Here is a 144,179-nt window from a genome sequence, read left to right as displayed (position 1 = left end):
CCCTACCACCTTCCTCCCACGTTTCCCCAGCATTTACCCCCTGGAGAAGTGGGAGATGGGGGACTGGTGGAGGTTTGTGTGTGTGGCGCACTCTCTTCAGCTCAGTGCAAGGGTATTAGGCACCCTAGGCAAACCTTACAACCTTGCACCCCCCTCCTTCCCAGCCCTCCCCACGCAATAGAAAACTGTGCATTTATAATAACAGATTTTACCCGGAAAAGGACAGTCATAGTCTTCTGAGGTACAAATATCACAACAACTTGCATATTGTGTTAAATGCACTGCTGTGGCGCCAAACAGAGAGCCCTGGGAAAAAAGATACTTGGAACTCATTTGGTGTTAGGTATATTGTAAAATGCATTTGATGTGGCCCTCACATGAGTACAGTGAATTGCAATTATAATATAGTAAACCTCCCATACCAAAACAGCACTAACTGCCAGCACTCAAACAGTAACAACCCTACCTATGAAAAGGCAACACTGCAAATATGACACCAGGTTTTAAAACACCAATCCACCTCCTATTAGGAAAACTGAACAAGCCAGGTTGTTATAGATCCCTACACAGAAAATACATGCTAGCCTCAATACCTCACCTCTATCATACATGCAGAACACAGACGAACCTTTGTCAAATACAAAATTAAAGACACCATAAAGTATTAAATAGAAATGTGTAGACAAAAACTGAACTGTAAACTGCAAGACATAGCAATGGAAAACCAAAAACACCATCATTCCTCATAAAACAATAATAAAAACTATAACATATCAATCACAGTAAGCTATCCTAATAGGATAAGTATTTCAAAACTGCTGAATGTAATCCACTTTGAAGCACTGAAAAAAAGTGGAATATAAATCTAAATAATTAAATTAAATTAAACACGAACATTTTTAAAAGTTATCTAAAACCAATAAAATGTTTCAAAACAATAGACACATCAAATAGCACCCAACAATTAAAGCTAATAAGAATAAAAAACAAATCCCCATTCTCCAGACCTGGGATCTTTTGACTTCCATTTACCCTGAGATTGTCCTGGATTGGAGGAGGGGGCCACACAAACTTTATCCTCTCTCTCTCTCACACACACACACACACTCCCTCTCTTATACACACACCTATCCTTTTACTCATACTCTCTCTCTCACACATACAGATGCTCTCTGGTCCTCCCTCCCACACACACACACACCCTCTCTCTTTCTCACACATACACACGTGCACACCCTATTTCTCACACATACCCACCACACAAACACATTTGTCAGAGTCTGCATGCATGGATACACAGCCTCTCACACACACCCTCTCTCTCTCTCTCTCTCTCTCTCTCTCTCTCACACACACATTCACATATGCACACAGGCTCTCTCTCATACACACATGCATACAGACTCTCACAAATGCTTGCAGGCACTAACACCCTTTCTCTCTCTCTTTCTCATATACACACACAAACATGCACACAGGTTATCTCACACACACACACACACACACACACACCATGCATAAAGGCACTCACTCACACTCTCTCTCTCTTTCACATACATACAAACATAGAAACATGACAGCAGAAAAAGACCATATGGCCCATCTATGGGAATAATTTAGCTTATTAATTCCCATCACTTCCTTAGAGATCCTCTGTGTTTATGCCATGCTTTTTTTAATTCAGATACTGATTTTATCTCCAGCACCTTCACTGTGAGTCTGTTCCACGCACCCACCACCTTCTCTGTAAAGAAATATTTCCTAAGATTACTCCTAAGTCTCCCCTCCTTTCACCCTCATCTCATGACCCCCTTGTTTTAGAGCCCCCTCTCTGTTGAAAGAGGCTCACCTCCTGTGAATGGAAACCTTTTCAGCTATTTAAGAGACCGATATTCAAAACGGCACTTAACCAGTTAAAAGCCATTTAGCCGGCTTAGTGGCCCAGCTAAATATCCGGCCACAGTCAATGGGCACCACTTACCCACCTACGTGTCTTAGCCAAACAAGTCAGGGGGCGTGGACAGGGCGGATCAGGGAGGAGCTGGGTTGATTAGATAAATTAACCAGCTAACCCGATATTTAAAGTTAGTCAGCTGATTTATGCCGGCAACTCTGGTCAGGCCAAAGGGTTACATATAACTGGCTAACTTTTAAATATTCCGTGGCAAGGCTGCGCTGCTGATTACACAGTGCTAGTTATTAGCTGGTTATGTATGATTGGCAAACTAGCAATGCCGCGCAACCGCTGAACATGGAGCTCTAAATGTCTCTATCATATTTCCCCCATCTCGCCTTCCCTCCAGGGGGTACATGATTAGATCTTTAAGTCTGACCCCATAAGCTTTAGAATGAAGACCACTGCCCATTTTAGTAGCCCCCTCTGGAGCGACTCCATCCTGTTTATATCCTCTGGAAGGTGGGGTCTCCAGAACTGTACTCAGTATTCCCTGTGAGGTCTCACCAGGGACCTATACAGGGGCAGTGTCACCTCCCTTTTTCTGCTGACCCTTCCTCTCCCTGTGCAGCCAAGCAGCTTTCTGGCTTTTATCATCACTTTATCCACCTGTTTAACCACTTTAAGATCATCAGCTACAATCACCCCGGGATCCCGCTCTTCCTCTGTGCTTGGAAGAATTGCACCTCCAATACTGTACCTTTTTTTCTTTTAGCACTAAATCTTAGTTGCCAGAGCCTACACCATTCCTCAGGCTTGGCTAGATCCCATCTCATGTTTTCCAGACTTTCCTGGCTGTCTACCCTGTAAAAGATTTTGATATCATCAGCGAAAAGACAAACATTTCCTGACAATCTTTCTGCTATGTCACTCACAAAAATGTTGAAAAAAATCGGTCCAAGGACCGAGTCCTGATGCAGACCACTAGTAACGACCCCCTCTTCAGAGAAAACTCAATTTACCACTACCCTTTGTCTCCTCTCACCCAGCCAGTTTCTAGCCCCATACCAAGGGCGTTCAATTTGTTTATGTCTCCTCTGCCTTACTGAAATCCAAGCACTGGCAAAGCCATGGGTGGGCCTGGGAGGGCCATGGCCCACCTACTCTGAGCTCAGGCCCAGCCACTTAGTGTTGCCCGGTGGCCCGAGAGGAGAGGCCCTGTCACAGGGCCCCCGTGAACAGGCCCAGCGCTGCCAGACATGCACAGCCAGCGGGGCAGCCGCCGAAGAGGGGAGGCGGCCCACGAGGCTACAGGTGGCTTCCACGCTACAGGCTTCCAGGATGAAAAAAAAAGCCCGAGAAAGGCGCCGATGGATCCCATCCCACCAGCAGCCAAGAAGAGAATTCGCCAGGAGAGAGCCCATTCGCCTACTCCACCACGTGTGCCGGCCCTACTGAATTCAAAATTCTTGCGACTAGCACGTGCTCTATGGTGATCTCACGATGCACGAGATCTGTATAGAGGAAGTACTACTCGCAAGAGTTTTGTATAGCACAGAGGCCGGCACACAAGGAGGAGCAGCAGAATGGGCTTCCCCTTCTGCTCCCAATGGGAAGACTGCCTGGGTATGTGTTTGTGTGAATGGAAACCTGCCGGGGGGGTGTGTGTGTGTGTGCGTGTGTGTGTGTGTGTGTGTGTGTGTGTGAATAGGAGCCTGGCTTTGGGGGAGGGATGCTGGGCACTGTGGACAGGGGGCAAAGGGAGGAAGATGCAGGAATTGGCAGAGGGAGAGTGGTGGATGTTGAGTGGGGTGAGAGAGAGAGCGGGAAGCTGTGCCAGAGTTGCCACTGATGCAAGACTGAGGGTTCAATGTGGGGTGCCCAGTGCCCTGGCCCCGGCCTTGCTCCTTACCAATCGCAGTGTTCACCTCATCGGACTGTAGCATCTACGCCCACGGCTTTGATGTTTAATATCACAGCAGATGCTCTGGTGCCTCTTTTGGTAGTTGGTTTGCTGCAGACAGAAACTGCTGTTGTGGTGAAGTTCTCCTTTCCTGCTGGCGTTGCTGCAGAAACCTGCAACGTGTTTTCTAGCAGGCAAGGCCTGGGAGCCATCTGCAAGTGTGACCCGGGGGCTGCAAAGCATCAGCTGAGCCCGCCACTTCCAGGCTGCAGGGCTCCTCCGCCATCGCATCTGGCAGCAGTAAGGCAGCGGCTCCCCGGCGAGACCCTTCAGACAGGTCTGCTTCTCCGGGTATCCGCCATAAATATATCCAGGAGGTCTTTAGCCAGAGAGCCTGGGGTAATTAGCCAGAAAACCAGACCCACCTCAGGATACCAAACGCAGGAAGGGGAAGGTAATTGTCATTTCTTTTGTTTTTTATAAGAGCGACATCTAGAGGTTTAGCTGATGTGAGCACAGCAAGGTGCTCCCAGTTTCTCATCAGAGGGGGTCTCGGCACCTGTGCTCCACTCGGAGAGAAATTCTGGGGTCCATATTCCAAAGCTCGGAGGTTACCCAGCGAAATGACGATTTGGGCCCCTGTCCAGCTGAATTCCAGCTGGCTAATAAGGTAGCTGTCTAGAACTGAGCCGGCGAAGGTCGCGCCGCCAACCTCCCGGTCTCGCCCCCGACTCCTACCTTGCTCTCCATCGCGCCCGCCGAGGGTGTGGCTTTCTGGGCTGCTCGCGGCCCGCCGGATCTTGACTCCTCTTTGCCGCCGCTCCCGGCCCCACATGGCTCACGCCCCCCCCCCCCCCCCCCCCCCGATGGTCGGCACCCCAGGCCCAGGGCCTAGTTCGCCTCGTGCTTCCGCCAGCCCTGGTTCTGGGGTTGTAACTGGGAGGAGAAGTTATCCTGCCTGCTCCGATATTCAGAGTTAGCCGGATAACTTACGCCGGCTAAGTCTGTTCGGGCCAAAAAGCTGTCCTAACGTTAGCCAGCTATAATTAAATATTCAATAGTGCGGTTGCACTGAATATTCCCCCAAAGTTAGCCGGGTAAGGTTACCCGGACAGTGACCTCAGCCTGTTTCCAGGCAGCGCTTCGGCACAAGGCTCCCAGAAGCACCCTGGGTAGGGTTTTGTGGTGATGGCCTGGGTATTTTAAGATTATGTTACATTTTTATTTCTTGTTTTTTTATATATGTTCTAATGTTTGCTTACGATTATATTTTTCACATAGTTGCACACCGCTGTAGGCAGAGTCTCGTATGAAGGCAGTCGATACGCATCTTAAAAAAAAAAAAAAAAGGTCAGGCTTAATAAAGGTGGATATTCCAAAGGCTTCGTCCCGCCCCTCTCGACCAGGTAAACGCCGGCTGGATAAAAGCGAGGGGTGTTCTGGGGACATCGTTAAAAATGTGTCCGGCTGGTGGGGGAAAAACTCCAGATGGCTTTCTCCGGGCAGACTTCCCCAGCCGCTGAATATCTGGGTGAAGCTGCCCGGGTAACTTGCCCACTCATCGGCCCCCTGAATATTGATCTCCGTGTGATAATGAGAGCAATATCATTTATTGCATATGTAAGTTTAGGTTCATTTTTCTTTATCATGTATTTGAAGTATATATTTTTTTCAACACAGAAAAATGATGGCAGAAGAAGAGCACATGGCCCGTCTACTCTGCCCATGCACACCCACTGTTCAGCTTTGCATTCACACGGAAACATTTTAGTACCAAGAAAAGACTGTTCTCTACAGAAATCATAGCAGCTTTCAGTTCTGTAAGTGAAAAGCATATCAGGAAGAATTTCTTCACGGAGAGAGTGGTGGATGCCTGGAATGCCCTTCCGGAGGAAGTGGTGAAGTCCAAAACTGTGAAGCACTTCAAAGGGGCATGGGATAAACATTGTGGATCCATCAGGTCCAGAGGACGCATATAAAGAGCAGGTAGTAAAATACTGCACGGAGCGGCAGTAGCCACAGAGGCATTCACGGAGCGGGATGCCAGTGGCCAGTGGTAGGTGTCCACCTTCATGGAGCGGAAGGATGAAGGGCTGTCATCTCCCAATTAAATAAAAAAAAAAAAACAAAACAGGGATGGGATCCATCAGGTCTAGAGGACACATATAAAGAGCAGGTAGTAAAATACTGCACGGAGCGGCAGTAGCCACAGAGGCATTCACGGAGCGGGATGCCAGTGGCCAGTGGTAGGTGTCCATATAAAGAGCAGGTAGTAAAATACTGCACAGAGCAGCAGTAGCCACAGAGGCATTCACGGAGCGGGATGCCAGTGGCCAGTGGTAGGTGTCCACCTTCACGGAGCGGAAGGATGGAGGGCTGTCATCTCCCAATTAAATAAATAATAAAAAAACCCAGGGATGGGATCCATCAGTTCTAGAGGACGCATATAAAGAGCAGGTAGTAAAACACTGCATGGAGCGGCAGTAGCCACAGAGGCATTAACGGAGCGGGATGCCAGTGGCCGGTGGTAGGTGTCCACCTTCACAGAGTAGAAGGATGAAGGGCATCCATCTCCCAATTAAAAAAAGAAAAGAAAAAAAAGAAAAAAAACAGGGATGGGTTCATGGGCTATAGGTATTACCAATTATTAGGCTTTTCGATATTTGATGATAGTTAATGTGACTTTCAAGGCATGCTTCACTTTCGGTGCATGTCCGGCATGACTCCCTGCTTCAATGACAGGGGAAAAGAAAAACTGATACTTCACACATTTCCAGCATTGCCCTCTGCTTCATGGCAGAGAGCTATGCTGCCGCTTACCCAACTAATCAAACTTAATATTTCACTTGGAAGCAGCTCCAGCACTGCTCTCTACATTAATGGTGGGGGTGAAAAGGGAATTAGAACATAAGGTTACTAAGAGCCAAGAGAAACAGTTAAGTATGAGAACAAATGTGTGAAGCTTGCTGGGCAGACTGGATGGACCGGTTGGTCTTCTTCTGCCGTCATTTCTATGTTTCTATGTTTCTATATCTTTTATTTGGAGCAGGATTGTAACTGGCACACGTGGCAGCAGAGGCACATGTGAAGCGTCCCAGCACACGGTCCCTCTCCGTAGGCCATTGTGCTTTCCAGATGTGAGTAGGGGTCAGCGGGAAAGGTCAGCTTGTCACGTCACAAAAGAAACGTGGAAGTCACCGCACCAGCTGTGGGTTTATGAAGACAGAATGAAAGGGCTTCTTTCTGCCAGCTGAAGCCTTACCTTTACCCTGCACAATCATTCAACTTCTCACTGTCTCACGTCTTTCTTTCCTTTGTTATACATTTTTTTTACTTTCATAAGTTCATCTTCAAGATCTTGGAGATCTTTTAGATTGTAGGTGTTCTTGAAGGTCATCGGGTCACTTGTCCTATGAAGCAGCCACAACTTGGTGACAAAACTAGGCAACCTCCTTGAAGAAGTAAGCCCTATGGGGATAGAGAAATACCTACAGTACCTGAATGTAAACCGGTGTGATATCTCAATTGAGATCGGAAGTCGGTATATAAAAATAAATAAATAAATGGCGCTCCTCAGTATGGAGGTCCCCAAACAAAGGGCCTGATTTATCAAGAGTTTTCTTGCCTTCCATCTTGATAAAGCAACCTCCCCCTCCCCCCCAACCACAAAAAGCATATACTGTATAACCCACTGACATAAGGACAGTCCTTTGGCCTGACCGGAGGTGACCAGATAAATCAGCCAGCTAACTCTGAATATCAAGCTAGCCAGTGACTTTATCTGGGCAACTTGACTCCTCCCTGATCCGCTCAGTTCCCGCCCCGTCTTAGCCGACTAACAGCCCAATACTGTAAAACCGCGGGAGAGCGGACGAACGCCCGCTCTCCCGGCGCACGCACCGGCCCTTGGCCGGTGCGAGCGATCCAGTATGCAAATTAGGCAACGCAGTGCAAACGAGGAAAAGGAGGCGCTAGGGACACTAGTGCGTCCCTAGCGCCTTCTTTTGGCCTGGAGCGGCGGCTGTCAGCGGGTAGCCGACGCTCAATTTTGCCGGCGTCCGGTTTCCGAGCCCGTGGCTGTCAGCGGGTTTGACAGCCGACGCTCAATTTTGCCGGCGTCGGTTCTCGAGCCCGCTGACAGCCACGGGCTCGGAAACCGGACGCCGGCAAAATTGAGCGTCCGGTTTTCGGCCCGACAGCCGCGGGCCGAATTCAAATTTTTATTTTTATTTTTTTTACTTTTTTTTACTTTTGGGGACCTCCGACTTAATATCGCCATGATATTAAGTCGGAGGGTGCACAGAAAAGCAGTTTTTACTGCTTTTCTGTGCACTTTCCTGGCGCCGGAAGAAATTAGCGCCGACCTTTGGGTCGGCGCTAATTTCTGAAAGTAAAATGTGCGGCTTGGCTGCACATTTTACTTACTGTATCCCGCGCGCATACCTAATAGGGCCATCAACATGCATTTGCATGTTGAGGGCGCTATTAGGTGCCGCGGGTGGGCCGCGTGTTTTCCTCCCCTTACTGAATAAGGGGTAAGGGAAAACACGCGTCCAGAGCTAGCTAACAGTGCGCTTCGACGGAGCACACTTTACTGTATCGACCTGTAAGTGAGGCCCGCTGACCTCAGCAGGATATTCAGCTCTGCCACTTATCCGGATAAGTGAGGCCGTCGACCTCAGCAGGATATTCAGCTCTGCCACTTATCCGGCTGAGTGAGGCTGCTGACCTCAGCTGGATATTCAGCTCTGCCACTTATCCGGATAAGTGAGGCCGTCGACCTCAGCAGGATATTCAGCTCTGCCACTTATCCGGATAAGTGAGGCCCGCTGACCGCAGACGGATATTCAGCTCTACCACTATCCGGATAAGTGAGGCTGCCGAGGACCAAGAGAGGGGGGAAAAACAGGAAGGATTAGAGGGGGGATAATTGCCCTGCTGAAAGCATTAATAATAATAAAGGAAATGACAGCAGATAGACACCAAACTGGTCCGTCCAGTCTCCCCAGCAAGGTTCTCCTGCCGCTCTGTGCAGGTTATCCCCTCGCCAGGCGGAAGGGTGCCCGGGCTGAGCTCGGTAAGCGAGTGGGGAGCCTTTTGCCTTTCTCTGAGCCCTAACGCCAGCCCGCGTGCAACAGAGAGTTAAGAGTAAGTCTCATGAAATAAAACGAGCATCGGAGTGAACACACAGCTAAAGGTTTATGGTTTTGATTATTCTCGGGTTGTAGGATTACCATTTCCAAACTATCCACACTTGGGTATCGCTAGTAAAATAAAAGGCGAATTTTAAAAGCCCCGCGGGCGCCAAAAACCGGGAGATACACGCACAAGTGGGGCCGATGCGCGCCAAGCGGATTTTAAAAGACGCGCGTGTAGGCGCTTGCTTGTCGCTGCGTGCAGAAATGAAAAGGGGCGGGGCGTGGTCCCAGCGTTCACCTTGAAATTTGTGCGTAAATACTTAACGTGCGCAGGCGCGTGCCGAGGTCCCCTGCCGCGTAACTTCTACTTCCTCTATGGATGGCGTGTAAGTCGTAAAACAAAAAACACTAAACACATCAGCGGGGTTTTAAGGTTCGGGGAGAACAGGGGAGAAGGGCGACTATTAAACTAGGAGGGTTTGGAAGTCCCATTCCTTACCTGGGCGAACTGGTAAAACTGACAGTGGCGTTGGCGCACGTGTCTTTAAAAATCCCTCCCTTCCGTGGTAGAAGCGGCATTTGCGTGTACAGGCGCGCGTCCACTTAAAATTGCACGCACGTGTGCGCACGGTCAGGCTATTTTATACCATGCGCGTGTATACAAGTGTATGTTATAAAATGGCCGCATCCCTGGGTGCGGGCCGATGAACACGTGCGCCCGTGCGCCTCTTTAAAAATGACCGTCTCTATGAATATCTTTAATTTTCCTGCTGCCTTTTTCCCCTTCCGGTGAATAAACAGCCTGTGCAAACAGAAGTAGAGACTGCTGCCCTCTAGTGGACTGGCACATTCACACATTCATACACCAAAATAAAAACACCAAATGTTGTTTGAGATGTTAAATTGACATATCTTCTTTTTGTAATAGATACACTTATTAACCTGATTATTTAACAATACAGAGTGTAAACCTTATAAATTATCACATACACAATTGTCAATACATGTCATTTCCCTCAATTACATGTGTCATAATAATAAATAATCACACTGTCTATAATGTATCCACATTCATTTAATCAAGATCATATGTTCACTGGGTCCGACAAAAGATATCTTCGTTTCGCCCCTATTATGAGGGGCTTCCTCAGGGACTTATGTTTGCAAATTTTTGATTGTATTCATACACTACAAAAAAACAACTCGTATGATCTGCACCATTCCATTTTCTTCTAGATCCACCCAAATTAAAGAAGTTATCCGTAACCATTGGCATGTGTTATCATCTATACCGTGTTTCACAGAGAATCCTATTTTTGCTATTAAAAAGCGCCACTCTTTATATGATAAATTGAAAGTCCGCAAGGAACTTGGGGATTTAAATCTTCCCCATGGACAAACCCCATGTGGGTCTTGTTCTGGGTGTCCTCTTACACTTCAATGTCAGTTTTTTCATCATCCACATTTAAAATATCCGTACTGTATTCCTAAGGTATTTGATTGCAACACCAGCGGTGTTGTTTACGCCATTGTTTGCCCATGCAATTTAATTTATGTGGGTCAGACAGTGCGCCCTATTCGTTTTCGTATTATTGAACACCAAAGCCGCATCAAATCGTTACGTGAACACGCCCCCTTGGTGAACCATTGGGTTGAAAAAAATCATGTTGTGGATGACATTCGATTTTTTGTTATTAAACAGGTCACTCTCAAACATGGAGGGGACCTGTCATCACTTTTAAGGAGAATAGAACAGCGATTTATTTTTAGTTGGCATACAATGGCTCCAGCTGGGCTTAATGGACCTATAGAGTGGAGCGCTTTTTTCTGATTGCGTTAAAAATATGGGTATTCTATTGTGATTGAATGATAAGCTTGTTCTGATTTATTAAATGCTTTGCGCTTAAGTTGAGATTGAGTGCCATTGTTGAGAGGGTAAATTTGTGAAGAGGAAGTTGTCTCCTCTATATAAAGTAGTTGTGATTCCCTTGAAGTTCATACCTTTGCGGGTGACGGCGAGTGACGTCACTTCTGATGAGACGTGAGTACGGAAAAGCGTCGATGGGGTATCTCCAAGTAAGTGTTATGGTAAAAAGTCGGTTTAGCTGTGTTTCTAATGATTGTTTTTTACGCTTATATTGTTACAGAATCATGTTAGTTTGAGCATGCAGGTTGGCGGTTTCGTTTAAAAGCATGGTGATTTGAAAGTGAAGCGTACAATAATCTTTAAGGCGAATGCCGTATAATATGGATTCCGGATCGCGAGCACAGTGAGCAATAAGCTTTAAGGAAATGCCGTACAACATGGACTCTGGACTGTGAGCTCAGTAAGTTCAATAGCAAGTCTATCTGTTAGTTTCTTTTTGGTTTTTTTCGGGTTTTGTATTAGTAGGTCTGAATTGCGAGTTTATTGTGATTTGGGTAGTAGTCGAGCTAGTTCCAGTGGTAGTTCAGTGGAAAGGTTGTTTTATAAATCTTATTCATAATAATCTTTTCATTATAGATTTTGATAAAACAATGGTGTTGAAATCATATTATTATTAATTATGTATGTATGATCTGATCTAGCTCATTGATCAAATTCAGGTTTAATTTTTGGATGGGTGATACTTGGTCTTTTCAGTGTAACATTCAAGGTACAAGTTGATAGTAATTAGTTATTTAGTTTATATCATGGTAAACATTCATAATGGTTCACTTGTTTTTTTGTAGTGTATGAATACAATCAAAAATTTGCAAACATAAGTCCCTGAGGAAGCCCCTCATAATAGGGGCGAAACGAAGATATCGTTTGTCGGACCCAGTGAACATATGATCTTGATTAAATGAATGTGGATACATTATAGACAGCGTGATGATTTATTATTATGACACATGTAATTGAGGGAAATGACATGTATTGACAATTGTGTATGTGATAATTTATAAGGTTTACACTCTGTATTGTTAAATAATCAGGTTAATAAGTGTATCTATTACAAAAAGAAGATATGTCAATTTAACATCTCAAACAACATTTGGTGTTTTTATTTTGGTGTATGAATGTGTGAATGTGCTAGCTTAGTTTTAAATGTCTATGTAGGAATATATGCGGGTATTTCTAATAAATAAAATATTGGTTAAAATTGGTGTCTCTCTAAAATTTGTGGTTGTGTTTATGACAGTGAGATAGGGAGTGGTATCCTAAAGATTACCCTTTGTGTTGTAATGCCCTCTAGTGGACTGGCAGGGTATATTAGTCAAATGTGAGTTTTGTGTTTTTAGCACATATAGGGGAAATGTGATTACTTTGTAATACAAAATATAATATGTTTGCTTGTCAGCTAAGCTCATAAATGAATGCTGAAGAGAATCTCTGCCAGCTAGCTAGGAGAGATTTTTAGGAATATTACTGGGTTGTGCAAGAGTCTAACTAACAGAAATATACATACAGTACATATAATATTCAGAGCGGGGGGGGGGGGGGGGGAGGTGTGTGACTGAAATGCATTTGGTAGTAAATCCCAATTTCTGAGCTCCAGGAAACTTGAGGTCATCCCTGGGAAGCTGATCAGCAACTGCTCCCTCCTGTACTGACCAACCAGCCGTGAGAGGAGGTCAAACCCAAGAGGCCTCTGTATGGAACCAGGGCCTGGAGCAGAGAGAACAGGAGAGCAGAGCTGTGAGACCAGGACCTGGAAAGGGAGCCTGCATGCAGACTGAGAAGCCAGGGTGAGCCTGAAAGGGGAGGGAGGGAGGTTACACTGGAGGAGATAGCCTGGAAGAAGATGATAAGGGGGGGGGGGGGGGGGGGGGGGAAAGGTGACTTTCTTGCCTAAGTGGGAGAAAATTAGATTCAAATGTCAGTGAATGCATATACTCTAAGGTGAGATCTTTTTAGTGGACTAACTTAATGCATTTCTCTTGACGAGGTTTCTGGAGCTAGCACTCCCTTCTTGGTCTGAAAAATGGCATGAGCCAAAGCAGACACTGCAAGAAAATACAAGCGAATCATAAAATGAAGGCCAGGAGACATGGGAGGGGGTGGCTGATGTGTTACAGTGCTCAGAATCCAGAGTCTAGTGAGAAGTGATTGGTGGAGACCAGAAGTCTGACCTTTGGGGAGCAGAGAGGAGCAGAACATTTTGTACCCCAAGAAGGAGCAAGATCTGGGAGTGAATGACCTCCATGCTTCAAGCAGACCAACTCACCCCCAAGGTACATCTCCCAGTCACTGCTCAATAGGCACATAAGACTAGGACTCTGACCTCAGGAGATAGACCTTTGTTGGAGTTAAAGTTCTCTGCTAAAGTTTACCTCCTAAAACAGACAGGGAAGTTATTGCATACTTTTCATTTTTATATGCAAAAAAAGTTTTAAAGAGTCCACGATAAATTGTATGTTTAATTGGAATCGGACCAATGATTAAAATGGCCCCTAGTGCGCTCTAAAGGTGAACAGATATTAAGTAACCTTTGCATGGGGTTATGATGGTTCTCTTATAACACAAATTTTCACAGCGTGAGATCTATAATAATAGAATTACATCAATTGCTTATTTTGATGGTGTGTATCACTCAACATTTCATAGGAAGTCACCCAATCTGCAGGTCGCGAGACCCTTGTTGAACTAATTATTCAAAGATGATAATTCACATGAGTTGTTGAGACCACGTGTGGCCTCTTCATCCCTGTCAAGTTGATCTTCTTGGGGGCGGAAAGAACTCAGCCGAAGAAAGGGTGATTGTGGTTGGAAGAGCTCAGGGACACGTTCTTCAGATAATGGTTTTGTTGATCCATTGCAAGTCATCACACATTGAAGGAATCCCTTCATTCATTCCCCCCCGAGTCTGCTCCTCCATTCCTCCAACCTACTCATAACTGTTGTAGCACTTCAGCTTTTTTCTTTCTGCATCATTTTTTATAAAACAATCTTCCCAAAGAAGAAAGGTTAACATTTCTTTACTCATTTGCTTAAGATGGAATTTTATTATAACGTTTAGTGCCGAGTCTCTTTTTGTTTTTTAACAATAATAGAAATATTTTAACAATAAAGATAAATATTAAGTATATATCTATATAAAAATACTCGCAGACCAAAACATGTGATAAGGGAGATTCCTATGCGCGGTCTTGAAGAAGTAATGCATTCAAAATATTGATGCTTGATTATTCCATGTCCATACCATACCCGCTATGTAAGGCGTTGCTGTTTATTTGCCGTACTTTTGTAACTGTACAAGTGGACACAAAAAGCATTTTGTTGATCCGATGCCAAGTGCAGCATGAGCCTGGGAGATGTTTCCTGGCACTGTTCAGTGCATTCTAGATTTCAGAGAAAGTAAAAACGCTGTCCTTTTCCTGTAGTGCCCTGCACCCGCATACTGCCTGCTACTACCTTCTTTTATTTGAGCGTGTTCACAAAGGCTTCGATCCAGAGGACAAGGGTGTCGAGTTCACTGATGGCTTTGTTCACTCCCTTTTCTCTCAGCTGCAAAATAAAAAAGCACAGAGTAAGAGCACACGTGGTACATGGGAACAGTGATAGAGTGTTTCTAAAAACCTGGGCATCACATCAGGAATTGCACTGAAGTCCGGCAGGGGGATGACATGGAAGGGCCACCAGGAGGGTTGGCATCATAAGAAAGGCAAAATGTCGAGCAGACAATGAATGGCGCTGTAATGTTATTTTACAGCATTCCAGTGATGCTGCGTTGGGGGGGTCTGTAAGCTTTTTTCCAAATTGTTTATGGAATAACATTGGTGGAGACAGAGTCTTTGTATGCCACGCTGTAGTGATTGAAATTTCTTTATAATTTTAGTGGAAATTAAATTAGTAGGATTGGTCAAGCTTTTACATATTTGTTAGTTTGCTTTAAGTTTCTTCTACCCACTAATTAAAAAATGTTGTCCCAAGTGAAGTTCAAGTAAGCAACAAACAATCCATTAGACAAACACAGATAAAATACAGATAAAACATAAACAGTACAATTCTGGTCACTTCATCTCAAGAAAGATATAGTTGCGATGGAGAAGGTACAGAGAAAGATGACCAAAATGATAAAGGGGATGGAACAGCCCCCCTATGAGGAAAGACTAAAGAGGTTAGGGCTGTTCAGCTTGGAGAAGAGAGGGCTGAGGGGGGATATGATAGAGGTCTTTAAAATCATGAGAGGTTTAGAAAGGGTAAATGTGAATTGGTTATTTACTATTTTGGATAATAGAAGGACTAGGGAGCATTCCATGAAGTTAGCATGTAGCACATTTAAAACTAATCAGAGAAAATTATTTTTCACTCAACGCACAATTAAACTCTGGAATTTGTTGCCAGGGGATGTGGTTAGTGCAGTTAGTGTAGCTGGGTTTAAAAAAGGTTTGGATAAGTTCTTGAAGGAGAAGTCCATTACTTGCTATTAATCAAGTTGATTTTGAAAATAGCCACAGCTATTACTAGCATTTGTAGCGTGAGATATACTTAGTTTTTGGGTACTTGCCTGGTACTTGTAGCCTGGATTGGCCACTGTTGGAAACAGGATGCTAGGCTTGATGGACCCTTGGTCTGACCCAATATGCAGTTTATGTTCTTACTGTTTGTAACTTGCAGTGAAATATCACTTTAAATCAAAGGATAACAAAATCCTAAATTACAGAACTATGATTGGAAAAGTCCTACATTGGAGAATTCTGAATGAGAGAGGGATTTGAGAGAAAATTAACTGAAAAACAGTCCTAGGAAGCAAACAGATTCTTACCCTGACTAACAAGGTGAGTCAGATCCTTGGTTACCCAGTTCTCAGACAGAGAAAAAAAAGTCAGGCAGGATGGCAGGGTGTACATGTATTCTCTTTCCATGGTCCTGCCTGGGTCTTGACCTTGTGGCGGAGAGAAGGTGATCCCTCCAGGCTGTGTAGTAGTGAATGTCTTGCCATGAGCTTAGCAGCGCTAAAATCACTGAAAGTTGAGACTGCGGAAGGCTTGAATCAGTGAACGCTAACCAAGCCATGTGCCCACAAGAGCTGTAAATTCAAACCAGGAAAAACTGTCCTACCAAGAGAGAGGAAGCAAAAGACAGTAGCAGATCCTGAGGTGCAGGAGCAAGGGAACACCAATGGCAGATTGAGCGGTCGCCCAAGAGGAACAGGACAACAGCAGCAGATCTGGAAGTGATCCTGGGTCTCCCTTGAGCAAAGGGGACCCTAGCAGCAAATCAAGTGGTCCCCCAGGAGGGTGTGGACCCCAGCGGCAGATCAAGAATGTGAGGACCGACGGAGTCTGCCCTAGGGGGGCTCCCACCAGGTTGGTCCAGGACCCAGGAACGCCCCCTGATGTAAGCGGTCAAGGGGATGTTACACTGCTATTTGCATACCTTTGCTGTTGTAAAAAACAAAAGTTTGCAAAAGCTTTGAATTGGAAATTAAATTGAAGATTTATGCAAATTAAACTGTAACCCTCTGCATGTTTGGATATTTTTGGTTTATGCCGCTGCTTGAATCTCCTGATAAAAGCTTTTGTTTTTCTCTATAATGAAGCAATAACATTATGCAAACTGAAGGAATGGGATTGGTCGATCCTGCTGGGCCAGATCCTGGTGAGGTGGTAGTGTCAGAAGGTCACGGTTAGGATATTTTAAGAAACTATTAACAGATCTTACCTTGTGAAATGTCCTCTTCATTTTTTTAATAAGATTGACTTCCTTTGACAGAGATGCACACAGACACTAAAAAGGATACAAGAAATGTTTTTGTTTTTATAAACCTTTAGAATAAAGGTTTGGTTAAGATGCAGTAGATATTTATATCAAAGACTCATCAGTAGAAAAATAAAAAGATGTCATTAAGGTCTGTAAGATATCATATTCTCCAAGACTACAGCTTATTTGTTTATATAATAGCAATATTCACAAACACACATTGTAAACACCAGGGTCACATTCATTAACAATTTGTCATCTGAAAAGATTATGAGTTCTAGTAAACCTGCAAAAAACAGGAATCTAAGTACCACCCTAGAGCTCTGCTCATATGAGAAAATTATACATCTGACTGACAGACAATCTGTTTGCACCTCCTTGTGGTACAGTTTTAAAAAGCCTAGCAAAAATGTTTCTTTGCAATGACCTGAATCAACAGCAATGTTTGTATGTTGGAAACCTGTTAAACCTTGGAGAGAGTGAGCCCTGGCAGGTGCATCTGCTCCTCCCCACATCCACCCACTGCCCTGATGAGCACATTTCAGTACTTGTGACTTGGCCATGACATAGGCACGCAGGGAACCCTGGTCTCTCCCTCCGACTTCAAAACACCCAAAATGTATGTTTCTGAGGTTCTGTTATTCACTTCTTGTAACCTCAGGCAGATTATTGGTACTCGGCAGAGATCTTCCATCAGGACTGGCGTGCTATGTAGGCTACAGCCCTCCTATGTAATAAGTGACTTTACATAGTAGAATAGTAGACAGCAGATAAAGACCAAATAGTCCATCCAGTCTGCCTAACAATTTGCTTATCGCAGTAACTGCCGCTCCATTCAGGTTACCCCCATGCATTCGTTAAAGGTAGTAACTGCCATTCTGTGCAGGTTACCCTCATGCTTTCTGTTAAGGGTAGTAACTGCCGCTCCATTCAGATTACCGCCATGCATTTTGTTCAGGGTAGTAACTGCCGCTCTGTGCAGGTTGCCCTCATGTTATCTGTTAAGGGTAATAACTGCACTCCATACAGGTTACCCCCATGCGTTCTGTTAAGGGTAGTAACTACTACTCCATGCAGGTTACCTCCAATCTTACTGTTAAGGGTAGTAACTGCCGCTCCATGCAGGTTACCCCCATGCGTTCTGTTAAGGGTAGTAACTGTTGCTCCTTTTGGTTACCCCCTTGCGTTCTGATAAGGGTAGTAACTGCCGTTCCATGCAGGTTACCCCCATGCGTTCTGTTAAGGGCAGTAACTGTTGCTCCTTTTGGTTACCCCCTTGCGTTCTGTTAAGGGTAGTAACTGCCGTTCCATGCAGGTTACCCCCATGTGTTCTGTTAAGGGTAGTAACTACTACTCCGTGCAGGTTATCCCCAATGTTACTGTTAAGGGTAGTAACTGCCGCTCCATTTATTTATTTATTTTTAGATTTTTATATACCGGTGTTCCTATATGAAATAAAGATAACATCGGTTTACATTGAAACAGAACATGAAAATTGCCAAAAGGCATTACATAGAACAAGGTTATGAAATTTAGAACAGGGTATATTAGTTCAAAATTAACAATAAAGTTGTAACATTGATGACCAAAAGATAAAGGAAAGAAAAGAAAAAGACTTAAACAATTAAGTTGACAGGTCTTATTGAGCATAAAAAATTGTAACGTATAAGTGAGAAAGTCTCAAGTGTCCTGCAGCAAGAGGTTAGATACCGAAGCAGGTAGTGGTATGGAAAATGGGGGTTAGTGAAGAAGATATGCTCTTGCTGGTTGGAGGGGAAAAAATGATCATGGTCCTGGAAAAGCTTGGCTAAAGAGCCAAGTTTTAAGTTTTTTTTTGAATGAAGAGTGGCAGAGCTCAAGCCGAATGTCTGGTGGGAGCGCATTCCATTGAATGGGGCCTGCTGTAGATATGGCACGTTTATGATGCGAGGATTTTGTTGAGGGTACATAGAGTGTGCCTTTATATGCTCCTCTGATGGGTCTAGAGGAAGAGTGAGGGTGTAGTTGGTTACTTAATTGAAGAGGAGAGATATTGTGAATGGATTTATGAATTACGGTGAGTACTTTATATAGGATCCTTTGCTTTATAGGCAGCCAGTGGAGGAGCTTGAGAATGGGGGTGATGTGATCTCTTTTATTCGTATTGGTGAGGATTCTGGCTGCAGAGTTCTGTAGCATTTGGAGAGGTTTGATGGATGAATATGGAAGGCCAAAGAGAAGCGAATTGCAATAGTCGATTTTTGATAGAATAATGGCTTGTAGGACCATCCGAAAATCGTTGAAATAAAGAAGAGGCTTCAATTTTTTTAAGACTTGTAACTTATAAAAACAGTCTTTGGTGGTGGTGCTTATGAATTTTTTAAAATTGAGCTGATTGTCTAGCATGATACCTAGATCTCGGACATGTGGTGAGTGATTTAATATGGGAGTGGATGAGCTGAGTAGGTCAGCTGGGTTTAGAAGTTTGATGTTGATGTCTTGATTGATGATTAGGATCTCAGTTTTGTTGTTGTTAAGAATGAGGCAAAGGCTGGAGAGAAGATGATTGATCCATGCAGGCTACCCCCATGTGTTCTGTTAAGGGAGGTAACTGCCACTCCATGCAGGTTACCCCCATGTGTTCTGTTAAGGGAAGTAACTACTACTCCATGCAGGTTACCCCCAATGTTACTGATAAGGATAGTAACTGCCGCTCCATGCAGGTTACCCCCATGTGATCTGTTAAGGGTAGTAATTGCCGCTCCGTGCAGGTTACCCATATGTTTCTGTTAAGGGAGGTAACTGCCACTCCATGCAGGTTACCCCATGTGTTCTGTTAAGGATAGTAAGTGCCGCTCCGTGCAGGTTACCCCCATGCCTTCAGTTAAGGGTAGTAACTGCCACTCCATGCAGGTTACCCCCATGTGTTCTGTTAAGGGTAGTAATTGCCGCTCCGTGCAGGTTACCCATATGTTTCTGTTAAGGGAGGTAACTGCCACTCCGTGCAGGTTACCCCCATGTTTCTTTTAAGGGTAGTAATTGCCGCTTCGTGCAGGTTACCCCCATGCCTTCAGTTAAGGGTAGTAACTGCCACTCCATGCAGGTTATCCCCATGCCTTCTGTTAAGAGTAGTAACTGCCGCTCTGTGCAGGCTACCCCATGTTTCTTTTATTTATTTATATTTTATTTAATTTTAAACAATTATTACAGGAAATCAAATTACAATATGTGTACTCCAAATCAAAACAAGATATAATACCACTCAAAATATACAAAAGAAAATTGTCCTGTTTTGGTCTATGCTCATATTGAATAAATCTTAGGAAATCTGAAGGAGACCAATAGAAAAAAGGAGCAATACTTCCAGGAAATATAATAAAAAAATTACACCGTGCTGTGAGTTACGCCTGACATTTTCTATATCCAACTACTATACGGAGTTTCCTAGAATTGACCAAGTTGACCGCCGAGCTGTGAGGACACGAAAGCAGCAGCTCCCGGATTGCCGATAACTCTGGCTTTTCTTAAAAGAAAGAATTTCTTTTTTCTATTTCCTGACTGGATTATAATAATGCCACATGCTACCCCATGTTTCTGTTAAGGGTAGTAACTGCCGCATCGTGCAGGTTACCCCCATGTTTCTGTTAAGGGCAGTAACTGCCGCTCTGTGCAGGTTACCCCCATGTTTCTGTTAAGGGAAGTAACTGTCATTCCGTGCAGGTTACCCCCATGTTTCTGTTAAGGGTAGTAACTGCCACTCCAAGCAGGTTACCCCCATGTTTCTGTTAAGGGTAGTAACTGCCGCTCCGTGCAGGTTCCCTCCATGTTTCTGTTAAGGGTAGTAACTGCCACTCCATGCAGGCCACCCTCAAGCTTTCTGTTAAGTGAGGTAACTCCATGCAGGCCACCCTCAAGCTTTCTGTTAAGGGTAGAAACTACTACTCCATGCAGGTTACCTCCAATGTTAGTGTTAAGGGTAGTACCTGCCACTCCATACAGGTTACTCCCATGCGTTCTGTTAAGGGTAGTAACTGCTGCTCCATGCAGGTTACCCCCATGTGTTCTGTTAAGGGTAGTAACTACTACCCCATGAAGGTTACCCCCATGTTTCTGTTAAGGGTAGTAACTGCCACTCCATGCAGGCCACCTCCAATCTTTCTATTAAGGGTAGAACCTGCCGCTTCGTGCAGGTTACCCCCATGTTTCTGTTAAGGGTAGTAACTGCCACTCCGTGCAGGCCACCTCAAAGCTTTCTGTTAAGGGTAGTAACTGCCACTCCATGCAGGTTACCCCCATGTTTCTGTTAAGGGTAGTAACTGCCACTCCATGCAGGCCACCTCCAAGCTTTCTGTTAAGGGTAGTAACTGCTGCTCTGTGCAGGTTACCCCAATTTCTGTTAAGGGTAGTAACTGCCACTCCCTGCAGGTTCCCCCCATGTCTTCTGTTAAGGGCAGTAACTGCCGCTCCCTGCAGGTTACCCCATGTTTCTGTTAAGGGTAGTAACTGCCGCTCCCTGCAGGTTACCCCATGTTTCTGTTAAGGGCAGTAACTGTCGCTCTGTGCAGGTTACCCCCATGTTTCTGTTAAGAGCAGTAACTGCCGCTCCCCGCAGGTTACCCCATGTTTCTGTTAAGGGCAGTAACTGCCGCTCCGTGCAGGTTACCCCCATGTTTCTGTTAAGGGCAGTAACTGCCACTCCGTGCAGGTTCCCCGTTTCTGTTAAGGGTAGTAACTGCTGTTCCGTGCAGGTTACCCCCATGTTTCTGTTAAGGGTAGTAACTGCCGCTCCGTGCAGGTTACCCCCATGTTTCTGTTAAGAGTACTAACTGCCGCTCCGTGCAGGTTACCCCCATGTTTCTGTTAAGAGTAGTAACTGCCGCTCCATGCAGGTTACCCCCATGTTTCTGTTAAGAGTAGTAACTGCCGCTCTATGCAGGTTACCCCCATATTTCTGTTAAGGGTGGTAATTGCCGCTCCATGCAGGTTACCCCCATGTTTCTGTTAAGGGTAGTAACTGAAATTCCGTGCAGGTTATCGCCATGTTTCTGTTAAGGGTAGTAACTGAAATTCCGTGCAGGTTACCCCCATGTTTCTGTTAAGGGTAGTAACTGAAATTCCGTGCAGGTTATCGCCATGTTTCTGTTAAGGGTAGTAACCTCCGCTCCATGCAGGCTACCTCCAAGCTTTCTGTTAAGGGTATTAACTGCTGCTCCATGCTGGCTACCCCCATGCAAAAATGTTACACCATCTCTTTCTTCAAGACTTTATATTATAAGAATCTCCTTTCCATATACGGAAAAGATTCTCCTTCCTAGATCTTCTGTTCCTGAAAACAACAGCAAGTTCAAATATAGGGTAGGGTGTTTTTGTTAGGAAATGGTAATATTGCAGAGGCGTAGGTGTCCATCATGATGCTTCAAGGGAACACGCTGGAGGCGTAGGTGTCCATAATGGCACTTCTAAGGGAACACACTGGAGGCGTAGGCTTCCAGAATGGCACTTCTCAGGGAACATGCTGGAGGTATAGGCTTCCAGCATGGCACTTCTAAGGGAACACGCTGAAGGCGTAAGTGTCAAGTATGATGCTTCTAAGAGAACACGCTGGAAGCATATGTGCTTAGTGATGCCAGAAACGCTGCGTCCGGGTTGCAGTAGGCCACTATTGCAATTGGGGTGAAGAATAAAGGTGATTCAGGTACCAGGAGAGTGGGAGGTTAATGGTTAGTTTGGAGAGGAGGGAAGTTGGGAGAGCCTGGAGCTTATAATTCTTTTGAAATTTCAATGGGACTCAGGAGTGAGGGAGGGGAGGAGAGGGCAAGACCTGGACCAGAGGAGTAGTAGTTTAGTGGTTACAGCAGCAAGCTGTGAACTAGGGAAGCCAGCATTCAAATCCCACTGCTGCTCCTTGTGACCTTGGTTAGGTCATTTTACCCTCCATTGTCTCAGGTACAAACTTAGATTATAAACCCTCTGGGGATAGACAAATACCTACACTACCTGAATGTAATCCAATTCCAAAAGTGGAATATAAATACAATAAGCCTTTTGGGGGGTAATCAATTGGATTTAACATCAAGAGCCTTACATAAAAACAATCACTGCATTTTACAAGTTAACAGTAAAATTAGGTTGGAACCACCCACTTTCCAGTGTAATTCTTGCTGCTATAGCCTCTTGGATTTATTGATTTGTATTTAATTTATATTCTGCTTTTTGGCACTTCAGAGCAGACACTTACCGTTCTGTTACCTCTTTGCCGGCTGTTATTGACCCACCCTCCTGACCCTCACTCACCCGCCCCAGTTCCTGCTTTTCTTGTAGAGATTGTTTAGACTGATATTTTGCAGCTTTGCTTAATTAATCTCACTAATAACCCACCTGGTTTAGTTCTTCCCAATCAGGGCTTTGCTGTTGTGACTCAAGTCCTCTGTTTTGTTTTTTGCCTTTTGGGTGAATTTTCAAAGGAGTTACCCATGTCAATGTGACATACTATCACAGCAATTTTCAAAAGCCATTTACACGCTTACAGTGCACTTGTACAGGTAAACTCTATGGACATACATTGCATTAATTTTCAAAACTCCACTTACACAGGAAAAGTGCATTTAAGTGAGTAAACCCAAGTTTTAAGCATGTAAATGCTTTTGAAAATCAGGCCCTATGTGTCTTGCCTATCTGTCTTGACTAGTTTGTAACCCCAAGGAGCCAGAAACTGTCTATCATGTGTCTCTGTAAAACACTGCTCTCACCTGGTGGTATTATACTGCACAAATGACAATAATAATAATAATAATAATAATAATATCCTTTTTCAACAATTAAAACCATTTTTTGCACTTTGTCGTACAGCGGTGCTTGGTCCCTAAGCATTGTTACTTCATTGCTGCTCCCACCGTACCGGACATTTACTGAGAGACTGCACCCAAATTAAAGGGCTTGTTCTGACTTCCAGAGGCTATCTGTACTGCCTTTGAACTAGTGTAAGATTGAAGTCTCTTAAATGAAGAATTTCTGATCTGAGTACGATACGGCAGATGCAGACTTTTCAAAATGATCCTTGGTCACCACATACTTTGATCCAAACTGAAAAGCTTTCAGGTATGGGATATCTTGGCATCAAGCACAGAATATAAGACATGGTGGAGTGCTGACTAGGCAAGAGTGATCAAGAGAACGGCAGCACAAGCCAAGAGCAAAGAGAACAGCTCTGCATTACGGACAGAGAAGGTTTGTCTACATTAATGGACAATAGCAAACCCTAAGGGGGGAATTTTAAAAGCCCTATGAGCGCCAAATCTGGGAGGCATGCCCAGAAGTCAGGCTGGCGCGCACTGCGCAGATTTTAAAAAGCACGCGGGTATGCGCAAATCTCCTGGTAGGCGCACACAAAAAACATTTTGCTGGAAAGGGGGTGGGGCATGGCGTGAGCATTCCTAGATTTCTCAATGAAATCTGCGCACAAGCATTTACGTGCACAAGCGCGCACTGGGGTTCTCTACCGTGTAACTTTACTTCTGCTAGGGATGGCGTGTAAGTGCCAGCGGGTTTTAAGTGAAGGGGCTAACAGGGTAAGAGGGAGGCTAATTAACTAGGGGGGGTTATCCTTTACCTGGGCTAACTGGAAATGAACTGGGGAAACTGGTAATTGCATCGTCGCGCAAGTCTAGTAAAATCTCCCCACTAACGTGGCAGAGGCAGCATTTGCGCGCCCCTGTGCACGTCCGTATAAAATTGGGCGCACATGTATGCGCCTACAGCATATTTTATACCATGCACGCGTATACGCGCGTATGTTATAATATGGCTGCGTCCTTTGGTGCGAGCTGGCGTATGTGCGTCCATGTGCACCCTCTCAGCTGCTTCAAAGTTACCGAGCCTGCTATCGTTGATACTCATCAAGCTTTAAAGACTTCAACTGCCCTCCAGCAGAAGTCTCCACGTTCAGGATTCTTCTCATGCTCCATTTCTAGTCTGTCGCGTTTCTCTCCTTCTGGGACACTTAAATTCCTTTACAGGCCCAGAGGACCATACTCACGCAGTTTCTCAGGTTCTCCTTCATAAATGCGAAGCCGCTGACCATGTGCTCCGTGCCAGTCTCAGCTTTCAAGGTTCCAAAAACATCTTTCAGGTAGAACGACAGGAGCTGGTCTCGAACGTTGCAGCTCTTCTAAGATAAGGCAAAGACGAAACCCAGTTAACAACATCTAACGGCTGCCGCTGTTTGCAAGAGAAATACTCTTCTGAACTGGGTCCAGATAACACACACACAAACACACCATCCCAGATACATCTACTAATTCTCTCTGTGTTATCAATCTGACTGAGTGCTACTGGAACTGCTGAGTCATGAAATGAAGGTCCAGACGGATCCCTTTATGCCCCCTCCCTTGCTGTCTGGGGATTCTTAGCAGTTATTACAAAGCCTAATGCGTTTTCCCAGTTGGAAATTCCTAATTCCAGGGATATCAGTAATATAGGTAAAGAGTTTAATACCTTCCTTCTCTCTTGTTATGAGCTGCCAAATTTATGGGACGATTTTTAAACCCATTTAGCCGGGTAAATTGTCCTGTCAGAAAGTTTCCTTCCCTTCTCTGGCTAAGAGGATAATTTTGTGGCACCCTGCATGGAGGTAATGTCCGCGTGCACGTTACACAGGCAGACTTTACCAACTAAAACAAACGTACGTGTGTCAGGTCACCTTGAACAAATCCGTGGGTAATTGGCCAAATACGCAAAGTCCCGCTTGCTCCAAGCAGGGTGCAATTTGTGCAGGATAACATACGCGCACGCTTTTGAGAATCAAAGGTCCACCCTCTCTCCTGGGAACGCCTCTCCTCAGTGCATGTAAAAGTGCAAGTGAAACAGTTACACGTGCACATTTAGGTGCACGGAGGGATTTTTGAAACCCCGCTTGCATGCATACAACAGGTTTTTATGCACATAAATCATTTTGAAAATCAAGCCTGAAAAATACGCACAGACTTCTTAGTGCTTGCGTTTCTAGCTGAGTGAAAAGGAGACGCTCCTACAGGGGTGTTCGGGTCGGAGAAGTAAAACAGCCCCTGTACATGGGATTTTTAAAAGGAGACTTGCTAGTTTGGAGGAGGACTCACCATCATTGGGAGGGGAGGTGAGGGGGGTATTCCTGTAACTGTTTAGTGAAGGTATTTGTGAGGCACTTATTTAAACGCTTGGTGTGTAATTTGATGGTAGTGTTGGATTGTTGACTTGATGATATGTAAAACTAATAAAGTGATTTTTTTTAAAAAAAAAGGAGGTTTGCTATTTTCCCTTAGCCACCCACACAAACAGCAGAAATAAAATACCCAAGTGTTTTTAACTTGTGTTTATATTCAAAAATAAACTACCGGAGTAATTTATCAATGAAAAGTAGCTGCTCTTTTACTTGTGGACCTTCCAACTGTACAAGACAATAGACTTTATTGTGAAGTGAACGGGGACCGGCTTAAAGAGGAAAAGCGAGGTGGGGATATGCCAGACACATTTAAATACCTCCAAGGTATCAATGCACAGGAGAGGGGTAACTTCTAGCAGAAAGGAGATTCTGGTTCATGGGAGGTGGGTGAAAGGGGGTAGACTCGGGAGTAATCTAAGGAAATATTTCTTTACAGAGAGGGAGGAGGATGCATGGAGCAGACTCCCCGTGGAGGCGGTGGAGACCAGGACAGTTTCTGAATTGAAGAAAGCCTGGGATAAGCACGGGGGATCTCTGAGGGAGTGGCGGAGCTGAGCAGGTGGTACGGATGGGCAGACCCAGGTGAGCCATGTGGCCTTTTTCTGCCATCATGAAGCCAATATTCAGCGCCACTTAGCCGGATAATGTCCAACTTAACCAGCTAAGTGGCACGTTTTAAATATTTGGCCGTGGTCAGCAGCTGCCACTTAGCCCAATAAATACTTATTCGGCTAAGTGGTGGGAGGGGAATGGACATAATGGGGGGGAGGAAGTGAGTTAGCTGGATGTTACCTGGCCAACTCGATAGTCAAAGATAACTTAGCTGACCAACTCTGGTAGCCCCCGTAGAACTGAATTAAAGATAAATTATCTGGCTAACTTTATAATAACCAGATATATTCAGTGGCACAGCCACATCACTGAATATAAGGCTAAATTTGCCAGATAAGTTTATCCAGCTAACTTGCCAAGCTGTACAATGGCTGAATCTGGAGCTCCACATTTCTATGTTTCTATGTCAATTTTCAAAGGAATTTGCCCGGGTAACTAAGCAGTCACCCAGGTAAAATCTTCGGGGCGATAATTACCCTCCCATCAGTGCATGCACTTTTGGCCTCTGTTTCACAGCTCATGAGTTTTTTTGTCCACGGGAAAATGGATGGAGCCAGGAGGGTAAACTACATTCTGTAAAGCAGACGCAGCATCCATAGTCACTTACCGTATGTCCTCATGGTTCTCGGCATCTACCAGCCCTGAATTTTCACAAGTCCATGAATACCAAGTATCAAGTACCCACAGACCTGCAAGTTGCCCGAGGCCTTTCAGGATTGCCCCCATAATGCAGAACTGTGCCCGTGCTCACCCTTAGAATGTGTGGCAGCTGGGTTTGGCCCAGCGAGAGTTAGCAGTGGAGATGCCAACCCTTAGCGTGAAATGAGGTTCATGCTTTAACCTCCCATTGCACTTGAGGAACTGGCACATTGTCAAAAAGTGATCAATTTTTTATCCAAATCTGGGGGGCCTTCCAATGCAGATGTCAAAGGGTAACTGACAATTTAGTAGAAATATACATTTTCTGCTCAGGGCTTCCATTGCCCAAACTGCATCCGACTTATTTCACTTGACCCCACTGTCTCTGGGAGTTGAATCCCTGCCTCACAGACCTGCTTGAGAGTGGCACCTGGGGAGAAGACCTCCAAGAGTCTGCATTATGAGACACAGATACTTTGCTATAACTAGACTGGAAGAAGAGAAATGTCAAACTTACCATAAATTTGTTCCTTATCTCCTTGCTCAATAATCTTGTGCTTGTGATGTTGTCTTTCTGTAAAATGCAATAAATGAAAAGGAACCTAGTATTATTATTTATTTGATTGATTTTGCATCATCAGAGTTGTTCACAAATGAATGCCATGGTTTGCAAATTAAAATAATACAAGTAGAAATCAATCGTACTTTATCATAAAGTCTAAAACATTATCATATACAATTTAACTAATAATAAAATGATATCTAACCAAATAATCAACAAAATTCAATATTAAATTAAAAACAACAGACAAATAAAATTCAAAATAGTAAAAGTTTAATACTCTTCACCCACTTTCTTCATGCAGGGAGTTGACGTTACCTGAATGGAGGCTTTGAAGGTTGCACTCTTCCTGAACAGATGTCCAGCGACTCTGGACATTGTCTCTGTGGGACATTGCTTGTTTGCCGGTGCTGGGGTTATTTTGCCCGCCCCAGTCTGAATACTCAGAATGACTAAAACCAGCCCGGTTATGAAAGCAGAATGCGTCAGCATCCCCTCTACCTATCCCACAGCTGCCTGAGTAAGACGTCGGAAGCCGTTTAGATGAGAGGGCAACCTAGTTTTTTCTTAACTCTCGGTGCACTGAGATTTCAGCCTTAGATAACTTACAGTTCATCTGCCCAGTAATCATTTTTCTTGCTCTTGTTTTATGCATTTTTGCCACATTAAAAAAAAAAAAATCCCTCACCTCATTATTTGTGACGTCCTGTAAAAGGCAACTTCAGACTTACTGGTAATGAGGGGCTGGAGGTTTCCAAGAAATGAGACTTTATTTACCACATTCATTTTTATTGTAATGTGGCTACCTAGTTAAAGAAAGAGTTCTCAGATGGCAAACTTTGGGCTTGATTTACTCCTATTCTGTGTCTATGGCCCTTTGTTAGATACTTACTGTAAAAATAAAACTTTGAAAGGCGCTTTTGAATACACTCCTAATACCAGCTCATGACCGCATGATATACATTAGGACATCTTTCTACATCAGTTCCAGTTTATCTCTGAATAAATGGGTTGAATACTTATTTGCATCCTTTTGCCATGTTCTCACTCTAATAAAGCACCTCTCTTATACTGAGCTGCATGAACAGAGCCCTGTGAATCTTCACTTGTAACTTGCCTGACCCCTCGGGAAACTCCATTACTCTAAATGAAATCGTGCACCAGTGATCCACAGCCACCCAAACAGAGACGTGCGTTCGTTTGCCTTTGTTTTGTTACATTAGGCGCAGAAATCTTTTGTGCACACAAAAGTGTATTTGCGTGCATAAAATACATTTTATTTATGGATTTATTTGGATGGATGACCTACTTTTTAGAATAAGAAATTCATCCAAGGCAGGGCGATGGAGAAGGTACAGAGAAGGGCTACCAAAATGATAAGGGGAATGGAACAACTCCCCTATGAGGAAAGACTAAAGAGGTTAGGACTTTTCAGCTTGGAGAAGAGACGACTGCGGGGGGATATGATAGAGGTGTTTAAAATCATGAGAGGTCTAGAACGGGTAGATGTGAATCGGTTATTTACTCTTTCGGATAGTAGAAAGACTAGGGGGCACGCCATGAAGTTAGCATGGGGCACATTTAAAACTAATCGGAGAAAGTTCTCTTTCATTCAACGCACAATTAAACTCTGGAATTTGTTGCCAGAGGATGTGGTTAGTGCAGTTAGTATAGCTGTGTTTAAAAAAGGATTGGATAAGTTCTTGGAGGAGAAGTCCATTATCTGCTATTAAGTTCACTTAGGGGTAGATTTTCAGAGCCCTGCTCGCCTAAATCCGCCCAAAACCGGGCGGATTTAGGCGAGCAGGGCCCTGCGCGCCGGGAAGCCTATTTTACATAGGCCTCCCGGCGCGCGCAGAGCCCCGGGACTCGCGTACGTCCCGGGGTTCTCGGAGGGGGGCGTGTCGGGGGGGCGGGGCCGGAGCGCGCGGCGTTGCGGGGGCGTGTCGGCAGCGTTTTGGGGGCGGGTACGGGGCGTGGCTACGGCCCGGGGGCGTGGCCGCGCCCTCCGTACCCGCCCCCAGGTCGCGGCCCGGCGCGCAGCAGGCCCGCTGGCGCGCGGGGATTTACGTCTCCCTCCGGGAGGCGTAAATCCCCCGACAAAGGTAAGGGGGGGGTGTAGACAGGGCCGGGTGGGTGGGTTAGGTAGGGGAAGGGAGGGTAAGGTGAGGGGAGGGCAAAGGAAAGTTCCCTCCGAGGCCGCTCCGATTTCGGAGCGGCCTTGGAGGGAACGGGGGGAGGCAGCGCGGCTCGGCGCGCGCAGGCTATACAAAATCGATAGCCTTGCGCGCGCCGATCCAGGATTTTAGTGGATACGCGCGGCTCCGCGCGTATCTACTAAAATCCAGCGTACTTTTGCTTGAGTCTGATGCGCAAGCAAAAGTAGGCTGATCGCGCTTCTTTTAAAATCTACCCCTTAGAGAATAGCCACTGCCATTAGCAATGGTAACATGGAATAGACTTAGTTTTTGGGTACTTGCCAGGTTCTTATGGCCTGGATTGGCCACTGTTGAAAACAGATGCTTGGTCTGACCCAGTATGGCATTTTCTTATGTTCTTATGTAACATACAGTCCTGTGGGGTGAAGCCGCTTAACAGTTCTAACCTGAAGGAGAAGGTGGACAGTAAGGAGTAAACTTCATGTGCGATTCGTGCGCAAATAATGTTCCCTGAGCTTGATTGATTGTACTGTTGAGGTTGTCCTCATCCAGCAGTAGAATTATTGTTTTTTTTATCCTTATTCTTTCTGTTGTTTTGCATACAGTCTTTATCTACAAGTAATCTAGATGACATCAAGGCAGATTTCATTATGATTAATGAGTCAGGTCAGCTGGAATGTTAAGTGCAGTTTTCCCATCCCAGTAATTTTGGAGTAGGGTAGAGTAAATAGAAATCCGTCGTCTGTAAAGATAGAGCACATAGTCTGTTATAGATACTCTGTCAAAAAATGATGAAGTCTACTATGCCAGCTATCCTTATAGTTTTACCTGTTAATGCTCAATCAATATTGAAGAAAATTCCAATAATTCATGATATGTTGAATGATTCAAAATCAGATCGCTTATGAATCACAGAATCGTGCTTAAAGAACACTGATAAAGTGTTGCAACCGTCCCTTCCCGACGGCTCCACTCCGCCTACCTTTCTTTCTTTGCACCTCTTCTCACTATGGATGGATGCCTGGCTGCCGCGGCGTCTGCCTGCCGTCCTCTCCGGCGTCCCCGGACCGGCTTGGGCGCTGCCTCCCGCCATGCTCCGCGCTGGTACCTTAGGGCGCGCACGCCGCGCGGCCCTCACTCATTTCCTACTTGGCGTGAACCTCAGGGGCGTCCCCCTTTGATGACGTCACGCTGCCCAGATATTTAAAGCCTACAATGTTTGCTTGCCTTTGAGTTAGCAAGGGATACCTTACGGATGGGATTCGTTCTCCGTACCCAGCTACTCTGCCTCTCCAATTTTCCATTGGACTCTTAACGCTAACGGGGTACCCGCTCCTCGGGGGCCTCACTTGCTTTTCAGGTTGCTATCAGGAAACCGGTACTCGCTCCTCAAGGGCCCACGTTCCCTGACTTGCTGCCTGCTCCTATCTTCTCTTCTGCCTGGAAGGATTCGCTATCTTCATCACCAGTGAGTACTACCATCTTCACCTCAGAGCTGTTCCCTGGAACCAGGAACTCGCTCCTCGAGGGCCTGCCTCCGTTCCAGCCCCAGTGCCATCTCCTACGTGGAACCGCTGTGTGAGTACATTACCTTCAAGCCTCTCAGCTCTCAGGGATCAGGTACTCGCTTCTCGAGGGCCTGCTCTCCCTATCCTGGGGTTCTCCATACTGGGGCTTTGTGCATATTCCACTCTACTCACTATTCTCAGTTCTCTCCACTACAGCACTGCTACCGGAGGAGTCGCTGTTCCAGCGCCTGAGGGATACTAGCCCAGCCGGGCTACTTCTGCTGCTCACCACTGCCACCTCTGGTGGCTTCATCACATTGTCTAATAAAAGATCAATCTCTGTGTTTGTGTGTCCTAAGCTGAGCCTGACCTGTGGCCCCTCACGGGACTTCCCCCATGGGCGTGGTCAGCTGCCACAGTGTCCAAGGGTCCACCCAAACCTCACTAATTATAACATAAAGTCTTGTTAAGTTAGTTCTGCCCTGCTGGATATACATTCATTTCATATCCACGTGATGATAGGCAAAGCGACGGGCTTGTGTTCGTTAATAAGCACAGTATTCCTTTAAAAATTAAATCTGTAGCCTTGGCTCCTCCAGCCACTTGAATTTTCAGTAGCCACTGCTGTTTGGCATATTGTCTTCCCAACTCTTTGGCATCAGATTTGTCTTCTTTTATAGATACTCTAATGAAGATTGCACTTGATTTACATTCGGTGCTAGCCTAGGTGTTGCACTCAGGGTGGACCCTTGTCCTGGAGTGGATTACAACTCCCTGGTAGGGACCAGGAAGCACCTGCCCCCAGGGGGCGGAGCACTGGAGGAGACAGAGGCTAGGATGAGCTTCCCCACTGGAAGCCCGTAGGGACCGGGGCCGCTTGGATTTAGGTGGGCCTCACAGGGCCTCCTGGAGAGATTATAGACTGGCGTGCACACAGACAGGAGAGGATCACGATCAAGGTTTGAGACTGGAGGTCAGATGGAGCAAGGAGGACCAGAACAGCGTAGGCGATGACAAGGCAAGGAACAGAGCCAGATTCTTGAGACGAGGTCAATCAGGCAGAGGTCAGAATCTGAGGATCAGTCTGAGGAGTGGTCAACGAAGCAGGGGTCAGGTTCCGGAGGTCAGACGAGGTCACAGGCAGGCCGAGGTCAGAAGGCAGGCAGCAGGCAGGAGGGTCAAGGAACAAGCCGAGGTCAGTCCCAGTGAGACAGTCTGGAGATATTACCTGGGGAGACGACAGACGAACACAGGAACAAGAGGACACTGGAATGGAAGGATGCAGGAACAAGGCTGGAACAAGGCTGGAACAGAAGGATCCTGGAACGAGAATGGAACAAGACTGGAACAAGGCTCAGAAAATCTAGCACAAAACTAACCCGATTGCCAAGGCAAGGAAGTGCAGGCATGGACTTCCTTATATCAGGGAATCAACCAGGGCGCGCCGCGGAGCTAGGACCCGCCCCTGGCCCTAAAAGAGGCCGGGCGGTCCACGTGTGCACACGTAGGGGCGTGGCCAACGTCATGGAGGGAGCCGAACTCCGACGTGAGGTCTGGTGCGCAGTGGAAGGCTCGGCGACCGCCGCCATGGGACGCCGAGGCCTGGAAGAGCTCGCAGTTGCCGCTAGGGAGGCCGACCGGGGACCTGTCATGGAACCAGAGAGGTGAGCAGGCCCGTGCGCGGACCGGACGCGGACGGGGTGTGCAACACTAGGAGATTTAAATGTACATTTACATCAAAAGCCACGACCGATGACTGCTAAGACTTTTCTTAACGCCGTGAATACGTTAGGCTGGTGCAATCCCCCTCTCCATTTGATATGCTGAATGAAGGGGCCACACTGTTTCCAGGGCTCTTACTTTAATGTCCTGGACCCTGCTACTTTCTGCCATCTCTCAATAAGCGAGAGGTAGAGACCTCAGGGGAGGGGGAGGGTTTCCGGACACCCTCTTCTTCACAATTCAGTGGTACTCACTTAAGGGGATCTTAGGAGGGGATACACACAGAGAAATGCAGCCAGCAAACGGATAGTGGCGTTCCGCACAAAGTAGGTTTCCGTCAACTTAAAAAACTTTTATTATAATGATTTGTCTAATTTATTGTTAAATTGTGCATGCACATTTTTTACATCACGTAGTGGGCTCCGTGTTTACGCAGTCAAAAAATATTAATAAAGATAAAGGTGCCAGAATGGAAAAAAATGAATTAACATAAAAAGAAGACCAACAGCTCCAAAGACTGCAGTTTCTTTTGTTCGTCATGCACCTCCTCTTAGCTTTCCTCCTCTGATCTGAATCGTATCCAGTAAGCCCTCCTCTTGAAGGGAGGGTAAATTCTCTTCTCTCACAATCATAAGTTGAGCGTGAAAATAGAACAAACCACTCTTTCCTTAAAAACGGGGCCTCAAAATTTCTTAAAATCCAGCTGTCTCTGCCCCCACCGTTAACTGGTCTCAGGGGTAAGAAGACTGGAAAATCCAGAAAAGGGAAGTGGTCAAGATCACAAAGGAAGAATCTCCAATCTGTCCTGGCTGGAAAAAACTCCCAAACTGGTGAGCGGTGAGGCCTACCAGATACACTTCCTCCAGATGCTTTCCTCAGCTCCAAAACACCAACACTCCAGACAAGATGGCCTCCCTCATCTAAAGAGACTTAGGCCCATCCTAGCAAGAGGACAGTTAAAAGATGGGGGGAATTTAAATAATGCAAAAAATCTCCGAAGGTTAGAAAAGAGAAAAAAAACACTTAGGAAAGGGAGAAGCCACTGTCATGTCCTCTGCCAACCAAAACCAGGAGACTGATTCACATTTTTCTGTTTTTACCCACTATAGGCACAATGACAAATATACACCAGGGCACATTACAAGTCACTTTAGAAAATGCATTTGTACATTTTCCAAAAGCCCACTTCAGGGAGTTCAAACTCAGGGAAATCATTTCCGGCATAGCTTAGCATGGAAAAGCACTGAAACCCACGCTCAGTAACAGCACGTAATACACAACAGTAACATCAGCATAGCTTAACATTGAAGAGCACTGAAACCCACGCTCAGTAACAGCACGTAATACACAACAGTAACATCAGCATAGCTTAGCATTGAAAAGCACTGAAACCCACGCTCAGTAACATCACGTAATACACAACAGTAACATCAGCATAGCTTAACATTGAAGAGCACTGAAACCCACGCTCAGTAACAGCACGTAATACACAACAGTAACATCAGCATAGCTTAGCATTGAAAAGCACTGAAACCCACGCTCAGTAACAGCACGTAATACTCAACAGTAACATCAGCATAGCTTAGCATGGAAAAGCACTGAAACCCACGCTCAGTAACAGCACGTAATACACAACAGTAACATCAGCATAGCTTAACATTGAAGAGCACTAAAACCCACGCTCAGTAACAGCACGTAATACACAACAGTAACATCAGCATAGCTTAGCATTGAAGAGCACTGAAACCCACGCTCAGTAACAGCACGTAATACTCAACAGTAACATCAGCATAGCTTAGCATTGAAGAGCACTGAAACCCACGCTCAGTAACAGCACGTAATACACAACAGTAACATCAGCATAGCTTAGCATCGAAAAGCACTGAAACCCACGCTCAGTAACAGCACGTAATACACAACAGTAACATCAGCATAGCTTAGCATTGAAGAGCACTGAAACCCACGCTCAGTAACATCACGTAATACACAACAGTAACATCAGCATAGCTTAGCATTGAAGAGCACTGAAACCCACGCTCAATAACAGCACGTAATACACAACAGTAACATCAGCATAGCTTAACATTGAAGAGCACTGAAACCCACGCTCAGTAACAGCACGTAATACACAACAGTAACATCAGCATAGCTTAGCATCGAAGAGCACTGAAACCCACGCTCAGTAACAGCACGTAATACTCAACAGTAACATCAGCATAGCTTAGCATTGAAGAGCACTGAAACCCACGCTCAGTAACGTCACGTAATACACAACAGTAACATCAGCATAGCTTAGCATTGAAGAGCACTGAAACCCACGCTCAGTAACGTCACGTAATACACAACAGTAACATCAGCATAGCTTAACATTGAAGAGCACTGAAACCCACGCTCAGTAACAGCACGTAATACACAACAGTAACATCAGCAAAGCTTAACATTAAAGAGCACTGAAACCCACGCTCAGTAACAGCACGTAATACACAACAGTAACATCAGCATAGCTTAACATTGAAGAGCACTAAAACCCACGCTCAGTAACAGCACGTAATACACAACAGTAACATCAGCATAGCTTAGCATTGAAGAGCACTGAAACCCACGCTCAGTAACAGCACGTAATACACAACAGTAACATCAGCATAGCTTAGCATCGAAAAGCACTGAAACCCACGCTCAGTAACAGCACGTAATACACAACAGTAACATCAGCATAGCTTAACATTGAAGAGCACTGAAACCCACGCTCAGTAACAGCACGTAATACACAACAGTAACATCAGCATAGCTTAGCATTGAAAAGCACTGAAACCCACGCTCAGTAACAGCACATAATACACAACAGTAACATCAGCATAGCTTAGCATTGAAAAGCACTGAAACCCACGCTCAGTAACATCACGTAATACACAACAGTAACATCAGCATAGCTTAGCATTGAAAAGCACTGAAACCCACGCTCAGTAACAGCACATAATACACAACAGTAACATCAGCATAGCTTAGCATTGAAAAGCACTGAAACCCACGCTCAGTAACATCATGTAATACTCAACAGTAACTCAGAGTACAAAGTACAATGAAATACATACTTCCAAAGCCATCAGACACAGTGCACTCTAAGGAGCCAAGCAAGTTTTTCATCTCAAACCCTCCCACCGCCCCCCCCCCCTTCCAGGTCTCTGTAGAGGATAAACATGTTAAGCAAAGAGATTATTGTATTGGCTATAATAAAGAGTTATAAAACTGAATGAACGGTTTCAGATGTTTTATATCCACCGTCAGTGGTTGTGCTGTATGTTATCCTACCCATGGGTGCATGGCTGAGATGTCGCAACGCTACTAGGCTACCCCAGGAGTGGGTCCCTTTTGAGTAAGTAGCCATTGTGTCATAGGGCGCCATATAGCTTGAAAAGGTTTCAGATTATCATGTTTTACCGCAGTGAGATACAACAGATGATACTGGCTATGTAGTCTGCGCAGTACCTCTGCCCTTGATGGAATGTCAGGAGATTTCCAAACCTTAGCTAATGCAGCTCGGGCTGCAATATAAACGTGGGTAAGGAATTTATTAGTATGCTTAGAGTAGTCCTCAGAAGGCTCATGTAATAAAACACCCCTTATGCTAGGAGTTCGAAATCCCTGCACTACAGACTCAAGCCATTCAAAAAGCTGTTGCCAAAAGAAGCGTACTTTTGGGCAGTGCCACCAAATATGAGTATAATTAGCAACAAGGCCACAGCCTCGCCAACATGAATTAGAGATTTCAGGCAACATTCGATGAAGTTTCTCTGGGGTCCAGTGCCATCAATACAACACTTTGTAGCAGTGTTCTTGTATAGAGGCAGCAATGGACACCTTAGAAAACTGAAGGAATATGAGATCCCAATCAGCCTTAGAGAGATCTTCCCCTAGATCCTTATTCCAAGCTAGGAGATGGTTGGCCGAATAAGGGGAATGATTATTTAATAGTTTATAAATTTTAGAAAGGACTCCCTTCATTTTGTCCGAATGTTCACAATAGGACTTGAAGAGGGTTTTATTTGGGTGGATCTTTTTGGCGGATATCAATGTTTGAAGAAAATGACGGACCTGAGCATAAGCTAGCACTTGTCCTAGGTCAAGTGGCCCTGGACTAGATAAAGTCTCCAGGCTCCGCACAGACATATCCCTCAAAAATTGCCCAAATGTAGAGAGCCCTTGTTGTTCCCAAGTTACCAGCCGAGGATTTTCTGTGCCTCCCCGAAAAAGGTTATTGGAAAAGAGGCGAGAGGACTGAAAGTATTCAGAAAGGCCCACAAGTTTAGGTTTCCACGCCTTCCACACTCTGAGTGTAGTAATTAGAGCTAGTGGTAATCGTGCCATTGGTAGCCAAGTGGATTTAGGCTGCCATGCTAACGCCTGAAGGGGCATAGACCCTATCTGCCTCTGTTCCAATTGGACCCATTGTTTTGTATCCACTGTATGATAAAAATCTACTAAAAAGCGAAGCTGTTGCTGCTGTGTAATACCAGATAAGGTTCGGTGCTCCCAATCCCCCTGCCCGCTTGGGTAAATATAAAACAGTTCGAGCTACCCGGGGCGGCCCGCTTTCTCCAGATAAAGCTGTACATTTTAGTCTGCCACCGTTTCAGCAATGTAGTGGGGGAGAAAGATAGGGATGGTAGAAAAAAAATATAATAGGCGTGGGAGAATTACCATTTTAACGATGGCCAATCTACCCAGCCATGAGAACGAATCCCTGTACCACGTCAGCATATCTCTGTCAATCTTTTTCCACAGAGAGTTATAATTAAGTGATTGTAGTTGTGAAGTGTGGGATCCAATGTGTACCCCCCAGGTATTTAATAGAGGATTTTGCCCATCTAAAGGGGAATTGTTGCTTAATGTCTAGAACCTCCTGTGGGGACAAAGTGAGATTCAAGAGTTCTGATTTTTCTAAATTTACTGTGAAGCCAGACACTTTATGAAACTGCTCCAGAGCATCTGCAACTCCCTGTAGGGATGTGGCAGGATTAGTTAGAGTGAAAAGGATATCGTCCGCAAATAAGGACAATTTAAAATGTAAGTTAGTAAGACGGACTCCAGTGATAGTAGCCGTCCGTTGGATTGTCCAAGCAAAGGGCTCTAAGAAAAGTGCAAAAAGCATAGGTGATAACGGGCATCCCTGGCGCGTTCCTCTCTGTATATTGAATAACGGCCCATACCCTCCATTAACTTTGACTCTGGCCTGTGGCTTCATATACAATTTCTTGATCCAAGTTTGAAAAAACTCACCAAAGTTCATTGTGTCCAGTACTCTAAAGAGGAAGGGCCAATGAACTAAGTCGAAGGCCTTCTCCGCGTCAATAGCCAATAATGCAGCAGGGAGCTTATGGTGATGTACCCAATCGATCAGATCAGCCACTTTCCTAATATTGTCACTAGCCATACCTGATGGAATAAATCCCACCTGGTCATTATGCACTAAGGAAGGAATAATGCCCTTTAATCGTTCCGCCAATATGCGGGCTAGAATTTTCAAATCTAAATTTATAAGTGAAATTGGGCGGTATGACCCACAGTGAATAGGGTCCCGGCCTGGTTTGGCAAGGACTGTAATACCAGCAACATTGGCATTATGCGCCAACTTCCCAGTAGTTCTCAGGGAATTAAACATTTCAGTGAGGGGTTCAGCCACCACATGAGAAAGCTTTGTATAGTAGCTTCCAGTCAGGCCATCTAGGCCCGGAGATTTCCCTGGTTTTAGGGCCTTTATCGCCAGTTGAACCTCCTCAAGGAGTATGGGGGAGTCAAGATACTTCTGTTGCTCGTCTGTGATAGTCGGTAGAGGCAAATTCTCCAGATACCCAGCTATATCAGTGTTGACTATAGTCTTGTCCTCGCTATACAGTTGGCCATAGAAATCAGTAAAGCATTTCCGGATCCCTTCAGAGGACGTAACTAATTGTCCCCCACTATCCTTAATTTTGGCGATATTGTTTTGGGTGAGAACCGCCTTTAAGCGGCGGGCTAATAGACGGCCCGCCTTATTGCCCCCTTCGAAGTATTGCTACTTGACAACATCCAATTGAAAAGCAATTTTTTTCAGTATCGAGTGCTTTAAGGGCATCGCGATTGCCCTCCATTTTCCGAAGGGACCGAGGGCACTGTGTTTGCATATGCCTCTGTGATAACTGAGCCAGCTCTGCAGTTAAGGTTTGCCTTTTTTTCTCCTTCTCCCGTTTGCAAAAAGATGCACATGATATGAGTATGCCCCGCGCAACTGCCTTGGAGCAGTCCCATATCGTCGGTCCAGGTGTACAGTCATTAGTATGGCGTTGGAAAAACTCAGTAAGTTGTGTTCCTAAGTGTGTCACAAAGGACGGATCCCTAAGTAGACCCTCATTTAAACGCCAAAACTTCTGACCCGGATCCTGGTTATGAAAATGCAATTTAATCCACACTGGGGAATGATCCGACCATATAATGGGTTCGATACCAGCGTCAATCACCCAGTTTTGTGTCTGCTTATCCACCAGGAAGTAGTCAATCCTGGAGTAAAGCTGGTGAGTATGTGAGAAATAACTGTAACATCTAGAATGCGGATTCCTCAGCCACCAGACATCTCCCAGCTGCCAGTGTGATATCAATGTGGATAGGCGCTGTCGTACCTTTTTTGGAACTGTAGATGTCTGCGCTGAGTTATCCAAAGAAGGGCTATGTATCACATTAAAATCCCCCCCCACAATGAGTGTTCCTTCAGCGTATTTATTCAGTACCTCATCCAGTGTATTAAAGAAGATATCCTGACCTGTATTAGGTGCGTACAAGCTGACCAAAGTAGTAATCTGTTTTCCCACCCTAATTTTAAGCAAAACATACCGCCCCAGAGGATCTCGCACAACCTCTAATACCTCATGAACTAGATCGCAAGCAATCAGTATACCCACCCCAGCATATTTGGAGTCTTTTGTGCTAGCGGCAAGATATGTATGGGGGTAGTGAGGTGACGAGAGTACCCTTTCATGCCGTTTCTTCAGATGGGTCTCCTGAAGTAACGCAATAGAAACATGATAAGTTTGCAGCTCTTGGTAAAGTAGAAATCTTTTACGATAATGGTTGAGGCCCTTGACATTAAAAGACATAAGACACTCTCCATTTCCCATACGTTTAGAGGATGTAATCTGATTAGCCATGTGAAGGTAACTTCCCCCTGTTAACGAATAACTAGCCAAACAGTACAGCGGTAACCAGTAAGATTCCCGGAAAGGATAACCCCCATATCATCCCCAAAACTAACATCACCCACATCAACCTGTGGGTGAATATACTCCCCTCCTGGGAGTCACTCCCTGCCAGCAAGACCCTAACTCCCCCGCCCCCCTCCCGTTAATAATGTATCAATAAACCCCGTAGTACACTCTTAAATATAACAAGAAACAGTCTCACTGTATGGATAAGTCCAGCTGTTCCCCTCTGTATACCACGACCACTCGCAGTGATCATCTGCGGAGGGGTAACAACTTGGTGAACCCTGGAACAGTAGTGATGAAGTAGAGTCTCTTCGACCGTGGTCTTAGCTCCAACAACTTACAGACTTGGCATCAGCCTTGATCGGACAGAGCAGTACGGGAGTCCTCAGAATGGCGACGGAGACGGCTTCCTCCTTTACCCGCCCTGCGCCATTTCAGATGATCATCCATTTTCAGGTTTTGTGTGGGTTTCTTCGGTGCCACTATATTAGGTTGGTGGCCAGCCTTGTTCAGGGCTCCAATAGCCTCCGTGAGCGTTTTGGTACGATAGGTCACGCCGTTGATCATGAATTGAAGTCCAAAAGGGAAGGTCCAGCGATAATGGATATTTTCAGCCCGAAGATAGGCAGTAATTTCTTTCAATTCAAATCGTTTGCAGAGAGTGGATGGAGCCAGATCCTGAAATAGGGATATTGAGTGTCCTTCCCATGACCAGGAATGTTTTTTGCTGGCTGCTTCCATAATTTTGGATTTTTGTATAAAGCTGTGGCAGCACAGAATAATATCTCGTGGCCTCGAGTCTGTTCTGGGCCCCAAGGCCCTATGCGCCCTCTCAAGTCTTATGGGGTCAGTCAGAGTTCCCGATTCCCGATCCCCCGCTTCTTGAGGAAGGCATAAAATAAATTTACATATGGTAGTGGCTGTTTGCATAACATCAGTGTATTCAGGAGACTCAGGGACTCCCCTAATTCTGATTTTGCAGCGTCTGGAACAGTTTTCCAAGTCCTCTAATTTTTCTTGTAGTGTGCCAAGTTCTCCTTCCATATGGTTCTGTTGCAGCGCTACTTTATTTAATGATACGCCTTGCGCATCCACTCTGTTATCAAGCTCATCCACCCGATGGCCTAAGCTGGCTATATCTTCACGGATGTCCGCCATTGAGGCCATCAGCTCTTGCTTATGGGCTTTTAAATCGGCCCTAAATTCCATAAACCAGCCGCGAATGTCATTTTTAAGCTGGGCAGTTGTCTCTACCCATTCCGCGCTCTCCCCAGCCGAAGGGTCAGATACCTGAGACGGCATGTCGTTCGCGGCATCCGCGGCCTGCTCCGGCCTTGCCTCGTGGTCGCTGCCAAGATCGGGAGGTAGCTTGCTGAATTGAAACTGCTTCAGGTCCACAGCTTTTTTCCTCGCCGCCATATCAGCTTGTGCACGATCGCGAGTTCTAGCCGGTGCACCGTGTTCCTCGAAGACAAGCTGATTTAAAACGGGGTTTTTCTGCTTTGTACGCTGCGTCGGGAGCGGAGCGAATTCTTTATGCGGCCATCTTGTTTGCCGGCGGAAGAAAACCCCCCCCAGGCAAACCTTTCTATCTAACCCAGGGGTCAGGAGCCTATGGCTCGGGAGCCAGATATGGCTCTGGCTTGCAGACAAATCTTTAATAAAAAAGTAAAAATCTAACAAAATCCCCCACCCTCCTGACGCCCCCCAAGACCTCCAAAATTCATTTACTATAACCCCCACCCTCCTGACCCTCCCAAGACCTGCCAAAAGTCCCTGGTGGTCCAGCGGGGGTCCGGGAGCGATCTCCTGTACTTGGGCTGTCGGCTGCCAGTAATCAAAATGGCGTCGACGGCCCTTTTGCCCTTACTATGTCACAGGGGCTACCGCCGCCATTGGTCGACCCCAGTGACATAGTGAGGGCAAAGGGCCGTCAGCGCCATTTTGACTACTGGCAGCCGACAGCCCAAGTCCAGGAGATCGCTCCCGGACCTCCGCTGGACCACCAGGGACTTTTGGCAGGTCTTGGGGGGGTCAGGAGGGTGGGGGTTGTAGTAAATGAACTTTGGAGGTCTTGGGGGGCGTCAGGAGGGTGGGGGATTTTGTTAGATTTTACTTTTTATTAAAGATTTGTTTGCGAGCCCTGGACCCCCGCTGGATCACCAGGGACTTTTGGCAGGTCTTGGGGGGGGGGGGGGGTAGGAGGGGGGGTTGTAGTAAATTAATTTGGCAGGTCTTGGGGGCGTCAGGAGAGTAGGGGGTTATAGTAAATTAATTTGGTAGGTCTTGGGGGAGTCAGGAGGGTGGGGGGTTGTAGTTAGTATGGCTCTCACGGAATTACATTTTAAAATATGTGGCGCTCATGGCTCTCTCAGCCAAAAAGGTTCCCGACCCCTGATCTAACCCCACCATAATATCACTTACAAAGATATTGAACAGACACAGTCACTCACGTGCAACAGAAATGTTTTATTGGTAAAAAAACAAAACAAATATTCATCAAGTACGAACTTATTCAGCACCATAAATAAATAAAATATTTTAATAGCACTCTTTTAAGTTCCTTAATAAGTTACAAAAAAAATAATGTAGGACAATATTTTTCAAATAAATATAGACATAAGTAAACTGTTCAATAAATTATGTTAAATATTTTAAATACATAATGCAGATATTTTTTCCAGAAGTAGCAGCATGCTTCTTCTGAAGATTTTATCTTCACCAATGGCCCAAGACAGGAAACCCTGTCCATGGCTGGAGGCTTATTGCTGAACAGAAAACCTTTCCCCATTGGCACCGAAGGGAAGGAGATGGGTGCAAAGAATGTGCGGAGACGTTCGCAGCCAACTTGAAACGAATGGAAACCAGGCCTTTTGCCACTGACAAAGCAATTGCGTGAAATGTCTATTTCTGCACACTTTTACCAAACAGGCGAAAAACGGTGAATTTTACCCATTTCACTATCATTCTTGCTTTTTTTTTTTTTTTTAAATTTGTTTTAAAATAATGGTCAAAACTTTGCGGAATGGACAGGACTCGCCATTTCCCTCCCAGGAAAGTCCGCGGCAAGCGTTTCCGTTGAAGATGCTAATTCTTTTCTGAGTATCTGCGCGTCTCTTTGCAGGAGGAGGCCGGTACCTTCCGCACAGTCTGAGCAGGATGAGTCAGCTCCACCTTTGTCACTGGGTAAAGGGGCCTCTCCGCCGGAGCCCCCCTTGGTGAGCAGAGATGGCAGCAGGGAAGAACTTTGAGTTGAGGATTCTTTGCTTCCCGTCGCGGTGCTCACTGCTGTTTTGTCAGCTGCGCGCTAGTTCCCGCTGCGGTGGTGATGCCTGCCGGTGGCGCCGTGGCCTTCGCCGTGGTTCTCGTCTCTTTCACTCCGCTGGCTTCACTTGAGGGAGTTTCCTCTTCTGCTGGGAGCAGGCAGATTCCAGGCGATCAAACAGCAGGTCTAGCTCCCCAATTGCCTTGTTCCTCCCGCTCTCGCCCAGCTATTAAAAAACAAGACAGAGGGAGAAATTATTTGCACCATCAGCTGACGGACAGTTTTAATAGCTGCTTTGATCCATACTGTACTACAGTATTGATCCTGCAAAAATCCATAATCATTTGGCAGATGGATAAAGACTTTAAATCTGGGGAAGGGGACTTTTTTTTTATGCTGACAAGTTACAGGAAAATAATTATTAATGTATTAAGGGGCTTATGTGCTAAGCAGTTTTCCCACAGACACAAAATGGGAAGAACCTTTTAGTACATCTGGCCCTAAGTTGATGAAGATCATCACAGAATGGTCACAGCTGAGGAAGGGAACCGCAGGGCCCCCAGCGCTCAAGGGCAATCATCACCTTTGTCCAAGTCCCACGTTAGTCCAATGAGAGCCTGGAAGGAATCCCAGGAAAACAATACAACTTCACTGCAGAAATACGCCTTGAACGTTTACAGCTCCTGTTACTTGGCCGCTTCCCAATTCCCTAAAGATTTACAGAGTTTGGCCTGCCTGATTTGGCGTCTTGATATAACATTTATTTATTTATTTATATGCTTGCTGATTGAGCTCAGGCCCTGTCATCAGTAGCTCAAGGCGAGTTGCATTTGGGTACCGGAGGAATTTCCCCGGCCCCAGAGGGCTCGCAGTCTGATTTATTAAAGGTTTTTCTCCCATTCTGTGTCTGTGGGAAAAGTGCTTAAATATAGGGGGGCCCTGTGTTTGTTCCACAGTTCCTGGGGGCCCTGCCTTACTGAGACCTTTCTCGCATCCTGGGCACGTGAGACAGAAAAGTGCCTGCACATCTGTGGGAGACCTGGTAACAGCCACGCAAGGGACACTGAATTAGCCCACGTTTGAAACTTGTGAGCAGTAGCGCCAATAGCCAAGGCTTCGTTCGCCCGTCGTGCAGACGTGCCTCACAATTCGCTCATCTTTCAAACGTCTCCCTGAAGCGGAGAGTGCCTCTCGTGTTTACGCAGCTCCTGCTTGGATCCGAAATGGCTGCAGCTCTTATGGGAAGGCTTGGTAGTGAGTCAGGCCCTAAGTCAGGCTAATCACGATTCTGCAGAGGTGCCAGCCTTTGCCACAAAACGTCTCTTATTCTTCCAGTCAAACTATTACTTAACACATTCTTGCACATGCCTGGATTTCCCATCCTGAACAGGGCAATAAATATTTCCTCTCATTTTGCGTATGCAATCTACGACAAAAATCCTTTATTGAACAAAGTCCTAAGATTGTCTTGGCTATCCCCTGGCTACTTACAAACCGCCCAAGGGTGCAATGTTCCTGTGGATCTTGTACCTGATTATGAACAGGAAAGTACATGCATGCAATTCCTTCTGGAAGGACCCTTGGGCTTTGCACCTCCTTCTTCCGTGGGCAGATTTTTGCAACATATGGGAATTTGAAAATCCCAATCTAGGCATGTCGTTCTCCTACCCGACCCTTCAAAACGGTTAAAATCGTGCACGGTTAAGAACCCCATTGTGTGCCTCTAGCAGGACTGAGCGAGGAAGATTTTCAGACAGGGTCAGTATGTCCAGTAAATGGCTGTCACAACCGTCCTCACTACAGGCAAGTGACAACGGTGAACAATCATTTCTGAAACGGTCATAGTCAGGGTTATCGGTTGGCGCTAGAGACATGCATTATCCACCAGGCCAATGCCACAGGGGGTCCAGCATTTCAAACACTAACATATATCGTGATGGGAGAGATCCCACTGATTTGTTAACGGTTATTCTATTTGGCCACGAATGGCAAGCCACTGATTTCATGTCATAACCTCTCCTCCGCTCCAGCCCAGAGTGGAAGGGTTAAAGCTTTTTACCTCTTTCATTTTCTTTGTCAGCTCTTCCAGGTTGTTCTCAATCTGTTGCTTGTGCTCTGTAGGTTTCTGCAACCAAAAACACAACCTTCGGTACGGTTCATGTAAAAACAATGTGGGTTTTTGCACCTTGATCTAACTCTTTTGATTTTAAAGCCAAGGGCTTCCATATCTTGATCTGAGGTTTCCTTTCTGTCTCATTAGATGGGGCATCCTCGTCGCCCATGCAGATATCAAGGCAGGCTTGCACTGAAACATCCAAGGTCTATGCAGTCACAGTCAAGCGGCATCCGAGCGCCAGTATAAACCTGGCCCTGGGTGAGCCCTGCTCCCCCCTCCCCCCCCCCCCCCCCCTGCAGAGGTGAGCAGGCCCAGGGCTGGAGTGGGTCAGGAGTCAGGAGGGCACTAAACCTTAAATACAGACCGGAGGGACTTACACAGGCATTCAGCTCGTTCCGCATGTTCGCCAAGAAGTTGGTGACATCCTGGATGTGAAGGTAAGGGCTTTTGATCTCAGGCAGCAGCACCTCTTCCAAGGTAAAATTGAGAACTTTCTTCATCAAGTAGCAGTGATCCTCGGCCTGCCAGAAACATAGGAAAACCAAAGGTAATAAGACAAGAGTCAACGGTGAGCAGAAGGATGGCAAATATCTGTCTGCATGTAGATCAACTGATAGGAGGACTATGCGTTAGAAAGTTAAATAATACTCATGATATACAGTGTGTGCATTTACTGTACACGTGTATTTACAGATATATCTGCATACACACACGAGAATACAAAGCAGTTGCAAACAATATTCTAGCACCAAGGGATTGCGACTCCAATCCTCAAGGGTCATAAACAGACCTGCCTTTCAGGATGTTCCCAATGCATATTTATCAACTATTTCTGCATACGCTTGACCCAAGAATCAGGTTAATTTCCATATTTTGGGTACTCTACGACCAAGCCTGTTCGCAGTCCTTGAGGACTAGAGTTGCGAGCTTCTTCTAGTGATAAGATGTGGGCTAACACGTATGACTGCTACTATACAGCACCGTTGCAGTGTTTATAGTACAACAGCAGGCATGGGATAGATCTGAAGAAAAGACTTGTCCTGGGCTCTGATAGCTCAATGCCCATCACCACATCTGAATAAATCTTAGGTGGCTCCATTGAAAAACATCACAGCCGGCAAAGAATCCCACGTCCTACAAAATCTGGCTGGACTAATTACTTCTTCGCATTCGACTCTGTGTGAAAAGGAACATTACAGGAACAAATCCCCGCCACACTTCCTTTTTCCAAAACCATACTGTTTTCGATAACCATCAAATTAAAAGCAGCGGGTTCTTTTGCCTTATCAAAGCCCGTTTCCGCCAACATATACAGGGCCGGGCATACACAGACAACAGGCCTTCCCTGCAGGCTTCCTTACCGTCACGTGGAGGAAGAGCTGGCTCCCGATCAACCTGTTCACCGTGTCCTGGTCAGAGCTACTCGCCTGTGAGGAGAGAGAGAAGGGAGAATGACTTAAAGCTGAGCAGGGAGGGACAAAGAGAAGGTCACAGGGAAAGCAGCAGGATACCAGTCATTGAGGACAGGCTGAGCCGGTCCTGTTTGGGGGTCTTTTTTGGGTTTTTTTTACCACATTACATGTGGGGGAGATGAAATTTTACTTGTCTCTGGTTTGTCCTGTCCCGGGTACATGGAGCTGTCTGGTAACCCTAGAGCACCCAACAGACGCCTGACAGCTTTTTACCTGCTTGGCGAGGGCCAGGATGCACTTCCTCATGTGGGGCTGGTAGAAGTGGACCTTACGGAGGCTGCAGGATGGGTAGTGGCCCGCAGCGGCGCTTTCTTTCTTTAGAGGTGCCGGACTGGCAAGGAGGAGAGGGAGGCAGCAGGAGACTAAGCTCAAAGATAACAGGGTCCATTTCTGCAGGGCACTCATGGCTCAGTCCAGCACAGCAGCAGCGCTCTCCACTTCAATCTGCAGTGAGAGAGAGAGAGAGAGAGAGAGTTCATCTGTCAGCGTCAGGAATTAAGGGTGAGGAGAAAGTGCAAGGTGAAGCAGGTGGAGAGGTGTTACCTTGCTTCTGAGGTATAATGGGAGGGTGCCCGGCAGCTGCTTATATAGAAGTGTCAGGCTCTCTTTTCCCGGGTCCTTACAGGGCTGAGAGAATGACATCAGTGGCTCATTAACTTTCCAGCCTCACTTTCTCAGAAACTATTGACTGTCACTGGGAACCCACACGATACTATCTCAGGCACTTCTGACTTTCTTGAAAGGAACTCCAGTGGCTTTTGCGTTTTTATTTAATTTTCTTACTGTGAGAAGCTTCCTTGTGGTAGGGGGGTGAATGAAACGACTTACAAATAAAGTGACGCAGCACAGATCAGGAAGGTGGGGATTCTCACTCTCTTTTTTTTCTTTTGACACAGCAGTTTCCCTCCGCCCCCCTCCTTTGTACTTTCCAGCTCAGTCAGAACCAGCGCTGGGATCGGGTGCTGTGAGCCTTCATTCCTAAGAACCCTGGGGTATTTCCCCCCCCCCCCCCCTCTCCTAACTCATGGCAATGACATTCCTCAGTCAGGGCCTGGTCCCAGGGCTCCTGCCAGAACTCTGCAGTCATGGAACCCAAATCCGGCCACCAGGTGTCGCCCTTGCGCAATGACCAATGCTGCCTCCACAGCCTCCTGGCCTACACAGGGAGAGGAAAACCTGCTCCAGCAATCAAAGCCAGGTCTCTGCACATGGCAGTGCACAGCGCTACCCACCGATCCACCAACCCAGCCCAGCGTCGAGATAACTGTTCAGTGCTCAGACTGGTCTGCTTCCAGCCAATTGTGCTTATTTTATTTTGTATTAAGTAATGCAACAGATTTATAGGATTCCAAGCATTATTTTAACTCTCAGTTCAGCTACTGTGCCGTGCTGAACCAGAGGGGGGGGCCTGATATTAAAGGTAGCTAGAACTGGGGGGAAGGGAAGGACTGGGGTCTGCAACCAGTGGGCCATTTAAACTGGAATATCTGAATCTTTTTATTAGAGAGAGAGCTGAAAAATCATAACCCATCTCCATGGTCCAAAACCTGGTCCCTAATCTGATATTCCCCAGGAACTGGGTTCTGCGGAACATGATCCAAGATCAGATGAAAGGCCTTGATAGATCTACCCCCACCCCCATCTAAAATTAACTTCCACTAAACCTTGCCTAATGGGAAATTCCCAGGATATGGCCTGGATTCTGAGGATGAGCTCTGATTTCTCAGCCCACCTCTATTTCTTACCCTCTTTAAATTTATATATATTGTCCCCATCCCCTTTAAGTCCACTGGGCTTTGCCTTTTAGCCTGAGTAGACTCCAGTTTACAGGGGCCAGCCTTGGCACCGCTGACGCAAGGCAAGCATGAAGCTGAGAAGAATGCACGTTCAGACCAAGCGGAGGGCCTGGCATAGACACCCATGCACGGACCGGTTGTTATCGAATTGCTATTGTATTAACATAAAGAAAACACCAAGCAATAAATCCCTAATCCCTAAGATTATTGAGGCATTCTGTAGGACAATCCAGTGCAGATTTACCGAACTGGCATCATGGTGGATCTTCCCAGCATGCACCGAGCCTCCTTCCTGGCTCTGTACAGGAGTCTAACCCACAGGTTCTGCATAGTACATGTCACTGGACTTCAGGCTGCCTTTCCACCTAGCCATGTAATTAACTACATAAATTAGTTTTAGTCCGTGCACCTGCGTTTCCTCCAAGATTACAACTCTCCCTGTCTATTGATAGAGTCTGGTCTTGGGTTTCCTGTTTCTGTCATGCACATTAGGCTTACAGTCTCTCTTCTCTGTAGTTACTAAACATGGCAAAAATAACAGGGGGTCTAGGGATAGGAAGAGGTTGCACGGAAGACATACAGATGTCTCTACAAATGCTTGAATATGCTGACGTGTAACTTATCCAGGCAGATACGATAATGTGTCATTATGATTGCTAATACAGAATGCAGTCTTGGTTAGATCATGAGCTAGAACTTACATTATTTTAGTCATTCTTACAATAAGGACCCCCATATTCAGGCCGAATTCCCATACTGGGCTTCAACACTTCAAACTGGCCCGGGGCCAGGGCTGGGCATGCTGTGAAGGTAGTGTCCCCAGCCCTGGGGGAGAATGCATAGTGGCCAGACTCAAGGTATAGGCATACCAGATCCTGGCCAAGGACCGGGACAGTGGTGTCTGGTCTAGATGGGAAGGAGGAGGTTGTTATAAAAGGGAGAAAGCCCATGGCCAGTTGCGAGCACAGGCTTATGGTGCTGCAGCCCAGTAGAGGCACGGTTACAAGTGAGCTGGCAGCCCAAAGGAGCAGGAGAAATCTGCTGGGCCAGAAACAGACCCCATAATCCATAGTCATAAAAAGGGAAAGGGAAAATGATCTTATTCATGGATATTCTAATGCCTTTCAACTTTGACCCTACTGAGAATTAACTCCCCCTTATTGGATCAAGGTAATTTGCAGTAGGATAAAACCCAGGCTTATGCCTCAACTTCCCTCCAAGTCTGATCCTGATCACTCGTCTTTTCACAGAGGTTATGGTGCCCCCTCACTAACTGACAGATGGACAGATTAAATCACAGCCTGCATGAAAAGAATAAAAACAATGCATCTGAATGGGGGGACGTCGGATGAGCCTTTAACAGAGATTCTGTCTGTGCTGCAGATATTAGCAAAATATAACAACCAAAAGAAGATGCAATCCGCAAGCTATTTGGAAATCATCAATTTGTTTTGGCAATCCTGAGTCTGTCAGGGTCAAAAGAAACAAAAATCTGAGTGAGCTTTCCATGGACTTTGTTCTAATCCAGGAAGATGGTGACGGCTCTCACCAGTGCAAACTATGCAAGACTTGTTCACGTCTATGGAATATGTGGCCTGGAGAAAAATGTTGGCAGGACCATTGACTGAGTAAAGTGGAAAGCTGACACCACCTTAGGAAGGAGCCTGGGATTAGTACTCACCACCACAGATTATGATGAAATTTAGTAAAAGGTGGATCGGTCACTAGAGCCTGAAGCTCACTGACTGTACAAGCTGAAGTGACCGCCACTGAAAAAAATGACCTTCCAGGTCAGGTACTTGACCCCACTGGTGTCCAGAGGCTCTCAGGAGGCTTTTGTCAGCTGGGTAAGAACCACGGTGAGATCCCGTGGCATGGTGGCAGGCTTGACAGGAGGGTTCAACTGAGGCAGGCCTCACATACACCTGACAACTAAGGGGGCAATTTGGAAACTCACTGCTTGGATGCAAAGTCCATGGGTAGTTTTCAGTCACAGACAAATTCAAAGGGGATGTGCACACATGAATCACTACTTACCCAGACTCTGAAAATGTCCCTGTAAAACGCTGGACAAGGACGAAGCTTCCTTCTACATGCTGCTGACAAGCGCCAGTTGCACTGATGTATACCCTAACAGTGCTGACTTTGAAGCCAGACTCTAAAAGATGTAGATGTTACTCAAGCGGCTTGTTGTGTGGGACAAGAACAGAGATCCAGGACGTTGCACACCAAGCTTCAAATCTCCTCTGGTTGAATCCATAAGATTTTCTGGTGGATTCCTTTCTAGGAATCCACCAGAAAATCTTATGGATTCAACCAGACGCGGTATGTACTAGTACATTTATTTATTTATTTATTTATTTATTTAACATTTCTTTTATACCGATATCCGTTCGCACATCGTATCGGTTCACAGTGAACAAAAAACCATTGGGCAGTGCCCGTACATATAACAGATAACATAATATAATATGATGAACTACGCAACATATAAATAATTTTTGGGAGGAGCCCTTACATATAACAGGCATCAATGGGTAGATGCTATGGAATATAACTATAACTATACATGAACATCGGTATATAAAAGCCTTTAAATAAATAAATAAATCGGAGTCAGAAGGACCTGAGACATTTCATCAAAGAAGCCAGGGCCAGCGTCTGAACGTTGGGATGAAACAGAGTTCCCTGATTTTGTGACATCAGAATTGGTGAATTGCCCAGTCTCATTGCTTCCCTGATGGATAACTCCTGAAGGGAGGGAAACCATAATTATCGCAGCTTAAAAGGAGCTAAAAGAATTATAGCTCTGTGGTCTCTTCTGAGTTTTATTAAGGCAGAGCTCTTCATTCACCTGTTCTTCCTGCTGTGCAATCTTCCATGTACCATGTAGCACGATCTCTTGCATTAACTTTGGTATCGTGCACCAAAGGGGCGAAATATATAACAGCTAATCCACTTGAATGCTCTGTTTCTCTATCACTGAGATACTTGATAAATGTTCTGCCCCAGGGAAGTGGGTAGATGTTTTCTCCGCTGTTGCTACACTCTTCATACCCCCCCTCCCCGCCCCCCGTTCATCCATGATTACATTCTCTGACTTTATCCCGACACCAGTTGCGAATTAGTCTTGAGATACCGTAAAGAATTTATCTCAGCTCCCATTTCTAAAATATTAGTATGGAATCCTCAGCTCAGTGTGTGGCGGCGATCAAAAAAGCAAATAGCATGTTAGGAATTATTTGGAGAGGACTGGGGAATTAAACTGAGAAATAGTAGAAAGCCTCTGTATCGCTCCATGGTGCAATCACACCTTCAGTACTGTGTGCAGTTCTGATCGCCACATCTCACAAAAAAAGATGAAGCGGAGCTGGAAAAGTGAAGAGCAGCAAACATGGTAAAGGTGATGGAATGGTTCTCTTATGGAGAAAGGCTAAACAGGTTAGGACTCTTCATCTTGGAGAAGAGATGACCGAGAGGGGATGTGGCAGAGGTTTATATAATCATGAGTGGGGTAGAATGGATAAATAGGGAATGGTTATTTGCCCTTTCAAATAGTACTAGGACTAGGGGATTCGCCAGGAAGCTAACAGGGAATAGACTTAAAACAAATCTAAGAGTGCATTTGTTTCACTCAATGCACATTTAAACAGTGGAATTTGTTGACGGAGATTATAGTCAAGGCATCCAGCATAGCCGGGTTTTCTAAAGAAGAAGCTGAAAAGATAAAGAAAAAAGGTTAACCCTCATCATAAACAACATGAGAAGCAGAAAGAGGGAGGCAGCAGGCAACAATATCAGAAAAAGCTAAGAGAAACTAGGAAAGCAGTCAGGAGAGCAAAGATGCACATGGAAGAAAAAATAGCGAATACGGTAAAACAGGAGGAGAAGTTGGGTTTGTTTTTTTTTAGATCTGTTAGCGTTAAGAAGAACTGCAAAAGTGGCCCTGTGAGACTCAGAGGTGAATGGGGGTATGCAGAGGCCGAAGAGGAAAATGTGAAATTGCTTAATAAATAGTTCTTTTCGGACCACAGAAAGTAGACACAAATAGGTCTGAGATTGAGCTAAAGCTCCGTTTTCAGAAGACGGTGTTCGTGAGGAGCTCGTGAAACTAAAAGTAGATAAAAGCAATGGGGCCGGATGGGATGTGTGCAAGGGAACTTAGAGATTTTATTTATTTGTTTATTTATTTATTTATTTTTATATACCGCTGTTCGATTTTACATATCACATCGGTTTACATTTAAACAAAATATCTTCCGGCAGCTCCGCTGGTGACCTTTTCCATGCTTCTTTAGAGTCGGGAGTAGTTCCAGAGGATGGGAGGGGGCGGATGTGGTTCCTATTCATAAAATGGAAGGAAAAGGCTGGGAACTCCCAGCCCGGTTAGTCTGAGCTCGGTGGCGAGCAGATTAATGCTTTTTCTGCTGAAACAGAGGAGAGTGCAGTTTCTGGAATCCGAAGGATTGCAAGATCCGAGGCAGCAGGGTTTTTACCAGCGGTAAATCTTGTCAGACGAATCTGATTTATTTATTTATTTAGAATTATTTATGCAGCACACATTCCAAAGGTCATGGATGTCTACAAAATCTGAAACATAACACAATATTACACAGTTATCAAATGAATGCAAGATGAACACATCATAATATCGCAAAGTGCCCCGATTAGTAAATAAATCATGTATTTATTTTGAAATGTATATTCCACAAGTTCATAGCAGATAATATTTTAAACATTCATAATGATAATAATAAAAACAAATTAAAAACACTGTAAATTAAAAGATAAAAACATTAAATAATTAAAATACATTATACATAAAATGAAAAAAAAAACAAACAACAAAATCTTGTCTATCATGGATACTCAAAGAAACAGTAAAGGCCTCGTGCTCTATGGCTTGCTTATAAAGAGTTTTTTAGACTGCTGAAAAAGCCAAGTCTTTAAAGTTTTCTTAAACCTGATCGAATCTGGCAAAGTTCCCAATTACTCAGGGCCTGGAGTTCCAAAGTGCGGGACCAGCCACTGAGAAAGCTTGGTCTCTGGTCTCACCCAAATGTGCTAAATGAACTTCTGCCATTTCCAAGGGATCCTTTCTAGCAGACCTGAGTGATCATGCAATAACGATGCTAACCAAGGAACAGCGAAATTCCAAAGCGATTTTTCAATCATCATTAACACATCATTAAATGTGACCCTCCCTTGCATCGGCAGCCGTAGTAAAGAAATCAAAATAGGTGTATGATATGGTCATATTTCCCCTGGCCCCTTAAGATACGAGTGGCAGCATTCTGCACGAGTTGATCTGAGACCCAACAATAAATCTGATCAATTTCTTTGGTGGGGTGACCATAGAGTTGGATCAGGGGAGAGCGCGTTAGACGCAGTGTATTTGGATTTCAGTAAAGCCTTAGACATAGTTCCGCAGAGATGACTTACAAATAAATTGAGCACCCTAAAGTGACTGACTGGGTTAAAAACTGGTTGAGTGGGAGGCATGATAAATGCAGCTCACTCCGAGGAGAGAGCCTTACTAGTACCGTACCACAGGCATCAGACCCTGCACCAATTCTTTTCAACATTTTCATAAGCCATATTGCAGAAGGGATTGTCTTTTTGCAGATGATACCAAAATCTGCAACAGGGTAGACAGAATGGTATGGAAACCAAGAGGAGGGATCCAGTGAAGCTCGAGGAATCATCTAGAGACTGGCAGATTTAGTGCTAAAAAATGCAGTCATGCATTTGGGCTGCAAAAAACCCAAAGAAGTGGTACAGTCTAAGCTATGAAACTTTCTATGCCTGAAACAGCGGGATCCCGGGGTGATGGTATCTGATGATCTTAAGTTGGTCAAACAGGTGGATAAAGCGATGGTAAAAGCCAGAAAGCTGCTTGGCTGCACCGGGAGAGGAAGGGTCAGCAGAAAAAGGGAGGTGACACTGCCCCTGTACAGGTCCCTGGTGAGACCTCACTGGGAATACTGAGTACAGTTCTGGAGACCCCACCTTCCAGAGGATATAAACAGGATGGAGCCGCTCCAGAGGGGGCTACTAAAATGGGCAGTGGTCTTCATTCTAAAGCTTATGGGGACAGACTTAAATATCTAAATATGTATACTGTGAGAATATAAGAACATAAGACACGCCATACTGGGTCAGACCAAGGGTCCATCAAGCCCAGCATCCTGCTTCCAATAGTGGCCAATCCAGGCCATAAGAACCTGGCAAATATCCAAATATTAAATAGATCCCAAGCTACTATTTCTTATTGATTGATAGCAGTTTATGAACTTCTCTTCTAAGAACTTATCCTAAACCTTTTTTGAACCCAGCTATATTAACTGCCCTAACCACATCCACTTGCAAGGAATTCCAGAGCTTAACTATGCAGGGAGTGAAAAATAATGTTCTCCAATTAGTCTTAAATGTGCTACTTGCTAACTTCATGGAATGCCCCCTTGTCCTTCTATTATCCAAAAGGTTAATAGCCGATTCACATCTACTCGTTGAAGACCTCTCATGATCTTAAAGACCTCTATCATATCCCCCCTCAGCCGTCTCTTCTCCAAGCTGAACAGCCCTAACCTCTTCAGCCTTTCCTCATAGGGGAGCTGTTCCATTCCCCTTATCATTTTGGTCGCCCTTCTTTGTACTTTCTCAGATTAGCAAGAGTAGAGCCAGAAGCAGACCCAAAAGGCAAGGTCCCAGAAAAGGCAGGACAGAAACTACATTTCCCAGCCTTTTGGAGCCAACAGAGAGCAAATGGGAGCCAGGAGAGAGACCTGTCAGTCGCAGGAGGGTTGGACCTTGGAGCCTGATGCACACACCTGAGCTCTCAGGGTAGGGAAGGGAAGAGCCACACCCAGGAGAATAGCAGATTAAGCTTCCAGCCAGCCCCATGAAGGAGGAGGTGGAGGGCATGGAAGTGGATTGCATAGAGCCAGAGAGCCAGGTGACTATGGAACTGGACTAAGGATACAGATCTCCTCCCTTAATCCTAAGCTGCATTAATACTGAGGTTTCCCTAGCACTTGCTGGCTACCTAGGCCTGGAGGAAAGTATTAGGCTGTTTGTTGTTGTTTGCAGGCAGGGCTCCTTTTATTTTCCTTGCAAGGCGGCTCTCAAAGAAAAGCAAAGCGGTGGGGAGTAGGGAGGTGACTCGTGCTAGGGTGCAGGCCTCTGCAGGAGACTTCATTTGGCCAGGAGTCGTGCAAACTTAAACCTGTTTGGACCTTGGTGGTTCCACTTTTTTTTTTTTTTTTTTTTGCTTACTGGCGAACGGGCCAGGCAATAAGCTTAAGACTGGGAGCAGGATGGTCAGGTCCTACTGAAGGGCTGGACTACCGAGGCACCCCTTCCCCGGGGAACAATTAAAAAGGGAATGCTGGGAAGAGAGCACAAATCCCCACGGGCGGAAGCCTTCAGTCCTCCGGCTCGCAAGCCCTGCAGAGTGGAACGGCCCCCAGAAGCCGGGACTGCAGGAAGATAGGACATTGTCTGGCTCCAGGCAACTCTCCCGGGACAATGCTCTAGGGCTAGGGGAGCTATGATAGAGAGATTTAAATACCTCCTGTACCAATGCACAGGAGGCGAGCACTTTTCAACAGAAAGGCGGCTCTGAAACATAGAAACATAGAAATGACGGCAGAAGAAGACCAAACGGCCCATCCAGTCTGCCCAGCAAGGTTTGCACTTTTTTTTTTCTCATACTTATGTTACTCTTGGCTCTTAGTAACCTTTTGGTTCTATTTCCCTTCCACCCCCACCATTAATGTAGAGAGCAGTGATGGAGCTGCATCTAAGTGAAATATCTAGCTTACATAGAAACATAGAAACATAGAAATGACGGCAGAAGAAGACCAAATGGCCCATCCAGTCTGCCCAGCAAGCTTCCCTCATTTTTTCTCTCATACTTATCTGTTTCTCTTAGCTCTTGGTTCTATTTCCCTTCCACCCCCACCATTAATGTAGAGAGCGGTGATGGAGCTGCATCCAAGTGAAATATCTAGCTTGATTAGTTAGAGGTAGTAGGGGTAGTAACCGCCGCAATAAGCAAGCTACACCCATGCTTATTTGTTTTTACCCAGATTATGTTATACAGCCCTTATTGGTTGTTTATCTTCTCCCCTGCCGTTGAAGCAGGGAGCTATGCTGGATATGCGTGAGGTATCAGTTTTTTTCTTCTCCCCTGCCGTTGAAACAGAGAGCTATGCTGGATATGCATCGAAAGAGAAGTATCAGGCACATTTGGTTTGGGGTAGTAACCGCCGTAACAAGCCAGCTACTCCCCGCTTTGTGAGTGTGAATCCTTTTTTCTTCTCCCCTGCCGTTGAAGTTATGCTGGATATGCGTGAAGTATCAGTTTTTCTTTTCCCCTGCCGTTGAAGCAGAGAGCTATGCTGGAAATTCGTGATGTATCAGTCTTTCTCCCATGCCGTTGAAGCAGAGAGCCATGCTGGATATGCGTCGAGAGTGAAGTATCAGGTACATTTGGTTTGGGGTAGTAACCACCGTAACAAGCCAGCTACTCCCCGCTTTGTGAGTGCGAACCCTTTTTTCTTCTCCCCTACCGTTTAAGCAGAGAGCTCTGCTGGATGTGTGAAGTAACAGTTTTTCTTCTCCCCTGCTGTTGAAGCAGAGAACTATGCTGGATATGCATTGAAAGTGAAGTATAAGAATGGAGTGATCAAGCTAGTTGAAAGGCATCAGGAATAGAGGAAGGTGGAGGTAGTAATTTGGTTATTTGGTTTGGGGTAGTAACCGCCGTAACAAGCCAGCTACTCCCGTCTTTGTGAGTGCAAATCCTTTTTTCCACATTTCCTCTTGCTGTTGAAGCTTAGTTAGGGGTAGTAACCGCCACAATAAGCAAGTTACACCCATGCTTATTTGTTTTACCCAGCCTATGTAATTCAGTCCTTGTTGGTTGTTGTCTGTATATAGATCCACTTTTCTTTATTCCCCCCTGCCGTTGAAGCAGAGAGTTATGCTGGATATGCATTGAAAGTGAAGTATCAGTCTTTCTCCCCTGCCGTTGAAGCAGAGAGCTATGCTGGATATCCGTGAAGTATCAGACTTTCTCCCCTGCCGTTGAAGCAGAGAGCTATGCTAGATATGCGTGAAGTATCAGACTTTCTCCCCTGCCGTTGAAGCAGAGAGCTATGTTAGATATGCGTGAAGTATCAGACTTTCTCCCCTGCCGTTGGAGGATATGCATTGAAAGTGAAGTATCAGGCTTATTTGGTTTGGGGTGGAATGAGGGATCATGGGATGAGGGTGAAAGGAGGTACACTCAGAAGGAAACGAAGGAATTTTTTTTTTTTTTTAAGAGAGGGGTGGTGGATGCATGGAACATTTTACCATTGGACATGGACAGTATCTAAATCCAAGAGAGGATGGGATGAACGCAGGGATCTCTGAGGTAGCAGCAGGAATTGTAGCGCTGAGTAGTTAGTATGGATGGATTAGACAGGCTGTAACGTCTTCTTGGTCTGTCACATTTTTATGTTTCCATCTTTTGATTAATGGGGAGAAAAAGTCCATAAACCGTTATTAGCCACATAGAGTTGGGAAAGCCACTGCTGATTCCTGGGAGTGAGCAACAAGGAATGGACCTATTCTTTGGGATCTGCCAAGTACTTGTGACCCAGACTGGCCAATGTCAGAGACAGGATGGGCTCGATGGACCTGTGTTCTGACTCTGGCACATCTTTTGAAGGGTTTTCCCTTGTTCTGATCAATGCCCTTGAGCACGTCTGCCTTGTTAAATGTCCCCTCTGAATTGCATCTGTTATGTAAACCAACGTGGGCATCATGAAAAGAATCCCTTTTAATAGATGGATTCTGTTTCACTACCGTACAAGAATCTTTTACCTCTGAATTTAATGTTAGTCCAATAAAGAGGTCCACTCTGGGAACTGGTCATACTTTTATCAGCCAATTTTGAAGTCTTTTGGAGTGGAAATCTGCCCGTCAGGTCCAGAACGTGTATGCCTTGGTTGGTATTGACATAATTCACGGACTGCAGCAACCTTCCCTTTAAGGTGCCCACATGCACGGCCTCGCAGCATTGCTTCCAGCAGCTGCGCATGCTACACCCATGACCATGCAGGATACGGCAGCATGGAACCTCTCCATGGTCTGTGATAGCACTGCAGCTCCCAGGCTGGCACCTCCTACCTGCTAATCTCAGCTTTCCCACTCTGCCCACTTTTATACAGGCTGGAGCTGAGCAAATCCAGCAGCCTCACTGGAGGTGGCTGTGCAGGAATGGTGCACGCTCCATCTCTACCTCCTAACTCAGGGCTCAAGCCAGGGCCATCTAGTACAGATCCCAGGGTGGGGAGAATCTGCTGTGGCTGATGACTCCGCCCAGCTGCTAGCTTATTGGTCCAGTAGGGACCAGCCCTGATTGGTTGCTGTATTTATACCCCTCTGCAGCACTAGATCCCTACTAGTATAACAGACTCCTTGGACCTGCTCCCTGAAGCTCTGTGCTAGTCTGTCTGCCCAGATTTCTTGCCTTCAGCCTATTGCATTCCCGCTTGTTGCTTGCTTGGATCCTCATCTGTTCGTGTTCTGTTCCTGCTTCCCTACCCAGTCAGATCCTTTTCTTGTTCCTATTGTGTGTTTCTGACTACTTGTGCTCTCAATGCATCCTTAGACCGACTTTCTGGCTTTGACGTCAGCCTGCATTTGTCCACATCGCATTCTGCTCAAGTTCACCTCTGTCACACCCTCTGGTTTGACCTCTGCTCAGACTTAGCTCCTCTTTTTTTTTGTTTCAGTTATGTTCTGGCTATTAGTTCCTCTAAGCTGTGGGACCCTGTATCCTGAGCAGTACCTGATACGTATCTAGCAGAAGTGTCTAGCAGGTTAATCAGAGCAGAATAAATACAACTGTCCACAGCTGATATTTCCAATTCAGATTTCAGTTTCTGAACCCAGCAAATCACACTGTAAACCAAGATTCCTTAAAGAAATGGTTTAATTCAACCCCGTCACGTAGGAGCAGCTGACAGTCTAATCTTTTCTGATCTGAGCATGCTCAGATTTTGGAGTCCTTCTGGAGAGAGCTCGCAGACTGATAGATCCTTTGTTTGTCTTTCAGTCCTAATAGATCCCATTCCCTATAGAACAATTACAAGCTCCATGGAGGTTATGACAACTAATTAAACTGGCTTTTTGCTTAATTGAGAATTTGTATGAAATGCCCCCTTGATCGCTTACTTCGCGGGGTGTTCCTGGGTCCAGGACCGACCTGACGGGAGTCCCCCCAGGGCAGACTTCATTGGTCCTCATGTTCTTGGCACCTGGTGCCTCCATCTGGGGAAGAAGCTGTTAACAGTTGGATTTCCCTCCCCAGGAAAACAAATGGGACTGTGAATAAGGTTGGCAGTATGTACAAATATGTACAGGTTTATTAGACTATACAAGCATATACATTTCTACATGACTATGTACATCGCTAATAGGATGACCAACAGCTCACTTATCTACTCGTGGTTAATAGTCTCAGGCCACATAACTATATACATTTCTACAAGGTAGCAAGAACATTTAATATTTGGCAATTTGGGGTTGATGGCCCCCACTGTATTCCACCTATAGAATAGAAGGGACCTCTTGAGTTCCTGCTTAATCAAGTGTTATTATTATCATCCCCCTTTTTTCCCCAAGACTCACCCATGTGAAAAGATGCAACTTGGGCTGGTGGGCAGTGTTGGCCTGGGGATCTGTTGTATCTAAACTGCTGCCAAACTCCTCAGTGCTGCTTCCACTTTGCTGAAATGTCTGCGCCAATGCTGGGGTCCACGTCCTCCTGGGGACCCGACTCTGCTTCCTGGTCTGTTACTGGAATTCACACCCTCATGGGGACCTCACTTCACCTCCTGGTCTGTCACCGGGGTCCACACCCTCTTGGGGGACCACTCGATCTGCCCCTGGTGTCCCCTTCCTCCTGGGGGACCACTCGATCTGCCTCTGGTATCTCCTTGCTCAAGGGGGACCCAGGGTCACCTCCCACTCTGCTGCTGGGGTCCTCCTCCTCTTGAGTGACCACTCGATCTGCCCCTGGTGTCCCCTTCCTCCTGGGGGACCACTCGATCTGCCTCTGGTATCTCCTTGCTCAAGGGGGACCCAGGGTCACCTCCCACTCTGCTGCTGGGGTCCTCCTCCTCTTGAGTGACCACTCGATCTGCCCCTGGTGTCCCCTTCCTCCTGGGGGACCACTCAATCTGCCTCTGGTATCTCCTTGCTCAAGGGGGACCCAGGGTCACCTCCCACTCTGCTGCTGGGGTCCTCCTCCTCTTGGGTGACCACTCGATCTGCCCCTGGTGTCCCCTTCCTCCTGGGGGACCACTCGATCTGCCCCTGGTGTCCCCTTCCTCCTGGGGGACCACTCGATCTGCCTCTGGTATCTCCTTGCTCAAGGGGGACCCAGGGTCACCTCCCACTCTGCTGCTGGGGTCCTCCTCCTCTTGGGGGACCACGCGATCTGCCCCTGGTGTCCCCTTCCTCCTGGGGGACCACTCAATCTGCTGCTGGGTCCACATGCTCCTGGGGGTCCACTTGATCTGCAGCTGGGACCCTCTTGCTCAAGGGGGACCCAGGGTCACCTCCTCTTAGCCAAAAGACCAGGACCCAGGCAGGACCATGAAAAGAGAATGTGTGCACACCCGTCCATCCTGCCTGGCCTTTTTTTTTCTGCTGTCTGAGTAGTGGATTCCCAAGGGTCTGATTCTCCTTGTTAGTCAGGGTGAGAATATGTTTTCTTCCTAGAACTGTTCTTTAGTACATTTTTCTCAAAAATCCTTCTCTCATTCAGAATTCTCCAATGTAGGACTTTTCCACTCATAGTTCTGTAATTTAGGATTTTGCTATCCTTTGATTTAAAGTGATATTTCTCTGCAAGTTACCAACAGTAGTCCAGGGGGATGTGACATGCAAATTCCCTACCTGAGTCTCTGACTCATCTATTGGATGGTCATTTAAGCACCTTCACAGTAAGGGGTCTGTCAACCTTTTCAAATTCATTCTGGGTTTCCTGGGATGGCAGCTCATGTTACATAGCTGCATTGTCCACTTTTTTTCTCTGCTGCACTTCACTTAAATGGTATCATGCTCTTTACCCTCTCTCCCTCGGGAGAGGGGTATCACTCTCCCCCACTTAAATTTCTTGTTGTCCTCAACAAGAAGCCACTCTCGTGCATGCACCTCTCCTTTAGATCAAAGTCTCAAGGCATTCCTTCATTGCTTTTGGGTAACAGGCAGTCACCTGTTGTTGTGCTACTGTCAAGGGGACATTCACTGGGTTTCCAGGGTCATCATAAGTGAACCTTATTGTAGGCTTCACAGTCCTACCTGCCCTTCTGGGCTCTCGGGGTGGCACTGGAACCAATTCCTCAGCCTCTGTAGTTTCTGATTTTCTCCTGGGGTGAATTTCATTTGTGGTACCTCCTTTCCTTTCTTGTTCCAAGTTTCTTGCCATCTGTACCACTCTCAGTCTTATCATTATTCTGAAATGCTTCTTGGACTTCCTTCTCCTGGGTTTCCATCCCCGGGAACTGTCTTACTATGTCCCCATCATGTGTTGCTTAGGGGTACGATTTCTCCAATGTGGCTCCCAGGTGAATCTCACATGTCCCTCACCTAACTCTCCTTCTGAATCCTTACAATCATATCCACTATGTCTGTCTTCCAGTGGATACTCAGGGGTCCCTACCAGTTCCTGATGGGGATTCCTGTCAAACTCTCAATGAGGTTGGGTCTCAGGTCTTACTGTCCCCTTCTTGTTCGAGGTTAAGGGGGTTCAGCTATAGTTTGGGTTTCCTCCAGAGGAAATACCAGCTGTCCAATGGGCAGGAGATGGTTTCTGTGCACCATTTTTACTGGTCCTTCACCACATTCTGACCTTACCTGGTAAACAAGCAGGTTGTTCAGTTTTTCCTCAACAACATAAAGATAGACCTCCAGCTATTATGAATTTTGTGTCTCCCAGTCAGCCCCCAGTTTTCTAAGAGTACACTGACCCCTGCCATCAAGTCATTCTACCTCACCTTCTGGTCAGATTGGTGCTTGTTTCTCTAGCTCAGTTTGTAGAAAGACTTTGCAGCCAACCTATAAGCTGCCCCCAACTGTTCTTTTAGCCTCTTCACATAGCTTTGAAAAGTCTGAGACAATGACCCATCTACTGAAACCCCGAAACAAAGATCAATTGGCAACCGGGCCTCTCACCCAAACATCAGAAAATAGGATGAAAACCCCCTAGCATCATTATATGTGCAGTTGTAAGCATGCACCGAATAGCTCACATACTGGCTCCAGTTCCTCTTTTGAGCTGGCTTCATTGTGCCCAACATGTTTAGGAGTGTCCTGCTAAACCTCTCGGGTTAGAGGTCTCCCTGGGGATGATAGAGATAGGTGTGTGACTTCCTAACCCCAGCCACCTGCAACATCTCTTTAATGAGTCTGCTTTCAAAATCCCTCCCCTGGTCAGAGTGCATCCGGGCTGGGAGTCCATAGTTCACAAAGGATTTCTCACATAATACTCAGGCAACAGTCTCTGCTCTCTGGTCCTTGGTGGGGTGTGCCTGTGCATACCTGGTGAAATGGTCTGTCACAACCAGAATGTTCTCTTCATGCTGGGAGTCCATTTCTAAAGTCAAGAAGCCTATACACACCAAGTCCATAAGGCCTTGACTAGTAATGTTTACCATCTCTGCTGCTCTATGCAGTAAGGCAGGGCTTTCCAACCCTGTCCTGGGGACCCCACAGCCGGTCGGGTTTTCAGGATATCTGCAATGAATATGCATGAGATACATTTGCATATACCGAGTCTCCATGGTATGCAAATGTATCTCATGCATATTCATTGCGGATATCCTGAAAACCCGACCGGCTGTGGGGTCCCCAGGACAGGGTTGGGAAGCCCTGGGGTAGGGTCTTTCTTTTTATACAACTAATACATTGTCTACAATGTTTTTCAATGTATTTTGCTTATTTAGGCCAATAAAACCTGTCCCTCAGCAGTTGTAGGACCCTCTCTGCCCCCAGATGCCCCCTGTCATCATGGAGAGACGGTAGCACAGTTCTGTGGAATTTTTGTGGTAAACACAGTTGTTTGGGATGACCCAAATTAACTTTCCTTTCTCTGTACAAATAGACGATCCCACTCTCTGAGTAGTAATGAAGTGTCTGGGTGGCTCTGCTGGACTGCTTGTGCCCCCAGATTTCTCTCCTTCACCCCAAGCGCATCACCAATTAAGGGATCAGTCTGTTGTGCTTGTTGAATGTCCTGCAAAGTCAATCTTGGCTTGTTAGTGGAGACCAGAGACACAGCATCACAGTAGGCAGGGGGAATTGCTGTCAGGAAAGAATCCCCAAGCTGTCTGCAGCACGAAATAAATTCTCAGTATCACCTTCACACCCATTCTCCGCCTGGTTACACACTGCTGCCTCTCCAGTCTCTGATAAACCGCACCAATCCTCCTGTGGGGCCGCCGGGACAGTGCATCCGCGTCTCTGCACTTCCAGGTCAGTACCGCAAACTGAATTTGTAAAGGGATAATGCTGCCAACCACCCGTGCTCAGTTGCATCCAATGTTTCAGTTGCTAAAACAAGTCATCTTAAACGCAATCCCAAATAGGTAATCCCTGCATTTGTCCACAACTGCCCCCACTTAAGGGCTAAGAACTCCAGTTTTTGAGCAGGGTAGTTTCTCTCAGTTTTCTCAGACTGCGGCTTGCATAGGCCACAGGTCTTAGTCCTTCTGGATGTGGCTGATATAAAACTGCCCCTGAGCCCTCCAGGCAAGCATCTATATGCAGTTCATAGGGTTTGCCTGGGTCAGCAAGGGCAAGTACTGGTGCATTACACAGACACTGTATGGTCCTTCTAAAGGCAACCTCACATTCTTGAGTCCATCTTGCACCAAAGGACTTTGATATCTTGTAATATTCCCTCTTCTCAGACACCCTATGCTTGGTTCTTATTCAAAAGTGGATAACCATGCATCAGCCCCTACAATCGACTTACAATCTTTAAATAATCTTTCACCAACCATCTGTAATAACCACTAAACCCAAGAAAGGAATGTAACTCTCTGAGGTTGGCTGGACAGGGCCAACCATAGAAACAATATGCCCAACATACTTAACCTCAGCTTGACAACATTTGCATTTGTCCAATGATAATTTTAGGTCACACTGTGCCAACCGATCAAATACCTTGAATAGCCTTTCTTCATTCTACTCTAGAATTTTCCAGAAGACTATCAGGTCATCCAAGTATGCTAGCACTTCTAATAGATTCATGTCCTCCCACAGTCTCCTCCATTAACATTAGAAATGTATCTGGGGCACCTGAAACCCCCTGGGGGAGTTGGTTAAATTGGTAAAACCCTAGTGGACATATAAATGTGGTTTTCTCCTTGTCAACCTCGTTCATGGGTATTTGGTAATACCCACTGCATAAGTCCAGGACAGAGAACCATTGACTTCCAGTCATAGAGTCAAGGGCATCCTCAGCTCATGGTGTAGTATACTGGTCAGGTGTGGTTCTGGAATTTAGGGTACGGTAATCAACACACAGTCGTACCATCCCATCCTTTTTCCTAACAACTACAATGGGGGAGGCATAAGGACTATGTGATTCAGTGATAATCCCTGTCTGCATGAGCTTCTCCAGATGTCTTCTCACATCAGCTAAGTCACCTGGGGCTATCCCTCTTGATCTTTCCTGGAATGGGGTGTCATTTGTAAGACATATGTGGTGTTCTACACCCTTTGCACACCCCTTATCCCACTCAAACCACGAGAACGCGCTAACATGTTGTGCTAATTTTTGTTGTAGTCTAGCCTTCCAAAAGGGGGGAATCGGGGAGTCCCCAAACTGGAAAACATTTGGGTCAATAGTCTGGGTACACCTCCATTTAGGTTCTACTCACTGCATAGCCTCCACTCGGCTCACTGTGGCCACACTGACCCCTGGGGGTAACTGGACGGGATGGTTAGATTCATTCTTCAGTCTAACAAACACTTTCTGTGTCCGTCCCCCATCTAGAGTCAGTACACCTTTCTGTACCAGTAACCCTGCAGACAGTCAGTCCTCTGTGGGGGCCTTAATTATCACTGTGCTTTGTGCAATGGTGGCATCAGCTGTCAAGCGGTTATTTAACTCTTTCACACCTTCTGGAGTATTTCAATAGGGATTTTGCTCCTTTGCTGTATCTCCCCTACTAAATCCAGCACCTCATTTCTTTGCTATCTCCCCACAAAGTACGCTGAGGAGAGATGCTAGTCTTGACTGCCCATGGTAACTCCTTGCATGCCTGTGCCAATTGGCCAAACATGAGCGAACTGGTACCTAATAGTACTGGGATTCTGGACACACCAGCCTCAAAGCTTCTAGCTGCTGTTGCGTCCGGTCTCAGACGACTTCGACCTCTGTGCCTCACCTTTCTTCCTTCTCTCTCCTCAAGCCTTGGGAAGATGGCTGCTGCAGCGGTATCCCCGGATCGGCAACAGCGACGATGGAGAAGGTACAGAGAAGGGCAACCAAACTGATAAAGGCAATGGAACAGCTCCCCTATGAGGAAAGACTAAAGAGGTTAGGACTTTTCAGCTTGGAGAAGAGGGGGGATATGATAGAGGTGTTTAAATTCATGAGAGGTCTAGAACGGGTAGATGTGAATCGGTTTTTTACTCTTTCGAATAGTAGAAAGACTAGGGGGCACTCCATGAAGTTAGCATGTGGCACATTTAAAACTAATCGGAGAAAGTTCTTTTTCACTCAACGCACAATTAAACTCTGGAATTTGTTGCCAGAAGATGTGGTTAGTGCAGTTAGTATAGCTGTGTTTAAAAAAGGATTGGATAAGTTCTTGGAGGAGAAGTCCATTACCTGCTATTAATTAAGTTGACTTAGATAATAACCACCGCTATTACTAGCAACGGTAACATGGAATAGACTTAGTTTTTGGGTACATGACAGGTTCTTATGGCCTGGATTGGCCACTGTTGGAAACAGGATGCTGGGCTTGATGGACCCTTGGTCTGACCCAGTATGGCATGTTCTTATGTTCCTGAGGGCCTCCTAAGGTGTGTGTGCACAACACCCACGTCTTTATCCACATCATTACGGGAACATCGGGGAGATCTTCTAGGGCCTGCTCAATGGCAGCTGACTCCATATTCTCAGTGACACCATTCATCAGTTTAGCCCATGACATGTTATCCCCTTCGCATCTACACCAATTTTTCAACACAAATACATCCTTAGGGTCAGATTTTCTAATCTACGCCCGATTTTATAACATGTGTGCGCAGCCGCGTGCATGATATAAAATCCAGGGTCGGCGCACGCAAAGGGGTGCACACTTGTGCACCTTGCATGCGCCGAGCCGTAGGGGAGCCCCGATGGCTTTCCCCGCTCCCTTGGAGGGAACTTTCCTTTCGCCCCCCCACACCTTCCCCTCCATTCCCCTATCTAACCCGCCCCCCAGCCCTACCTAAATCCCCCACCTTTATTATTTAAGTTGCGCCTGCCTCTGGGCAGGCGTAGATTGCGCACGCCGGCTAAGTGCAGGTGCTCGATTCCCCAGCCTAACAGGCCTTCGCAGGCCTCTGGCCATGCCCCCGCCCCGGACCGCCCCGGGATATGCGCGCGTCGCCAAGCCTATGCAAAATAGGCTTGGCGCACACAGGAGCGGGTTTTCGGGGTTACACGCATAACCCTTTGAAAATCTGCCCCTCAGCATCCATTTTTTTCCCAATTCGCCAGTCCTGTTCACAGTATGAAAAATCAAATTTAATCAAATTGATCCCAAGCTGTGCCTACAATAATTTATTTAACGCACCCTTGACCACTTACCTCGCGTGGTGTTCCTGGGTCCGAAATTGACCTGGCGGGAGCCCCCCTTAGGGTGAACTCCGTTGGTCCTCACATTCTTGGCGCATGGTGCCTCCACCTGGGGAAGAAGGTGTTAGTGGGTGGGATTTCCTTCCCTTCAACCCAGGAAATGGGACTGTGAACAAGGCTGGCAGTATGTACAAATATATACAGGTTTATCAGACTATATAAGTATATACATTTCTACATGTCTATGTACATTGCTAATAGGATGTCAAACAGCTCACTTATCTACTCGTGGTTAATAGACTCAGGCCACATAACTATATACATTTCTACAAGGTAGCAAGAAAATTAAATATTTGACAATTTGGGGTTGTTGGCCCCCACAGTATACCACCTATAGAATAGAAGGGATCTCTTGAATTCCCTCTTAATCAAGTGTTGTTATTATCTTCCCCCTTTTTTCCCCAAGTATCACTAATGTGAAGAGATGCAACTGGGCTGGTGGGCAGTATTGGCTTGGGGGTGCCATTGTATCTATACCGTTACCATCTCATCGGTGCCGCTTCTTCCCTGGTGAAAGGTCCACACCAATGCTGAGGTCTACACCCTCCTGGGGACCTGATTCTGCTTCCTAGTCTGTCGATGGGGTCCACACCCTCCTGGGGGACCACTTGATCTGCCACTGTAGTCCACAACCTCCTAGGGGACTGTTCAATCTGCCACTGGGGTCCTCTTGCTCAAGGGGGACCCAGGGTCACCTCCTCTCAGCCAAAAGACCAAGACCCAGGCAGGACCATGGAAAGATAATTTGTGCCCGCCCTTCCACCCTGCCTGGCCTTTGTTCTCTGTTATCTGAGAACTGGGTACCCAAGGGCCTGAATCCCCTTGCTAGTTAGGGTGAGAATATGTTTGCTTCCTAGGACTGTTTTTCAGTTAATTTTCTCTCAAATCCCTCTCTCATTCAGAATTCTCCAATGTAGGACTTTTCCCACTCATAGTTCTGTAATTTAGGATTTTGCCATCCTTTGATTTAAAGTGATATTTCTCTGCAAGTTACCAACAGTAGTCAGGGGGCTGTGACATGCAAATCCCCTACCTGAGTCTCTGACTCATCTATTCAGTGGTCATTTAAGCACCTTCACAGTAAGGGGTCTGGCAATCTTTTCAATCTCATTCTAGGTATCCTGGACTGGCGGCTCATGTTACATAGCTGCGTTGTCCTCTTTTTTTCTCTGCTGCAGTTCATTTAAATGGTAGCCTGCTCTTTACCCTCTCGCCCTTGGGAGTGGAGGGGGGGGGGTTCATATATCAAACCATTTTCAATAGTGAGTACCATACGTTTGCACTAGCCCAGAGATGGTGAACCTCACCTATTGAGATGTAGTTGTGAATGCCAGAATTTGATAGTGAAATGCACTGTAACTATTTGCATTACCTCACAGCCCACTGACTGTTCAGGATTTGGTGTCGAAATGAAACAGCTACCCCTTGCTGGTGAGATGTTGTGTTGTCATGCTAGGTATTGTGAAGAAAATGAACAAAATGGTTGGACTTGACTGGCCTATGCCATGTATTATTCAAAGCAGAGGTAAATGTTTGTGGCAATGGAACCTGTGAGAGGGAGAACACCCGGGGCCTGCTCCATTAGAGAGCGCCACCTCTATGGCAGTTAGGGAGCTGCAGCTTACAATAGTTTGGGAAATGATAGGTGGAATAATACAGCAATAGGTACAAAATCTTTTTATTTAACTCATGGGCCCTTTTAAGAGATGTGTGCAGATGATGGGCTCTAGAGTCCCCTTCTATAGAATACCAGAAACAGCAGCCTTTACAACCATTTATCACTGCTTTCTTTGTGACACATTATAGTTTTTTTGTTATTAAAGGTTTTTATTCAAACAACATAATGGAACCTACAGATCGGACCAAACAAATAGTAAATGAAACATACAAAATAAACTGCATGAAGCTGCGGACGAAACATTATAATTTTAATCAATATTTTAGGTATAACAAACCCATGGCCAAGATGTTCCCCTCTCCTCTACAGCTAGGGGAACAGGAAGGCTTTTTCCCTCCTTTAAGGTTCTGCTGATGCACGTACCCTGTCGTCTTGAAACTAAAGACTTAACCTCAGGGCAGTTTGGTCAGAAAGCTAAGATTAGAAATATCAAAGAGCTGGAGTCTGTCGAGCTGTGGCTATTCTAGTTCTGACTCTGAAAATTCTGAAGTTTACAGGGAGGAAACGCCAGCCGTGCATGGGCTGCTCTGACCGAATTGCCACCGCCTCCAGGAGGAGGAGGAACTGACTGCGTTGACTTTTATTAGAAATAGATGTTCCTGTTTGAGTGAGGATAATAAACCCTGGCATTCTGTTTGGCTCTCAGCAAATTTTTCCTGTGTCCAAGCCACCTGATGTAATATTAAATATAGGGACTGGGTAAGACTAGTTGACAGTGGAGTTTTAAAGATTTTTTTTCCAAAAAATATTCCAATTCAAGCTTTCATGTGCAATAGATAAGTCGCTTTCCCCAATCAGTTCTAAAGTAGAACAATGACAGAGTGAGCATCAATTTCCTTTTAAAATAAAGAGGCCTTATGCCCTTGAAAATATAAATGAAGACACATAAGATAAAGTTCAGGGCTATTATGCATGTTTAAGGTAGGAACCGACTGCGTTATACTATGGCATAACTGAAGCCATTTATAATGTTGCGAGCACGGTATTTGATAAGATCGAACTAGGACATCAAAGGGTATTATATGCTTATTTTTAATTAATTGTCCATAATGGAGAATGACCACTGAAATTCCATTGTTTTGCAATAATTTATCCATGGCACAGAGAGCGGGGTGCGTGCAAAATAAGGTTGGGAACTTCCTCACGGTCTTTGGCGCTATCTCGCCAGGCACTAAGCATAGTGGTAAAAGGGCCACCATATCTTACGTGAGCCAACATTTAAGAGCCATTGGGTACCAAATCTTAAAAGAAAAGCATAATGGTAGCTTAAAAAAAATCAGGGAGACCAACCCCACCCTGATCTTTGGGAAGCTTTAATTTGCGAGATCCTACGGACGAAGGTGTTTTTTGTGGTTTTTTTGCCATAAAAACATAAATGTATCAATTCTGCTATAAAAGGATTTGGGGAAAAGACAAGGAGACATACTCAAGATATAGGGGGAGATTTTAAAAGACGCGCTCGGGGCCTACACGTGCGTGCGCTACCTGGCGCATGTACGCCCAATTTTATAACACAGGCGCATGCATGTCATAAAATCCAGGGTCGGCGGGCGCGAGGGGGGTGCACAATGCATGCGCCAAGCCACGCTGCCTTCCCCCGTTCCCTCGCAGGCCGCTCTGAAATCGGAGCGGCCTGGAAAGGAAATTCCCTTCCCCCTAACCTGACCTGCTCACCCCTTCCCCTAACCTTTCCCCCCCAGCCCTACTCTAACCCCCCCCCCAAAATGTTTGTTACCTTTTGCGCTTGCTGGCACACAATCCTCCAACCCCACCCCCCTCCCCACCCCTTTGTGCAAGCCCCGGGACTTACAAGGGTGCCGGGGCTTTAAGCGCGTTGCCGGGCCTTTTTAAAATAGGCCCGGCCCGTGTAACCCTTTAAAAATCCGGCCCATAATTAATTTGTGGGGGGAGTACCATTTTTATGGCTTCCAGTCTCCCCCACCAGGACAAATACAACGGAGATCAATGACATATCGTTGTCTCTAACAAGTTTATGAGACATTAGAGAGTCCATCATTAATTCTGCATCGTGGATAAAAGCAATTCCCAAATATTTAAAACCTCTGAGAGACCACTTAATTGTGGAGATGCGTTGTTATGATTCCGTACAACGAATATTAAGTGGCAGTAGGTCAGTTTTGTTCCAAATAACCTTAAAACCAGAAAAAGTTGAGTATTCTCCCATTAAGAGCAATAAATGTTTTAAAGTATTCTCAGGGTACAGTAAAAATAATAACAAATCATCAGCATATGCAGCTTTTTTGTAATTTTGGTTTCCTACTGAAATTCCAGAGATGTTAACATTTTGCCGGTTGGCAAGTAAGAATGGGTCTAACGTTAAGATAAAGAGCAAAGGTGATAAAGGGCATCCTTGCCTAGTACCTCTGTTCAAAGAAAAATTATTAGAGAGAAAGCCATCAACCAAGATCCTGGAATGCTGATTACTATATAATACTTTGCATATTTTATGAAAACATCCCCGAAACCAAAGCGTTTAAATACATTAAACATGTAATTCCATTCAACTCTATCAAAAGCCTTTTCTGCATCAATGGGTAAAGCTAACAGTGGGTATTGTTTTGTACTGGCAAAATTATCACAAATTTGTCTACCTTTCATAAACCCAACTTGGTCTTGATGAATACATTTTTCTAATGTCAAGTTTAGCCTTGTAGCTAAGATTTTAGAGTAGACTTTGCAATCTACATTTAGCAGTGATATTGGTCTATAGTTTTGTACCAATAAGGGATCTCTTCCAGGTTTTTCTAGTAGTATTATTGTAGCTTCTAAAAATTTACCTAAATGCATGAAATGAGAATATAAGGCCTTAAGTCTAGGAATTAAAGTGGAGTGAAAGATTTTATAAAACTTTATTACATAACCATCAGGACCCGGTGATTTTCACAAAGGGAGGGAACTAATTGCTGCTTAATTTCTTTGTCAGTAATCAGGGAGTCTAAATAAATCCTATCTTCCTCCAGAAGAGATGATATATTAAGTTTAGCAAAGAATGCTTCGTAATCTTTTTTAGCTTTTTCTTTGTCAGGGACCTCAGATGTATACAAAGATTGGTAATAATGATGAAATTTACATAAAATTTCAGTATTTTTTTAGCAGAATGGAGGACTTAGAAGTTTTTATAGCATGAATACGACCCTTTTTTTTTTTGATAGCAAGATACTCTGCAAGGAGCTTTACTGACCAGTTTTTACCTGTGTAATATTGGGATTTTTGCATGCAAATCGATTTTCCAGCTTATTGACTAAGCAAGGCATTATATTCATATTTCAGTTTAAAAACGTGAAATAAAACATCAGGTAAACCCTTTGGAATATGTTCATCCTCTAATACAGCAATTTCTTGTTCTAAGGAGTTTATCTTTATATAATTTGATTTCTTTTTAAATGCAGCATAGCTTATAATTTTACCTCATAGAGTCGCTTTAAAGGCTTCCCAGACAATATGTCAAAGGGATTCATTTACTTCATTAATGATAAAGAACCCATGAATTTTCTGAGAGATTTTATCTATAAACTCATCATCTTCTAGTAATGCAGTATTCAGTCTCCAATTGGGTGATCTCTGATTAAGATTTGGAGTGGAAAACGACATAGTAACAGCTGCATGATCTCAGTTCAAAATAGAGAGAATCTCAGCCTTAATGATTTCTGACATTTGGACACCAAAAACAAATCTGAGAGTATGATTGATGAGGAAAAGAAAAAAAAAAGTTAATTCTTTTCCTGTGGGATGGAGAATGCGCCATGATTCGATTAAACCTAACTCTAATTGAATGTCGTGCAGCGCCTGCAGGGATTTAGTTTTAAGCAGTCGACATTTCAACTGCCTATCTAAAATCAAAGAGGATGGTTGAGGTCCACACCTACAATAATGGGCGTATCACCGTATGCAAAATGAACTATGCTAAATCTTTAAAAAATTCAGAGCAGTCTAGATATTTATAGATAATAAACGTTGCCCAGCCACCGAAGTTAGTACCAGCATCCATCAACCTTTTAAGTCAGATTCTTGGGAGATGATTTGGGGTGCAATAGATTTTCTTGAATAGAATTGCTATTCCATTTCTCTTTTCGAAAGCTGCTGAATAGATACAATTCCCCACCCAGTTCCGCTGTAATGTAGAAGAATCTATGGCAATAAACACAGGTAGTTGGAGCGATATAAAAGTCTTGTTTTACATCGCTCCAACTACCTGTGTTTATTGCTGTCAGCCACCTTGCATCAATTACCGGTTTGTTTTCTTGGAAGATTCTACGGCATCCAAATGAGTTTTTTGTAAATAAGCTATAAGTGCAAAAAGCAGAATATAAATCTAAATAAATAATTTAAAAAAAAATCTGCTCCACACTTATTATAGGCCAAAATTTGTTTTAATGGGGTTATTTATACCATGACTGTTAAGAGTGAGTACAGTCATAAGACTAAGGAGGTCATTTTCTATAGCTTTCGCATGCGATAACTAGATCGGGGAGGAGTCGGGCAGGAGTCGGCACCGGAAGGGGAGGAGTCAGGGCGACACCGGGGCGGATGCGGCGAAGACAATCGCTGATGGCAAAAAGGTAAGGGCCCTTATCGCCATCAGTAACTAGCCCAATAGCACCACCTTTCTTGGTGGCGCTATTGGTTTGCGAAAGCCGGCAGTGATAGCACCGCGGTGGTACGATTGCTGCCGGCTTTCGCAGGCCTGCCCCCCCCACCAAGCGATTCACTAAGGCCTGCGGTTTTAGAAAATCCAGGCCTAAGAGTTCTCATTTTTTAGAAAAGAAAAATAAAGAGATGACATTGTGGAAATAATTAGTTATAACTTGCCAATTACAGCTCAGACTGAAAACTGTGTAATGGGGATTCCAAATGATAGAAGAAATAAAAATATACCAAACAAATAGCTGGCTCAAAATTCTCCAAATGTGGGAAAAGCCAGCAGTAAAAAAATAAACTGGACCAAATGGGACTGCAGAAAAACACTACAAGGACACAACTAACTCCAGTGCTCTATTAAAGAAAATAGCAATGTCTCTACTACTTAAAAGTTTAAATCTAGATATATTGGGCCGGATTTTAAGAGGTAAGTGTGGGCGTAGATATATGCGTGCAACCCGGCGCGCACAAATCTACATCCGATTTTATATTTTCATAATATTCAACTACTTATTTATATGCCTACAGAAAGGTCAGCTAATAGCTCGAGGTGAGGTAGTAGTGGTGGTTTAGGGTTTAGGGGCCAGTTTTCCATGCAGATTGAGATGTTCGAACTGCACAGTACACCTTGGTGAAGATTTAACTTCATTTGGAGTGAGGAAAGTCTCACAAAGATGAGATTTCTACTTATGTTCTCACCCTAGCTTGATAGTACCCTGTTATAGAGTCCATCAAGCTAGGGTGAGAGTCCATCAAGCTAGGGTGAGAGAACGTAGCAGAACGCCCGCAGGGCCAGCTAGCACCGTTCTGAAAATTCGACTTGGAGGGGCCAGGAGCAACTGGGAATCACTCCTCATCCCCACTGAGCTCAGCAACCTCAAGAAGGGGTAAATGGGACTGTGAAAACTGTACCAATTTTGAGTGCTTTAAAAGTTAAGATCACATGAAAATTTAAACTTATGTGGAATAAAAGCAAAATTCATTTGGAACCACCAATGGGCGTAGGAGTGTGTAAATGCTGAGAGAGAGAGCAGTGCTGTGCCAAGAGTTGCGACCCCAAGGTTCATATAAATTAATTGGTACACCTGAGAACAAACCCGCAACGAAACAGCTGAAACCCTAGCGGGTGCTACACAGACTATGTGAGAAGCAAGCAAAATCTTTATTTTTCTTAGGAAAAAAAATGTAGAAATGCCCTGTGCCTATACCAAGAGTGAAAGTGGAGTGGAGTGAAAGTTTACAATGCTCACTCAGGACTCCTTAAGTGTATTGCTTAGATTTTTGCTTCAAGCTAATGAATTTCCCCTCCCCCATGCTCCTAACTCCCTTTATTTAGCTATAGAAACATGATGGCAGGAAAAGACCGTATAGTCTATCCAGTCTGCCCTTCCGCCCAACTAATTTAGCTTTACAATTTCCATCACTCCCTCAGAGATCCCCTGTGCTTATCCCATGCTTTCTTGAATTCAGATACTGTTTTTATCTCCACTACTCTCTCTTAAAATAAATATTTCCTAAGATTACTCCTGAGTCTACCCTCCTTTCACCCTCATCCTATGACTCTTTGCTTTAGTGCCTCCTGTCCTTTGAAAGAGGCTCACCTCCTATGCATAGAAACCTTTGAGATATTTAAATAAATCTGCCATATCTCCCCTTTTCTCTTATTCTGAGCTTGGGATGATTTGACAGGCTTTGAATAAGTTTGTCATACATCTCTCCAATGGATGCATCCTATCAGTCACGTCACAGCAATCCAGGGGGCCCTACGCAGGTCCTACCTATATCTGGCACCCCTACATCTATGAGCAAGGACTACCCAGCTGGAAATAGTAATAGCTTATAATTGTCAAATACATAACCTGTAGAAGCTACACATGAGTAGGTTGAGGGGGGTCAAGCCTTCTTGAACCTTGCTAACTCAATATCTATATAACCTATAGGAGAGTAGCAACAAGTGGGATATGATAGAGACATTTAAATATTGCATAGGTATTTATGGTGCAAAAGGAACAAGCCTTTTCAATGCAGAACTAGGGGTCATGATGTGAAGCTCCAAGGAGGAAGATTCCAGAGCATCATCAGGAAATATTTTATCACGGAAAGGATGAAGGAGGTGGTTGAGACAAAACCAGTAGCAGAATGTAAAAATATGCCTGGGAGAAGCACAGAGGATTCATAATGGCCTTAGGACAGAAATGAAGTACATTGAGAGAACATGCATGGAGCAAAGGTTTCAATTCAAAACAGCAGAGGTATGATTACATCAGGGCTCCACGAAAGCATGGGGATGACCTGCACAGAGTGAGTGGCAGTGGAACGGCTGTATCAGGGCTCTGAGAAAGTATGGACTTTGACCATGCTTAGGACAGATACAAGAGAAGGGTTGAGAGATTGGGAGGAAGCCCAAGGGGGAGATGGTGTTGGGTTCCATTGGAGAATTTATATGCCCATCTACCAAAAGTAAATGAAGCTCAACTGGGAAGGTTGGATGGGCCATTATGTTCATTTACTATGCTACAACTCTTCTGCGGCACTGTCCTGACCTGACGTACAATTGTTCATTTTGTCCTGAGTTTATGTTCAGACTTTGCACAGTTATACAGCAAGGGACTAGAGTCGACAAGAGCTCGTTAAAAGCCCCAAACTCATTAAATCTTTGGGTTTAAACCAAACAACCCAAAGGCCTAATGAGTTTGGGGCTATTAAACAAATTCTTGTTAACAAGCAAATTCTCATCAGCCTCTAACTGTAAAACATTTAGATGAAGGGAATGAAAGAAAAGTAAGATGAGGTAGAGTAAAGCCTTCAAGGGATTCCTCTCAGCATTATCCAGCAATGATATAAAACACTGCGATAACCCCAAGGCAATTCTTCTGATTCGAGCTGCACATAATACTGTTTCACCATGGTTTGAAATACTAATTAGGCAGCACAGTACAGTCATGGAGTTGGCAGACTGGGGCACAGTAACCCCATGGAGCAGCCCAGGCAGAGTAGAGGCACAGAGAAACAGCATTCACAGGCTGAGCTTTTAAAAACCAATGAAAAAGTTCAAGAAAGATTGTTTTAAGCAAAAGTACACAAGATGAATTTGGAAAAAAAAAAGCATGCATAAAGACAATGTGACTCTTATATTGTACGTAGCACCTCCACAAAGTCTAAGAAATTAATATCAAATGCTGTTACATACAGAATTTCCAAACTAGTAGGAAACCCGCGTGGTTTATTCTTCTCGACAATGAACACTTTGTATGACTTGCTAACCCAGATAAAGTAAAAAGGATTTGTAGGAGGCATGGAAGTCTGCATCATGTTCACCTCAATAGCCACAGACACTTCCTCCTTATTTTTTCAATTGCTTGTGCTCTCATCTTGTTCTCAGTCACTGAGCTGCACAACCTGACCTTAGTTGCACTGCTTGGGATACACATACACTTTGCCAGAGTGATACAAATGGTAAATTCCAGGGTGTCACAATGCATTCTCCAAGATGCAAGAAGGGTTTTATTGAAAGAAAATGAATTGGGGGTACGCAAGCAAGAGGAGACAGGGGAGAGGTTTAAACGATGCACCCACTGTTCAGGTTTAAGATCTGCAGTACTAGCAGGACCCTGCGAGAAAACAAATCAGCCATTGCCCTAGGGTAATACAAGTGCTGACAGGCTGGGGCTGGTGCTACTTACTGTATAGACTGTATACTATAGAGGCATCATCAAGCACACGTTTGCTGAGAGGTTCATGGCAGAAGTGTCATGACAAAAGGGTCTGTTGAGGCCAAGGTGGAAGCAGTAACTTTCCAGCAGAAGAAACACTGCGAGTGGCGACACCACAAGGCTTAGAGGCCAAGGTCCTGGCAGGAGAAGTTTGTGTTCATGTGCCTGTGCATGTATATCATCCACAACGATAACCCAGGACTAATTGGCATGAGGCTTCAAACACATGCACCACAACAAACCCTTAGGTCACAAAACAAAGGGCTATGAAGTGTAAAACACACGCCTAAAGCAAATAAACCATCACAGGTTCTCCCATAGCAGGACCTAAACTATGGAACTCACTATCGGAGACAATTCGACTGATCCCAGAAAAAAAGACATTCAAACGTGAATTAAAGACATGGCTGTTTAAAAACGCTTATCATCTAACTTAAATGCTAACCAACTGAACAAGCAACAATATCAACAACAAAAACAATGCAAAGTAACGAGAGAACGAAGCAGCTTTTGACTACTCCTTATGACCATGTATACTACTAAACAGAATTCCAAGCCTACTAACACTTGTACCCCTCCTCAGTTGAGAAAAGAACTGTGTGCTGCAATGTATTATATCTTACCAGATATGTTTCATGTCACAATACATGTAATATTATATTGTACAGTACAATGTATGTGTTTTACCAAATTGTGTCACACCAACTTATGTAATGACCCAAAGATGAATGTTAATTTTGTAAACCTTTGCTCAGTCTCCCAGTCTTGCAACTTCTCACAAGCCTCTCGTGATTTAACAACTTTGTATCAGCAAATCTGATGACCTCGCTCATCAATCCTGTATCTAGGTCATTTATGAATGTTAAAAAGCAGCGGTCCTAATACAGATCCCTGCGGCCGTTCACTATTCACCTTTCTCCATTAGACCTAAATGGTTAATTTTCTCACTCTGTTTTCTTTTACCCAGGTCTCAAGCCACCCCAGAACACCACCTCATTTTCCATGACTTTTTAATTTTCTCAAGAGTCTCTCATGAGGTACTTTGTCAAATGCTTTCTGAAAATCCAAATACATTAAAAAAACTGACTCACCTTTATCCATGTTTATTCATGCCTTAAAAAAAAAAAGTGTCAAAAAATTCATGAGTTCATTTTTTAATAGAAGGTTTTATATTATCTGTTCAAAAAAGCTTTTTCCAGACAAATGTGTGTTAAACATTTTTTAATGAAGGAAGTGGTAGTTTCATATCATTATATAAAGGTACCGACCAGGTTACCCACTAGTGTTATAATCATCAACTGACCACCATCCCATTTTTTTTGTTAAATCAGTGAAACTCAAAAAAATGTATAAACAAAAGTTGAAGCCGTGAAAAATATAAAACATTATTCCAAGCATAATAAATTTTTATATTGCACGTCAGTGCTTATAACATGAAAAACTGTTCATAAATGTTACTTAGCTGCACATCAAAGCCACATCCCGGAAGATCCTCAACGCTTCTGAAATGGTTTGGTAGCACTTCCTTTACCCCAACGTGGCCAGGTTTCGGATTAGATCCTTCATCAGGGGTCCGGGTTAAAGGAAGCGCTATCAAACCATTTCAGAAGTGTTGAGGATCTTCCGGGATATGGCTTTGATGTGCAGCTAAGTAACATTTATGAACAATTTTTCATGTTATAAGCACTGACGTGCAATACAAAAATTTATTATGCTTGGAATAATGTTTTATATTTTTCACGGCTTCAACGGGATGGTGGTCAGTTGATGATTACAACACTAGTGGGTAACCTGGTCGGTACCTTTATATAATGATATGAAACTACCACTTCCTTCATTAAAAAAAATGTTTAACACACATTTGTCTGGAAAAAGCTTTTTTGAACACATAATATAAAACCTTCTATTAAAAAATGAACTCACATGAATTTTTTGACACTTTGTTGAATTTATTCACATTTTGGCATTTTTTGTTTTGTGATTGTTCAAAAAAAAAATGTAGCAAATTGTTGAGGCAAGGACTTCCCTTGGCTAAATCTATATGGACTTTGTCTCATTAAATTGTGTCTATTTGTTCAGTAATTTTTAGGGATATGCATTTGTTTCATTTGTTTCGGCATTACACGCACAACTCACTGAATTTATAGTTCATGTGTAAAAAATGGATAGTATGCACAAAACTCAAGTTATTAAAACTGTACACATACTAATACAATCTATTATGTGTGTACTATAAAGACCATGAGTTACATGCATAACTCTGAAATAAATGCACATCCCTACTAATTTTGTTCTTTAGAATACGTTCAATCATTTTCCCATCACTGACCTCTGGCTCACCAGTCTGTACTTTCCCAGATCACCTCTGGAACCCTTTTTAAAAACTGTTAAGTGTATTACATGTATGAATAGTAACATGTTACCATGTGTATACCAATGGTGCTTTATCAAAGACATATACATTTGGAAGTGAGGTGGGTTTTTCTGGAAGACAAAATAATTGAAAATAGCACCACCAACACAAAAAATAGCAATTCACTTATTCTTCTCACTCCCTATTATAAAGGGGAGTATTAATTACTTCCACACACTTGATTCATTGAGGAAATGAACAAGCAAAATTTTGCAACACCAGCATATTGCTATTAAATGGTAGCTAGGAATGTGTCTATTCTTCCTCTTGTCGCCAGGTCCTTGGTTCACAGCAGTGACTCAGCCAGCCACATAAAGGAATACTTTTATGATCAGGGTGTGATTATAATGCATGACAACCAAAAACATGATTCGTTACGTGACGTAATTGTGCATCAAATTCCTCTGCATCTGTAAAAGTTTCATACATGGGCAATGACACTGAACCTGATGCCCAGTTATAACATATGGTACCTGGGAGATCTTCCTATACTCACATAAGAATGTATGTATATAAGCATCCACGCATAGTATATAATCAAGTCAAAAATGACTTTCACAAGAATGTCACACCAGTGGAATCCAACAGGAAAGAAAAAAAAGAGAGAAAATAACCATGCAAGTAACTGAAATATGAAATTATATCTTAAATAGAGACCAGATTGTGGACCCTGAACAACTTACCACAAGTTTGCTCTGATGGAATGAGTGGGGAATCTGGAGAGCTTGTACAGTTCCACACTAATACTCTGTGGGTTTCTATAGAGATGCAAACCTCCACCTTCGAACTCTGATCTACCCTTAGCAAATGGTCTCACTGTGTATTCCATAAAGGGCACCAGATTTAGGAAAAGCTGCATTCCACTGAATGGGGAAGTACATTTAAATCACAGTTTCACAGGTTCATAAGGAAAGTGTAGGCGCAGGTGTTGGAATGGGGCGGGTCACAGGCACCATGGCCTTTCCTGCAGAATTGTGGAGCTGGATCAGGTAGGCAATAGCTGTTGGGCGGCAGGAGAGAGCAAGCAGTGGCGCAGCCGTGTCCTCCATCTCTGCTACTCTGGGCCTGACTGCTGCTTTGAACTGCACAGGCCTCCTATAGCCCTCGGGCCGGGAGGCAGAGGAGGAGGACATAGTCTCACGTTCGCTTTCTGCCTCTGGTCGTCATTGCGGGTTGGAAGGGGGACAAGCAGGGGAGAGAAAGCAGGAGGGGTGGGGACAGAGCTTGGCTGGCCAGGCCCCTCCAACCAAAAAAGGTGTTCCACTGCCCCTGCATTAGATTAAATGTACCTTTCTTCACTAGCTTTGGAGAACTAATACTCTCTTCTTCAAGTCAGAATTCAAATGCGCAAACTATTGACATTTACCAGGTAATATAAAGTAGTGCAACTGCCGTAAGAGAATTATTAAGGCATTAAAATAAGGGGGTCCCTATTAAGTCCTTTTTTGTGAGTTCCAAACTATCTAATCATTTTGTCATTAAGTCATGTTCCTGGCTTATTCTAAAATGTCCTTATATTCAGGTTAATCAAAGGTCTGATTAAATGTAGCCGGATCATTCCCAACTGTCTGCAGAAGCCTGAGGAACTGTAAGGCCTGTTGGTATCCAGCTTGAATGGCAAGCAAGACACAAAGCGTTCTCTTCAGCTTTGCTACTCAGAGATGTTAGGCCAAAACATCCTTGAAGAGCTTCCTTGAAAAGCAACTCTGAATAAGAGATATGAGAGGCGGGCTGGAGGAGGTTAGATGGGTCTTGCAAACATCTGATAGACATCAAAGCACACAGGTTATATATAGGAGAAAATGCTAATGTATCCCACAGACAGAAGCAACAATCTCATGCCGACTACAGAAACGTTTGCTCTCAGGGCGTGAAGATTATATTTTTCATGAACATGCAATTCTTTTGTTTTACCACGACAAGGTAGTTTTAGAGAAAAACTTTATTTAAAAATGTATACAACACTTCAGATTCTTCAAGGTAGAAATGATTTAAAACTTGTAAACATTTTGTTGACAAAAATATTACTTCACCTATAAATAGCTAAAAGTACACTTCTACTGTCCACAGATCCAGGAATGCAGAACTTCAAAGTCAGTCTAAATCACTATTTTCTTATCATCTCATTACTCACACAGAAGAGAAGCAAACTCAAAAGAAGCGTGATTTTATCTGAATATGTCCCATTATACTAACATCTGAAAGTGTTAGTTTCACTGCTGGTGTGAAGTGCTTTAAAAAAAAAATGAAATCAGGAATCTAACAGCGAAATCTTTTCTGTAATGAAAAAAAACTTCAGCACAAGAACTGAAATGACAACGCATGATCTATACAATTTAAACATTTTTTTCCCTGGGTTAACTTCTATGAGCCCACTGGTCCCTTATCTCCTCAGCAGAAAGCAGATAAGCTCTCCTTAGTGGGCCTTATCTATGGGCCGATGTAATAAGGAGAAAATAAAACAAAAATAAAAACGGGCTGAATTCTGGTGCATGTGTTCTTTACTCCCACGCTAATAAAAGCTTTAATTCCTACTGCAGTAAGCTAATGGTTCGCTAATGCATTGGGAGTTTTAAAAAAATGCACTAACCTGATAACATGTGCATAAAAATATGCTCACAAAGGCTTAACGTGCATAAAATATTTCTGCACAGAAAACATGTGCTGTAAGAACTTCACGCACAAATCCCGTTTTCTGTGTATGAAACCCAATGCATGCACAGAATGTGTTTTCTGCATAAAAAATCCTAGCTACAGTGCCATTGCTTCACTAACACTGGATACAGGAACTGTGCTCCACCTCTGACCAGGAGTTAAGCCTGCACAGCTCTCTGCATGGGGGCCAAGGCTGTCATTGACATGGGATTTGCATGGAGAAGGGCTAATCTGTGTGCACGTGCTAGCAGGTGGCTGTGCACATCTTTGTTTAGTGATGCGTAAAATTCCTTGTTAAAAATCAGGCATGAAGTTCTGCACCCAATCCAGTGCACTTTATTACACAGGGCCCCTAGTCAGGAGCCTTCACACAAGGTTTCATTTTAGAGGGGCTCAAAGCTGCAAAACATGTCTGAGAACCAATCAAGTTCATCAGGCAATACCAGTGGTGCCTACAGTGAAGTCCCTTCTGCCAGCAGGGGATAGGCCGGGGTTCAGGACATACATGGGGCAAAGTCTGCAGGCTTTGACCTCTCCTTTTGCAGGGAAAATATATGCATATGTCCCCCTTGGAAAACTGCCAACTACCTACAAAGATTTATTCAGGTACTTTTTTCCAGCAAAACTTAACTCACATTCAGGCCGATTCAGTAAAAGTTGCGGGAGAGCCGGCGAGCGCCCGCTCTCCCGACGCGCGCACGGGCCACTCTCCTGTGCGAGCGATTCTGGAGGTAACAACATGCAAATGAGGGCCCGCGGTAAAAGGAGGCGCTAGGGACACTAGCGCGTCCCTAGCGCCTCCTTTTTGACAGAAGCGGCGGCTGTCAGCGGGTTTGACAGCCGACGCTCAGTTTTACCGGCGTCGGTTCTCGAACCCACTGACAGCTACAGGTTCAGAAAATGGACGCCAGCAAAATTGAGCATCCGTCTTCCGACCCGCAGGCAGATTTTTAATTTTTTTTTTTTTTTTTACTTTTGGGGCCTCAGACTTAATATCGCTATGATATTAAGTCAGAGGGAGCACAGAAAAGCAGTTTTTACTGCTTTTCTGTGCACTTTCCCGGTGCCAGCTGAAATTAACGCCTACTTTTGGGCAGGCAATTTCTGAGAGTAAAATGTGCGGCTTGGCTGCACATTTTACTTACTGAATCGCGTGGGAATAACTAATAGGGCCATCAACATGCATTTGCGTGTTGTGGGCGCTATTAGTCTCGGGGGGGGGGGGGGGGGGGGGAGATGGCCGCGCGTTTTCGACGCGCTATTACCCCTTACTGTATAAGAGGTAAAGGTAGCGCATCGAAAACGCACGGCCAAACGCAGGCTAACAGCGCACTGTACTGTATCGGCCTGATTGTTATCTCCCCTGGTCTAACCCCACCCTGGCAGTAAAAGTGCCCTTATTGCTCCACATCTGCAGGTCCTTTATACACAGGGGCAATTTTCAAAGGGAAACTGAAAGAAGCGTTTCCTCATTTCCGTCTGAAAATTAGGTCCAAGGTTTTTACCCCTGGCCTCTCACCCAGGCCGGCTGTTTGAAATGTGCTCCCAAAGTGCATATTACAATGTTTCCTGAAACTGTAGAGGCCATTTTTCTTTCTTTATAACTTGGACTAGAATGGTAAAGAGAGGTTTCTGCACAATGCAGCCCAACCAACAGCAATGCATCCAGTCGGGTTCACCAGTTTAAGAACTGAAGTGCATGGTTTCCGACTGCTGCTGAAGCTAAGGTCGCCCTGAGGAGGAACGGGAGCAAATCCGAGCAGCCTGCTCTGGGCCCAGCCCCTTTCATCACATTAGGAGAACCCATGGGGATAGCGTTAAGCGGCTACTTCTGTGCTCGCTGCTGCCGCTCTCCTCCCCCACATCCCGTGAGGCTGGTGCTGCAACCTAGTCAACACTTCTAGGTTCCTGCCCCCCCAGTCTCCCCACTCCTCCTGCCAGCTGGGAATAAACTTTATGGCTGGCAGGGCCCTGTTTTCCCAGGCTGCTGGCACCACCCCTAATGAAACAGGTGAAAACAAAACAACTTCCCCCAAAATATCAGCTAGCCAGTGCTGCAGTAATAGGGGCCATCAATGCGGCCAGACTCTCTTTTACCTCTTCCGGGGGAGGGGGAGGGGGAGAGTAATGAGGACAGAGGTGGGGTGGTTCCTTCCTCCCCCCTGCCCTTTAACTTCTGAGGCTGGGGGGCCCACCCAGATGCCCCATCCCCCTCTCCCCCAGTGCTTCCAACTTGCCGGGGAGACTCTGCTTGGGCAGATTCACCCTGGGCCTGCCTGCAGCAGAGCTCAAACATCTTGTGTAATACAGGGATGTGGCTTCATCCACCCTCTATTCCCCGCGATGCTGTGTCCCAATGTAGAAAAGACTTTACAAACTTTTAAAAGTGGTAGACACAATCAGGTCTGCTCCAGATCGGCTCAGATCCAGGAAAAATGCGTCTGTAAATAGGAATAAATAGTTATAGTAAAGTAGCAATTTCTCATTAAGAAAAACAAAGTCTTAACTTGGCTAAAACACGCAAATCCATTGCAATCTTCTCCTGAAAGAGGAGCTGAGCCAGATGGGCACTTTTTGTCGTATGCCCATATGAGGTGTCCTCGAGCAATGCTGTAGAGTCACACAGGTAAGGAAGAGCCCCTTAGTGGGATAGAATTACTTCTTGCCCCAGAAATTTTCTTTCCGTCTCTGAGCATGTTCCAGGATCTGAGACGCTAGAGAACTAGAGGCTGCTGAGCGTGCAGATATCTGGGATAGCCTGTCATCGTCTAAAAAGCAACGGAAACACAATTATCCACTTATAGTGAGATATGAAACATATAAAGAACTAGAAATTAGGGATCTTCTATGTAGCCCTCCAACGAGAATACGGGAATTATATTTTACCTAAAATCCCAAAGTGCATTTGAACTTCCTTTTTCATCATGCACGCTTTACTACACCATGAAAAAGCTTCGTTTTAAATAGCTTGAGTGGGCATTGTGTTCATAAGTTTCTAATAAATTCACAAGAATTCTTTATACACTTTCCATTTAGTGAACTTAACATTAACTCACCTGCTGTCATATTGTACAACGCGCTTAAAAAAACAGAGAAAAATACAAAACGGAAAGGGAATGAGATTTCTCGTCTTTCTAAATTCGTTTGTTACAGGTGCAATGTTATAGTTCATGTCCTGTCTATGCCATATAGGCAGGATGTAACCGTATTCCTTTTTCTAATAAAAATTATTTTGCAAAAAAAAAAAGAGAACTGTCTAAGTCGAAAAAGATTGCATGGTTTATCTAGTCTGCCTACCTGCCCAACCAATTTAACTTTACAATTCCCATCACGCCCTTAGAGATCCCCTGTATTTACCCCATGCTTTCTTACATTCACATACTGGTTTTCTCTCCACCACCTACACTGGGAGGCCATTCCATTCATCCACCACCCTCTCTGTAAAGAAACATTTCCTAGGATTACTCCTGAGTCGACCCCTCGTTCTAGAGCCTCCTCCCCTCCTGTGCATGGAAACTTTGGAGGTATTTAAATGTTCCTATCATACCTCCCCATCTCACCTTTCCTCTAGGATATACACATTTAGATCTTTAAGTCTTTTCCCCATATGCTATAGAATTAAGACTAATGACCATTTTAGCAGCCCCCTCTGCACCGACTCCATCCTGTTTATATCCTCTGTACACAGCATTCCAACTGAGGTCTCACCAGAGACCTATACAGGAGCAATATCACCTTTTTCCTACTGACTAGTCCTCTCCCTATGCAGCCAAGTATCTCTCCGGTTTTTGCCATTACTTTATCCATGTTTCGCCCCTTTAACATCAAATATAATCACTACTAGATCCCATTCCGTTGTGCTTAGAATTTCACCCCCAATACTGTGCCTCTCGCTTGGGGTTTTGCAACATGAAGTAATTTTCAAATTTTTATACACATGTAAATGGGCTTTTGAAAATTGCTATAATATATACTATTTTTACACACAAGTCATTTGAAAATTCACCCCTAAATGCATAACTTCATTTTTAAAGCATTAAAACTTGGCTGCCAGACCCTAGACCATTCCTTGAGCTTCACTAAATCCATCCTCATTTTCCATACCTTCCTGGCTGTCTACCCTGTTGCAGATTTTGGTATCATCTGTGCAAAAGACAAACCTTTCCCAACAATCCTTCAGCAATATTGCTCATGAAAATGTTGAAAAGGACCTGTCCAAGGCACAGTGTCTCAGGCTTCAGGCTAATGATACAACAAGAGGTTGCAGTTAGTGCACCTGGGATACAAAATCTACAAATTTCCAGATTTCCTATAATTTTTAATTATATTTTTTGGCTGCAAAATCTTTAATTATATGTCAAACACATTATACTCCAAGTATGTATTTTTAGGAAGGAGGTATCCTTCTAGTTAAAGATGAGTTTCGAATGCAGTGATAGTAAAATATCACATTTTTGTTTACAAGAAGAAATACAGTATCTTCCATAATGGTGATGATTTCCAAATAATTTGAAGTGAAAGCTCACACTAGATATTCATTAATCAATCATTCTCCATACTCTATCCAACATGTCCTTATATTATTACATGAGAATGCCCCTATCTCTGTGTGGTAAATCCAGCATTTATCTTCCTGAGGATTCAATTTGGAGATTTTTTTTTACTGGTGTCCAGATTGTATTTTATTGCTCACAAGGCAATGTCTGAGTGAGGGATGCAAACACTGAAAACCACTTGCACCAAAAAAGTAGCATAGGCCTCAGTCCTTTTTCCCAAGCATTTTCTAGCCCTCGGCAATCCCCAGTAAGTACGTTCTGCACACACTGACTGAAACCTAAAGCCACTTTATAAGGACAGCAGTATCTTACCTACGTTTTAAAAATTTATGGTATATTGATATTAATATCAAATATTCATTAACAAGTTTTGTAGGACCCATCCCTAAAATTCATAATCGGGAACTGGTGTTAGTGAACGTTGATTGCAGACCCACTCAGCAAAGGGAAACTTTAGAAGAAGTACTAAACCAGACCAAAACCTGTCCTGCGCAGCACATAATTGTGGCGGGAGATTTTAATATCGCCCTCTCCCCATCCCTAGATACTTCTGCACAGATCATTTCAGGGTCACACGGAGCGCGGCGCAAGGCCATGAAACATTTTATGAAGACTAGCAACGTGGTAGATATTTGGAGGCTGTATTTTCCCCACAGTCGACATTATTCCTTTTATTCACATGCCCACAACTCATATACCAGAATTGACTGTTTTCTCATAACTAAGGATCTTGTGGGAGTTACATCCAGGGTAGATATCGAGCCTATCACCTGGTCAGACCATGCCCCAGTTAGTTGGGACGATGAACCTGACATTAGCAGATACTGGAAGGAAATTCTGGAGGCTCAATGATTCATTACTGCATGAGCCAAAATATTTTGATCGGTTTTTAAAATGGCTGCTGCTCCAGGTACAACAGCTGTCTCTGATTCCTCCGTTGCCTCTGGGTATGGTGAAAAATTCAGTATTTGTGCTTATGTCTCCAGAGTGATTATTTTATTTGTCTGTTTGATTTTGAGGAGTCCTCTGCACTAATTTCATCACAGAAGCAAACTGAGCATTGTGTGCTAAAAAGCCAGGCTGATCAACCCCTCAACATCCTAGAGCAGAGATCACAGAAAGACCTGTAGGATTTCTGGCTTTTGAGACCGACATGCACAATTCATTGGCCCAAACCCCTGAGCTATCCCACCCTGACAGCACGGGGCCATTTGCAATATCCTTGCCCTAGCTTGTCATGCTCTACAATCACAACACACAGGAAGCTGGCAGCACTGGGCAATGTAATTACTTTTTTAAACTGTGGTATTACCTGTAATATTTCTGTCTGCAGGGTGCCGAGAGGGTTTTATTAAAAGCTGCACTCTCTGCTTACTGTCCAATATTTTCAAAGTACTACTCACCATCCTGGCAGCAATTTTCACAAAAGCACGTAGCTGACACTTTGGCAGATTTTCAAAGGAAAACAATGTGGATGGTTTCACTTCAAGGGAAATGGGTACAAAGGCCCGTACATTGCCTCTTCTATGATTAGGCAGAGAAAGCTCTGCACATATGTGAATACTCAACATGTGCATGTAATCCCCCCTCCCCCGCAGCAAATTACGCCCCTGGGAAGAGCTAAATCCAGGCAGGTAGTGAATTAAGGTGGCTATATTCAGCCAACCAGCAGCAAGGCCATTTTCCCACAGGGGATCGAGTGGCCTAGCTCGGTCCCCTTGAGAAGTGCAGGCTCCATCATTCTTCAGTCTGCTTACTCCAATGACCATAAAGCAGGGTCAGAACACTGTCACACTTACTAGAGATCTGGGAACCTGTCTGCAGTGACATTAAAAAATAAAAAAACACTGTGGTTTTAACTTTGCAGACAGTTTAAATCAGAAAATTGTTTTCCCATTGAAATGTAATGGGAAAACATTAAAACTAAAAACATGGCTTCTTCAAAAAGCATTCACAACCACCACCTAATATCCCCTCAGATGCCACCATACGAAAAGATACTATCTAAGGACTTACAAGTTACATTTCAATACTCTCTATTAATACAACAAGACACCCCATAAGCCACATTGTCATAAATGATCAAATTAATGTCAAAGCCGCAACTAGAAGATGCCACTGAGGACATAATGGCAACACAATCCCAGGTTGAACCTTCCAACCTCCTAACAAGAATTAATAAAGTTTAAAATACAACGTTAAAGTTTAAAAAAATACAATGTTAAATAAGAATTAATCACACTGTTATATAAGAGTTCATTACAATGTTAATAGGAACCAATTACAATGTTAAATAAAATCTACTGAATGTTATAATGCAAAACTAGAAGAAGTTACAATGTAAAACAAGACGTCCCTCCTTCTTGAACACAGTTTCAATGTAAACCAATGTGATATTATAAATTGAACACCGGTATATAAAAACGAATAAGTAAATAAATAAATAAACATTTAACAAAACAGTAAAAGAGGCTGAATCCACCCATTTCTGCAGCAGATGCCATCTCCTCCCAGTCTTGTTTTTCTTTTTACCATTGAAACAATGCAAACTGGGATCAGCTCACCAGCACAGTGGCAGTGCAATGCCTGAGCTCAGTTTCCAGACCAGTTTGGCCAGAGCTGGGGATGCCACAAAGACAGAATTCACTGCCTTGGTGGGAAGGAAGCCTGAATCTTCACTTAGTACCACCATCTAGAGCCCAGACTCAGGAATCACTCTGGCTTTGTAACAACATAAGAACATGCCATATTGGGTCAGACCAAACAAGCCCAGCATCCTGTTTCCAACAGTGGCCAATCCAGGCCATAAGAACCTGGCAAGTACCCAAAAACTAAGTCTATTCCATGTAACCATTGCTAATGGCAGTGGCTATTCTCTAAGTGAACTTAATAGCAGGTAATGGACTTCTCCTCCAAGAACTTATCCAATCCTTTTTTAAACACAGCTATACTAACAGCACTAACCACATCCTCTGGCAACAAATTCCAGAGTTTAATTGTGCATTGAGTAAAAAAGAACTTTCTCCGATTAGTTTTAAATGTGCCCCATGCTAACTTCATGGAGTGCCCCCTAGTCTTTCTATTATCCAAAAGAGTAAATAACCGATTCACATTTACCCGTTCTAGACCTCTCATGATTTTAAACACCTCTATCATATCCCCCCTCAGTCGTCTCTTCTCCAAGCTGAAAAGTCCTAACCTCTTTAGTCTTTCCTCATAGGGGAGCTGTTCCATCCCCTTTATCATTTTGGTTGACCTTCTCTGTACCTTCTCCATCGCAATTATATCTTTTTTGAGATGCAGCGACCAGAATTGTACACAGTATTCAAGGTGCGGTCTCACCATGGAGCGATACAGAGGCATTATGACATTTTCCATTTTATTCACCATTCCTTTTCTAATAATTCCCAACATTCTGTTTGCTTTTTTGACTGCCGCAGCACACTGAACCGATGATTTCAATGTATTATCCACTGTGACGCCTAGAGCTCTTTCTTGGGTGGTAGCACTTAATATGGAACCTAACATTGTATAACTATAGCATCTGCCATTTCAATGCCCAATTTTCCAGTCTCACAAGGTCTTCCTGCAATTTATCACAATCTGCTTGTGATTTAACTACTCTGAACAATTTTGTATCATCTGCAAATTTGATTACCTCACTTGTCGTATTTCTTTCCAGATCATTTATAAATATATTGAAAAGTAAGGGTCCCAATACAGATCCCTGAGGCACTCCACTGTCCACTCCCTTCCACTGAGAAAATTGTCCATTTAATCCTACTTTCTGTTTCCTGTCTTTTAGCCAGTTTGTAATCCATGAAAGGACATTGCCACTTATCCCATGACTTTTTACTTCTCCTAGAAGCCTCTCATGAGGAACTTTGTCAAACACCTTCTGAAAATCCAAGTATACTATATCTACCGGTTCACCTTTATCCACATGTTTATTAACTCCTTCAAAAAAGTGAAGCAGATTTGTGAGGCAAGACTTGCCTTGGGTAAAGTCATGCTGACTTTGTTCCATTAAACCATGTCTTTCTATATGTTCTGTGATTTTGATGTTTAGAACACTTTCCACTATTTTTCCTGGCACTGAAGTCAGGCTAACTGGTCTGTAGTTTCCCGGATCACCCCTGGAGCCCTTTTTAAATATTGGGGTTACATTAGCTACCCTCCAGTCTTCAGGTTCAATGGATGATTTTAATGGTAGTTTACAAATTTTTACTAATAGGTCTGAAATTTCATTTTTTAGTTCCTTCAGAACCCTGGGGTGTATACCATCTGGTCCAGGTGATTTACTACTCTTCAGTTTGTCAATCAGACCTGCCACAACTTCTAGGTTCACCAAATGAAGGGGATGTGTGTGCATGGCCCCTGGAGATGGCCATCATGATGGCTGGCCTAAGCAAGGGATGGGGAATATAAAATTGAGTTTAAATAACCTGAGAAACTGTGACTGATGGGTCAGGAGGGCAAACCCTGGTTCCAATTTAACTGAAATAATAAAGAAGCAGAGGAAAAAAATAAACAGATTTTGCTATTTTTCATCTTTCCTGTGGAAACTTTCCTTTTAAAGTTTCTACAGCAAATAGTTTTGCAAAAAGCTGAGTTGCTTACGGTATTCTCTGAGGACAGCAGGATGTCAATCCTCACAAATGGGTGACATCAATGGACGGAGCCCAGCATGAAAAACTTATGTGAAAGTTTCTAGAACTTTGACTAAGCCTCATTGAGCATGCTCACATATGCAACATGCCACTCAGCCACATGGGGTTTCCTCAGTCTTATATCATAGAATGCAGAAGAATAATGAAATAAAATAATGAAAAAATCCACATTGGAAAACCAATTCCGCAGGGTGATGGGTGGGTTTTGTGAGGACTGACATTCTGCTGTCCTCGGAGAACACCTGTAATAGGTAAGCAACTCTGCTTTCTCCAAGGTCAAACTTGATGGCAGTCCTTGCATATGGATAAATCCCTAGCTACAGGCTGCCTCTAACATAAAAGGGGACCAACAAAACACAAACAAGTGCCAACTGGCACAACAATAACTTGTAACTGGGGGGTGGCAACCTGAATAAAAATAATGGGCTCTAGGCAGGAACACAGTTGGGTTCTACCCCTAGCCAAACCTACTGTCGCAATGGCCATCCCTATCCAAACAATAATGCAATGTGAATGTGTGGAGAGAACACCACATCACAGCTCTGCAGATCCCTTCCACTGGAACTGCTTGCACGTGGGCAACAGACACTGCTATGGCTCTAACAAAATGAGCCTTGACATGGCCCTCAAGATGCAGTCCTGCCTGGGCATAACAGAAGGAAATGCAGTCTGCTAGCCAACTGGAAAGCATCTGCTTGGCAACGGTGATTCCCAACTTATTCCTATCAAAAGAAACAAAAAGTTGGGTGGACTGTATGTGCTTCTGTCCACACCAGATAGTAGATTAAGCCTTTTTTGCAGTCCAAACTGTACAGGGCCTGTTTGCTTTGGTGTGAATGGGATCTGGGAAAGAATGTCGGCAAGATGATGGAAGATGGATGTCTGACACCACCTTAGGGAAGAATTTAGGGTGCATACGTAAGACCATCCTGTCATGAAAAAACAAAGTGTAATGTGGATAAGTCACTAAGGCCTGGAGCTCACTGACCCTGAGTGCTGAAGTGACAACCATAAAAAACATGACCTTCCAGGTCAGGTACTTCAGGTCACAGGAGCACAGCGGCTCAAATGGAGCTTTCATCAGCTGAGCTAACGCCATGTTGAGGTCCCAAGACACAGCAGGAGGTCTTAGGGGAGGATTCAATTGAAGCAGGCCCTGTACAATTATAGGTTGTATCGAAATGGGCATACTATTGGTCTTCAAACCAGCTTCTGATAGGTGTAAAAGGTAGTCAAGCAGTTTTTGTGGGGAGCAGGAGAAAGGATCTAGGGCCTCCTCCACTTCAGTCTGTAGGACTTTCTAGTGGAATGCTTTCTGGAAGCTATCAGGACCAGAGATACATCCTCCAAGAGATCAAGTAGTTGCAGTCTATTCCATGAGCAACAAGGCCTGGAGGTTGGGATGGTGCAACCAGCCTTGATCCTGGGTGATAAGATCTGGGAAAGTCACCAGATCTGTCTTGGCCAAAGGGAGGCTATGAGGATCATAATCCTTTGGTCCTTACAAAGCTTCAAGAGAGTCTTTGCTACCAGTGGCGGGCGAAGGCTTCTGAGGTTGGTTTGCCGCATGTCCTGTACTGTGAGCAGAACTGAGGAGTCTTCCTGTTCCAAGGCGCTGTGAAGAGATTCACATCTGGGTTTCGCCAGAGCCGTAAGACCCAATTCGCGACCCCTTGCTCCAGAGACCATTGTGCGGTCTGAAGGCATGACTCAGTCTGTCCACTATTACATTCTCCGTTCCAGCCATGTACATGGCTGTGAATTCCATCTTATTGGAGAGGGCCAACGATCAGATGTGGATCGCTTCCTGACACAGGAGGTACGATCCCCTACCTCCCTGCTTGTTGACATACCACATTGCCATTTGGTTGTCTGTCTGTATCAGAACAATTTTGTTGGATAGCCCTCAGTGTGAACCTGATTGCCTGGAGCTCCAGGAAATTGATTTGATAGAGACATTCTTGGGCGGATCATAGACTCTGAGTGCTGAGCCCATCTACATGAGCTCCCCAGCCCAGGATGGATGCAGCCATGGTTAGGACAATTTGGGAGGGAGGACTTTGGAAGAACACCCCCTTTTCCATATTCAAAATTTCCCACCACCAGGATAAAGAATCCTAGAGGGACAGGCTTGTTGCCACTGCAACCTCAAGGTCCATTGGGCCTTTTGCAAGGGCAAACATGCCAAGGGAGTGACGTCTATTGTAGCGATCATATGGCCCAACAGCCTCAACATGTGCCATGCTGATGCCTGCTGGCTCTGATAAATCCCTACTGTGATGGTCATTAGGTTGACGCCCATTGCAGGGGAAGGAAGGCCTTTGCCTAAGCAGTGTCTACCAGGGCTCCAATTAAGTCCAATTGTGGTGACAAGCTGAAATGAAACTTGGGGTAGTTGACAATGAACCCTAGTATTTCCAGCACTCAGATGGCCGAGCACATGGACTTGTCAGCCCTGCCCGAGAGGTACTCTTGACCAGCCAATCGTCCAGATATGGGAAAAGATGAAATCCCAGTCTGTGAAGGGTGACCTGGCTATGTTCCCTGCAATCTAGTCAAAACTGTCACCGGAGTTGACTGAGGCACCAGCTGCAGCTTTGGAGCCCTCGGTTGCCTGGGATGGCTACGAGAGGCCTGATATTGACAGGAGTGAGGTGGCAGATGGAAAGACTTTCTGGGCCTAAACCTTGATGTGATCTTGTCTGAGGAGGACGCGTCCTGAGTGCCAGCGGAGAGCTGCTGGAATGTCGCATGATGGTCCTGGATCTGGGCCACTGTGTCCTTCACTTTATCTCCATAGAGATTCTCTCCTGTACATAACATGTCAGCAAGTCACTCCTGCAATTCCAGTATGAGATCCAAAGCCCGCAGCCATGCAAGCCTGCAGGCGCCGATTCCTGCTGCTGAGACCCTCAATGCCATTTTGAAAACATCATAGGTCGAACACACCCTATGTTTTCCGCACTACAGACCTTATTGCACAAGCATCTGGAGAATATCTTGCTGCCACTGAGGTAGTTGTTCGGCAAACTTCTGCACCTGCTTAAGTTGTTGAACTTGTACTGGCTCATATAGAGCTAGTAGGCCACTATGTGGACAATAAACATAGCTCCCTGGAACATCTTCCTCCCAAGAGATCCATCACTCATTAATCCTTCCCCAGGGGCACCGAAGAATGGGTCTCAGCGCGCTTGGCCTTCTTGAGAGCAGATCCGATGACCACAGATTGGTGGGGTAGCTGACGCTTGTCGAATCCAAGAGCCTTTTGGATGATATAAATTGTGCCACCTTCCTGTTAATGGGAGGCACTTTGGAGGAAGTGTTACAATATCCTCATCAGTAACTCTACAAGGATCTCGTGTACTGAGACTGCCACAATCTCCTTGGGAGACTCTACGTACTGGAGGACATCTAGCATTTTGTGATTGGTATCCTCTTCAGTCATCAACTGAAATGGGATGGCCTCAGTCATCACCCAAACAAAACCAGCAAAGAAGAGGTTCCCTAGTGGAGACTTCCTTTGAGGTTCCCTAGTGGAGACTTCCTTTGATTGTCTGAAGGTGATGGTTCTGAGGGGAGACCATCTGAAGTGTCATCGGAAGCCAAGGAGGATTCATCCCCCCAGGGGTCATAGGTGCCCTCATTTCTTCTGTCATCGACTGGTGACGTGGCCGTTGGCATTTGTCCCCTGGCCAGTGGTGTAGAAACCAGTTTGACTGGGCATTTTGGCCCAGGCTGCAGTGCCACTTCCGGTATCAGGGGAGAGGTTCCTCCTCCGAGGAACCAGGGACAATGACAGGATTGGCTGGTGGTGGTGCCGATGCCCTGCAGGACATCTATGCTGCCCCGGGAACTGACACCAGGGACTGGGTTGGTAACACACCAATAAGTGCGCAGGGATTCAAGCAGCGGCTCGAAACTGTGCCGGTGTCAGTGCTCCATTGCAGAGGGCTCACATCACCTTCTCCATTGTCAGCTGCATGTGCCGCTTCAATTCCTTCTCAAAAATTGCCGATGTCAGGTCAGGCTGGGACCCAGGAGATATAACCAGATTCTCTTCAGAACCAAGAGGAGCATCAGTGGTAGGCATCAGAACCTGTGGATACTGTGGCATACTCCTGGCTTCGATGGAGATCTGGCTCTCCTCGTCACGAGGTCGCTTCGGAGGCATTGCAGCAGAAGCTGGTACATCCCTGTGCACGGCACTGTGCATCAATGGCGATTGATGCCTATGCATCTTCAGCTTCCCTCAATGCTCAAATCAGTACTACCCTGGTGCAGAGGTAGAGTATGACAAACCCTACATTCTCGATCTGGAGGAGTCCAACAATGGCTGGTCTCTGGTATCCCTGTCAGTCAACAACCTCAATAGAACCGGTGGCCCTGCCAAATGCAATGGCTCAGTGTCCACTGGTGCAGCTCCAAGGTTCCTCAATGCCGAGGCAGATGGATTGGTCTTCTTCACCCCGAAGAGGCACTCCATTTTGTAGAGCTGGATCTTATGTCCCTTCATGGTCAACTTGTTGCAACCCTGGATGTCATGCGATGCCCCAAGGCAGAGGACACATAGACATGGTGTTTGTACACCTGGGGCATCTCTTAAAACCAGAAGTGGACATGTCATTGCAAAACACAAAAGGACACAAAATTGATGGCAGGCAGGCACAGAGTGGACTGCTGTCCTGGGGAACAACAACAAAAATAAACGTACCCAAAAACGTCCAGAAACCTATCTAGGATGCTAACGGGAGAACAAGGGGGACCCCACATCGACCGTGCAAGGAATATGAAAAAGGACTTGATGAAAAAACACTTTAAAACTGTGAAAAATCTTTGTAAAAAAGTTAAGGCTCACCTGACCACAGGATGCCAGGCTCTGCGGAAAAGAAGAGACTGAGGGGACCCTACGTTGTTGTGTGGTATATTGCATGCATGAGCATGCTCAATGAAGCTCAGTCAAAGTTGTAGAAACTTTGACATAAGTTTCCTATGCCGATGTCACCCATCCTGCTTGTCATCTGAGAATATGTACATTTTGCAGAACAATCATGTAACTATTTACAGAATGAACTTTTTACTTTTCACACAGCCTTATATACTACTTTGCAGAGGATGTGCTTCAATTGCTTCAGACAGCTAGATGTCACTCCCATAACAAAATCAATGAAGACCAATTATATCCATGAAACAGGTACTTTGTGACCTCGTGACAGCTGCTCTCATGTATTGAGGTGAATTTCTAGGAAAGTCTTAAATCCTCCCATTCTAAAGGGTTTGTTATGTGAACTTTTGTAATGCAGGGAGTACAGTTTTCTGAGTTACTAAATTTATATGAAATCTTATGCTTGTCTGCAGGTTTCCTTTTTAACAATCTGAAAACATATGAAATCTAAAAGTAACGAAAAATGAACAAACATTCAAGCTATAAAGGTAAAAGAAAAATTACCATCATCAACAGAGGCCATTCTGTGCAGTGGTAATTTGAAAGGGCCGGGGCTTCCAAAGTTTCCTATAACATAAGGGACACATTGTAAGGCAGAAAGGACAGCTTCAGGACATGCCAAGGCTGCGCTATCAGTCTCACAGTCACTTCACATGGAGAACGTGGCTTTGTAACCACATGGAGGCACAAGAAGTTACAAAGTAATAGCAAATCAAAAACAAGTAAAAAAAAAAAAAAAAAAAAAAGGTGTCACCACAGACTCTGGAGCTTTAAGAATAGAATTAAAGGAGACAGAGAGAGACACAGTGAGGCCGGGACATTCATTCTGGACAGGGTCTGAACTACAGAAAACAAATTCCATTTGTATTATGGAATGCAGAATACCAGCTACGTAATATGTGAAAATGTTACTATTGGAAGCCAAGATGGAAATGATATCCGACCTTATTAGGTGATTACTTAGTATCTGTTTTATGTAAGAGATTGTTAGGACTTGTTTTCTCACTCTGCAAAAGTGATTTATTAGCACAAGTGATTTTACTTATCAGGTTTTCCATTCAGTATTCTGTCTCTTAATGAGTGTTTGGCCAGTTTTCTTACAGCACTGCGTTTAGGGATCATTATTAATCTATTGAAGTGCAGGCTCAACATCTATCCAGAACACTGTGATAACATCAGATACTATTACTATTGCTCTCAGTAGTAATGTAGTAAATAATGCAACAATATAAGAGTTCCACTGCCATATTTCTGTAATTAACATAATTAAAAATAATATATCTACCATTATGCTGAAACTCTGGATCCCTCAGTGCCCCTTGGATGCGACAGGATGGGATCCAGTAGGGCGGAGTAGGGATGGAGGGCGAGTTCGACACACGGGTCCTCACTGGCTCTGGATGAGTTAGGATAGGAGAGGCCATGCTCCCAGAAGTGCGCGTTGCAGGCCACACATCCTCCCTCAAAGGCAAAGGATCCAGCGTTTTCAAACCGGCAGTCGGAGACGAGTCCACTGACTGATCATTTTCCTTCTGAAAGATAAAATTAGTAAAATATATCCTGAAGAACTTCTTCAAAGAACAGCAAAGAGGTCTCTCCCAAAAACCATATCAGGAGATGGATCCAAAATTTGCCCTGCATGCCTTCTATGTGACACAGAAGTTTCCTTGGCCAAAGACTATTTTCAACACACTGAAGGCTACTAAAGGATGAACTTACAGAGAACAGTAAGAAGAAAACCAATACAAAGACTGCAAACACAAATGTAGCCAGTTCCTGTCCATTTTAATTACAAATCACAACTGTCACAAACCTCACCCATGGAGGCAAGCTGTATTTTTCCAGTCTGCATCATTTAATCCTCAATTTCCTGGACTGGATTTATCACAATCAGATTATAACAGATCGACAAATCTGGATTTGTGATCACTGATTAGAATTTTATAGCCCATGGGGGTAATTTTCAAAAGGATTCACATAAAAGTTGCATATATTTTTGTAATTTTCAAAAGCCTGCTTACGTGTGTAAAACCCAGTTTTAAGCACATAAATCTTTTGAAAATTACCCCATGTCTAATTTTTCTTTTTTTAAAACTTATAAACTCTTATCAGTATAAAAATATGTAGTGCATATGGACAGGGATCTTTAGCAAAACATTACATTGCTTTTACAAAGTCAGAGACAACGTCAGCTGAACATACACTTTAACAGCCATTATGAAGTGCTCAAGAGAGGAAGCAATTAGCACACTTCCTTACAGTTACCACTCTATGCAGAAAAATGTGGCCAATGTCCTGATTCTATGAACAATAATATAAAAGGTATACTCTAAGCTAAACCCTTCCACCTCTAAATTTCTGGCATTCCCAAAAAATGCTGTATTTATCAGCTAAAGCCATCAAACTGAAATCCAATCAATATATTCAAATCATTCACAGCCAAGTCATGGTCATAAATGTAAGTAGAATGAAAAATTACTACTTACCTGATAATTTCCTTTTTTCTAATGAAGACAGGTTAATACACAACCAATGGGTTATGCACCTCTACCAGCAGATGAAGACAGAGCAAAGCTGATGCCATGGTATATATACCTCTGCTCCGACATCAGCCTGCCAGTATTCTCTGCAATAGCCGACTCTGGACAAACTGACAATACATGATCAGAGCCATTAACAGACAGCCACTCAAGCACTTAGCAATAGGAAACACTGAACTTAGCCAAAGAGTGTAACATCACTAATCTAGGGACTAAAACTGACTCTTACCAGTTATCCTGGAACGCAGCCACTCAGGATGACAACAGAACCATAAACCAACAGCCAAGGGCAGGAAGGTGGATTCATTTCCTTTTCTCTAATGAAGACAGGTTATCAGGTATTTGCCATTTCTCAGCATTCAGACAGGTTAATCCACAACCAGTGGGATGTACCAAAGCTACTCCCAAACACGGCAGGAGGCTGCCCACAGTCCAAACAGCACTGCAAGCACAGAGGTCACGTCCTCCCGGGCCTCCACATTCAGGCAGTAATACCTTGAAAAAGTGTGTAAGAAGGAGCATATCACAGCTTAGCAAATCTCAATGAGAGTCTACAATCAAAGCTCCGCCCATGATACTGCCTGAGCTCTGGTAGAATAAGCCCTAACCTGTTTAGGCAACGGCTATTCAGCATCTCCATACACGGCCATGATAATCTACTTAACCCAACGGGCTAACATAGCCCGCTATGCCAACTCATCCTGTTTACCTCCATCATAGAGAACAGGCAGGCAGTCAACCTTCCTGAGAAGTTTTAATAATCTCCAATACCACGGCAGATGACTTGACTTCCAGGGTCTAGCATTGGTAGGGAAACTGACTGATTCAAATGAAAATCTGAGACCACTTCTGGCAAAAAAGACGGAAAGTTCAGAGTTGAACTACTCCCCCCCCCCCCCCCCCGAGACATTCTCAGGAACTGTTCCCAGCAAAAAAAAAAAAAAGAGCCCACAGCTCAGACTCAACGCACGGAACAATTCACCACAAGAAGCACAGACTTCAAGACTCTAAACTTCAAGGAGAGGCTATGCAGAGGCTGAAAAGTGGAATTTGCCAAAATTCTCGAATCAGATTAAGGCTCCATGAGGGCACTGGCATCTGCAAGGGACAACGAAGAAGCCTCACTCCCTATAAAACTGGGCCACGTTTGGATGGGCCGACAAAGGTCCACCATTCGCCTGACCCTTGAAAACAGGCAAGAGCTATCACCTGCACCTTCAAGAATTTAAGGGACTCACTCTTAAGGGACCCAATCTGAGAGAATTCCAAAATGAGCAGGATCTTAACTGAGCGAGGAAGCTTGCCTCGTTCCTCACACCAAGCCTCAATACTCTCCAACCCGAATGAAATCTAAAGAAGGAAGAACTTTTGTGCTCAAAACAAGGTGAAAAACACAGCAGTGGAGATACCACACTTCAGCAGCCAAGCCCTTTCGAAGACCACATCAAAAGACAAAATCAAAATGGACCACTACAAATAATAAAGTCCCTGTGAACCGGTAAATGAAAAGGAGAGTCCGTCAGAAGCCTCTGCAAATCTGCATGCCACGATCTCCTGGGCTAATCTAGAACCACCATATTCTGTATATCCTTCAATCTTCCAAACACTCAAAGACAATACCGAAGCTTCTTTTCCGGCCACTTCTGCTTGATAGCGTCAGTGTCCAAGGACTTCGACTGAAGAAAGGGAGGAAACTTCACATTGAGCGATGTCACCAGTAAGTCTATAAACAGTAGGTCCCAGCGGTCCAGTATGAGATGGAATGCTTCACCCGACAATTCTCATTTTCCTGGATCCAGACTCTGTCTGCTGAAAAATCAGCTCTTACACTCTCTTTTCCACAATGTGGAAGGATAATTTTCCTGAAGATGTACTTCCGCCCATTCTAAGAGCTGGACTATTTCCTGTGACACTTACTGGCTCTTGGTGCCTTCCTGCTTATTGATGCACGCCACTATCATCGCAGCTTCTGACATTACTCGGAGCGCTTGACCCTGCCAGCAGGCAAGGAACCGCAAGCATGCCAACTGTTCGGCACATGCTTCCAGATTGATGTTCCAGCGAGACTTCTCTGCATTCCAGTGCCCCTGCGACATCAACTCCTGACAGTGAGCTTCCCAGCCCTGGAGGCTCACATCCATTGTATCAGTCAGTCCGGTGTTCGTGGGGAAGTGTCCTTCCTTAGATAATCCGTTTTCCACCATTACTGCATTTAGATGCTAGTCTTCCCCGGTAACGGAAGGTGTATCGAGAAGTCCTGACAGTGGACTACATCATGCCAGCAGTGTGCGCTGAGGAGGATGCGCCCTTGCCCCCGGAACCACTTCTAGAGTGGCTATCATCAACCAAACACCTGCAGGTAAGGCCATACCACCGGGATATTGCTTCTGCGCTATTTCTGAATGCGGCCTCCAGCAGGAATATCCTGTCTAGCTTCGTGTCAAAATGAACACCAAGACACTAGAGCATCTGAGACAGCTGTAACTTCCTCCTGGTCCAGTTCACCACCCAATCTAGAAATCGCAGTAAGGAAACCACTTTGCACAAGGCCTAAAGACTCTCTCCATGCCCTTGGCCCAAAATTATACAAACGTCTAGGTAGGCGTGAACCCTCTGAGAAAGGGCTTCTCAATAGGGTCAAAAACATTGGAAACCCCTAGCACGGCCCCTCATGCCAAAAGAGCGTGGCTCCAGCTTTTAATCTTCTGGTAAAGAGGAACTTGTGACTCACCCCACCTTTTGCATTTACTCTAACTCACTCCCAGAACCAAAAGTGATCCTTTAAGGACAATTTCATAAGATTATACTTTGAAATTGTAGGAGCCAACTAATCTCAGCCACAGCTGACACATGGCTGCTAGCACTAAAGTCACCTCTCTGGCAGAAAGAGGAACCAAAGCACAGCCCACATCTGCCAAAAAGGCGCGGGCCAGTTCCATCACTACCCTGGTATCCCAACCAATCTCATCGACTTCTTGAGATAGAAGCAAACAAGCATGAGCCACCAGGGACCTGCAAGAGGTTAACTGCAATTCATTGCCACTGCCTCAAGGCCTGTGTAAGGATAGCCTCAACTCTCCTATTCTGCACATTCTCCAATGCCGCTCCCCCTTCTGCAGGAAGGTTGTCTGCTTGGAGACTGCACACACCAACGCATCCACTTTTGGAAAACGCAACTTGCTCTCTCTCGCTGTCGGATCAATTAGTTTCCAGAGCGCCCCATTCAAGGCCAATCAAGGCACGTGAGGGTATCCACCAAGGGCCCCTTCAACCCTAATTCCTGGAGGACAAAGGGGATGAGGGGCTCCAACTCCTCCTTTTGGAACATACGCAGGGCCCTGGGATCGTCCCCTTCCAGGGGCGGGAGGATACCCTCGGAATCAGAAAGTGGGTTGGGGTCCAGGAGGACCGGGGCCACCGGGGTCAAGGGGGGGCACACCTGGGACCACCCGCACTCGAAGGGACCCCTGGGGCTCCGCAGCCGGGCCACCAGTCAACGGCGCGGAGCGAGGAATTTTTGCCGGGGGGGGGGGTGTCGGGGGGGCTCCCCCCTCCTCCTGCAAGCTAGCTAAGTAAGACTTGTGCATAATCAGCACAAATTCCGGAGAAAAACAGGTCCTGGAACTCCTGGTGGGGGAGGGGGGGGGTCAGGGACCACGACCTGGGGGGCCTCGGGGCTTAAATCGCGAGGAGGGCAGCCCACAAGAGAGGCAGGCTGCCGGTCGCGGCATAGCAGAAGTCGCCCTGAAGAGAAAAAAAATCTAAAAATAGAAATGATTGGCAGCCCGCCGGCAGGAGTGAAGCAGGGGAGGAACCTGCTGACTCCTGCCTGTCTGGCTGCTGGTTCAAGCCCCCTAAAAGCAAAAAATCAAAATTACAAAAAAAAATAATTTATAAGTGCTGTAAAGGTGAGAGATGAAATTTAAAAACTCTTCACCCCCCTTTTTTTTTTTTTTTTACTGAGCACAGCACTGGGCTCTGAGCCCCCTCGGCAGCCAGAGGAGGGGGAGACGAGAACTGGACCACCAGCCTCGGTCCCCACACCGGGAAGCACAGATGGACTCGGGCTACGCAGCGCACAAGGGGCAAAGCCCCCCTGAGTCCGGCAAGAGCTAGGAGACGGAATCGTCTCCTGTATGAAAAAAAGAAAGGAAAAGAAAAACAGCTAGGAACTAAGTACTTGCTTATTCCAAGGAAATAAAACTAGCCGGCTGAGAAGCCGAGATCAGGAGACCGAAGGGTGAGCTGATCCACCTGCTGGGAGACAGACAAATACTGAAGGGTTACAGGATGGGCTCTGTCCTCATATAGGGCACCTCTGCAGTTTTAGTCTGTCTCCACCTGCTGGACAGGAGGCTCAACCCAAGGTCTGGACTGATCCGGGTACGTACAGGGAAAAACGGGATTCTTCTTTGGCTCGTCATGGAATCAATACCCGGCACTTCCAGCATCGTCTGGGAGATCAGAGCCAGCGACTCCAAGCCCAGGGGAAGTTCTCTATCCTCCAGGGAGTAAGGATCTCCCTCGTCATTGATTCTTAAGGCCCATGACAGCAGGGTTCTGACGGGAGCCCAAGTGCATGGCTCCTGGCTGAGGACTGATGCTACAGTTTCTGGGCTAGCTGATTTGGGAGGTGAGGAAAGCTTCCCAGCTTGTGACGAACGAAGGCTCGTGGTGCCAGATTCCGGCCCTGCTTCTAACTCAGCTGGAGGAAATTGTTGTGCCAAACATAAAAAGGTCTGCTGCAGATTTCTGGTGAATGCATGCCCAGCCTCCCTCGGTTTTAGGCAGAGTACAACATGAGAGCCTGCCAAATCACAAACAAATGCTTCATTATGGCAACCTGAAACTTCTGCCAAAAGCAAAGTCAAACAGGGAACCCCAGTTCCCTCTTCTCCTGCAAGCTAATTTTAGCAATGTTTGAATTCTGCCTTCTATAAAACATGAAGTCAATATTCAGTGCCATTCAGCCAGAGAAGTTTAGACTTCTCTGGCTAAGTGGTGCTATTTGAATATTCGGCTACGCTTAGAGGCCACCATTTAGTCAGATAACTATTTGTCCAGCTAAGTGGTGGGCAGGACGAGGGTGTTCTGGGGCATGGCTACTTCTCCAGCTCAGCCTTCTCTGCCAGACAGTGGCGGTCTATCTCCACGTTTTTGGATCTCTTTCTGCACTGGAGATCTTTGAAGCCACTTAGCTTTTTGCAGTCTGCACCAGCCCTTTTTACCTTGCTGAATTTCCTTTTAGAAGATTCTCTGGAGACGTGTCTTGGAGGAGAGTGCTGGCTTTCTAAGGGGGCTCTCTTCCTCCGCTCTGGTGAATGCTGTTCTTGTTTTTCTGGACTCACTAAAACAGCGCCCCCTAATGTGACAGAGAAGAAAGAGCAAATAATGAGCAGAGAGAAACAGTACAGCACACAAGAAACAAACACTCTTTGTATAGATCAAGGTTTGTTTTGTTTTTACCAACAGTTGGTGTGGTGAGATCATGGTGTGTTCTTTGGGCTCCAGTGAATGTTTTTAATTTTGGAGTCGGAAGCCTTCCACCTTCCCATGCATGCAAGGGAACAGAACCTGACCCAACTTCTGCAGCATCACCTCTGCAAAACATGACCAAATACTCCTATGTAACAAAGACATGCAGGTGTCAAACAAGCTCTCGAACACTAGAGACAGAGCTGTAAATCCTCCCAGACACTGCTTTCTTGAAGTCTCGGTAACAAAAAGCACCCTCCAAACTTTCTTCCCATCATGAGGAGTGCAGGCCTGTGTGTGCAATGCACACCCCATCTGGAATTTACTTTTTACAATATCTGCTGTACTTGCATTAATTCTGGCAACTGTATAACCTTACTCTGAATTTAGTAATCGTTCGCAGTGCTTGATGGGGATAAAATGGTGCAGGAATTTCTGAAAAAATGCTATATGCAAAGGGTTAAGGACAGAGAGCGTCCAGGAAAGCAGCCCATCTAATCACCTGTGGCTGGCTGTTATATGAGGCGCGCTTTTCTTTTCCAAAAGAGACCTGGGCCTTTCACTTTTTGGACAAGCAGTCGTGTTCACCATTGGTTCACTACAGACATTTTGCAGAGGGACCACGGGTCCTCATCAATAAAAGATTTCCTGCATTCTTGTGTCTCTGGGGAAAATGACTAATAAATAATTTGGGTTTATTACATAGCACCTTTCTAGCTGGACAGTTTAACGCACGAGAGGCATTCATGCAGCCACCACTGGAGGAGATGGCTTCTAAGCACGTTTCAGGTGCTAGAACTGAATGAACACTTTCAAGGGGAAAAGAGAAAAAGGTCCAAAGCTAACTGTGTCCGCTGAGGCACAGGAAGAGAAACTGGCTCGGCCAAGGTCACAAAGTATCAGCTGACTCATAGCTCTCTGCTATAATCTCTCCAGTGAATCCTCAGTCTAACCACATGGAGGTTTCTTAAACTCAGTAGACCAGATCTTAGAAATTCACAGAAACTTCTAAAGGTTTTCCTAAACATGGTAACATTTGCTGTAAGTCTCTAGAAGTCACAGATGTCATCACCCCTCTGACGCAGCTTGCTGTGCTATTTACAACCTTTACAGAAGCATTCAGTTTGCCTGAGTGAAAGGTCACAAACTGAGAAGCCTCCCATCCCACCAGCCTAGAGCACTACACAGCTAGAATGAACCTGCTCTCTCAGCACATTGTCCTCATTGGAGAGCTGTGTGCTAGTGCTACCTATCGCCAATAAGCTCAGCAGGGACACAGATGCCAGGTGAACACTGGTGATAGGTACCTGCACAAACGTGAACGCACATACAGACTATTTTTAAAACAAGTGCGCCCATGCACACATGTATCGGGCGGAGATTCAATGAAATTTTAAGTCATGCGCACACTTGTGCACCAATGATTTAAAATACGCTTACCACACGTAACTAGGCTCCTAATTTTAACACACGACTCTGCAGATTCGAAAACCTGCTTGCGCAAGGGCCATCCCCAGCTTTTTCAATCAGTCCACCAGTTTGCTCGGTCAATCTTGAGGTCTTCCAGACCCATCTGCATGCTGTCTATTTGACCTGGACCCCTCACCCTGTCCTGTAAGCCCCAAAATGTGAGGACTGCAAACTTGCTGCTCAGCTGGGAATACTGGGAGTCCCGTGCGTAACAGCTGGCCCCGCCTCAGAACACTCATTCCCCACCCCCTTATTTCTGGCACGCGCATAAATCGCAGCTTTTAAAATCTGCTTTGCTCACGCGCCTGTGTGGGAATTTCTGTGCGAGCAACGCTTTTAAAATCGACCTCACAGAATGCAACTTTATTCCAAAATCATATGCAATTGTTAAGCATGTGTAGTGCTAGGTGTCACTCGGGGATTCCATGAAGGAGCTGCTCTGAATGCACCCAGATGAAATGCCTTTGTAAGTGACATTCTAAAGAGCTGTTCTTAAACCTGAAAGACTTCAGGTTTTTTTCTTTTTTTTTTTTATTATGGGCACATTTGTGGACAAAAAAGAAAAAGCTGTCACATCACTAGCTTCTGCTTTATTCAGATTCACCATACAGAAGGACTGACGAGGGAGCCGGCACAGTCAGACGAAGCTGGGTGATGAGCCCAGGACACACACAAGCATCATGTACAGTTCAGGTTCTCTGACACCCCCTTCCCCAGGCGTACTCCAGCAGTCCCTTCCTTCCTGGCCCAGCCCCAGCTCAATCCGATCCCAGTATTCCCTTCTTCCCCGCCCAGCCTGTGTGTGTGTGTGTGTGAGAATCCAGCAGTGGTAGTAAACTTTTTACAAGGCTATGAGGCTCATGGATATCCTCTCCTTCCAGCTGTGGAGGAGAGTCCTGGGGTCAAGGCCTCTAACCTGGCCGAGGTGTTGGTATAGTGACTTAGCCTCAGCTACAACAGTGAGCGTGACACGGGCTCATGGCCCCCTCCTGTCTCAGGCTGAGCCAAGAATGGATGTAAGATCTCAGGGCTCTGGCCTGCTGCCGGCACAGCCTTCAGGGGATGGGGGTTGTGTGTGCAGGGGTGAGCCCCCAACCTCTGGTAACATCCGCCTCCGCTTCTGCAGCGTTGGTCGGATGCTGAGGCCTGGATTGTGCAAGCTCCCAGTTATACTCTTAACCCCTGGGCTTCTGAAGAAGGAAGGGATCAGGAGAGGGGAGTAATTGCTCAGGTGGATGACATGGCGGGGGGGTGAGCCCACCTAATAACCAATCCTTTCATTTCAGACTGAATATGTTGGCACCAGGCCCACTAAAATGTAACATGTTTGCTTACTGAAAATGGTGTTTCCGTAGACAGCAGGCTAAACTGGCCCTTACATATAGGTAACATCTGTAGCACCAAATGGACTTGTCTCTCCAAGCTAGTACAGCTTTGAGCTCTACTAAGCATGTGCGGGAGTTGCCTCATAAGCCGCCTCATCATTTTTTGTCCAAGCTGAAGCAAGGATGTAAACTTGATCTCTGCTCTCTTTTATATATTTTTGTGACTGTTTCGGCTTTCTTCCTGTTGCCTCACTGCCTCGGCAGCCCCTCGACAGCACTTTTCAATGCAAAAATGAAAAAAGAAAAAGAAGTGAGATGACTTTCCAGGAGGAGAACCTTCTTGAATATGTTGAATAAAAAGAAGGGGACCCCCACCAGGTTTAAAAAATGCCCCTGTGGTCCAGTGCCATCATTCATATTATTAGGTCTAGAATTTTGAAAGCGTTTATTACACAAGACGCCCCTGAAGCAGCTCCAGCGAAACATGATATTGTCGGGCTTGGCGAGACTACATTCTTTAAAAAAGGGGGAAGTAAAAAAATGTTCTTTAAAAAAAGTGGAGGTAAAAAAATTTTCTTTATATTCACATTGACAGAGAAAATTATTGCAAGAAGAAAACAGGACCAATGATTATATAAGACCCTAGAGGTTTCGTCACTTGAAACTACATCATGACAACCAAATGGGTGGTATGAAGGTCCTAATCACAATTTAAAGGTTTTTCTTCACTTTTTGAATTATTGACGTTTAGCAATTCATGTTATTGAAATCTTCAATGGCATCGGTGCATTCGTATCTTTTCTCAATGTGGTGTCAACGCCTTTTGCTTCTTAGTTGATACTGGTGCTGGCTGCATGAAATGTTAGGAATTATTAGGAAGGGAATGGTTAATAAAACGGAAAATGTCAATGCCTCAGTATTGCTCCATGGAGAGACCGCACCTTGAAATGGTGTACAATTCTGGTCCCTGCATCTCAAAGGATATAGCTGCACTGGAGAAAGTGCAGAGAAGGGCGACCAAATGATAAGTGGCATAGAACAGCTGCCCTATGAGGAAAGGCAGGGCTGTTCAGTTTGGAGAGGAGACGACTGAGGGGGAATATGATAGAGGTCTTGAACGAGTAGATGTGAATCGGTTATTTACACTTTCGGATAATAGGACTAGGGGGCACTCCATGAAGTTAGCAAGTAGCACATTTAAGACTAATCGGAGAAAATTCTCTCTCACTCAACGCACAATTAAGCTCTGGAATTTGTTGCCAGAGGATGTGGTTAGTGCAGTTAGTGTAGCTGGGTTTAAAAAAGGTTTGGTTAAGTTCTTGGAGGAGAAGTCCATTAACTGCTATTAATCAAGTTTACTTAGGGAATAGCCACTGCTATTAATTGCATCAGTAGCATGGGATCTTCTTGATGTTTGGGTAATTGCCAGGTTCTTGTGGCCTGGTTTGGCCTCTGTTGGAAACAGGATGCTGGGCGTGATGGACCTTTGGTTTGACCCAGCATGGCAATTTCTTATGTTCTTATGCATTGATGAGTCTCGATGCTTTGTTGGCCCCTTTTTTGAGTCAAACAACCATGGTTGCTGTGAACTCTATGCTTGACTGGCTACCTAAATGGGTTGTCCTTACCAGAGGATTCAGCCCTGGATTTACTGCTTTGACAATGAAGAAGAGTGGCTCTTGTAAGGCAGACCTGTTTTTTACTGCTGGACTTTATGGTGGCAATCTTTGCTGACCTGGCTCTCCAAGAATGGGGGGACATCCATCTGCACGCTGTGCATTTTGCTCGATTGTGTTCCAGACCCAGCAGCAGTAACATTCAGAAGGTTTGGGGGGTTTTTAAGCACTGAAAAGTGCTGCTGTAGTTTAATAAAGTAGTGAGAAATTTATTTTTTTTGTGACTAAGGAAACAGTACATGGAGAGACTGAATACTGTTCTTAGCATGGCAAAAACAGACTAATGAGACTGAGGCATTGCCTGCATGAGAACTCTCGCACATGCTCAGAAGGGCTCAAACCTCTAGTAGCTTGGAGACAGTTCCGTTCAGTCCTGGCGGATGACATCACCCACACATCATGGTTAATTCAGCCCTCCTTATCAATGGAAAAAAAGTGTGGTGGTTTTCTAGGGCCCAGTGTAATATTTGCAGCGCCTTTTCATGGAAAAAGCACCTGTTCAGAGATAGGTGTTAAATATTTGGCATTAGCAAGCCCACAGTAAATAGCACATAAGGAAAGCATACCATGCACACATTAATGCCTCATTAGCATATGACACTCCCTTATTTACCTTCTGATATGTGCAAATTTTAGCATGTACCCATTAGTGTACTGAGGGACCCTCTTAATGTGTGGCATTTCTTTACAGTGGATGTATGTGTGTATGTATATACATATACATACACACACATTACACACATGCAATAATGCCCATGTAACTCGCACCTTGCTGGCTTACTGAAAATTGTCATCTTGGGATAAAAATAAATAATTTTTTAAAGCCACGAACAGGGGTAATTTTTAGTAAGCCAGCTAGGTGCAAAGTACACAGGTACTATTGCAGGTGTGTAATTTGCAACTGATGTACCAACGAGCAGAGGGAAATCAAGTTTCATAAAGAAAATGAATTTTCAAAGAAAATATGCGAGTAGTTTCTCTTTTGAAAGTTTCCTGAACACAGGGGTACAGAAGTTCCAGTGCAAGGCAGAGGAACAAGGACAAATCTATGCAAGTACATTTAAAAATACCATTTTTAAACATGGCGTTTACTCCTTCAGCCTCTTGCTAATGCGCCTAGAGTACATGCGTATTTTCAGCTGCACCACAGGCTGCAATTTTCACCCCAGGGGATCTCACCAGCTAACATGATAGTTACATGGCTAGATCCATTTGGAGGGTAAAAAAAACAAAACCGGCAAAGTGAACCTTACCCTTCCTTTTCTCTTTCATTATCATTTAATTCCAATCTCTCTATCTCCTCCTCCATGTGGTCATTCTCATCCTTTACTTCGTTTACTGCTGCTGGAGTTGCTTTCACTGCTGGACTGTCCCCTTCGCTCCAAGCCAGTCTTCTATTTACGGGAAGTGTGGGGGCATCAGAGACCCCCAGTCTCTCCGTGTTGGCTTGTTGAATGTCTTCTAAAGAGCCTTTTCTTTCTCTTGACAATGCGACATCCCGCTGGGCCAAATTCTGGGTGCTGGGAAAGGGGCGTGTCTCATGAACCCTGCATATTTAACAACCAAACAATTACGCATCAAGGTCTTCTCTCTTCAGTAAAACTATCTCCATTGCCAATCAGCCCATAAAAATACGTTCTAGCTCTTATATTTATAATGACCATTGCTGCTTTGGAACGGAATAAAAATTTTAATGGAAAAAGACAAAATAAGCTCTAGTTCTAAGGTTGTATAACTGGGTTTTTCATGCCAGCATTATACATTTCAACATTAGTTTATCATACAATCATTGGCAGAAACAGAAAATCCTGAGCAGAATAAATCTTCTCATTGTATTTTTTGCACTGTACATAAATTATTTCCGTTTCCCCCCATTGACTTCTATGGAGGGGGGAATCCATAAGTGGCTCAGGACAGAAACCGCTCCCTTTTTTTTTTTTTTTTAAATCAAAGTAAAAAAGTTTTACAAACTGAAAACTCTAAAATTCACAGAACTCACTACTCTAACTCACTCCAATGAGCAATCAGCAAAGACTGTAGGCCTTGCACCTCCACCATCTGCTGGAGACAGAGAAATACTGCCGGACTGTAGATGGCACCATCCTATATAAGGTGGAGTTTTTTTTGAAAACTTCTCTGTCTCCATCTGCTAGGGGGGGGGGGCGGGCAAAACCCAGGAGTCTGGACTGATCCGGATACGTACAGGGAATGAAATTTAATGTGAACTAGTGCAAGGTAATGCATATAGAGAAAAATAACCCTTGCTGTGGTTACACAATATTAGGTTTCATATTAGGAGCTACCACCTAGGAAAAAGATCTAGGCATCATAGTGGATAATACATTGCAATCATCGGCTCAGTGTGCTGCAGCAGTCAAAAAAGCAAACAGAATGTTAGGAATTATTAGGAAGGGAATGGTTAATAAAACAGAGGTTGTCATAATACCTCTGTATCGCTCCATGGTGAGACCGTACCTACAGTACTGTATGCAATTCTGGTTGCCGCATCTCAAAAAAAAAAAAATAGTTGCACTAGAGACGGTACAGAAAAGGGCGACCAAAATGATAAAGGGGATGGAACTGCTTCCCTATGAGGAAAGGCAAAAGGAGTTAGGGCTGTTCAGCTTGGAAAACAGATGGCTGAGGGGGGATATGATAGAGGTCTATAAAATCATGAGTGGACTAGAACAGGTAAATGTGAATGAGTTATTTACTCTTTCAGATAATAGAAGGACTAGGGTCACACCATGAAGTTAGCAAGTAGCACATTTAAAACAAATCAGAAAATTCTTTTTCACTCAATGCCCAAATAAGCTCTAGAATTCCCTGCCGGAGAATGTGGTTAGGGCATTTAGTTTAGCTGGATTTAAAAAAAAGTTTGGATATGTTCCTAGAGGAGACGTTCATAAACTGCTATTAATCAAGCTGATTTAGGGACTAGCCACTGCTATTATTGGGATTAGTAGTATGAGATCTATTTAATGTTTGGGTCTTTTCCAGGTACTTGTAACCTGGATTGGCCACTGCTGGAAAAAAGATGCTGGGCTTAATGGACCCTCGGTCTGATCCAGTATGGCAACTTATTCTTAAACTGGTGGATGAACTGGTGAAACTGGTCATCTCCTGGACACGCACCCTTAAAAATCGGAATATGAGAGGCAAAGAGTGTTTGATGGTCTAAAAATCGGGGGGGGGGGGGGGGAGAGGGATAAGATAAAGTCAAACTGGAAATAAGTAAACTATATGTTCTTAGAGTGGTTCAAGGTATGCAATATAAGAGGACATAATTGTATGATGCTCTATCTCTGCACTCTTGTAAATGGCACAGTTGTATTGCATATCTTTTGTTGTTCAATCTGCAATAAACATAAGTTAAAAAAAAATATATATATCCTCAGATGCACATCTGCAAGCCGACTTATGCTGTCAGGTGCACTCAAACTTAAAATTAGGTGCACATATACACTCACCTAGGCTATTCTATAACATGAACACGTGTGCATGCATGTTATGAAATGGCTGTGTCTCTGGGCATGCAACCACACACGTGTATATGCATGTCTGCACACCTGTATGAAAGTTACCTTCCCTAAGTGCACTTATGCATGTAAAGCCCATTGATCAAACAACGGCATATGTTGTAGCAATTTGTAAAAACCCACTTACACTGGTAAAGCGCATCTACATGTATAAAACCCAATTTTTGGCATGTAAATCCTTTTGAAATTATCCCCTTACTGTTTTCTTACCTTCCTCTATTGTGCTTAGGAATGATCCCATCTTAAACTAAGAACTCGCCATACTGGATCAGACCAAGGGTCCATCAAGCCCAGCATCCTGTTTCCAACAGTGGCCAATCCAGGCTACAAGAACCTGGCAAGTACCCAAAAACTAAGTCTATTCCATGTTACTGTTGCTAGTAATAGCGGTGGTTATTATCTAAGTCAACTTAATTAATAGCAGTTAATGGACTTCTCCTCCAAGAACTTATCCAAACCTTTTTTAAACCCAGCTACACTAACTGCACTAACCACATCCTCTGGCAACAAATTCCATAGTTTAATTGTGCGTTGAGTGAAAAAGAATTTTCTCCGATTAGTTTTAAATGTGCCCCATGCTAACTTCATGGATTGCCCCCTAGTCCTTCTATTATCCGAAAGAGTAAATAACCGATTCACATCTACTCGTTCAAGTCCTCTTATGATCTTAAAGACCTCTATCATATCCCCCCTCAGCCATCTCTTCTCCAAGCTGAACAGCCCTAACCTCTTTCGCCTTTCCTCATAGGGGAGCTGTTCCATCCCCTTTATCATTTTGGTCTCCCTTCTCTGAACCTTCTCCAGTGCAACTATATCTTTTTTGAGATGCGGCGACCAGAATTGTACACAATATTCAAGGTGCGGTCTCACCATGGAGCGATACAGAGGCATTATGACATTTTCCATTTTGTTCACTATTCCCTTCCTAATAATTCCTAACATTGATTTTTTGACTGCCGCAGCACACCGAGCAGATGATTTCAATGTATTATCTACTATGACACCTATATCTTTTTCCTGGTTGGTAGCTCCTAACATGGAACCTAATCTCATGTAACTACAGCATGGGTTATTTTTCCCTATATGCATCACCTTGCACTTGTCCACATTAAATTTCATCTGCCATATGGGCGCCCAATCTTCCAATCTCACAAGGTCCTCCTGTTGGGATGTCCTAACTCTCCTATTTCATTAGTATCTTTCAAAGATACATTCCTACAAACCATGATCTCCTGAGTGACTGTCAGCTTTCCCCCTTGTTCAAGTTTAAAAGTTGTTCTATCTCCTTTTTGAAAGTTAGTGCCAATAGCTTGGTTATACTCTGGTTAAGGTGGAGCCCATCCTTTTGGAAAAGTCTCCTTTTTCCCCAAACGTTTCCCCAGTTCCTAATAAAACTGAATCCCTCTTCCCTGCACCATCGTCTCATCCACACATTGAAACTCTGGAGCTCTGCACGTGCAACAGGGAGCATTTCAGAGAATGCCACCCTGGAGGTTCTGGATTTCAGCTTTCTACCTAAAATCCTAAATTTGGCTTCTGGAACCTCCCTCCCACATTTTCCTATGCTGTTGGTGCCCACATGTACCACGACAGCCGGCTCCTCCCGAGCACTATCTATAATCCTATCTAGGTGACGTGTGAGGTCTGCCACCTTCATACCAGGCAGCCAAATTACCAGGCGGTCCTCACGTCCACCAGCCCCACAGCTATCTACATTTCTAATAACTGAATCACCAACTATGATGGCCGATCTAACCTTTCCCTCCTGGGCAGTAGCCCTGGGAGACTAGTCCTCAGTGCGAGAGGATAAAGCATCACCTGGAGAGCAGGTCCTTGCTACAGGATCACTTTCTGCTACACCAGGGTGATGCTCTCCAACCGGGAGACCTTTCTGATCCAAGGCAGCACCAAGGCTGTCAGACTGGATTTGGTAACTATGTCCCCGAAGGTCTCATCAATGTACCTCTCTGTCTGCCTCAGCTCCTCCAGGTCTGCCACTCTAGCCTCCAGAGATCGGACTCGTTCTGAGAGCCAGGAGCTCTTTTCACCAGGTGCACCCACACATACGATCTCTCACCGGTGGGTAAAAAATCATACATGTGACACTTGAGGCATCTCAAAAATAATTCATTCTATCAATAAGCAATATTTTTCTGAAAGCTGTATTCTGAATTAGCAAAATATATTAGCAGTCTGCTCTGTAGGTTAATCATACAGCTAAATAAGTGTTAAATAGTTTTTAGTTACAAAAGCTAAACTTGCACTGCATATTTCCATCGGAATTCAGGGCAAGGAGCAGAGGTAAAAAAAAACACTAATTCCTCAATTAATACAGCCTGTAAAAATTCAGTGAAAAGATACAAACAGCAAGAGAGATCTCAGTACCTCCCAACGAATAGAGCTTCCACAACTCCTGAGATAAAACGCTCCTTACATCCAGCTAGAGGAGGAGTGTGGAAGACGTTTTACTTTTGTCTTAGAACATTTCAATTTTGTACCTTCCAACGTGGCTCAGAGCTGCAGTGCGAGCACATCTTTCCAAGCTTGCATGAAATATACCATTTGACACTGTAATAAGAAAGTTTTCCACTCTCCTGACACATCGTTTCCACGCCTATAATGAGACAGCATTACCCAGCCAGATCCAGAGCCTTGATATTGTTGCTGAGAGCATCGTCTAAGCTGGAGTTGGAAGACACATCCCACAGTCTGTTATTATTAGAGAGCAACTGGTTCAGGTGGTCCCGGGAAAAGTGCGTTCCCTGTGCCCGTCGCCTGTAAGCTTCGGCTTTCTCCCGAAGTTCTTTCACCTGCATGTAAAGAGTTTGCTCATTTCAGATTATTCTTTGCAAACTAGCCTAGTATGTGGGTCATGAAACTGCTTATGCAAGCCAGTGCCAACCACAATAGCATTACACATGCCAGACAAGGCTACAGATTCAAAGCACGAAGAGGACGCATTGCATGGGTGTCAACATAAGCAGGCATGCAAAGCCACAGCTGAGGGAAGAGGACAGAAATCACACAGTGCAACCTCATTGCCATTTTTCCTTTGCAGAGCGTTCGATTCATCCAAATTCTTTTTGGCTTCTGGAGGATGATTAAGGGAAAAATTCTGAATAGTAACAGTCATAAAAGGAGAAATTTAGGACACATTAAGCAAAACAAGAAAAAAGGTGTTTGGTGCCCAGAACATAGCTATTTGGATTGTGCAAGACGAGGAGGTACCACCCGTTTACCCTCACGCACCTGTCTCTTATTCAGCTCTGGCAGCCCTCCCAGCTGACAGCCAAACACAGCCTTCTTTCCATGGGAGGGATTTTGCTGTTTTCAAACTTTGTTTTACACAAGCTGGCTGAAAGAACGCCTCTTCTTTTACTCGTAATACACAGCACCTCAAACATGTTAGCAACCTTCCCCAGTTTTAAGCAGTGTGACATTTCCCAAGGTAAAGCCAGTTTGTAAGGGCCAGTGCTGCTTATCCCCACCAAATATCATGGCATTACATTTGATCTAATCTTATCCTATCGTGAGCCTCGTTTCTTACATTGACAGTAATTCTCCGTTTCTCACCTCACACACTCATATTTTAATAACTGCTCATCAAGGCCCGAACAATAAAAGAATCATGCGACTGCACCTTACCAAGATGGTAACTCCTCTATTCAGCTGGTGCAAAGGCTCCCTTAAATAAAAAGATTTTAGCGCCTTCATAAATGCCTTTGCTTCCTTTATATTACACACACATAGGCAAGGAATTCCATAGGATAGGGCTTCCTCACGTGTCTCATTCTAGGCCTGCATCCCGCAGAGATGGAGCATTTAATAATCCTTGACTAGAGGCAAGAGAGAGATAATTGTTTATTAGGTTGTGCATGATGATTGCCACCTTATACTGAATACACGAGAGTGAACGGGAAGCCAGTGGAGCGATTTTAAAATTGGGCTGATGTGGTCCCTGACAAAACCACCAGTTAACACTCATGCAGCAATATTCTGAACAATTTGGAGCGATCTTAAAGGGCTGGACGGAAGACCTAAATAGAGAGGAGTTACATTAGTCTAAGCCGGTGAGTAGCAAGGAGTGCAACACGGAACGGGCTTAAGATGCCGCAAGAGCCTCAGTTTTGCAAACGAAGTTGGAACCACTGATTTTATGCAGGAACGCATAGATAATACAGAATCTAACATCACCCCTGTGAAATAGAAATAGGACCTTCAAAACTTAAAATGGATGGGAAAATAGAGATGGAAAACAGCTTAGTACAATTATTTCAATTTTTTTTTAAGATGCAGTCATACTAACTGATGCAAATTGAAATGTAGAGGACCATGTAGATTTTAATGGGAAACCCCCCCCCGCCCCAAATGTCATCTACATAGAGTTTGAAAAAGACAGCTAGCTCGCCGAGGAGTCGGCACAGCAGCAAATTAAACCGAGCTGCCAAGAATGCAGAACCCCGCGGGACGCCTTTTGCGATGTTTCAGCAGCTGCTCTGACCGGCCATGCACAGTCCCCTAAGTAGGGCCTAGACCAGGCTAGTACAGTGCAAAGCAGGATAAGATGCCATGATTTAGTGTCAAGTAAGATTTGCATATACCCATGGCAAACTGTGTCAAAACTGGAAAGTAATAAAGTTTTGGTGCTATAGTGCTTTTGAAAGCAAAGTGAAACTGAACAAAAACCAAGTCGTCATCACAAAAATCAACACAGCATTCTCTATAAGTTTGGACAGAAATGTGAGGGACAAAAGGGCTTTTTTTTTTTTTTTTTAATGGGATGAACTGAGGCTCTTTTCAATGAATGTGGCAATTCCCCAGTGGACAGGGACAGATCAACTATCCTTGAAATGAATTCCACAAGGTCTTCATAAATAACCTTCAGCAAGGACATTCAATGGAGAAGAAGAGGTGCTTCATTTTGTTTATTGTGACCAAAATCTCAGACTAGGGGAGAAAAGCTAATTGGATCCGTTTCGTCTCTGTGGTATGAACAGTGTGAATTGGCTGAGCAGTATTATAGGGGATGGCAAATTGTCAACTTTAGATGTGAAAAGAGTCACAAAAGCATCAGGTAAATTGGTAAGATGAGAATTACAAAGAGGCCTGGCGACTGGCAATCACGAGGATTATTCCCAGAAGATAAAATGCACCTCCGGAAATATGATTTTTTTTGGCGTCATTAAAGCCTTAATTGCATCTTATAGTCCGTGAGATTGTTGGCATTAGGGTGCTTATGGCATTGGGACCTGTAAAGCATGGAATACCAAGGAGCATTGTTTCCACGCCTACAGCCAGGTTAGTGAGGTTATCCTCCTATTTCTGAAATAAGCCTGTGCTGATTTCTAATCAAACCGGAGGGGCAATGGAAAAGCTGATCAGTGAATGACCTGACCAGAGCACCCTCTTAAACTGCAGATTAGTTATAGTATGACTGAAAGAGGAGGAGGAGGAGGAGAGATTTAAGAGCCGATATCCACAATGAATATGCACGAGATAAATGAACATGCACTGCCTCCATAGCACGCGCATTTTATTTGTAACTTTATTTGACCTGTTTCAGGCATCTTCGTTATGGATATCCTGACAACCAGGGCAGGTTTGGGAGCCTCTGCTCTATATTAAGTACAGCCCCCTGTATGAATGCCAGGTGTGTGCACGGAAACTTCTCTCATTTCATGTTCAATTTTGTTTATTCAAAGCTAAATAAACAAAATGGAAAGAAAAACGGTGGGTCCAGGCCCTGCCCCTTCAAGCCTCCTGGGGCTAATGGCCATTGCCTACCCCCAGACCCTCACTCCCCTCGCTGGGGTCAGCATGGCGCTAGCTGATCTCAGGCAGGAGCGACATCTTCACCCCATGCTGGGCAGGGCACTTTTTATACTTCTCCTCTCTCCCCCTGTAAATGTCTTGTAAATTGCTTGTACTTACTTGTATATATTTCCCCCCCGCTGTTACCCTCCCCGTTACCTTGTTTAATGTTGACACCTTTTGTATATGGGTGTCTAGTTTATATGCTATATTAATTGTTCCCTGTGAAGCTTCTTGCTACTTTTAGTTACCTGTAAACTGAGATGATGTTCCCAACGTATCCCGGTATATAAAATGCTTAAAATAAATAAATACTTTGCCAGTGCATTTAGTTGGGAGTGGGGGTGGGAGCAAGCCTCAGTGGGGGGGAGCTTTCTTTTTTCTTTACAGCTGGCAGGGGGTTGTGAACAAAATGTGCTGGGGGAGGGGAGAGCTTTTTTTTTTTTCTCTATCTTTACACTTTGCTGGTGCGTTTAGTTGCCGGGAGGGGAATGGATGTTGGACATAAACCTGAACAAAATGTATTTTCTTTAAAACGAAATCACGAGCCCGATAAACGTGTGCTGGTGATCCTCCGGACATGGCTCCCCAATGCTGCACTGCGTTAAAAAGCTGAGACTTCTTTTGAAAGGTTGGTTTTTTTTTTTTTAACTAAAACAAGCATTTTATTAAGAACCTCCGTACTGACCCCTCTTACATTATGCGGCTGCGCGAGATCCTATTAGGTCCTTTTATGTCTTTTCTATGTTTTTTTATGATGAATGTTTTATTTCCTGTTCGTACATCGCTTAGGCCATTTGTGTTAAGCGATTACAAAATGTTAATAAAGAAAGAAAAGGTGTGCGATGGGATGTAAATGTTCTCTCCTTGGGTTTCTGTAGCCCCTCTTGCAGTGGCAGTTAACGCTGTTCCTGTACTCCTCTGCTAACGATAGTGCCGAACCCGTCACCTCCTAGAAAGCCGCTTTTGCTTTGTAGCTCACGCTGCAGGCTTCCTGCCTGGTGCTGCCCTAGTGAATGCACAACCTTCTTTCCATGCAGGGAGGCGTGGGGGCCTGTTGGATGGGCTGAGATTCCCTCCTCCCTCGGGCCAGTCGCTCTCCCCCCAGCGCTGTTGCCTCGGGCACTCCTCGCTGCACGTCCTTAGTTCACACCGATACCAAGTCAGAGCCTGCTCAAATGGTTTTCTACCTCCAGCTTGAGGTGGTGGTGATGTCGGAAGAGGGACACCATATACTGGGAGAGGGCACGTGAGGCTGTAATAAAGATGAATTTATTGCACAATTCCAAGCAGGGCCTGGTGTACAAACCAACCTAGAGAGCCTTTATTCCATTCCTCATGGGACGAGCCATTTTTTAATCAAAGGATTTTAATATGTTTTAGTCGTAGAGCTCCGCAAATTTCCTTCTGGTGGAAATGGTATTAAATTAGGAATTTGGATGAATCAAACCCAGCAAGTTTAGTGCTTTGGCACATAAATGTACTCTGATGTAACAAACCTCAGCAAACCACTTGATGTTTTGAGAACCCTATAAGGGGGAATACAGAGAGATTTAAACTGAAAAATGCTGTATAATGAAAGAAAGTTTTCAATCGCAACTGAGATAACTCCTAGGACCTAGAAAATAAATCTGACAGCATATTGTGTCCCACACGACACTGGCAATTTTCAAAAGCTATTTCAGGCAAGTAAATCCTTCTGCAAAATCCCCCTCCCCCAGCCACACACAGGCTTACGTGTAAACGGCTTATATAAAACTGCCCAGGGTTTGGGTTGTGCTCATACTTTTAAGTGACTAATATTCTGTGCACACAAAAAAATGAGAAAGGTATTCTGGAACAGAGTTGGGATTTACACACACTTTCAGGCCGATGCAGCACACGGCTCAACACACGTCCATAACTCCCGATGCAAAACGAGCACGTAGCTAAATTCATGTTGATGAGGCTATTAGCTGTTTCCCCTGGATGCAAAAAAAAAAGAAAGTGTGCCAGTCGTCAGGCTAGGAAAAGGGACGCCCAATTAACGAGCATCCATTTCCCTAACCCGTGGCTGTGCACAGGTCCGGAAAAGGGACGCCCGTAAAACTGAGTGCCGTTTTCCTAACCCGCTGACAGCCGCCGCTCCTCGGCGCCAGCTGCCGAAGAGGCGCTAGGGGCACAAATTTCCCCTAGTGCCTCCTTCTTACTGTGGCAGCCCATTTAAGCATTGCATCAGGCGCCCCGGAGAGGTGGATTGGCGCGCGTTAGGAGAGTAGGTGCTCAATCCTGAGCGCCTGTTTTCCCGCACGCCGATATTGCATCGGTCCTCCTGATTTTACAGAGGGTAATTTTCAGCAGCCCACACAGGCCTCACGTTTCTGAGCAGAACTGTGCAGATAAGTCTGCTGTGAAAATGCCGGACTGGCCCAGGATGCCCGCAGAGCAGGAGCAGCTCTCTGCCTGCACGTTTCTGGGCACTTTCAAAAGCCGAATGCATGCACATAAAACTGCTTGCTCCACTCCTCCCGACTGCCTACTGCACGTGCAGGGAAAAGCACACACATAACACTGTGCCCCACGCGCAACCCTCCAGCTGATTTTCAAAAAGCAATTTACCTGCATGAACTGGAGTCTATGCGCATAAATCCTTTTGAAAATTACCTCCCCCCAAAAGGTATGCACATCAATTAGTATGCAAAGAGCAGATTAGTTTGTGCCCATTATTTCAGATCATTTTCAAAGCAATCTTATGGATGCAAGTCTGCTTTGAAGAATGGCTTATCACGTGTGTTTTTGAAATGGATAAATTCCACAGAGTGGTATAAAATTACCTCCCTAAGGGGCAATTTTTAAAGGGATTTCCTCGGGTGAAAAGCGCTTTACCCATGTAAATCGGCTCTCTGGAAACTGCCCCCCAGGATGCAGGTAAAAGTATGCCTGGAGATCAACGTACACGCTTTTCTCCGCAGGAAACGTAGGTGGGATTAAGGGGGGCACCGTCATGCAGAGAGTTTTGTTTGTTCAAAAACGCCCCGCTTTGTTTTCTGGGAAAAAGAATCTGCAGAAAACAGAGGTGCAAATCTCTTTTCCCTATTTTCAAAAAGGAAAGCACGTGTGCACATTCCTTTTGCGAACTGGTGCAAAGTCCGTGGGGGGGGAAAAGACCCCAGGGACTTTGAAACAATCCACGTGGCTTCGAAAAACCTGCCCCCAGAAATTCTAACCAAATTCTAGAGCAGGTGGAAGCTGAGACATTGCATGCTAAAAGGGTAATTGTGAAACAACCTATATGCCTTGCCATAACATGCAGGTAGGTCAATGCTCGATACGAACTTTGAAAAATGATCAAAAGTAGCAAATACAAGCTAAGCCACACACAGTGACACCTGTGGGTTAATAGACACGTAAAGTATGCACGGGAACCCCCAACTCCATCCATGGAACGCCTTGTGTTTGTGCAACATCGGCTTACGTGCTTACGTTTACGAGCACAAACCTTGGGCAATTTTATAAACAAGCCATGTACACACATAAAGCCGTATTTCATGGGCTGGATTTTCCGCATGGCCACGGATACAATGCAGATCTATGAGCATAAATGGGCATTTGGAAAACTGTAAAAGTAATTACGGAAGTGATTTTACGTGAAGTAGAAAGGGTTCCTGGAGGGGTGGAGTTGGGGCAGGAAACCCATTTCTGAGCATGCTTTCGGTTTTTGAAAGGATGCGCCCAACGTAGGTTCACACATTTACGGCTGCTCCCAAGCAGACGTACACGCGTACGCCATGCTGGATTCCACCTACACCCACTAATTTTCAAATCTGGGCTGAAGTCTGCGGGTTTATCATCTACATGCGGACTTCAGCCCTACGTGGACTGCTATAAAATGACCCTCCCTCTGCATAAATGGCGTTGAAAATCAGAACCTAAGAGGGTAATTTTCAAAAGGGTAAGTTTCCCCATTGAATGCTGCAAAGCCCGTGGGTGGCGAGTACCCCTGGACTCTGCACTGCTCTGGGTCCAAGTTTTGAAAGGGGCAGGAATAGTCAGATAAAATAAAAGTGCATTCTGGAGGTGGCAAGGGGAGAGGCACATGGGAAGGAAATGGCCCCCCAGGAAGTTTACAACCACATCTGACAGCACTGTATACTGGGGAATTTTGAAGGCTGACAATTCACAATCTAAAACCAAATGTTTGAACACTACGGGTCCTTCAAAACGGGGGGAGTCACTGTGCATTTGCTTTACATTGTAGGTTAATTCTTTTTTCTTGAACTCCTCCCACTACACCAAATAAAGAGCAAATCATCCATAAGACTGTACATAAGGATGGGGTAATAAGTAAGATGCTACGTGGGGAGATTTCTGACACTGCCTGCTAGGGGTGTGAAACCCCAAAGCCAGGATTCCCTTCATAGGACAAGTACAGCCAAACCTCCAAGACAAGCAAGGAACAACTAGCAGCTCCAGATATATAACAGGTTTACGGGATTGCCTTGCGGCTCTTTATTAATACAGGAAAGATGAAAAGACGTGCAGGCTGGATGGGTCATCTGCACCTACTTCAGTCAGTGACGGCTTCTGTTAATGGGCCCCTCTCCTGCTTTTCACTTCACTGGCAGTGTGGCACTGAAAAGGGGACGTTGGGACCTAATTGGACCGGGAGTACCAGGGGAGACGTCTCCATATGCACCAGAATGCTGTGGGGCTGACTGGTCCTGTACTGGCCCCCTGACTGCAGTCTGTGGCCCTCTATCAGCAAGAAGCAGACAGGCATACAACCTGCAAATCAACAACAAAATCCACAGGCATGCTTTTAAAAGGTCTCCCGGCCTGACTGTCACAACAGATCTGGGATTTAGACTGTGCAATAGATGAAAAATAGGTAACAAGATGTGTCCATTAACTTATCCTGTCTGATCCAGTGACCTTTCCCTCTGGTAATGGGTTTCACTTTCTATCCTAAGCATTACACTTCACAAACAGATCGTGAAACGTGGCTCTTCTAAGTGCCCCTCTCTTCCAAACAGCAGGACCTGTGCAGCATCCCAGCAACATTCGGTTCTGAAAAATAGTTTGGGGCTCTCTCTCTCATGTTTCCCTCATTACGGAGAAACTATCCCATCTCATGATGTACTGGAATCCACTTCCTTAAATAAGTTCACTTTTAGGCTCATTACCTGACCGCACCACTGTAGAAACTCTAAATCGAGGAAGCCCTTCATTTTACAGGCAACACTGCCATCTGAAGTTCTGTGCTCAAGGTGGGAACTCATTTTACACTGGAAGCAAGTTCTTCTCTTTTGTGGTCAGGCAGTTACAAAATTTTTGCTTTCTTTCTCGTAGCCTCCTTTTCATTTCCCATTTTAATCAAAGGGTTTCCATTTTCAAGTTGTTCATAGCAAACATCAAACGGGCACTGCCACAGAAGCTTCGCTCTAGGTCTATGAGGCCCCGCCACTTCCTCCGCATGTGTTCGCTGGCGACAGACAGAGCCACCGGGGCCCCAACTCATCTGCCCATTTGCGTCACCTTGATCTCTGGCTTTACCTCCGTTACCTCTGTGCTCACTCGCAGGATATTACTTTTTATAGGCATTAGACTGAAGCCTTGCTCCCGACCATCAAAGATTAAAAAAAGAATTTCACAATATTTGGGAATGTTTGACTCTAGACACTATGGGCCGGATTTTTAAAGGGTTACGCGCGCCGGGCCTATTTTAAGAAGGCCCGGCGACGCGCGTAAAGTCCCGGGGCTTTACAAAAGGGGCAGTTCGGAGGCGGAGCTGGAGGCCTCCGACAGAGCGGCCATTGCCGCTGTGTGGGAGGATCGCGTGCTGGCAGCCTGCCCAGAGGCAGGCGCAAAAGGTAAGACAAAGAACAGGGTGGGAGTTAGAGTAGGGCTTGGGGGGGGGGAGGGGAAGGTAGCGCGCGCAAGGTGCATAATTGTGCACCCCCTTGCGCGCGCCGACCCCCGATTTTATAACCTGCGCGCGCATGCTATGAAACTGGGCGTACACGTGCATGCGCCGGGTAGTGGGCGCACACGTAGGCCGCACGCACTTCTTTTAAAATCTACCCCTCTAGTTTCATGACAAGGTGCCTTTTCAGTTTATCCTCTCCAAGCAGAATGATGACAGACAGCAAGAAAGCAGTGAATTAAATCACACCACAGCCCAGAGGTCTAAGCAGAAGTGGCAGGGGAAACAGCAAAAACGATGATAAAAGCCAAAAGCAAAGGAAACACTTGCTGCCTTTCAGAGTCCCATTATCCCAGCTGGACTAAGGCCTGGAGCGTCCTGTCCACTTAACAGTGTAAAAGGAGAAGGGGTTTAGCCTAATAGCATCATGGAGGGCCATGTGACAAACTGTACAGAAAACTCACTCATCCAAGAAACTAGGCCTACGCCGCACCAGGGGGTATAAAGGAAAAACAAAGCTGGTCATTACACTCTGAACCACAACACTAAATAATCCCACGCCACCAAAATAAAACCTAGTCAGCTGTGCACTTCCTCAGATCTTACGGTTTGCATGGGAACAATGTACTCCCTGACCGTGCATGCGCCACCTCCGCCTCTCCCGAAACGTGCCCAGGCACCTCTCCCGGGCGCACGATTCTCTATTTAAATGAGGCTGCGCACTAATAAGGAGGCGCCAGGGACAATAGTGTGTCCCTAGCACCTCCGTATTAGTGTTAGGGATGGCTGTCAGCGGGTCCAACAACCGATGCTCAATTTTACCGGCGTCTGTTTTCGAACTCGCTAGACAACCTCAGGCTCGGAAAACGGATGCCGGCAAAATTGAGCTTCCATTTTCTAACCCGCAGACTGGCAAGCAGATATTTTTTTTTTTTTAATTTTTGGTTCCTCCGACTTAATATCGCTAGGATATTAAGTTGGAGGGGGCTCAGAAAAGCAGAACACTTGGCCACACATTTTACTTTCAGTATTCCAGGCGACTAACTAATAGACTCATCAACATGCATTTGCATGTGATGAGTGCTAATAGTTTCGAGGGGTGTTGGCCATGCGTTTTCCATGCGCTATTACCCCTTACAGTATAAGGGTAATAGGCGCTGGTGGGAAACACGTGGCCAATCACATGTCAGTCTGCCAAAAAACTAAAATCTGTGAAAAAGTTCACCTTTCAGCAGGATAATGATCCTAAGCATAAGGCCAAAGCAACAGAAGTGACTGAATAGCAAAAGGTGAATGTTCTACAATGGCCAAGTCAAAGCAAATCCAATCGAGAATCCGTGGCAATATTTGAAAATTGCAGTCCATAAGCATCATCCAACCAACCTGAACAACCTGGAGCAAATCTGCCAGAAAGAATGGGCAAAAATCACTCCCAAACAGTGTGCAGTGGTAGAAACTTATCCCAAAAGACTTAAAGCTGTTACTGCAGCAAAAGGTAGTTCTACCAAGTACTAGCCTGAAAGGGGTTGAATACTTATGCAAGCAGCATTTTTAATTTTACAAAAAATGAAGAGAAATAAATTGTGACTGAAAATTTACTTTAACGGCATACTGGTTTGCAATAAACAATGTCTGGAACAATCTAAGTGTCATTTGTAATCCACAAAAATCTGCTGACTTTTTAGTGGGTGGAATACTTTTGCAAGCCACTGTATATTTAAAGAATGGGTACAGAGTTACAAAAGGGTAATTCTGTAACATCATGGATAACTTACACAGCATAATGCATGCATAAGTTATACCAGTTTCCAAAGGGAACTTATGCACCTAACTTCTCTTTGGAAATTATCCCACCAAATTTACCTGCTAAAATATCTGCTCAAATTTCTCTCGAAAATTAAAGCTAGGTGTGTAAGTCCAAACCCCTCGCCTGCTCCGCCCTCAGGAAAACAACATATATGAATAAGTTCACACACACTTAATGCCAGACAGTTTTATAATGAGCCATTTCCGCAAGTAAACCTGTGTTTTACCCATAGAAAGATCTCTCAAAATGATTCCCTCAAATACTCACTTCTTCAGGCATGTGTCTGGCACGGATCCAAGCACCATCTCTGTACTTATACAGATCAGGGGACAAAAAGTTGGCTGTGTATTCTGTTTTCAGCTTCCTAAGAACAGCAAGCAGGAAAGAAAGTCAATGGTTTGAAATCCAGTTCTATCAGTTTTACTTGTTTTTTCATCTTTACTGTTTTATTAAGTTTTAGTCAACATCCACATAAGAGATTATAAATACCCTGTCTAACAGCGTTAAGCCAATCTCCTGTTACAAGAACTATTCCAGCCCATATCTGCAGGATCCCACAAAGCCCCTAATTAATGTAACACCACCTACTGACAAAACGTATCTTAAGAGAGGCTGGCATGGTCTCTAGTAAAGATTCTCCCAAATCTTACTCAAGGATGAACGTAGAGAAGAAAGAATCTATAAGATAATGACCAACAGAACTGCACCGATGTCTGCCCAATCAGTAGGAGCTTCTCCTCAACTTAAGAGCTTTCCCACAATTCTCAGGCCACCGACATAAAAACCTCTTATATTCGACCCCAGTGTAGCTTCTTTCTTGTTTATCTCATTAATATCCAGGCTATTAGGAAGAAGATCCTTCCTGTAACTGATTTAATCCAAAGGTCAAGTATGTGTGACCAAATCTTGGCTTTTAAACGGATGCGTTACTACTGAATCAGCTTCAACTGAATGATTAACACATTTTTTCTCAACCAAGACTTAAGAGATAGGGTGGGGGAATTCTGATTTCAGCAAAGTGTATCCATGACCTAAAAGTTACAAAACTGGATTCTATTCCTAGTCTCGAGGCCTTAGCCAATTGGGGAGTGTGTGTAGTTTATTGCACCCCCCCCCCCCCCCTTAGTCGATATGTTCATTTCTTTTAATGCTGATATTAAAGATTTTTTTTTAGTTTTGTGAGATTTTAACTTTCACATTGATGTGTTGCCTCTTTCTGAAAGCTGTGACATTGTGGAACCAGACTGCTGGCGCTAACCTTTAAAAAGGAAATAGAGCAGCTTTTAAATTAGAACAAAGGGGAAAGCCGACAATTGCTCAGCAGCGCAGGGTTCGGAGAGAGGTATCTTCAAAGGATGCTAATGATGCATTAGAATTAGGGCAATTAATTAATTAAGCCTGTGAGGGAGTCAGTTGGAGCGTTAGATGATGGAGGGGCTAAAAGGGGCACTTAGAGAAGATAAGGCCATTGCGGAAAGATTAAATGATTTCTTTTCTTCGGTGTTTACTGAAGAGGATGTTGGGGAGGTACTCGTACTGGAGAAGGTTTTCATGGGTATTTATTTCATGTATTTATTTTCGATACCACTGCGGGTGATAATGTTTTACACAAATATAGCAGAATGATGAATCTAGGTCATAGTGATTTCTTGGTCAAAATTAACTTTCCTCTTCCTCAGAGATACTGGGGTAATCAAAAGATTGTAAATATTGAACAGTCGTCTATAGACAGATCTTTGCTATATAAGTCACCATAACTGTGCAAATCACCCCCTTATGTCCCTAGAAGATGTTGTTAACATAGAACCTGCTACGGTCTTTATTTTAGTATTTGATTTTGTTTTTTTCAATTTTTAAGCTAAAGGTCCACTGGCCTTATTACCCCATTCAAGGTGTTCTCGCTTGACCACACTAAGTTGTAGTGCTATGTTATCCAGTTCCAAAGAATATAGCAAACGACACACTCTCTGAAATTCAACCATTACGGAATGCGATAAGGAGTCTTCCCAGAACAGCTAGTTCACTTTGCAGTTTTGTTTTCATCTCATATTTCTCTCTCTTTTTATAGGATGCTCAGGATATTAATTTGCCCCTAAGGACAGCCTTCAAGCAATCTCAAAAGGAGAACAGGTGCTATGTCCTCTACATTGTTGGTCTGAATATAATCTTATGTCCCCTGCTAATTGAATGTAATCCGCTTTGAAGTGCCGAAAAGTGGAATATAAAAATCAAATAATAAATAAATAATAAATTATGTACAAAAAAAACTTAGTCAATAAAGTATCATTAAGTTTCCAATACCTGATTCCAGTATCTAATTTTTCAACATTCAAATCCAAACATATTGGGACATGGTCAGACCATGTAATGACCCCTATCTCAGCATGCACAACTTGATTGATTAACACTTTTTCCACCAAAAAGAAGTAAATACATTTGCACCTCTACCATCTGCTGGAGACAGAGAAATACTGAGGGACTGCAGGTAGCACTCTCGGATATGTAGCAGGGCCTCAAAGTTTTGTTCTCTGCCTCCATCTGCTGGTAGGGATGGATAAACCCACTTGTCTGGACTGATCTGGGGTACAAACAGGAACCCATTTACTAGCACCCAAACCACCTCTTCTAGAATTATCCAATAGTAGATTAGTTGTCAAATTAATCCTCCAACTATTATCAAATGACCCTCAACCTTTGCCGACATTTGCTCTTCTAATATATCAAAGAAAGAGCCCTGCTCACTAGTAGGCACATAAAGATTAATAAACGCATACACTATTCCTTCAACAGATTGGACTAAAAGGAACCTCCCATTAGGGCATGTAAAGACTTTAACAAACAATATCCCCACTCCTGAATACTTTTCAGTTTTGATGGCTGCAGCAAAAAACACATGAGAAAAATTAGATCAATTTAAAAGATATTCATACCTCCTTTTTAGGTGAATTTCTTACAATAGAACCTGAAAGTCCCTTATTTCAGATTTAAGTAATTTCCTTTTCTAGGTACAATAGTCCTCCGTTCCCAAATAACCCGCCCCAACTCCTCCACCACCCAATCCCACTGTAAACATCTGCATAAACAGATGGGGGTGTGAACATTCAGGATACACAACCTGAGCTTGCCATACTGGGTCAGACCAAGGATCCATCAAGCCCAGTATCCTGTTTCCAACAGTGACCAAGCCAGGTCACAAGTACCTGGCAGGATCCCAAGGAGTAGATAGATTCCAAGCTGCTTATCCCAAGAATAAGCAGTGCATTTCTGCAACTCTACCTTAACTATTAATGGACTTTTCTTCCAGGAAACTGACCAAACCTTTTTTTAAATAGAGCTACACTAATAGCTTTCACCACATCCTCTAGCAATGAATTCCAGAGTTTAATTATGCGTTGAGTAAAAAATATTTTCTCTTATTAGTTTTAAATGTATTACCCAGTATCTTCATTGTGTCTCCTCTGGTCTTTGTACTTTTCGAAAGAGTAAACAACTGATTAACTCATTCCACTCTACTCATTATTTTACAGAGCTCTATCATATCTCCCCTTAGCCATCTCTTCTCCAACCTGAAGTGTCCTAACCTCTTCAGCCTTTCTTCACAGGGGTTTGGGGAGGGGGGGGTGTTACATTGGTCTGCCTAGAGCACAACAGTCTGTAAACTCTAACCCATCCTGAGTTGAAAGTGCCCCTCGTACAGTAGGATATATGTAGAGTGTCAGATTGGCCCTTTAAAAGTCTCTGTCTCTCTCTCTCCCCCCAATATGTGCGTTTATAGGTGCACGTGTGCACCTTTTTTTTTTTTTTTTTGTAATACAATTTTTATTGAGTGATCCTCAGACACAATATGAAACTTTGCCGATAACAGACACCTTTTAAAATTTACTTGTTAGTAATATGCACAAAATGTGCTGAAATATGCATACAAAAAAACCCAAAAAACCCACACAGCTACACATGTACACAATGCACAATACACACACCAAGTACGTGTACAACAGGGGTTGCGGATTTAGAGGCACAATAAGGTGCACAGGCGCATGGCAACGTCACACACAAAAACGTGTGAAGGAACCGCCACAGCCTACCACGCAGCCCGAGAAGGAAGCCTGAGAACGGGGCCTAGCCAAAAGGCTGCTCAACCCGCCATGCCTGAGCTGCTTCCACACCTCACCAAACTTCCCAGAAATGTGAGCGGGAGATGCAGAACGCCGAGGAGAAGGGCTCGGTGGGAAGTAGCCTTACCAAATCATTCCATTTACTTTTTCCTCTCTTCCTTTTCGTTTTTAAATAAAAACTTTTACCTGAGGTCAGCCCTCCCTGGCTGAGAACAGGAATGGGATGCCGGCTATGGAGAAGTGGGCGAAAGCCTTCACCGCCAAGCCTCTTTCAGCCTGCTACCCCTAACTTTTTGGGGTTTTTTTTTAAGTCCACGTCAGAACAAGGCTACCAAGCTAAAGGCTCTCAACTGAGGGAGGAACCTAATGGTATCAACTCAGGAGGCAAGCGGTGTTATATAATCGCCTCATCATTCTTCTATTTTTTTTTTAAACAGTCAATCCCCACTAGGGAAATGCATATCCACCATCTGCTGGAGACAGAGAATACTGGCAGGCTGATATTGAGGCAGGACTATATAGACGTGACGTCAGCTTTTGCTCCGTCTCCATCTGCTGGCAGAGGTGCATAACCCACTGGTGGGGACTGGCCTGCCTGAATATAGAGGAATTGCATATTTAACCCAGCACCATGATTGGGGCATATAACTTTATCTGTGGTGCAGGGCAGATACAAGAAGTAAGCAAAAAAAGCAGCCACCCTAGACACTATAGTTGATGGGGCGGAAGGGCCAGCATGTGCCACGTTACCATTTTCAGTCCATCTGCAAGGGCACGAGCCAAAAAAGTAACCCTTGCCTTAGACTTCAGGCAATTCTCTCTCTACCTTAGGACCAGCCCGCTAAATCTTGTACGTACCCAAAACCCTGATGTGGAAAGAGACGCCTTTGAAGATATCGTTGCCTCATTGCTTTTTTTTGACTGACTTGTTTCTCTTCCATTTTGGAATTTTCTTGCCTTGGTGAACCTTCCTCAGACTTTAAGGTTTCTCTTTCTTCATTCTAATTCACAGATAAATTAAAAAAAAATACAATGAAAATATCAGTGTTTGCTTGGCTAGCATACAAAACAGCTGAAAAGATTTGAAAACTCAAACTCTTCCTGCTTTCATTTTGCATTTTCAAGATAGGGAGCATGTTTCATTAATTCAGGTCCTGACGTAATAAAGTACACTCGGCAGTGCACACACGGCAGTGCCTGGTTCTGTGCATGTACAGCCTCACATTTGACATTTTTCCACACACAAAACGTGAACATGTTGTAAAATCGGCGCATCCATGTGTGCGCACCTGCCCTTCTTTAAATATCTATCCCAATCTTTTTATTAATGCACTAAAGAAGAGAGTTAATGCCTGATGCAATATGCTAATGGTGTGCTAATGCATTGGAAATGTGCACAGAAAACAAGCTAAGCACACCTAAGCAGAGTACATGTTTTATGCGCATAAACTGCCAAAAACTTTCAAAACCATCTATGAATCATTATTAGCCCGCATAAGTAGGCCCTCATCAGTTTCTGGTAGCATTTTATAAAATATGTGGCAGAAGTCGCAGTTTATAAAATGCCACATATCCCTGCCCCGAAAGTACGTATATATATTTGCAATGCAGGAGCACGCATATTTTCTGTCCCCATTTTATAAAAATTACGCGCATAATAACCCAGAGTTAAATGCAGAGGCAGGTATTTTATACTCGCACACCAGTTTTCCCATACTTCCACCAGCTGACCCAGACGTTCACCAGTTCACCTAGCCCCTCTAGCATGTGCACTAAAGCCACCAGTTCATCCAGACCTCCCACTTGCACAAGTCAATTAGCAGGTATAAAAGAGTACCAATACGTACAGTAAAACAGCAACTACTGCGAGAACTTGTGAACCCCTCCCGAAATACGCCTAGACCGCCCCTTTTTTCTCCCTGGTAAAACGTATGCGTGAAAAGGAAAATATGCGTATACTCCTGACACTTATAAAATAGCATACATGCGTGTATGTGTTCCTTACGTGTGCACATGTTATTTTCATGCATGGAGCCCCTTTGAAAATTCACTTTTATTGATGTATACTGCTTCTTTGTGTGTATACGTCTGAACCCCACAATTCCCCAGAGTACCCCTTTTTCCCCTAATAAGATTAACACGTGAAACTAAAAATATGCACGTTTATAAAATGCCATAAACACATGCACCTACTGCTTACGCATGTATATGCTATTTTTATGCACACAATCCTCACATAACTCTGAGAATTACTTTCAAAAGCTGTGCTCCTGACTCCTAACTTTTAGGCACATGACATTTGTGCTGGCTCATGTTTTGTGTGTACAATTTTTAGGTGCACAAATCACGTTCTGCAGACAATGTGTGCAATTATGCACAGAAAACATGAAATATGCAGAAATCGTGTTTTATGTGCAGAAATCCTAAGCACAACATCCCTGCACCGCAAACTCCAGGTTCAGCCCCACAGACTAACACTGGCCCCAGAAACTTTACTCTAGCTCTGACTAGGAGTTAAATTTCTAGGCCAATTTTCAAAGACTTGCCCTGCCTAACTGGTGCCTTTGTAAATTGCCCCCACCTCCCCGACACATCTACAGGTAGAGACAGGCGGTCTGGGGGCAGGAATGGGATTTACGCACCTAGGGGTGAATTTTCAAAATGTGACCCGTGTAAAAATTAACCTATGTGCACGTCAATAGCATCTAATCGTGTACATGCTATTTTATAAAGTAAAGATCCAACATACGTGCATATATGTACCCGCATAAAAAGGGGCGGTCCAGGGGTGTTCCCAACATTTACGTACATAAGTTGCTATTTTAAAAGATACGTGCGTATGCGGTTTAAGCGGCCAAGTCCTACTTTATTTTTGCGTGTATATTTTTTTAAATAGGTAGGAAAAGAACTCGCCTTCACTGCATAAACACGAATGTTGCGGGGAATCTGATATACATGTGTTGTAAAACACTATCATCAATCTGCAAGTGGCCATATACATACGTATATAGTGCCGCCGGGTGTTTGAAAGTTGTCCTCATACTTGAGTTTCAGATAATATAGCAAGTGCAAGTCTAAGCAGGAACTTTTCCCCAATTCAGGTTTCAAAGGGAATTATTTTCCTGTGAAAAGGGACAAAGTCTGTGGGTAAAATGGGTCATCGTCATCCCCCAGACTGGGGACTCGATGGTTCAGGGGACTGAGCACAGCAAAGGAGGCCCGTGTGAAATGAGACAGTGCTCTCAGTTTGGTGAAGCATTCACATCGTGGCTCTGGATCCATGAAGTCTGTTACACACCTCATCACCAATTTATGACAAGGACGTGATACGAAAGAGAGAGAGAGAGACATAAATAAGCCCAGATTCTGGGACCTGCTTTGCAACGTCCATTAAAACCAAGCACTGATGGCTCAGCTACAACATAAAACAGGTAGAACTTTAAACAGGGGAAAGCTACAATTATTTTAGCAATGAAAGTAAACGGCAAACAGAGAAACTCATTACCTTCTCTTCAGGAGAGATATTTTCTGGTTCGTACACAGGGATTTCTTCCCAGTCTCGTCTCAGTTTTGGTCCCTTTGCTGGAGGTGAACCTTTGAACTGGCTCTTATATTCAGTTTCACAATTAATAACATCAGTTTTGAATGGGGGTAGGGATTTAGTCTTGTTGTAAATAACCTTAAAATAAACATATAACAAAAGAACTATGAGTGTTACTATTAATCTTTTGGCGTTAAACCACTGGGAAAAAGAAGCCATTAAAAATGTATGCAAGATATTAAAGCCCCATTTCCAGGATGCACCCTCACAACCATGCATATGTGAACCCCCTACCCACAAAATATACCCTTGGCAGGATGCTTTCTGAGGCCATGGCATGTTTGGAAAAGTGTGTGTGTGTGTCTCTAGGGCACCAAAACACAAAGGTTATGAGGGGACTCACAATACACTCACAAATGCATATATGTTCAGACACGCAATGATCTCAGAAAGTAGGATAAAAATATTCAACATAGCAAAACTAGAAATCTTTGTTACCAATTCTTTTTCCCCCTTTTTTCTATAAAGCTTGAATAGGTGCTGTGAATGGGCCATATGGTCTTTATTAGTCCTCCGATTATCCCCTCATTCTCCGTGTGCCACACCCACCCAAGACAACATGCTCAGATGTTACTCAGAAATGCTTATCGCTCTCCTCTGAAAGTACCTCTGAGCACCACGCCAAGGCCGCAAATAGCGGCAGCTGCCGTCCCTCCTGGTGCCAACAGTCAGCAGCACATAGCACTGCAGACCGCCCTTGACTTTGGGAGCAGACAGTGCAAGTGTGAGATCCACGATGTCTGAACAGCAAGACCTGATTCAAAGAAGCAAATGACCACACATGACGCCACTGGTAAGCACCACAGTGCTCTACAGAGAATAACCAGCGATCCAGTTTCTGGCAAGCTCCAGGTACTAAAGTGCAAGAGGACTGCATTATTCTCCCTTTCCATATACTAAAGTGAGCTTTTGTCACACACCACATTTGCTTTGTAAGCACAAATACTTCTCTCTTGTGTACATCTACAGAAGATGTTAGGTTTCAATTATAGAAATGAAATGAAACATAGAAATGACGGCAGAAGAAGACCAAATGGCCCATCCAGTCTGCCCAGCAAGCTTCCCTCATTTTTTCTCTCATACTTATCTGTTTCTCTTAGCTCTTGGTTCTATTTCCCTTCCACCCCCGCCATTAATGTAGAGAGCGGTGATGGAGCTGCATCCAAGTGAAATATCTAGCTTGATTAGTTAGAGGTAGTAGGGGTAGTAACCGCCGCAATAAGCAAGCTACACCCATGCTTATTTGTTTTTACCCAGATTATGTTATACAGCCCTTATTGGTTGTTTATCTTCTCCCCTGCCGTTGAAGCAGGGAGCTATGCTGGATATGCGTGAGGTATCAGTTTTTTTCTTCTCCCCTGCCATTGAAGCAGAGAGCTATGCTGGATATGCATCGAAAGTGAAGTATCAGGCACATTTGGTTTGGGGTAGTAACCGCCGTAACAAGCCAGCTACTCCCCGCTTTGTGAGTGTGAATCCTTTTTTCTTCTCCCCTGCCGTTGAAGTTATGCTGGATATGCGTGAAGTATCAGTTTTTCTTCTCCCCTGCTGTTGAAGCAGAGAACTATGCTGGATATGCATTGAAAGTGAAGTATAAGAATAGAGTGATCAAGCTAGTTGAAAGGCATCAGGAATAGAGGAAGGTGGAGGTAGTAATTTGGATATTTGGTTTGGGGTAGTAACCGCCGTAACAAGCCAGCTACTCCCGTCTTTGAGAGTGCAAATCCTTTTTTCCACATTTCCTCTTGCTGTTGAAGCTTAGAGTGATGTTGGAGTCACAGTAACCATGTGTATGTTTATTGAATAAGGGTATTGTCTCCAGGCAGTAGCCATCATTCTGGCGAGTCACCCACTCTTCATTGGTGGCCTCTTGACTTTATGGATCCACAGTGTTTATCCCACGCCCCTTTGAAGTCCTTCACAGTTCTGGTCTTCACCACTTCCTCCGGAAGGGCATTCCAGGCATCCACCACCCTCTCCGTGAAGAAATACTTCCTGACATTGGTTCTGAATCTTCCTCCCTGGAGCTTCAAATCGTGACCCCTGGTTCTGCTGATTTTTTTCTTATGGTAAAGGTTTGTCGTTGCCTTTGGATCATTAAAACCTTTCAAGTATCTGAAAGTCTGTATCATATCACCTCTGCTCCTCCTTTCCTCCAGGGTGTACATATTTAGATTCTTCAATCTCTCCTCGTACGTCATGCGATGAATATCCTCCACCTTCCTGGTCGCCCTTCTCTGTACCGCTTCCATCTTGTCTTTGTCTTTTTGTAGATATGGTCTCCAGAACTGAACACAGTACTCCAGGTGAGGCCTCACCAAGGACCTGTACAAGGGAATAATCACTTCCCTTTTCTTACTCGATATTCCTCTCTCTATGCAGCCCAGCATTCTTCTGGCTTTTGCTATCGCCTTGTCGCATTGTTTCGCAGACTTCATATCATTAGACACTATCACCCCAAGGTCCCTCTCCTGCTCCGTGCACGTCAGCCTTTCCCCCCCCCCCCATCGAATACAGTTCATTCGGATTTCCGCTCCCCATATGCATGACTTTGCACTTCTTGGCATTGAATCTCAGCTGCCATATCTTCGACCACTCTTCCAGTTTCCTTAGATCCCGTCTCATTCTCTCCACTCCTTCCGGCGTGTCCACTCTGTTGCAGATCTTAGTGTCATCCGCAAAAAGACAAACCTTACCTTCTATCCCGTCCGCAATGTCGCTCACAAAGATATTGAACAGGACCGGTCCCAACACCGATCCTTGCGGTACACCACTTAAAACCGCTCTCTCTTCAGAGAAGGTTCCGTTTACCATCACACATTGTCTTCTGTCCGTCAACCAATTTGCAATCCAGGTCACCACCTTGTCACTCACTCCCAAGCTTCTCGTTTTATTCACCAGTCTCCTGTGCGGAACCGTATCAAAAGCTTTGCTGAAATCCAAGTATATGACATCGAGCGCTCTTCCTTGATCCAATTCCTTGGTTACCCAGTCAAAAAGTCAATCAGATTTGTCTGACAGGATCTTCCCCTGGTGAATCCATGTTGCCTCTGGTCCATCAATTCTCCGGACTGTAGATAGTTCACTATTCTCTCTTTCAGCAGAGACTCCATTACTTTTCCCACCACCGAAGTGAGGCTAACTGGCCTGTAGTTGCCAGCCTCCTCCCTGTTCCCACTCTTGTGAAGCGGGACCACCACCGCTCTTCTCCAATCTCTCGGCACCACTCCCGTTTCTAGGGATCTATTGAACAGGTCACACAGCGGACCCGCCAGAAAATCTCTGAGCTCCCTCAATATCCTTGGATGAATCCCATCAGGCCCCATGGCTTTGTCCACTTTCAGGTTCTTTAGCTCTTCCCACACATTTTCTACTGTAAAAGGATTTTCATCTATTCCACTTCCCTCCAGTTTCTTGTTGTGTAGAGATGGTCCTTCTCCAGGGTCTTCTTTAGTGAACACAGAGCTGAAGTATTCGTTTAATATTTCTGCCATTTCTTCGTCTGTCTCCACACATTGATCATTACCACCTTTCAATTTCACTATACCACTTTGGACCTTTCTCTTTTCGCTGATGTATCTGAAAAATGTTTTGTCACCATTTTTTATCTCCTCGGCAATCCTCTCTTCTGCTTGATTTTTTGCCAACTTGATTGTTTTCTTCGTCTCCCTCAGTTGATACAAATATTCTTCTTTGTGCTCCTCCCTTTGGGATCCTTTATATTTCTTGAATGCTGTTCTTTTAGCTTTAATTTTGTCAGCCACCTCCTTTGAGAACCAGATAGGTTTCAATTTTCTTTTGCTTTTCTTTATGTTTCTAACATATAGAGCAGTTGCCTTGGTGATTGCTCCTTTTAGATTGGTCCACTGCTGATCCACATCTCTCTCGTTCTCCCATCCTTTAAGTTCTTCCTCCAGGTACTTTCCCATTTCCTCAAAGTCTGTGTTTTTGAACTGTAAAACTCGGGTCTTTGTGGTTCTTTTCCCTATTCTATTAGTGATATTAAACCATACCGTTCGATGATCACTGCTGCTGAGGTGGGCGCCCACCTGGACATCTGAGACATTATCTGCATTATTGAGCAATAAGTCGAGTATAGCACCTTCTCTCGTGGGTTCCAACACCATTTGTTTGAACAAGATACTTGCATGGCATCCATTATTGCTCTACTATTTTTAGTTTCTGCAGATGGGATTTTCCAGTCTACATCTGGCATATTAAAGTCACCCACGATCACCACTTCTCCCTTCCTGCCTATCTTATGGATGTCTTCAATCAGATCTCTGTCCAGCTCTTCCTTTTGGTTTGGAGGCCTGTACACCACTCCAATATAAATGGACACTCCGTCATCTTTTTTTAGGTCGACCCATAGAGCTTCTTCTTTACCCCAACTTCCTTGTAGCTCAGATGCTTGGATGTTGTTTCTGACATAAAGAGCCACACCTCCCCCTTTTCTATCCTCTCTGTCCTTCCTTAACAAGTTGTAGCCTGGTATTGTTGTATCCCATTCATGAGATTCTGTGAACCATGTTTCTGTGATAGCAACAATGTCCAATTCTGCCTCAGCCATTAGGGCCTGCAGATCTGGAATTTTATTTCCCAAACTATGAGCATTTGTGGTCATAGCCTTCCAGGTACTCTCTTTAAGGTTATTGCTTTTCCTGGACTCCTTATGAGATATTAGTTGAGATTTGTTATTCACTTTACTCTTTCTGTTTGTAGTTGTGCCACTGTTGACAGAGTTATCCATCTCAATTAGATTTTTCTTTTGGTTATGGATCTTGAAATACTGCATGCATTGTGTTTTTTCTCTCTTTTCTGGTAATACTGCAATGTTTTTCTCAAGAACTTCCTCAGTTTTTAATATAGAGAGGGCTTGTTCTTTTTTCATTTGGTACATTGTGTGTCTCTTCATCACAGGTCTAATTCTACCAGAGCCCACTGTAATCCTGGATTGTAAAGAATTTCTTAATGACCTGTTTGAGTGGGAGGGTGTACCTGTTGGCTGCTCATCTGTCATCTGCATCATCTGCTCATCTGTCATCTAGCATTTAGCAGAGACAAAGACAACAAAATTACCATTGTTGTAATGTCCTTCAATTATTTTAAACTAGATGCTCTGAAGGTTGCCTTTTCGCTTTTTACCTAGGTGACCTATTAACCTAGGTCCTCTCATCTATTAATGCCTAAACCAAATTCTTGATTTGTGGGCACTCTGGCATTAGACCACAGCTTTACCTACAGGCAATGCACTACAGTGATGAATTGAAACTCAAGCTGTGTGTGCAGACAGCACAGTAAAGGCATCTGAAATCTTCTGCTGTGCTCATTCAGAAAATCAGATTCTCTATGGCTGAAAGACAGTTCAGGTCGCCAGGCCAACCCCATCCCTGCTCTCTAAGCTGCTGGGTAAATGTGCTCATTATCCAGTCTGACTTTCCAACCCAAACTGCATTTTAATCAAGTTAAAAGACAGAGTCTCTCCTGCTTCTCTAAAGAGCCTTTCTATTGGCAAGGAAATAGATAAATCCTAGCACACATCCGAGAGGTTTTAGGACCAATTTCTTCCACTTCTGCTCAGTTACTGTTTATTTATACAAATTGCTTATTGCCGTGGCATCAAAAACATTATAGAAACTGTGTTAACGGTTTGACCTTTGAACTTTTCATTCATATTATTACCAAATAAATATTTCTGCGACGATTGCACATTTATTGAAACCCATGAACCCGCCACTGTCTGCATTCGTTACCTGCTCGGCTGCCAGCAAGGGAGAGCTACGGGCAGGGTTTCGCCATACAAACTGCCTTTTGTATTCCGAGTTCCGGGCCACGCTGCGCCGAGGGGCAACCTGCAAACCAGCCTTCTTCTGAAGAACTCTGTGAACCTGGCAACACAGAATCGCACCAGTGACACCATCAGAGCCCTAATCTTCTCTCTCTGTTGGTTTAACATCCATTTCTTTATTCTCAAACATATAATATTCTAAGAGTTTAAAAGTTACAAAACAAACAAAAAAAAAAGTATCCCCACATTTCTACAGTACCACAAATAACTGCCTTCCCCTGAAGTTACTCTTAAGGTTTTCCTACTGTAGCTGGTACTGGAGATTGCACCGGCTTGCTATGCTGCCTATCTACTCTGATATTAAAAGGAGCCGCTAAATACAGGGAGGACAATTTTCAAAGCCATTTACCTGAATAAATTAGGTACTTACCTGAGTAAAATGGCCTGGCAAAAGGATGCTCTCCTCTGCCAAGCTAAACTGTGCTCGGGCTTTTAGCCACAGTAAGGAGAAATTTAGTCTTACCTGATAATTTCCTTTCCTTGAATCCTGCTACACCACTTCAGATGTGTGGGTGTTCTCCCCCTTCTAGCAGATGGACATAGAGGACATGCCTTTTTGTGTGACATAGTGCAGCTCCAGCAAAAAGCCAATACTCTTGTGTCAAAGCCATGAAAGAAAAAAACAGATTCAAACTCTTAAATAACATGCACATCATTTGAAATACTAAATGGATCCTCCAAGGAAATGATCCTTCCAAACTTTTCTTGAATAAATTAAGAGGAAGAAAAAAAGGAAAAAAGAGGCAGTGAAAAATCCGGCCCTTAGGGAATAGCCACTGCTATTGATTGCATCAGTAGCATGGGATCTTCTTGGTGTTTGGATACTTGCCAGGCTCTTATGGCCTGGATTGGCCACTGTTGGAAACAGGATGCTGGGCTTGATGGACCCTTGGTCTGACCCAGCATGGCAATTTATGTTCTTAAAAGTAAACCTCTGGCTGCCTCCTAATGTCTGTATACCGAGGTACATTGTTTCAAAGACTGTGCAGGTCCAACTTTCTGGGAGAGTCCTGGAGTAGTGTAGCAGGATTCAAGGAAAGGAAATTATCAGCTAAGACTACATTTCTCTTTCCTTTTCATCCTGCTACACCAATCCAGATGTGTGGGAAATATCCAAGCCCAATTAATCTGGGAGGGAGGAAGTAAGGTCTGCTGTGAGAACACCAACTCCAAAGGCTGCATCCTCTTTTGCATGAAAGAAGACCAAGTGACTGCCTTAAAATATCCTCCAGGGCAAGAACGAGAGCTCCTCCCAAGAAGAAATCTGAGCTTTCACCAACTTTACCAAAGGATCTCTGGAGGCTGCCAAACTTTCAATAAATAAATAGATTGCTTTTTTTCCCCTTTTAAATCATCTAGCCAAAGAGGCTTTAGACGTTTTATCACTCTTACAAAGCACTGCAATTAAAACAATCTGTCAGATTTCTGAAAAAAGGATTAGAGACAGCTAAATACCTAAGAAGAACTCAGGCATCCAATAATAAGAGTAACTTCTCTTTACCATGATACTCCCCTCTCATGACTACCAGTAAAGACTGTTACTCTTTAAATCAGTCACTAAAAAGCAAGTTTAGGTAAAAAGGACTGTCCAAGAGTCATTGCATACAATGAGAAGACTGGAAAAGGATTTCTGCAAGGTCAAGGCTTTTAATTCAGAAATGCCTCTACCTGAACAAATGCCACCAGAAAAAGTCTTCTTCAGCGATAAAACCTACAGAAAAGCACTGTTAAGAGTCCCATACAGTGAGCCCATACAGTGAGCCCACTGTTAAGAGTCCCATACAGTGAGCCCACTGAGGAACCAAGGACCTAAAAGGAGATCAAAGTCATTACACTCTTTGGAGGAAAACAAGAAAAAATGATGAAACCCTCTGAACTGTGTCTCTATAACAGGAGACAGCAGCCACTTGAATCTTCAGAGAAATCTGGGATCAAACCAGAATGCAACCCTCTCTAAGAAGGCCAGAATGCTGGAAGTATCCTATCACCATAGCAATGGAGACTACTCCCTGCAGCATCAAACTGATGCTAGCCTCATAAGCAAGTGAAATGGCAGGAAGGATGCGAGTTTCCAGCAAACTATTCCATAGTTGTTGATAGGCTAAAACATCTTTACGTCCAGAGAGCTGTGGACCTCCTTTAGCACAGGATTCCAGGAAGAGCACTTTGTGCACACCAACGGCAGCTGACGTGGAGAGGAATGGTGCAGCTTCAGGAGCTACACATAGAACAAGGGCAAGTTTAAAACAGGCAAAGGTCTAAAACCAAAGAACAAGAGCAAGGTAATACAAGCAAGAGCACAAGAACAACTGGCCAAAGGCAGAGAGGAGACTCCATGCTGAGATGGGGAGCATACTGTCATGGAGGTTCCTACAGGGCTGACCTTGCTCCATGATGCAGTCTTCAAAGCAGTGGCTAGAGTGGGTCTCAGCAGGGCTGTCTAGTAGCCAGATTCATGACACTAATCTTTCAAGGGGTTAAACTTTGAGGATTATTGTGACAAGGCCAACAATATATCAGGTTTGATTTCTACTCTGTGTGTCGTGTTGAATGGGGAACTTTTGGTTAAACCTAGGAATCTTTATTGGCCTGGGAAAGAGGTTTGGGGAAGACAGATGAAAATGCGTTTTTGTCTATAGGGAAAAGTTCTACTTTCTCACAGCTTTCGGAAAATGGGTTTTAAATCTTCGCGCGGCAGCCGCCATCTCTCCTTCTTCTTCTCTACGACCGAAGACCTGCGCGACCGGCGCCGGAGCCCCGTCGGGGGAGGGTCAGGTCAGTGCTCGCCCCCTCACCCGGGAGGCCCCAACGCCAGCCGCGTGCCGAGACCCTAAACCGGCTAAAGAAAATAAACTTTAAAAAAACCGAGGGAACCGCGCCAAGGCCCGCCCACCAAAACGCCTTCAGCCTATCAGCAACAGCCCGGCTGGGTTTTAAATCTTCGCGCGGCAGCCGCCATCTCTCCTTCTTCTTCTCTACGACCGAAGACCTGCGCGACCGGCGCCGGAGCCCCGTCGGGGGAGGGTCAGGTCAGTGCTCGCCCCCTCACCCGGGAGGCCCCAACGCCAGCCGCGTGCCGAGACCCTAAACCGGCTAAAGAAAATAAACTTTAAAAAAACCGAGGGAACCGCGCCAAGGCCCGCCCACCAAAACGCCTTCAGCCTATCAGCAACAGCCCGGCTGGGTTTTAAATCCCTCCTCCCTGCTAGGCGCCGCGCGCCGAAGGAGCGCGACAAAGGGGCCTGCCCCTTTGTGTGCCCCTTCGTGTAGCCCCGCAGGACAGCCCTAACATAGAAACCTGATACAGCTCAGCCCTTCAGTTTCTCACGCTGGTCAACCTCCGCACCCCACATCATTGAGTTTTCAATCTCTCCCTCCAACTGGGAGCTATTGTAATCTGTAAAAAATCCCTTTAAAACTCTACTTCCTGCTCCTACACTGCAGAACGTCCAGAGAAAATGTACTACCGCACTCAGCTTTCAACTAGCATCAGACAACTTCCTCCAAGCACTCAGCTTTCAACCAGCACGCTGAGTCTGATGCTGATTCTGACGCCAAACCTAAACAAATAAAAAGTGACCTTCCCAGGACCGAATCACCGCTAGCACAAAAGGGCCTACCCCTATGTGCACCTCTTCGTACACCCCTGACGCATAATACATCCCCATAACCATCATCATCCACCTCTCGTCTTCAAATACCAGTTCTTCAATTTCACTCGACTATTCTCTAAGTCTACAAGCAATCCGCAATCATTCTTCACCTCTCATTCAAGCCTCAGTCACAATCAACCACCGTGAATATTCTTACCTCTCCACCCTATTCACATAGTAGATCTTTAACATTACTTTTCTATAATAATAATAAGACCTCCGACCTATTCTAACCATCATGCTCCGCGGTCTACCGATTCCGATTCTTCATCAGAGGAGACACAATGCAACTAGTAACTTTCTTGGGACCTCTCATCCTCACACCTATAAAGCCCTCATTCCCATCA

General features: G+C 44.6%; 2 protein-coding genes and 1 long non-coding RNA gene across 3 annotated transcripts; all 3 read right to left on the bottom strand.

The window, feature by feature from the left end:
• Positions 1-13,883: 13,883 nt before the first annotated feature.
• LOC115089584 lies at positions 13,884-24,759 on the bottom strand. The gene is made up of 3 exons (XR_003856180.1): positions 24,619-24,759; positions 16,566-16,631; positions 13,884-14,405 (listed from the first exon to the last, which is right to left on the bottom strand). It is a non-coding gene; the product is annotated as an uncharacterized LOC115089584 (long non-coding RNA).
• An 18,831-nt stretch (positions 24,760-43,590) lies between these two features.
• Positions 43,591-63,519, bottom strand: IL22 (interleukin 22). Its single transcript, XM_029597537.1, has 6 exons — positions 63,467-63,519; positions 47,308-47,400; positions 46,959-47,052; positions 45,975-46,118; positions 45,541-45,606; positions 43,591-43,707 (listed from the first exon to the last, which is right to left on the bottom strand). The coding sequence occupies exons 1-6, from the start codon at positions 63,517-63,519 to the stop codon at positions 43,591-43,593; spliced, it is 567 nt and encodes a 188-aa protein (XP_029453397.1).
• Positions 63,520-84,135: 20,616 nt separating this feature from the next.
• MDM1 (Mdm1 nuclear protein) lies at positions 84,136-142,572 on the bottom strand. The gene is made up of 15 exons (XM_029597535.1): positions 142,563-142,572; positions 142,296-142,397; positions 140,550-140,608; positions 140,085-140,258; positions 134,236-134,409; positions 131,589-131,731; positions 126,883-126,979; positions 120,406-120,435; positions 115,730-115,905; positions 110,810-111,103; positions 105,077-105,210; positions 104,839-104,972; positions 98,356-98,602; positions 97,575-97,637; positions 84,136-85,670 (listed from the first exon to the last, which is right to left on the bottom strand). The coding sequence occupies exons 1-15, from the start codon at positions 142,570-142,572 to the stop codon at positions 85,558-85,560; spliced, it is 1,950 nt and encodes a 649-aa protein (XP_029453395.1). The 3' UTR covers positions 84,136-85,557.
• Between the last annotated feature and the right edge of the window lie 1,607 nt (positions 142,573-144,179).

This window comes from Rhinatrema bivittatum, chromosome 4 (genome assembly GCF_901001135.1).
Source record: "Rhinatrema bivittatum chromosome 4, aRhiBiv1.1, whole genome shotgun sequence".
Lineage (NCBI taxonomy): Eukaryota > Metazoa > Chordata > Amphibia > Gymnophiona > Rhinatrematidae > Rhinatrema > Rhinatrema bivittatum.
The sequence above is the reverse complement of the archived record's forward strand: the minus strand, read 5'-3'. Positions and strand labels throughout refer to the sequence as shown.

Bases quoted from the DNA above. Each gene is read 5' to 3' on its own strand.
- MDM1 (XM_029597535.1), bottom strand. The intron at 97,638-98,355 runs GTAGATATATTA...CTTATGTTATAG, and splicing joins TCCAGAGTTTCAGCATAATG to GAAACTTTGGAAGCCCCGGC. The intron at 85,671-97,574 runs GTAATTTTTCTT...GTTGCTTTTTAG, and splicing joins AATGGCCTCTGTTGATGATG to ACGATGACAGGCTATCCCAG.
- IL22 (XM_029597537.1), bottom strand. From the start codon at position 63,519: ATGGACTCCCAGCATGAAGAGAACATTCTGGTTGTGACAGACCATTTC. The intron at 47,053-47,307 runs GTGCATCCTGGC...CTCAGCTTTAAG, and splicing joins TACCAGCCCCACATGAGGAA to TCATTCTCCCTTCTCTCTCT. The intron at 43,708-45,540 runs GTAAAAAGCTTT...GTTTTTTAATAG, and splicing joins TGACAAAGAAAATGAAAGAG to CTGGGCGAGAGCGGGAGGAA.